This window comes from Trachurus trachurus (genome assembly GCF_905171665.1).
Source record: "Trachurus trachurus genome assembly, chromosome: 22".
In the NCBI taxonomy this organism is placed as follows: domain Eukaryota; kingdom Metazoa; phylum Chordata; class Actinopteri; order Carangiformes; family Carangidae; genus Trachurus; species Trachurus trachurus.
The window spans coordinates 4,482,076-4,584,803 of NC_139907.1; the positions used below are offsets into that span (position 1 = coordinate 4,482,076).

The following is a 102,728-nucleotide window of genomic DNA, read 5'->3' on the forward strand; positions in this document are numbered from 1 at the left end:
AATGGCATACTTGCCAACATTGGGTTGTGAAAAATAGGGAGATTTTTTTCACCGGAACCGAATGCGCGCCGCCACGTCCGCTCGGACCAACAGATCCACTCGTGCGGACATCGACAGCGACAGGAGACCGACAGTATCAACGCTACTTGGCGTATCACTGCCTGAGTGACTGAGTCATGTCACCGGCTTGCCTCATACGTGCAGGCAGGCCAGGGTTGCCAGATACTGCAACAAATATCCCCCCCAATCTTACTTGTTTCCTTCCCGCGTAAATCGGGAGTGTTGGCAAGTAGGCCTATGTAATGGAAAATGTAGAATATAGTTTTAGTAAATCAAAGTCTAAACACAACAACATCTGAGGTTTCACCAACTTTATTTATAAATTTAATTTACATTTATATTCTATATTACATCACATAACAAAACATGTAAAAATATAAAGCTTGACTTCTCCCTTACATTGCACAGACAAAATCCCCAAAATCCCAATTTTTTTTAATCTAACACTCAAAAACATATACATAACGTGATTTATTAAATCATTCCGAACTGTAGCTTATAAACTCACAGAGCAGCTATAACACTCACCAGTCGTTTTATACATTATATTTTACACACCAGACAGCAACACAACATGAGTGAAATGAGGAGAAAACCAGAGGAGGTCATTTTCAGAGTGTGACGATCATTTAACCTGAACCTTGGAGAAAAACGGCCGAGCGTTGGCGGCGGCACTCGTTTCTTTCAAAGTGTCCCTCAGAGTCTCTTTGATGGTTTTCCTGTCGGCTCTGGATAAGTTGGTCTTGAGGCTCAGCAGAGCTGAGACGTGTTTCTCACTGTGGGTGAAAGAAAAGGAGGAAAAGTTCAAAATCAAATCAACAATGATCCAGCCAGTTGTCATGTACAAAGTGTGGATCGTCTGTTCTTCATCTGTTTAAGATTTTAGGGAATACATTCACTCACAAGAAGAAAGACTCTACTCTCATGTCTCAGTAAGGAAATATTGATACACTAAAATATTGCAATTTTAAATTATGTAAATACTGTATTGATTCTTTGAAGTGGTGTATCAATAATTTATTTATAATTATAATACTATAATGTTGGATGTTATAGAAACTGTAAAAAGAAATTGCTGTATTTGTTTAGTTGACACATCATATATTCTCTATAATATGAAATTTTCTAAAAACAGACTTTTGGAAAAATATATAACAGTTGGTAGCACTACATAATACGGCCCGCGACTTACAGCGTACCTACCGCTCTCTTGCCGCGTAGGTTGCCGCTTATTTCACGCAAGTACTGAGTAACTGCAGCTCACTTTCCCCCCTGTTTCCCCCGTGCATTTACAGTGTAACTAGGCTGCGTCTTAGCGCGTAATTTACATCCTGCTTCACACCAACTTCCACAGAAGTACAGGGTAACTCTCGCTGTTTTACAGTTTAACTAGGCTGCGTCTTGGCACGTAACTCCTGTCATACTTTACACCAAATTACACAGTAACTCTCGCTCACTCCGCCACTAATTACCCCGCATTTTACAGTATAACTAGGCTGTGTCTTAGAGCGTAACTCCCGTACAATTACGTCCTACTTTGCCCGGACTTACAGTGTAACTCCTGCCAGGTAGCCTACATTAGAAATTAAATAGTCTACTGTACAATATGAGCACAGTTGCAATCCATGTTTTCCAAAAGTGTCAGCAGCGACATTTCACCTCTATTTCAGAGATTTATTATTCATTATTTAATTGTATGGTTTGGAATGAGAAATGGGTATAGAGTGTGGACATTTTCCAATACAGTAACAGGCTGGCTGGTAGTAAACTTACCTCTCTAAAATGCACATCTATGAAAGTCTAGTTCTGTCATCCAAGGGCAAAACACAAACTATACAGTAATACATCCACAATAATGAGTCATTCAGAGAGTTAGAAAATATTTTATTATTTATTAACCAGAAAACACATGACACATCCACATCCATGATCATTCATAAACTTTAAGTACAGTAAGCACTGTAAGTGAACACTGTTACCCCTCCTTAGTCTGCACCTATACAGTAGCTGTCATGCACCTATACTGTACTTGTCTTAGAGTTACCCAGTAAGTAGAGGGTAACGGGCTGTATTATAAAGTAATGGCTGTTACTCCCTCCTTAGTCTGCACCTATACAGTAGCTGTCATGCACCTATACTGTACTTGTCTTAGAGTTACCCAGTAAGTAGAGGGTAACGGGCTGTATTATAAAGTAATGGCTGTTACTCCCTCCTTAGTCTGCACCTATACAGTAGCTGTCATGCACCTATACTGTACTTGTCTTAGAGTTACCCAGTAAGTAGAGGGTAACGGGCTGTATTATAAAGTAATGGCTGTTACTCCCTCCTTAGTCTGCACCTATACAGTAGCTGTCATGCACCTATACTGTACTTGTCTTAGAGTTACCCAGTAAGTAGAGGGTAACGGGCTGTATTATAAAGTAATGGCTGTTACTCCCTCCTTAGTCTGCACCTATACAGTAGCTGTCATGCCCCTATACTGTACTTGTCTTAGAGTTACCCAGTAAGTAGAGGGTAACGGGCTGTATTATAAAGTAATGGCTGTTACTCCCTCCTTAGTCTGCACCTATACAGTAGCTGTCATGCACCTATACTGTACTTGTCTTAGAGTTACCCAGTAACTAGAGGGTAGCGGGCTGTATTATAAAGTATTCTTTGTTATTCCCTCCTTAGTGTGCAAATACACTGTAATTGTCGTGCAACTACACTCTAGTTGTCCTGGAGTTACCCAGTACATTCTACTACAGCTGTAACTACTGTCTAAGTAGAACCAGTAAGTTAGAACACAGTTTGTTTCACGAGATAACATCATCTGAAAGTACAGTAATACAAAGACAAAACTAACTGAAGTGTCCCTGACATCATAAAATAACAGATTTCTACTGGCTTTTGTTATTTACATTAAAGTTCAGTTTTGTTCCTTCTGTTATAAACTGTTTCATTTAGTTTTGATCCATCTGTCTGGTCCTTCTAAGTCTAAAATAGTCAGTCAAGTCAGTTTCATTTGACAAAATGTACTCTCTAAGTTAGAAGAGTCAAGTTGAAAAGATCGTTGTGATACTACTATCACACCGGAGTGTGACACTCAGTAATGGAGAATGGATGGGCTCCTCTATAAAAGGTGATCTTGATCTTGATCCAGCTCCTTGGGCCAAGGCAGAGATCAGGGTCATGGATGGCGTGACATCTCCCTCGTCAGGCACCATTTTCATGGCATCTCAAAAACCTCACCTGTGTAGAAACATAATTATATATTGTATCATCAACTTCATCACATAAATGCATCACTGTAAAACAAAGTGAGAAAATTCATAACTTTGAACGGTACAGTTTTTCTCATCATGGAATACTTAATCCCGGTTTTACCTTTCACATCATAAATCATTAGCCTTTTAAACCATAACTTGTGATTTTTAAGCATATTAATCAATTACAAATTATACATATTTTTTTCTTTAACTATTGAGTAAATATTTTAACCATTTAAAAATCTTCAATTTTACAAAATCAATGCTATTACCATACTGTTTCACAACTGTAGGCTGCACCAGTACATTAACTGTTAAAGGGATAGTTCACCCTAGAATGATATTTCGCTGTCCAAATCCGTCCAAATCTCGCGTGATTCGCAGTAACCGCACTGACGCCGGCGCAAATCACGCGAGATTTGGACGGACCAGGAAGAGGAGCTTCGAGAAGCTTCCGCTACAAACAAGCTTAAAATATAGACTTATTTAATTTTTTTCGGGACAATTACGCAATTTGGGGCTTCAGCACAAGACGGACATTACATACGAGCATCATGGAGGTATTTGGATGTTTTTTTGTGTGTGTTTTTTTACGAAGAGCTCTGGTGTCCCTTTGCAACCGTTGCATTGAAATGCACTGCTACGCCAAGACCCCCTGTAACTCAGAGAAGGGACGGTGGACTCTGATAATTCTTCCAGCCCTTAGTCAACATGAGGGTGAGTAGATAATGAGCGAAATATCATTCTAGGGTGAACTATCCCTTTAATGTTACTCTTGATTGTATTCATCATAACATTCATGACCAACAGTAACGTTAGCTAATGGAGCTAATGTGTACAGTACTAACACAAATACAACCTCAAAGCAAAACAACCGCAGCACTTACAGTTCCCGGTTAGCTGGTGCAGGGGAAAACACACACTATTATCTTTAGCACAAGCTAACATTGCTAGCTGCGTTAGCATAGCTACTTAACTCACCAAGAGGTTGATAACACGGTGAAACTGCCGTCGCACAGGTCCTGGGTTCATCCCTCTCGTCTCCCGGGGAGTTTGTTCTGTGTTTATATCAACATATCACATCGTAGACATTGCATAATTTCCCTCATTTCTCCACTTCGTCTCCTCCTGTCGTCCCTGCGGCTGTGTCAACAAGCTGCGTCCTCGCTGTGAGGTGGGACTTTCTACCTTCTCAACAGGCAACCAATGACAAGTGAGCAGCTTCTGGTCTGACCAATGACAGATGGTCAAAGGTGAGTGACAACTTATGTGATCAATGATGAGCAGCGTAGTTAGACAGGTTAGAATCAAATAGGATGAAATAAGGTGTCAATCACAGTCACTCACCTTTGACCATCTGTCATTGGTCAGACCAGAAGCTGCTCACTTGTCATTGGTTGCCTGTTGAGAAGGTAGAAAGTCCCACCTCACAGCGAGGACGGAGCTTGTTGACACCGCCACAGGGACGACAGGAGGAGACGAAGTGGAGAAATGAGGGAAATTATGCAATGTCTACGATGTGATATGTTGATATAAACACAGAGCAAACACCCCGGGAGACGTGAGGGATGAACCCAGGACCTGTGCGCTGCGGTTGTTTTGCTTTGAGGTTGTATTTGTGTTAGTACTGTCCACATTAGCTCCATTAGCTAACGTTACTGTTGGTCATGAATGTTATGATGAATACAATCAAGAGTAACATTAACAGTTAATGTACTGGTGCAGCCTACAGTTGTGAAACAGTATGGTAATAGCATTGATTTTGTAAAATTGAAGATTTTTAAATGGTTAAAATATTTACTCAATAGTTAAAGAAAAAAATATGTATAATTTGTAATTGATTAATATGCTTAAAAATCACAAGTTATGGTTTAAAAGGCTAATGATTTATGATGTGAAAGGTAAAACCGGGATTAAGTATTCCATGATGAGAAAAACTGTACCGTTCAAAGTTATGAATTTTCTCACTTTGTTTTACAGTGATGCATTTATGTGATGAAGTTGATGATACAATATATAATTATGTTTCTACACAGGTGAGGTTTTTGAGATGCCATGAAAATGGTGCCTGACGAGGGAGATGTCACGCCACCCATGACCCTGATCTCTGCTTTGGCCCAAGGAGCTGGATCAAGATCAAGATCACCTTTTATAGAGGAGCCCATCCATTCTCCATTACTGAGTGTCACACTCCGGTGTGATAGTAGTATCACAACGATCTTTTCAACTTGACTCTTCTAACTTAGAGAGTACATTTTGTCAAATGAAACTGACTTGACTGACTATTTTAGACTTAGAAGGACCAGACAGATGGATCAAAACTAAATGAAACAGTTTATAACAGAAGGAACAAAACTGAACTTTAATGTAAATAACAAAAGCCAGTAGAAATCTGTTATTTTATGATGTCAGGGACACTTCAGTTAGTTTTGTCTTTGTATTACTGTACTTTCAGATGATGTTATCTCGTGAAACAAACTGTGTTCTAACTTACTGGTTCTACTTAGACAGTAGTTACAGCTGTAGTAGAATGTACTGGGTAACTCCAGGACAACTAGAGTGTAGTTGCAGGACAATTACAGTGTATTTGCACACTAAGGAGGGAATAACAAAGAATACTTTATAATACAGCCCATTACCCTCTAGTTACTGGGTAACTCTAAGACAAGTACAGTATAGGTGCATGACAGCTACTGTATAGGTGCAGACTAAGGAGGGAGTAACAGCCATTACTTTATAATACAGCCCGTTACCCTCTAGTTACTGGGTAACTCTAAGACAAGTACAGTATAGGTGCATGACAGCTACTGTATAGGTGCAGACTAAGGAGGGAGTAACAGCCATTACTTTATAATACAGCCCGTTACCCTCTACTTACTGGGTAACTCTAAGACAAGTACAGTATAGGTGCATGACAGCTACTGTATAGGTGCAGACTAAGGAGGGGTAACAGTGTTCACTTACAGTGCTTACTGTACTTAAAGTTTATGAATGATCATGGATGTGGATGTGTCATGTGTTTTCTGGTTAATAAATAATAAAATATTTTCTAACTCTCTGAATGACTCATTATTGTGGATGTATTACTGTATAGTTTGTGTTTTGCCCTTGGATGACAGAACTAGACTTTCATAGATGTGCATTTTAGAGAGGTAAGTTTACTACCAGCCAGCCTGTTACTGTATTGGAAAATGTCCACACTCTATACCCATTTCTCACCTATTCCAAACCATACAATTAAATAATGAATAATAAATCTCTGAAATAGAGGTGAAATGTCGCTGCTGACACTTTTGGAAAACATGGATTGCAACTGTGCTCATATTGTACAGTAGACTATTTAATTTCTAATGTAGGCTACCTGGCAGGAGTTACACTGTAAGTCCGGGCAAAGTAGGACGTAATTGTACGGGAGTTACGCTCTAAGACACAACCTAGTTATACTGTAAAATGCGGGGTAATTAGTGGCGGAGTGAGCGAGAGTTACTGTGTAATTTGGTGTAAAGTATGACAGGAGTTACGTGCCAAGACGCAGCCTAGTTAAACTGTAAAACAGCGAGAGTTACCCTGTACTTCTGTGGAAGTTGGTGTGAAGCAGGATGTAAATTACGCGCTAAGACGCAGCCTAGTTACACTGTAAATGCACGGGGGAAACAGGGGGGAAAGTGAGCTGCAGTTACTCAGTACTTGCGTGAAATAAGCGGCAACCTACGCGGCAAGAGAGCGGTAGGTACGCTGTAAGTCGCGGGCCGTATTATGTAGTGCTACCTAACAGTTTAGCTTAGTTTAGATTATTTTAACAAAATGGCCGGAAACGGATGGAAACAGCTAGCCTGGCTCTGTCCTCAGGAAACAGTCACTACACCCTCTAAAGATCACTAATTAAAATACTTTATTTGATTTATTTGAATGATTTTTAATACACAAAGAGAAACACAAGCGTGATGACGTGTGTTTCACAGAACCGGTGAATGTTTATCACATCACTGATTGTGAAGCCCCACCTCTTCACAATCACTTTCACTGTGTAAAAATGTTGTATATTATAATTTTTAATATTTACTATTATCAAACTCACAGAAATGTGCATTTCCTGGACCATAACAACAGTTTCCTTTCCGGGCCGCTCACTCTGACAGGCCATTCTAGGAGCTCTTCCGGCTTTGTCTGGTGTTTCCACACTTTTCCTATCAGTGCTTCACTTTTACCCCTCCTTGAACCACCACCTTACCGTGGTGGAGGGGTTTGAGCACCTGAATGATCCTAGGAGCTATGTTATCCGGGGCTTAATGCCCCTGGTAGGGTCTCCCAAGGCAAACAGGTCCTAGGTGACGGGTCAGACTAAGAGTGGTTCAAAGCCCCTTATGAAGAAGAAAACAGCAAGGAAGTTTACATCGCCCGTGTGGCCGATGATCGTATCTGGCCCTCTGCGTTGTGTTTCTCATGGCATGCCCTAGGTGGGGTTCGATCCCGCACCGGAGGCGACGATGCTAACCGCTTCACCAAGAGGTTGACAACCTGGAGCCAGGCCTGGGGTTGGGGCTCGCAGGCGAGCGCCTGGTGGCTGGGTCTTGGCCCACGGGACCCGGCCGGGCACAGCCCGAGCGAGCGATGTGGGCCCGCCTTTCCGTAGGCTCACCACCCACGGGACAGTTCAGAAGGGGCCGGTGCCGTGTGATCTGGGTGGCGGTTGTGGGCGGGGGCCCCGACGACCCAATCCCCGGACAATGACTCTGGCGGGACATGGAATGTCACCTCGCTGGGGGGGAAAGAGCCTGAGCTAGTGCGGCAGGTTGAGCGGTACCGGCTAGAGATAATCAGGCTCACCTCCACGCACAGTTTGGGCTCCGGAACTCAACTCCTTGAGAGATGTTGTACTCTCTTCCACTCTTGAGTTGCCCATGGTGAGAGTGTAGTGTTGGAGTTCTTCCCGCTTAACGAGAGGGTCGTTTCCCTGCGCCTTCGGGTGGGGGATAGGTCTCTCACTGTTGTCTCGGCCTACGGGCCGAACAGCAGTGCAGAGTACCCGGCCTTCCTGGAGGCCCTGGGAGGGGTACTGGAAAGTGCTCCACTTCAACGCTCACGTGGGCAGCGACAGTGTTACCTGCAGGGGTGTGACTGGGAGGAACGCCCACCCCGATCTGAACCCGAGTGGTGTTTTGTTGTTGGACTTCTGTGCGAGTCACAGTTTGTCCATAATGAATACCATGTTCGAGCATAAGGGTGTCCATCAGTGCACGTGGCACCAGGACACCCTAGGCCGGAGGTAGAGATAGGGTGAGGAGCTCTGCCACCCGGGAGGAGCTCGGAGTAGAGCCACTGCTCCTCCACATTGAGAGGAGCCAGCTGAGGTGGCTTGGGCATCTGTTTTGGATGCCCACTGGACGCCTCCCTCGTGAGGTGTTCCGGGCATGTCCCACCGGGAGGAGACCCAGAGGAAGACCCAGGACGCGCTGGAGTGACTATGTCACTCGGCTGGCCCGGGAATGCCTTGGGGTCCCCCCTGAAGAGCTGGAGGAAGTGTCCGGGGAGAGGGAAGTCTGGGGATCCCTGCTCCGACTGCTGCCCCCGCGACCTGACTCCGGGTAAAGCGGTAGACAATGGATGGATGGATGGATGGCTTCACTTTTACCGACTCTGATAACAGAGCGACGTCTTCCTGGCAGCTCAGCGAGAAAAGTTATATTAATATAATAGTTATATTTCTGTTAAAAACGTTACCTGAGGTCTGGGAAATCACTCCCCAGCAATGCGACTTGCATCTGAATGGCCGGCAGATCCTGGAGTTTCAGCACTTCTGCAATCTTGGTCAGGATTTCTTTCAGCCAGTCCTCTTTTGAACCCTGCGAGGAAAAGACAGGCAGCGGACACGTCACAAGCTTTAGGAAGGATTGAATGATGAGTTGTCACAGCTGTGGAATTTCTACTTTGGGCTTTCCCTGAATCATCGGTAATTAACTCAGTCGTCGGCTCGGTGAAGCTTTACTTTGGGAAATGTATTAATGAGTGGGCTGACAACGATTATTTGCACAATACCAGTTTTTTTTATTTTTACAAATTGTGGTGTTTAACAAATGACGGAAGAAAAAAGCAGTCGCTCAATTCATAGCCTTGATGTAGAAAAAAAATATATAATTTATTAAAAAAGGCCCGACGTTTCGACCTCACACAGGTCTTCCTCAGGGTGTGTTTAACAGATGACTAGCAGCCCAGCTGGATTCCCTTTCCTTGTTCTGAATCCATTTGTTACCCTCTCAGCAGGACTTTGAACTGGTCGTTTCTTAAAGGGATATTCCGGCGTAAGTTTAACCCATGGTCCAATGCACCGTAACACAGAGTTAGACCCCTCCTCGAGAGATGAAGTCTGCTAACTGCTAGCTTCTCTAGTTGTAGCAACTTTAGCAATGACCGCACCATAACAAACAGCGCAGTATATGGATCCACTATCAACCGATCAAAAAGCCACTTATAGCCACAAATAATGCTCAGAACAGCACCAAACGCCATCAACAGTACAAACAGGGTCCCAGCACATAATATGAGGCATCAAACATCTGTTAGCTTAGCCTGGTTTCTATTGAAAAGAGACGAAAACAACTCACCCACTCTCCTCCAGTTATATGCTATGCAGCAACTTTCCGTGTCCAGCACAGAGTCCAGGCACACACGTCCGAGGCCGACTGGCAGCACAAACATCTGGTTTCAGCGGCCACTGCAGTGACCACACTGACCGCTTGATTCCCTCAGGTCCAGCATTTAGACTCCACCGGCTCTCTCCCTCTTTCACTTTTCTCCTCAATTTCCTTCAGCTCGTCTTCAGTAAACTCGGTCTCAAACTGATAGGGGTGCCCATCAAAATGAAACCAGTCGTAATTGTTCTCAAACTCAATAAACTCAGCCTTGTTGTCCCTTCTGTGATGTCTGCTTGTTACTGCTATATATTTGCGGGAGAGAATCACGTCAACAAGCGCAAGATTAGACGCAATGTCACATGCGCGATCAGGAAGACGTTTGTTGCCGGAAGAGGCTGCCTGTAACATATGAAGCAGACATCACAGAAGGGACAACACAGCTGAGTTTATGGAGTTTGAGAACAACGATGACTGGTTTCATTTCGATGGGCGCCCCTATCAGTTTGAGACAGAGTTTACTGAAGACGAGCTGAAGGAAATGGAGGAGAAAAGTCAAAGAGGGAGAGCTACCGGAGAAGTCTATGTGCTGGACCTGAGGGAATCAAGTGGTCATTGTGGTCACTGCAGTGGCCGCTGAAACCAGATGTTTGTGCTGCCAGTCGACCTCGGACGTGTGTTGTCAGTGCCTGACTCTATGCTGGACGCGGAAAGTTGCTGCATAGTGTATAACTGGAGGAGAGTGGGTGAGTTCTTTTCGTCTCTTTTCAATAGAAACCAGGCTAAGCTAACATATGTTTGATGCCTCGTATTATGTGCTGGGACCCTGTTTGTAGGCTACTGTTGATGACGTTTGGTGCTGTTCTGAGCATTATTTATGGCTATGAGTAGCTTTTTGATCGGTTGATAGTGGATCCATATACTGCACTGTTTGTTATGGTGCGGTCATTGCTAAAGTTGCTACAACTAGAGAAGCTAGCAGTTAGCAGACTTCATCTCTCGAGGGGGGGGGGGGGGGGTCTAACTCGGTGTTACGGTGCGTTGGACCATGGGTTAAACTTACGCTGGAATATCCCTTTAACTCTCTCTCTCTCTGCAGGATCCTCTCTCCTGTTTTCCATCTCACGTGGTTGAATCTTTGTAATCTATTGTAACATTATTATTCCCCCCTTGCTGTTCTACAAAATAAAACATTGAAACGTCTCTCGTTCTCTCTGTGTGAACCAGATGATTTCTCACCATGTTCATAAATAAGCTGTGCAGACTCTCAGCGTTGTCTCTGACGGTCCTGTAGGCCTTCTCCTGGTGCTCCTTGTCCTTCAGCTTCACCTCTCCCTTCAGGAGCCGCTTCACGTACTCCACCGTCACGTCCTGATGCAACTGGCTCATCAGCTCCTGGAATCAGTTCAATCACAACATCAATAACACAAAAAACATGTGCTAGTAATGTTTAGACAAAATATTAATTCTATTTTCAATTTTCTTTTCTGAATATTGTTGTTATTATCCTGTTTGGGTCATTGTCTGGTATCATATCTCCTTTTTGTGTTGTCATGCATCATATGATTGTGTCATTGTTGTTAAAAAATAACAAGAAAAGAAGAAAGGAAAGAAAAAAACTCAAACTATTAATTCATGCATGTTTCAAATGCTAGAAATCATAAAAAATTCACATTATTGTTGATTATTTCTCAAACCAAACTTTACTGTTTAAAGAGTTTTTAAGGTATTTTCCTCAAAATCCGATTATTGATGATAATGTTCAAACTAGTTTTATGCGTCTATTAACTGACTCTCTCACTGAATGGAAATGAATGAAAACCAGTGGGTCTGTGGGAGATAATTAACTGATTTGTAGATAAATAGAGAAACACTGTTCTTTAATTTTTAATTTCTCACCTGATGACACGATTCCCTCGAGCCCTGAAGTTCTTCACTCTTTGTCTGGATGATGCGCAGCAGGTCGTCAAACACAGACTTATTCAGCCAGTCTCTGCTTCCCAGTTTGCGATACTGAGGCTGAGGTGGAAAACATGAAGCGTTAGACAGCTGACACTGAATCATCCATAAAAGCACAGCACTGATCACATGTCAATAAAAACCTGGTGTTATTATCTCAGTAAAAACATCCTGAGTATTAAATCTGTGAGATTTTATGTTTTTATCTCATACTAAACGCTTTTATTGTGAAAATCCCAGCGACCCTTGTTTTGAAAATGGGTCAAATCAGTGACAGCTCACTGTTGTTGACAACTCTGGAGCTCATGTGAGGAGCAGAGTGACTAATTACGCCTGTTTAGTCTGTTGATGATGTTTGTTTTCCTGATTACACACAAGCTTCTTGTTTGCAAATTACAAATGACAAGACTTCAGCTGAATCCCCACAATTGAAATAGATTCTCAAAATTAACTTCCTGACGTGACCTCCCTCTGCTCTGTTTATCTCAGCGGTTTCTACTGAAGATGTTGATATTGACAGTTTCCCACCAAAAAGTCCCATAATTACTCAACAGCTGGACAGTGTAGTTTTTTGGTGAGGATATCAGGGACTATTTTCAGTGATGGACTTTAGGCAGCAGGAAAGTGAATGTGGGTGAGTGTTTGAGCGTCTTGTTGTTTATCTGTCTCTGTAAAAACAAACTCACCCTGAGGGACTCGTGCACAGGTTTTAATAAATATGCGTGGGCAGATTTCTTCATGTTGGACAGAACTTGTAAACAGTCCTGGCGCACGTCCTCCGCGAACAGATGTCCCTGCTCGTTGAGGACTTCCCTGCAGAGGAAGAAAGCACACAGTCCACGTCAGCTCACAGGGTTTTTATCGATCAGATGTTGAGGTTGTTGCATCGAGTGTCAACGCACCTGAACTGTTGCACACAGCCGAGGTTCGCCTTGATGGCCGCCGTGCTGTTCGCCTTGTTCTGCCTCATGATCTCGTCATGGAATTTCTTGAAGCTTCAGGAGTTCGAAACAGGTGATTTGATTTTTAGCTGCTCTGTGTTTTTAATTTAAAAAAAAAAAGTTTTATTATTATTACGTAAAGTGAAGAAACCATCAGCGCTCTCACCTCTGCATGAAACTGCTCAGTTCAGGTGTTATTGTCTGGGCCTTGTGCAGGTCTCCCACCACAGTCTTAGCTGAGGTCACCAAACTGTTGACCATCTGAAGGCAGATACAGGAAACAAGTCAATAACAGAGCACTAGAGAGAAACAAGAAAATACATGTCCTGAGCCTTGACTGGCCTCTTCAACCTTAGTTGACCTTTGTTGTACCTGAATGATGTCGTAGGCCACCGGGCTGAAGTAGCTGCCGTCCTCTCTCGTCGGCTCCTCTCCGTTCGTCCACATCTTTTTCGGCTCATCCAGGACTCGGCCGATGTACGTCATCAGTTTAGTCTGAGCTCAAAACAACAGGCTCATGTCATTTATACTGTCTTTAATACACTAATACACAATTACTTTGTGTTTCCACCTTTACAAAACTGTGCAAAACTCTTCAGGTAACACTAGTCTGAATCTTATAATGGCCTATTTAATTGGTTGAATATCTTTAATAATATATTTATTGTCCCCCTCCTTGAACCGCCACCTTACCGTGGTGGAGGGGTTTGAGTACCCGAATGATCCTAGGAGCTATGTTGTCCGGGGCTTAATGCCCCTGGTAGGGTCTCCCAAGGCAAACAGGTCCTAGGTGACGGGTCAGACTAAGAGCGTTTCCAAGCTCCTATGAAGAAGAAGCAATCAAGGAAGTGTACGTCGCCCGGACTGGCGTTACCGGGGGCCCCACCCTGGAGCCAGGCCTGGGGTCGGGGCTCGCAGGCGAGCGTCTGGTGGCCGGGTCTTGGCCCACGGGACCTGGCCGGGCGCAGCCCGAACGAGCGACGTGGGCCCGCCTTTCCGTAGGCTCATCACCCGCGGGAGGGTTCAGAAGGGGCCGGTGCCGTGTGATCTGGGTGGCGGTTGTGGGCGGGGGCCCCGACGACCCAATCCCCGGACAACGACGGGGAAAGAGCCTGAGCTCGTGCGGGAGGTTGAGAGGTATCGGCTAGAGATAGTCGGGCTCACCTCCACGCACAGCCTGGGCTTTGGAACCCAACTCCTTGAGAGAGGTTGGACTCTCTTCCACTCTGGAGTTGCCCACGGTGAGAGGCGGCGAGTTGGTGTGGGCTTGCTCATAGCTCCCCAGCTCAGCCGCCATGTGTTGGAGTTCTCCCCACTTAACAAGAGGGTCGCTTCCCTGCGCCTTCGGGTCGGGGATAGGTCTCTCACTGTCGTTTCGGCCTACAGTGCAGAGTACCCGGCCTTCCTGGAGGCCCTGGGAGGGGTACTGGAAAGTGCCCCAACTGGGGACTCCATCGTTCTGTTGGGGGACTTCAACGCTCACGTGGGCGTGGGAGAGGTGTGATTTGGAGGAACGGCCTCCCCGATCTGAACCCGAGTGGTGTTTTGTTATTGGACTTCTGTGCTAGCCACAGTTTGTCCATAACGAACACCATGTTCGAGCATAAGGGTGTCCATCAGTGCACGTGGCACCAGGACACCCTAGGCCGGAGGTCAATGATCGACTTTGTAGTCGTGTCATATGATCTCTGGCCGTATGTCTTGGACACTCGGGTGAAGAGAGGGGCTGAGCTGTCAACTGATCACCACCTGGTGGTGAGTTGGATCCGCTGGCAGGGGAGGAAGCTGGTCAGACCTGGAAGACCCAAGCGTATCGTGAGGGTCTGCTGGGAACGTCTGGCGGAATCCCCTGTCAGGGAGGTCTTCAACTCCCACCTCCGGGAGAGCTTTGACCGGATTCCGAGGGAGGCCGGAGACATTGAGTCCGAATGGACCATGTTCTCCACTTCCATTGTTGACGTGGCTCTACAAAGCTGTGGCCGTAAGGTTGCCGGTGCCTGTCGAGCTGGCAATCCCCGAACCCGGTGGTGGACACCAGAAGTAAGGGATGCCGTCAAGCTGAAGAAGGAGTCCTACCAAGCCTGGCTAGCTCGGGGGACTCCCGAGGCAGCTGACGGGTACCGGCAGGCCAAGCGGACGGCAGCCCGGGCGGTCACGGAAGCAAAAACTCGGGTCTGGGAAAAGTTCGGGGAGGCCATGGAGGAGGACTACCGGTCAGCCTTGAGGAAATGGAAGCTCCTCAGTGGCAAGGCACCGGGGGTGGATGAAATCCGCCCTGAGTACCTCAAGTCTCTGGATGTTGTGGGGCTGTCGTGGCTGACACGCCTCTGCAGCATCGCGTGGCAGTCGGGGACAGTGCCTCTGGACTGGCAGACTGGGGTGGTGGTCCCTCTCTTCAAAAAGGGGGACCGGTGGGTGTGCTCCAACTATCAGGGGATCACACTCCTCAGCCTCCCAGGGAAAGTTTATTCAAGGGTGCTGGAGAGGAGAATTCGGCCGATAGTCGAACCTCGGATTCAGGAGGAACAATGCGGTTTTTGTCCTGGCCGTGGAACACTGGACCAGCTCTACACCCTCCGCAGGGTGCTCGAGGGCGCATGGGAGTTTGCCCAACCAGTCCACATGTGTTTTGTGGACTTGGAGAAGGCTTTCGACCGTGTCCCACGTGGCATCCTGTGGGAGGTGCTCCGAGAGTATGGGGTCGGAGGCCCTCTGCTGAGGGCTGTACGGTCCCTGTATGACCGGAGCAGGAGCTTGGTTCACGTTGCCGGCAGTAAGTCAGACCTGTTCCCGGTGCGTGTTGGACTCCGGCAGGGCTGCCCTTTGTCACCGGTTCTGTTCATTATTTCATTTCTAGGGGGTACGGTTCGGGAGCCACTTGATTTCATCTCTGCTTTTTGCAGATGATGTGGTCTTGTTGGCTCCCTCGAGCCAGGACATCCAGCATGCACTGGGGCGGTTTGCAGCCGAGTGTGAAGCAGCTAGGATGAGAATCAGCACCTCTAAGTCCGAGGCCATGGTTCTTGACCGGAAAAAGGTGGCTTGCACCCTCCAGGTTGGGGGAGAGTTCCTGCCTCAGGTCGAGGAGTTTAAGTATCTTGGGGTCTTGTTCACGAGTGAGGGGAGAATGGAGCGCGAGATCGACATGCGGCGGCTGCAGTATGCGGTCTTTGTATCGGTCCGTCGTGGTGAAGAAGGAGCTGAGCCGAAAGGCAAAGCTCTCGATTTACCAGTCGATCTACGTTCCCACCCTCTCCTATGGTCATGAACTCTGGGTTATGAGCGAAAGAACGGGATCCCGGATACAATGAGCTTCCTCCGCAGGGTGGCGGGGCGCTCCCTTAGAGATAGGGTGAGGAGCTCTGTCACCCGGGAGGAGCTCGGAGTAGAGCCGCTGCTCCTCCACATCGAGAGGAGCCAGCTGAGGTGGCTTGGGCACCTGTATCGGATGCCCCCTGGACGCCTCCCTCATGAGGTGTTCCGGGCATGTCCCACCGGGAGGAGGCCCCGAGGAAGACCCAGGACACGCTGGAGTGACTACGTCACTCGGCTGGCCTGGGAACGCCTTGGGGTCCCCCCTGAAGAGCTGGAGGAAGTGTCCGGGGAGAGGGAAGTCTGGGTGTCCCTGCTCCGACTGCTGCACCCGCGACCCGACTCCGGATAAAGCGGCGGACAATGGATGGATGGATGGATGGATCTTTATTGTCATTGTACACAACAAAGCTGGTGAGGCACCCCCGCAGTGCACTTAAAACTACTTGATAATAAATAATTAATAAAAATGGCAAAATAAATAATCAAGAATAGGGACACACATATTGAACTGTAATGAATAGAAACTCTTCCTTATTGCACTTTTATAGTGATAATGTCCCATGAATGACCCATGGACCAGTTCAAATTTAATGAGAAGCAGAAAAAAGTGTGGAAAATCCCACCCAATGAAACCCAATTTAGGTATTGGTTAAAAATAACTGTTACACATTACTTGAAGGTATCGTCATAAGAGCGACACGACACAGTCATGAGCGTGTCATAAACATTATGTCAATGTCATAACATTGTCATTAAGTGTCATTCGGTTTTTGTAGGGTTAGGTTTAGGGTTAGGGTTAACCGAATGACACTTAATGACAACGTTATGACATTGACATAACGTTTATGACACGTTCATGACTGTCATGTCGCTCTTATGACAGTGTCATGTCACTCTTATGACGATAACTTCAAGTAAAGTGTTACCAAAATAACATTACTAAATGGGAACCAGCTAATAATTTACCTGCTGCTGGCTCAGGTACTGTTTCTCTAGAGGCTCCAGTAACTCTTTAGGCAGCAGTTTTCCCAGAGCTTCAGTGTTGATCTCGGAGGCCAACTCTGGTTTTTGAAGCAGCCTGACAGAAGAGAAATCATAACTTTTAAAATCATCTTCATAGATATCGACTCAAAAACTCACTCTTGGTAAAAGGGTTAGAGTTTTTCAATATTTTATTGACCAAACAACTAATCGATTAATCGCTTAAAGGTACATCGTGTAAGAATTACTCCCATCTAGCGGTGCGGTTGTAGATCGTATTTTTCATGCTGCATTCACGTGAAATTGGGCAGACAGCAGACGGACAACAACCGCTACACGTAACGGCATAAACAAGCCTCTATGTAAACAAGTGGTCCGTCAGCACGAGGCAAAACAATACACGTGACAATATGTTGTCATGGCGATGGCGTATTGTTTACCTGGCCCACGTTTTACCGGCTTTCTCTGGACTTCTGTGACCAAAATGACATCTGGTTTGTTACCGACGACGGCCGTCTGCCCGACTGCAGGTGAATGCAACATCAGTGTAACGGTCCATTCCTCCTCACTGCGTTACCGCGGTGACTTTTCACAGACGCCACGACCTCCACCTGAGCCAACAGCTCCGGTGTCTCCGCTGAGTTTCCATGGTTTCCTACCGTCACGCTGCCACTGAACGTAAAAACATGGCGACACCACATGGCAGCCAGCACCGAGCTTACCCGCTCCATGGAGATATGAATGATATGAACGGCTAATTCAGAGCTGAAAGGAACACTTCAGTTTGTTGATGGGGGGATTATTGATGAATGAAAAACAGACTTTTGAACGAAATAATCGATTTTTGTGATTAGATAACAGGAGAAGTTACACAATGTACCTTTAAATAACAGATTAGTCGACTCGATAATGAAAATAAGTGTTAGTTGAAGCCCTAAAACACTTCAGCATCATGTAGTTGTGAAGTGTTGATCAAGAGGGAGTCAACCACTCTGAACTGTTCAGATCTTTCTACAGCTTTATGTGTTTTGCTGCATGTGTTTTTATTTTTTGTGTGAAGAAGAATTATTATTGCTGTGAATTGAGCTGAGGTCTTGACTCACTCTGGATATTCCTTGTTCACCCACTGCAGCAGGAACTCGCAGTCCTTGTCCTCCAGACCGAACGTTGCGATCTCCCTGAGTCTGGAGCTGAAGGTTTGATGAAACAACCCGGCGTAGAAGTTACAGACGTCCATCTCCGGCGGGTAGCAGCTCTTCACCAGCTCCACCACCCACAGCAGGTCGTGCTTCAGCTGCATGCCCATGCTGTGGATGTCCGCCATCACCGATGACCAGCCGTCCCCCTGGTTGGCCAGCGGCGTGGACGGGTTGTCCATGCGCTCCTTCACCAGGCGGCGCAGCGTGGAGTCGTGCAGCTCCTTCCAGCCCCCAGGCCTCCAGTCCGGCGCCGAGCGACTCCTCTGCTTCCACAGCTGGTCCAGCTTCTCCTCCTGCAGCACGGCGCTCACGGCCGACGTCAGGGCCTCGGGGCTGAACTCCCCCAAACTCTTCTGCAGAGTCTGCTCAATGTTGTGTTTCAAGGCTTTGTAGTCTGAGGCCAGCTCCTTTATTTTCCCCTCACGGTCTGCAAGTCCCTCCGCCTCCGTTATTTCCCCAAATAGACGTTCCTCTTTGACTCTCAGCTCCTGGCTGGCTTCAAAATAGTCGTGTCCTTCAAGGTTTTGCTCAAACGTGAGGATCACTGAGAGAGAAAAGTAAAGAGAAAAGCTCTTACTGTAATAAACTGTGGTACTGTAGATGTTGTCTATAACAAAATGAGACATCTAAACGTAATAGTTAAAATGCAAATTATATATAAAGCTGCAGATTTATAGGAAAAACACATTATTATCTCTACTGGTGCTTTACAAAATAGCTTCTCTATGGTTATAAAGGCATAAATCTCTAATATTTGTCAGGTTATTTCTGTCTCTCAGATACTAATTCTGACTCAAGCTGTATATTCAAGGTTCATTCCATATATTAAAGTTTGATTCAATATATTCAGAGTTTCATTCAATATATTCAAGGTTTATTCAATATATTCAGGGTTTCATTCCATATATTCAAGGTTTATTCAATATATTCAGGGTTTCATTCCATATATTCAAATATGAATTTCCTGAACGGCATGCACATCGTTTAAAATGTAAAGGGGATGTGTCATCTGTAACTTAATGCCTTTTGAAAATCATTTCATCTTCCACTTGCTGAACTGTTCACATTAACAGAAATTTTAAACCAAGGGTGCCCAAAGTTTTGCATTACATTTTTGTTGTTGTTGTGTTAAATCTCTATTACCATTTAGAGGCTCCTCTTCGGCCATTGCCGGGGCTCCGTCCTGACCTCTGGAGCTTCGGGAAAGGATCCTCCTCCACAAGGCTCCACCCGGGGGGGAGATCCTGCCGGTGTCCAACTGCGTGGAACCTGACTGCATCCGCATCCTTATCCAGGCAGAGAGACGGCAACGCCGACAACAGACTGGAAAAGGCACTGACGAGTCTGTTGGAGAAAATTATAGCACTAAATATTTGTCAAGGAAAAAAAAGTAAGTGAAAAAAAAATCTGAATTTTCCGTTATTAGCATTTCAGCTAAGGGTAACTTGGTAACATTTCTGAATTTCGTGGTCGATGCATTTGTGCTTTTTATTTTTTAATGATGCTTTTTTTTGGGGGGGGGTTGCCTTTATTGGACAGGACAGTTGAGAGAGAGAGACAGGAAATGGGAGGCAGAGAGGTGGGGAATGACCGTTAATATAATACATCCATGGGAATGACACGCAGGATAGGACCGCTCGACGCAGGATTCGAACCAGGGTTACCTGCAGTGAGGATTATAGCCTCAACACTGAGCTAAACACCTTAATGATGCATTATTAAACTAAAGTTAGATCTTAACATTTCCGAAACACTGCACAATAGCACATTCTTACTAAATGAAAAATAACGCTTCAAAATTGGTGCTAGCATGTCAAGCTAATATAACTTCCTGTGGTATCCGTCATCTGTCAATCAAACGTCTGAGACACACACACACACACACACACACACACACACACACACACACCGAGCTCGGTCTCGCCCCAAACATTGAATATCCCGCCTGCTCGATAACGACCAGTCAATTTCATTTTCCTTACTCGGGTAAACTTGTGCGGCAACTCGTGGAAACTCGGCGTGACAAACAGGACAAATGGCCATTTCTGAACACCTTTAACAAAGAATCTGTAATAAAATAAATAAATACGGAATAAAAAAAAGCAGCAAAATAAAGTTACATGCGAGTAAGTTGAGATAAAAAATGAAAAGAACTTGAAAATAAAAATCCTTTAGCCTACATAAAAAAACCAACAAACCTAAATTCAAAAGAAAAATGTGTCACATGAAATAAGGAAGAAAAAAACCTGACATCAACACATTTCTATTACGTGCTAACAAAAAAATAGACAAAAAACAATTTAGAAAACACACACACACTGAACCAGGGTGGATGTGAACAGAAATGCCCTGTGTGTGTGTGTGTACTTTCCTCTGCTTTGGATGCTTCACGCGCATCCTCATCTTGTGGGAGGAGTTTATAACAGCTGCTTTTAAAAGTCTCCCTCAGTCAGCGGCTGTACTGTGAGCAGTTTACAGCGGCTGTGGGGTGAGTAACATCATCGGGGCATTTATGTTCACATCCACCCTGGTTCACAACCACTGAATGTCGAGTTTTAAAATGAATCTGAGTGAAATTATTTAGGCTATGAAAGTGTAAGTGAAAACAAAACAGTGGCCGGAAAACATCAAAAAACGTTTAAAATACTAATTTAAATTGTCATTTTTGTGTAACCGACAGTCCACAAAGAAAAATATCTATAACAACAAGTGTAGGCTGGCACAATTAAGATGCTGAAACCGTTGAATATTTGCTTTGAAAACAACTTGAACCGACTTCCGGTTCTGGTCTAGAGGGGATGGCTGCTTAGTGAGAGAGCTCTCGACAAGAGTAAATAAAACTGCCCCAAAGCGATTAAATTATTTAGCGAATTGCACGAAAAGAAGGTAAAAGGGGCACAGATGGCGTCCGAAAAGAACAGAAAGGGGAAAACAACATTTATCGAACAACTTGCAGACGACGAGGTGCAGCTAACAGAAGAAGCTAACGTTAGCTCCCTCGGGGCTAGCCGGGGTGCTTCCCCCGCTCCTAGCTATGATGGCGCTGATACGGAGGAAGAGGAGGAACCGGTTAACTTGATGATGATCATGAAAGTGCTAAGAGGCGTTGGGAATGAGGTGAAAGAATTTCGAAAGGACACAAAAATACAACTACAAGACATCAGAGGTGAGCTGGACAAAACAAACGCGAGGCTCAATGAAGTGGAAACCAGGGTCGCTGGGCATGAAGATAAGCTCCAAAGCACAGACGAGATACTGGCCGAGATGTTAACAACACAGGAAAAACTTCAGTTGAAACTGACTGCGATGGAGGCCTACTCGAGAAGGGAGACACTCAGACTGTACGGGGTCCCGGAGGGAGCGGAGTCGGGGTCACAATCTATGATCCATTTTGTGGAGAAGCTACTCCGGGAGAACTTAAACATCCCCCCGGCAACAGCACTACAGATCCAGAGGGCGCATAGAGCGTTATCTCCCCCCCCACCAAGCGGCTCTCAGCCCAGATCGATCCTGGTGAAGTTTCTGTGCTTCACTGTTAAAGAAGAAGTGCTCAGGCTGGCCTGGCAGAAGAAAGGCTTCACATGGAACAACAACAAGATCAACCTCGACCACGACTACCCTCCGGAGATCATGGCCATGAGGAAGGAATACACCGAGACGCGGAGGATCCTGAAGGAGAAGAACTTGCGGTTCCGGACCCTCTACCCAGCCCGCCTTAAAGTGTTTTTCGAGGAAGGAGTGAAAATCTACAACTCGGTGGAGGAGGCGACGGCGGATCTGGCGAGCCGGGGGCTCCCGGTGAGAGTGATTAAACCACCGGCAACCCCCAGAGAGAAACTACAGAGATGGTCTTCGTGGCGGGGGGCGGGGGACCAGCGCCCGCGGCAGAACCGAGGAGCTGCAGGATACAAGGAGAGACTGCAAGTATTTAGGCGACAAGAGAAATAATGTTCTGACATGATTGTGATTTGGACGATATGGTTAAAAGTTAATTAATGTCGAGCCAATATGGATGGGGACTCTCTTTTTTGAGGACGTCATCACAACGGAAGGCCCCCTATCTCAGGGAGTAAGTAGGGGTATTCCTTCAAAGACTAAGGGAAGCAGTGGAAGAGCTTCACTGCTGGAAGTTTGGTTAAGAGCTTTTTTATGCTTCAGTTACACACCATACACTTCCGTTCGTTCTGTGTTTACTCCGTTCGTTGTTGTTGTTGTTTTTCTTTTGGGGGGGGGGGGGTGTGTGGGGGGGGGGGGGGGGGTGTGTGGGGGGGGGGGTCAGCCGCTGTTGGGGGAATGTTTTGCTGTCAGTTAATACAAATACATGCAAATTGAACCAGTGAAAATTATTTCCTTTAACGTAAATGGGGTTTTGAATATGATCAAGATGAACAAGATTTTATCTAAATTAAAGAAAGAAAGAGCCCAGATTGCCCTACTCCAGGAGACACACATGAACCAAACAGATCATTTGAGGTTAAAGAGAAAGGGCTTTAAATATGTTTTTTTAATCATCTGTCAAATCCAAACACAAGAGGGGAGTGGCAATACTTATCTCTGGTGGACTTAACTATGAACATATCTCAGAAATCAGTGATGAGGAAGGCAGATTTGTCAGGGTAACAGGTAGGATAGAGGGATCTGAAATTACAATACTAAATGTATACGCTCCACCTGGGAGTGATTGGGTATTCTATAGGAATATCTTTGATTTAATGGTGGACTCTCAGGGCACGGTTGTCTGTGGGGGGGACTTTAATTTTAGACTTGATCCCAAACTAGACTCATCCAACCCGACGAGTCAAATTAATCCACTCATAAGGAAAATCAACTCCTATATGGTAGAAATGGGGATTATAGATGTGTGGCGAGAGCTGTGCCCGTCCGCCAGAGATTACACTCACTATTCTGGCTCATTTAAAGTCTACGCTAGGCTGGATTATTTCTTTATGTTCAAGGTGGATAGTTTCAAGATTAAAGATTGTGATATACTAACAAGGGATTTATCGGATCACAGTCCTATCTCGTTGTCTCTGCAGGTGGCTAGGAAAAAACGAAACACCTTATGGAAACTCAATTCAAATATATTCAATGACCCGGCCATAGTTTCTGAAATAAAGGAAGAAATAAAAGGATTCTTAGAAATTAATGATACAGGTGAGATATCAGCAATTATTATTTGGGACACACTTAAAGCGGTATTGAGGGGCAAATTAATTTCTATTACTTCTCACCTAAAAAGAACCAAAGGGCAAAAATTAGCAGATCTTCAGACGAAGCTAAAGCGGAAACAACAGGAAGATATTAATAACCCAAACCCTACTGTAAAGCAGGAAATTAGGAAAATACAGGGAGAAATCAATGATGTTTACACACAGGAGGTCCAGAGGAATTTAACTTTCCTGAGACAGAAATATTATGAGATAGGAGGGAAATCAGCAAAATACCTGGCATACAAACTACGGAAGCAACAGGAGGAAAGCACTATATATAAAATTAAGAACCCTAAAACTCACATACTGGAAACCAAATTGGAAAGGATCCAGGAATGTTTTGAGACCTTTTATAGGGACCTTTACACTCAACCTGACGCCCCAGGGGAAGATTGTTTTGATGCCTTTCTCAGCTACGTGAACCTACCCTCACTATCAGACTCTGAAAATGATAATTTATTAAAACCGATTTCGACAGAGGAAATCAATGCTGCTATCACCAGACTAAAATCAGGCAAGGCAGTGGGGCCCGACGGGTACAACTCTCAATGGTATCGCATCCTAAAGTCAGAACTAGTCCCACTATTGCTGAAGACATTTAATTACGTCCTGCAGAAGGGAGAAATCCCCCCCTCTTGGAGGGAGGCCACCATTTCAGTTATCCCAAAAGAGGGGAAAGATAAACGAGAATGTGGGAATTATCGACCAATTAGTGTCCTCAATTTAGATTATAAATTATTTACCTCTATTCTTACCCGCAGATTGGAACACCTGCTGCCTGAACTCATCAATTTAGACCAGACTGGTTTTATACATCACAGACAAACAACCGATAACATAAGAAGAGTACTACACATCCTTGGACAGATACAAAATGACAAAACTCAAGTAATCATAGGGAGTCTAGACGCTGAGAAAGCTTTCGATTCCGTCAGATGGGCATTTCTTTACAAGGTGCTGGGTAAGTTTGGATTTCAGGACAGGTTTATCAAAGTAATCCAGGCGTTGTATGACAGACCTTCAGCCCGCATCAAGGTCAACGGTGATCTATCAGAGGCCTTTACCCTAAAACGAGGGTGCAGGCAGGGCTGTGCAATATCGCCCCTCCTTTTCAACTTATTTATAGAAGTATTAGGCCAATTAATTAGACAAAATCAAAATATTAAGGGTATCATATTATCAGGAGTTGAACATAAGGTAGCAATGTTCGCTGATGACGTGCTGGTCTGCCTGGGGGAACCAGAGAGGTCATTTAGTGAATTGATGTCTACTTTGAATGATTTTGGCAAGCTGTCAGGTTACAAAGTCAACATTTCAAAAACCCAGGTGATGACTCTTAACTATTCAGCCCCGGTGACTCTACGTAAGAAATTCAAGCTAAATTGGGAAAATGAAAACATCAAATACCTAGGAATACACCTGACTAAAGACCTCGCGGGGCTCTTCAGAGCAAACTATGAGCCAATATCTTCAAGTATAAAGGCAGATCTACATAGATGGAACCTGGTCCCCTTCCTGAGTCTTAGTGCAAGGATAAGTGCAGTTAAGATGAATGTGTTACCACGTTTACTTTATCTGTTTAGGAATTTGCCTATAGAGGTGGGTGAAAATCGATTTAGGGAGTGGGACAAGTGGATCTCCAGATTTATCTGGCAGGGACGGAGGCCAAGGATTAAATATGCCACCCTTCAACTCGCTAAGGGAAGTGGAGGGTTGGGTCTCCCCTGCCTAAGGAATTACTACAATGCTGCACAGATAGCTCCCCTTGTATACTGGTGTAATGAAACATATAAAGCAAAATGGAAGGAGCTGGAGTCCAATCTATCAACTCAGTTCCCCATCCAAGCTGTAATAGCGGATAAAGGCTTAATATGTCATTTGGAAAAGCTAAGGAACCCCTGGTTGAACCACACTCTTCGAGTCTGGCAGAAGGTGATTAGTATTTGTGGGATACATAGAATGTTGAGAATATTCAGATGGTTTGCTTTTGACTCTGATTTTACTCCCAATAGACACGACTCCAGCTTTAAATCATGGACAATGTATGGTCTTACAACATTTATTTCACTTACTCAAAAAAGTACTGTGTGCAGCTTTGATACCTTGCGGGACAAGCATGGCCTAGCACGGATCGAATTCCACAGATACCTTCAACTACGCTCCTATATCGACCATGAATGCAAATTAACTAATTTCTCTGAAGTTGAATCAGAATTTTATCACATTCTAAAAAATGCTACGACCATGATCCCTTCTAAATTAATTTCAAAGCTATACACAGCTCTCTCCAACGCTAACAATAATAACACTCAATACATTAAAAATAAATGGGAAGCGGAATCGGGGATTGAGATCTCTGAGGAGGCTTGGGATAATATCTGGTCCTTTCAGTGGTCAACATCCAGCTCTATGGACTGGAGGGAACATTGCTGGAAGAATATTATTAGATTTTTCAAAACACCATATCAGGAGAGGTATAAAGGTGCAACTATGCCGTGCTGGAGGCAGTGTGGCTCGGCTGCTGCTAACCACTATCATATCTTCTGGGATTGTCCCAAGTTAAAAACCTTCTGGAGGGATATCCAGGTTTCTTTAAGCACAGTCTTTAACACTCAAATACCCCTGAGTTTTGATGTCATGTACCTGGGTCATGTTCCTTTTCTCCAATGTAGGAGAGAGATAAAGCTGCTGCAAATTCTTTTGGTGGCTAGTAAGAAATCAGTTACAAGAAGATGGTTAAGCCCGATTCCGCCTACTCAAGATGACTGGATTGGAATTATTCTGGAGATATATAGAATGGAAAAATTGACCTACCAAATAAGACTTCAAAAGGACAAATTTTACCAAATCTGGAACAACTGGATTTCATTCATTGCCCCCACAAGAGCAGACTTTATCTGATCTCACTGGTATTGTTGCTTTGTAATTCGCTCATTTAGTTTCTGACTTGTTTCTGAAAAATATTTATATGACAGCGGCGGCAGGGGTCCCCCCCCATGGGTTCTGTGTATAGTTACCTGTTCTACTCTTTAATAAGCTGTACGAGAATTTTCCCTAAGTGAACTAGTCTGGGCAACGTGTCAACATGGGCCTAAGGTGATAACTTTGCTCCCGCTGAAGTGACTATAACACCAATCTCACATAGTTTATGTTACTTCTGGAGAGTGGGACCTGCAGACCCCTGATTTGCGCTTGTACACTCTTTGGACTTGAAAGCCCTGTTTGACTGATGTTGCACAATTTCTGTATATAAAACAAAAACTGGAATGGCATTTATATCTGCTTTACTGTTGATGCCATGTGAATGTATTTCTCTGTTCATTCCAAATAAAGATACAATTAAAAAAAAAGAAAACAACTTGAACCATACAACATACAGTAAACAGTTGCTGATTCATTTCTTTTGCTCATCTTATTGATTACTTGGTGAATAGATGTAATTTTACATGTGACGGGGACTTTAGGCACTGTGGGACATTTATCCTGGATGTTTTGGTTTCTAATGAACTGTAAATGATCAATAATCATTATTATTGGCAGTAGCCTAATAGAGGGTCCCAAAAATAAAAAATGTGCCCTGGTCACAGATCAACACAGCTGTCAGGTAGGACTATTTAGAAGAAAAACAAAACAAAACAGTGACTACATGCAGCCGCCCTGGACTACCGGCCGTCCTTTGATTCTCCAGAACACACAGATGTCCAGTCCGCCCCTACATGCGCTTCGGCATTTGTCAGCAGAGGCAATGCTGCTCCGACGTCTGCTCCCTCCATGAGCGCGTCGCAGAGCCACAAATACAAAGGCAGCCTCTTGGGAATTAGCCTATGTCAGAGACACAACAAAGTACCGGAGTATTCTGTGCAAAGCGCCAGTCAAGTAGGCCTATGTTTAATGGTCCCACGAAAAACAATAAAAATCGGACATTTTCATGAATTTATAAAACGTAACTTTGTTGCTGACATCTCCCTCCCTACAGCTTACTCCAAGGGAACCACAAAAGGTTTCAAACTTAAAGGCTCAATCCAAAGATGCTTTTACACAGCAAAAAGCCATGGTGTTTGATCTGAAACTGTTTAACACAACGAAAAACCCAAACCATGGCATGTAGTTAGACTAGCTAGACTGTGCTCTAACATGCAATTTTTTTAATCTTAGGTTAACCAGGTAATAATTCATAACCAATTAGCAGATTGCCTACTCGGGTACCCAAATACTTGGGTAACTGCACACATTTCATCATTTCAACATCTTTTATACCGACGACGCCCTAATATACAACACATTCACGATTCACGACCTCTGGCCTGTCGTCGACCACCTCAACATTGTTTACATCACCTTCGTTAACGTCCCTGCAGCCTGTTGATACCTGACGTCTCTTGTTGTAAACAGTTAGTTTGTCTCACCTTCTCTGTCTCTGCAGGGAAAACAGCAGCGCAGCGTCGAACACATGGCTCCTCTGTGTCAGCAGCAGCAGCAGCAGGTCGATCTCACACTGAACGATGCAAATAACGTCTGATGTCAGGATGTTGGTTAAGTCTTGATGTGTGAGAATCTGCTTTCTGCTTTCTGTTTTCTACTTATACACCAATGTGTGTTTCCTCTGAGGGCTTGTGAGGCGTGAATCCTAGACGGATGTGACTTTAAGAAATGTAACCTTGTTTTCACACCGTGGGCCAGGTGTGGTCATGAACATCTTACGACGTGTTACAAAGAGAAATCAAGTTGATACCACAAACAAAAATTAACTCAAGAAAACAGAGAGGTCAGATGAGCTCAGGTATAAATTTAGCTTTTAGCTTTTAGCTCGTTCAGAAATAACGAGTGTGGTTTGTAGAACTTCTCAGTCACAACACTGACCTGTTGTTGAAACACTGGTTACACAAACCCAGCTTCTGAACACAAAACTATGGTGGCCCCGAGGGCTCAGATCACACAAAACACACACAAAATCCCAACAAATTCAGGAATTAAGTTCAATAAGTTCACCGCTTGGCAATACAACAAAAGTGTCTCCAGGGACACAATAAGGTGAAGACTAAGGCTAAACCGACAGCTCATACGCCTGTGAATTTCATTTAATGTCATTTGTCCAGGTCATATAGTTATCTCAAGGAAATTTAAATCGAATGTAACTTGACTTGGTTATTTGTCTAGGAAGACGTTTCACCTCTCATCCAAGAGGCTTCATCAGTTCATACACATCTGACCAGTCCTAGCCTGGACTCAAAATGACCGTGTATGTGCAAATCAGAGTGGAAACAAATCTGGAAGTTTCGTTCAGAAAATCGACTTCTCTTCTTCTGAAATCCAACCTCAGTTCTGGAGCAGTGTGGAATCAATTGGTCTTTATCAACACAGAGACTTTCCATGAATTATTTCTCCTCCCTCTGCATCTGTGCCAACAAAAACAAGAAGTAGTATTCGAAATGCTGAAAATGGAGGTTGGATCATCTGCCAAAAAAAAAGAAAAAAAAAGATCCCGCTCCAGAACTGCTATTAATTTTATTACAGAGATTTGATTATTTTATGAATTTTGGAACTTAATCTTTTTTGTGTTTCTCAACCAAAGATAATTCAGAAAAAAATGTTTGTGTCACTGCTGAGCATGAACATTTACAGCAAACTGAAGATTGATCTTTTAACTGTCACATTGTGCATCAAAACAAGACTAATGTGGATATTTCTGTGTTTACATTTGGGTTACACATTCAGTAAAAGGAGTTTTACTGATGGATTTCATATCCCCGTTTTCACAGAAAAGGAACTACTTTTATTATATTCTACCGTTTTGACTTAATTTCTTTCCATCAGAACAGTTATGGTCAAGGTTATGTGCCAACGCTGTTATCGATCGATACTCGGCCACGACCAAATGAAAAGTGAAAGTACCAGAAGCGTCTGGGCCCAAGCATCTGCAGTTAAAGAAATCAGACACCACAACCACAACCACTGCAGTCAACACGAATGGGAGCGGGTGCACATACGAGAAAGAGGAGAGTTTACAGGAAGTCAGGTGAACACATTACAGTTTTTCTCAGTCGCTTTGGTGCTATTCTCAGATCAGAATGAAAGTTCTCATAACTATTAGTTCAACCTCCACAACATGTCGTCATTTGTCCACATCATAGTAGCAGTTTCTCCTTCCTCTGAACAAATTGCAAATGCTTTTGGACATGTATCAGTTGCTCTCATACAATTCTCTGCTGTTTTACAACATTATCATTTGTTTATGTCATGTCAGTCAAAATGAACTATACTTTTGAACGCTGAATAGTCTTTCCCTATAAAACTAATAGTCCTCATTTCATTGCTTGAGTCATTACATACAAAATTGTTGAACTAGTTTTCAAAATCTGTCAAACTAGTTTTAAATGTTGGGAGAAGCACTGTGAATTCAATGATTCAAACATTTACAGTAAGGAACAACAGGTATGTATGGTATTGGACAGTAATTCAGCACTTAACAATCTGCACTGCTGTCATTGTGTCTGTAAGATACAGTGGGACAAGAACTTTTTTACATTTAGACTTACAGCTTCACTAGAGAACAGATTTACAGTAAAGATTTCCCATCTTTACAGTACGGTACTGTAGCATTTCACAAGTAGGAAGCACTTTTACAGTATTGTACACTACAGTAATAATGGTTGATGCAGTACATGTACTGTACATTACTGTAATTTTACTCTGCATCACATAGGATTACAAGACAACCTCACAGAGGTGGAAGGGACTGAGCCCATTACAAACAATGGCATAAGGTTGAAAGAGATACAATGTAAGGATGACATTACTGTATCTTTGGGAATATTGAATCTATTTCAATCGCTACAATTGACAGAGTGATGTAGATGAAAATGTGACTGGAACGTCTGGATGTGCAGGAATGATTTACAGTACTCTGTAGGTTCAGTTACTGCAACATTGTTTACGTAAAGTTGTACCCAAAGAGTGTTTCTTATGTTTGTTGTAGATGACTGTAGTGTCTTTTTCCTTTGCACAACGCTGTGAACAAATCAGAATTGCAAAGAGCATATGCAGTAGAAATGTGAAACATACATATTCAGTATCTCCACTAAATACAGTAATGTGTAACTTTACTGTAGTTTTCACATGGCTGTACAAGTAGTGTATAGTGCTGTCTGGAGCATTTTCAGGTAGTATCATCACTTTTTGCATTGGAAAACACTTAGAGAATAAAGTGTCCTAATGAAAACATGACAAAGCCATTTGACTATCTTGTTCATAAACGATGGTGTCAGGACTTCTCATTTTGACGACACTGACAGTTTCATTGACATGAGTACTTGCTTTTGAGGGATGGACAATCCATTTTGAGCAAGTGACGCGCTTTTGCAGGTTATCCACTAGGTTTTGCAGTTTGTGATAATTGTTCTGAGAAATGCACTAACTGTTGTGCAAATGTTAAGAGTGATGTGAGAAAAGCACCAAAGCGATTGAGAAAAACTGTAACATCTGCACAACAGTTAGTGCATTTCTCAAAACATTTAGTACAAACTGCAAAACCTAGTGGATAATGAACGAAACTGTCAGTGTCGTCAATGAGAAGTCTTGACACCACTGTTTATGAACAAGATGGTCAAATGGCTTTGTCAAGTTTTCATTATGACAGTTTATTCTCTAAGTGTTTTCTAATGCCAAAAAGTCAGGTCTTGGTGACACTACCTGAAAATGCTGAAGATAGCATTACTTGTACAGCCATGTGAAAACTACAGTAAACTTCTGTATTCTTATGTATTTAGTGGAGTAACTGATACTGAATATGTTTAACATTTTTACTGCATATGCTCTTTGCAATTCTAATTTGTTCACAGCATTGTGCAAAAGAAAGATACACTAAAGTCATCTATTTACAACAATCATAAGAAACACTCTTTGGGTAGAGCTGTGCACAACTGTAAACAATAGTTAAGTACATATAGTAACTGAACCTACAGAGTACTGTAAATCATTCCTGCACATCCAGACGTTCCTGTCTGGCCACATGTTTTCATCTACATCACTCTGTCAATTGTCCTCTGTGAGGTTGTCTTGCAATCCTATGTGGTGCAGAGTAAAATTACAGTAATGTACAGTACATGTACTGCATCAATCCATATTACTGTAGTGTACAATACTGTAAAAGTGCTTACCACTTGTAAAATGCTGTAGTACAGTACCATATTGTAAATATGGCGAATCTTTACTGTAAGTAGGTTGCTGTAATACATTACAATACAGTAAATCTGTACTGTAGTAAAGCTGTAAACCCAAATGTAAAATGTAAAAAGTTCTTGTCCCACTGTAAGCTTAATGCCTGAGCCTGACACAATTACAGTAGTGCAGTGCAGATTGTTTAGTGCTGAATTACTGTCCAATACTATACATACCTGTTCTCCCTGAAATGTTTGAATAATTGAATTCACAGTGGTTCTCCCAAAATTTAAAATTAGTTTGACAGATTTTGACAATTCAACAATGTTGTATGTAATGACTCAAGCAATGAAATGAGGACTATTCGTTTTATAGGGAAAGACTATTCAGCATTTCTAAGTATAGTTCATTTTGACTGACATGACATAAGAAAATTATAATGTTATAAAACAGCAGAGAATTGTATGAGAGCAACTGATACATGTCCAAAAGCATTTGCAATTTGTTCAGAGGAAGGAGAAACTGCTACTATGATGTGCACAAATGACTAAATGTTGTGGAGGCTGAACTAGTTATGAGAACTTTCATTCTGATACGAGAAAAGCACCAAAGCGACTGAGAAATAAAAATGTGACACTGTGAAGTGTCACTGCGATAGGAGGCGTGTCCTCCTGGTCCTCATGAGACCACCAGGAGTCAAAGTGGTCGTCTGTAGATACAAGAGCCTGAGAAACATCCAGAACAAACCAAGACTATACTTTCAGGGATCATTTCTATAGTTGTTGACTTGAGAAATGTGTTTCTAAAGAGTTTGGTCTCGCTGCCCACGATGACGAGTGAAGATGTTTCCTTCAGAGCAGGAAACTGGTGGGAAGACTTTGTTTCTTCTCCACTGTTGAAGACTGTTCAGTGTTTCTGAAGGAGACACTGATGGAGGAAACATGGTCTGAGTGGACAGCTGATTAGTTTTGCAATGTCAAAAAACAGATCTGTTTACCTAAAATACTGTTTTTATTGAACGTCTCTGCTGTTGGTCTCTTTTCCTGTTTCTACTGTATCTGTCCAATATTTCTTTCTATGAACGATAATAGGATTTCTAGGGTTTACTACATGTTAAAACAGTATTTTGTCTTTATAGGAAAATTCACCAATGAAAATCAACTGTTCAGTTTCTCAAATCTTCATCGTCTCCAAATCTTTTTGAAAAGACCTGATACACTTTCAGTAGCCGACCAACGTTAATAAGAAACTTGGTGCTGACGTCACTGATTCATATGATGTAGTTGTTTGAGATATCTTTAACTTTCATTCTGCCTAGTCAAAACTGAATTACAGATATCTCTTTATGTCGTTTCGACTAGTCACAATTACATTACAGATATCTTGCATGAAAAATCCAACTATTCATAATGTAATTACGACTAGTCAGAAAGACATTGTTGATATCTACAATGTTAATTCTGGATAGTCAAACTTAGCTTTTAAATGTTTAATCCGCTTGCCATATGGATCTCTTCTCCATTCGTCTTTCCCAACATTTTCGTCTCGTTTTTATTTGTTGACTAAAGTGTTAATTATAGTGTTAAATATATTTGTCAACGAAATTAACTTAAAGCAGAAGTAAGCAGAATATTTGTGTTAATATAAGTCTTAAATAGTTATGTCTTCCGACAGCAATCACTTCTATAGAGTGTTTGGTCTGAAACACGGGTCTGTCAGTCACTCTGCTCTGCTGTAAGCCGAGGAGAAAACTTTCCTTGTATCCTACAACCTTTATCCAATGAGGAGAGAGAACGGCATAAAGGGGCAGTCCTCTCTGTGTGTGCAGCCAAGGGATGCGCGTGAATGTGGTGACGTAGGGACGAGGACGGGGACTGCTAACTCCATCTGCTGACAAGAAGTTAGACAAAACCACCGGATCGCTTACTTCTGCTTTAATTAACGACAAAATGATACTGGCTGTGTGTTTTTTGAATGTTGTTTCAAACTATGTGGGTTTGATTGAACATCTTTTTTTTCTTCTTTTTTGACAGAGAAAACATCTTTGATGATTAAATATATATTGCCGCTTTACGGAAGTGTATTGCATTCATTTGAATAAATAAAAAAAAAAACAGTTTTTCTGTTTTTTGTGCTAATCTTTGTCTTGTTTGCCAAAATGTCCTCATTTGTTGTGTAAAAAAGAATAAGAATATTCTGTACACAGATCGCTGCATTGCAATATTGTCCTTATTCATGAATGACGTGAAGCTATAGTTAAAAAAACAAAACTTCAAGCTGCAATCATTCATTTAAATCAGTTTTTACTGAATTACACTTGAACTATTTCAGTTTTTAAAAGAGTTGTTGTAATATAGGCTATATCTGAAGTGTTTTGAAGCTCAGACATATCAAATGTAGCCTACTGTAATGCAAATCTGTGCTTTTCTTACTTTCAGGAATAAAATTATTTTTTTGTGTGTGTGTGTATCCATTGTGTCACTGGTGAACACCACTAGATGGAGACTTAACATTGTCTCATTGCAACAGGACTTGATGAGTAATCATCCCCAGCTTCACAAACAGTCCTGTAACAGTGGAGTTGTGTCATCGCTAAAGCTGTCTACAGATAAAGGATTACATATGTTTGTTCTCCAAAGTTACAACAAAAGCAGAATAACTTACACATACTCTTTGTTTTATTTGGGAACTACTTGTTAAAACTCCACAATTAAACCTTTGATTAAAAATATGAAACAAAAATAAAATATCTGATTGTTAGGCTTATTAGCTAAAGGCCCATGTTTGGTCCATATTGACTAAATATATCAACCATCTAACAAGGGAATATTGCAAAATCTGTGCAATATCTTTCAATATCTAATTGTACATCATTATCTATATATTGTTTTAAGTATTTGATATTGATATTTTGCATTTTATTCTCTCTTTTAATGTCTTCTTTTATCTTATCTAAACCATAAATCAATCAGGCTAACCTCTATATGTGCTAAATGACTAACTCAGTAAATACTAAACCTTAACCCAGTACTAACATGCTAACATTTAGCATGCCAGCATGACATTAGGCAGAAATGTTTACCATGTTCTGCATCCTTGTTTGGCAAGTGTTTATTTTTGGGCAAAAAACTCCAGACCCAACCTTTAAAGGTTTGTTTTTAGCTCTGTCTTGGTCTCCACACGCTCCTGAGAATGACTGGAAACTATAATAAAAATTCAGTGCATAATGATTTTATTGTGGATCCATCTCCTGCCTTCACATACATTACTAGCTGTGTGTTATGTGAACTGTACGGTGGCCCTAAGGGCTCAACCCACGGCAACAGAAGAAAACACATGCAAAGACACAAATATAAAGATTGAAAATGTAATGTAAATGCAAGAATTGGATAGTATATGTTTACAGTGCTGTTTACAGTCAAATGTTTTCATGCACTGTAGGCTCAATTTTTGATAAATCAAAAATCCGAGAAACAAGTTTTGTGGAGGATGGTCTGGAGATGCTCTCTAGCAAGTTTGGTGACAATTGAGCAAAAATTGTGGTAGGAGATACGTTTTGTAAGTGATGGACTTCATAATTTGTATTGAGTCTAAGTTGACAAAAGTTTCAGCAGTATTGAGGCTACATTTTGGTGAAGTTTCAAAACTGTAGCATGTAGCCTGCTGTTGACTTTGTCCCCCCCCCAGGGACCCTAATTATAGCTGCTGCGCAACAATGGGTCGGGTCCAGGCAATTTTAGACAAAATTACGCAATTTAAAAGTGAAAGTTCCAAAGCTGTAGCACATATGATTGATTTTCAGGCCTATTGGCTCATGTTTCCAGTTGAGGACATCTGGCATTTTGATGTGTCATCATCATTACCCTTTCTGAGTCTCGACCCCACATCCCCTCGCACCAAGAACCAGCTCCTAACTCAGATTCAGATTCGGATTCAGCTTTATTTGTCCTTTACAAGGAAACTTGTTTTCACCCCCGTACGCAACACACAACCTCAAGATACATAAATACATCCATTACATCACCTCACTGAGCTAATTGGCTGGAAGTGAGACCTGCTGTGTAGCTTCATTTATCTACTCAAGCCAAGTCACATCGACGGCGTACCTACGGCATACCTACAACGTAGAGTAGACCCTACGTCATCGTTGAGCGAAGTTCTGTGTCGAGGAAACGCGTTGCTCAGGGGGTGTGGCTGTGTCTTTGTGTGGTTTCGGTGGGCTCATATAGGATTCCTTGGTTTTCTTCCGGTCACAGTGAACAGTAAACAAATGCTTTTATAGGCTTTATGCACAGCTCCACTACTTCCTGAACTTAAACAAGCTCCTTTATTTCCTGTCTAACATTATTGGACAAATTAATCCAGGTGTGTCTGACTCAGTACCTCTGAGGCTGAGAACGGGTGAATTTACCACACTGACGTTCTGAGCGGACCAATCACAGTCCTTCCGGTTTGCGTCACTACGCGTCAACGCGTCGCATGGTCAGGATTTTTTGGAGGTGGGCGTCAGGCGTAGGGTCTGCGTCGACGCCGTAGCTACGCCGTCGCCGCGACACAGAAGCATAAACCAGGTTTCAGGGAGTCAGAGACCAGGCAGCTGTTGTCAAGGCAGATTTAAAAATGGTCAAAATGTCAGAAATTCTGTTATCTAAACAAAAATCTGATAATACATAAATCGCATCGAGACAGCATGGAAATGTTGGTGATTTGTTTTTAATGATAACCTAAGTGTTTTGCTTCATAAGAGGAAATATGATGTTTAAAAATCATATAAGTTTGGTGAGTTTTGCCCATGGCAAGTAGCTATGACTTTCTTGGAAGAAGAAAGAAAGAAAGAAAAATTCCTAGGGATACAATACAATAGACCCTAACAAGGAAAATGGAGGAAAAAAACAGAACGAAAGTAGGTGAAGTTGTTGTTATCTTTATAGGGGAAGGCATGTTATGACGCCCAGATGACACCAACTCATGCTTGACATTCATTGTATTGGATGAGACGGGGTTGGGTTTCTGTGAAGCGGAAGACTAGTGAGTTAGCATGGTAGCTGACGGCGTCTTATTCCCCCTCCACCTTTGTTTTGGTTTTTGAGTTAATGTTTGTTGTTTGAGAGACTCACCTCTGTTCGACGAAAGAGACTTTTTAATAAAACTTGAATGCTGAGCCATAGAGAAGAAGCTCCCGTGCTTGGGCTCGCTGTCAACTTCGTTCGTGGGAAGCAAGTGAAGGCTTGGCGTCTGTCCCCTTCTGCTAACCACAGTGAGTAAGCTAATCTCGCTCCTCACCATTCACACTGTCACACCAGCACTTAGGTAGTTAGAGGGATAGTTCAACATTTTGGCAAACAATCGCCATAGTCTTAGGAGTAGGTTTGGGGATCATAACAATAGTCTCAACATGATAGTTATAACAGTGAATTTGGTTTGTTCACAAGTGTAAGTGTTTTCATTTGCAAATAGTTTTCTTAGTGTGACTCACTGCTGTGGTTTTGTATTCGATGGTTAACAATACACAAGTACATGCAGATGCAGGTAACGCTGCCTCCCACTCACATACCTGCACTAGATAACCATCTGTAAGGCACAGTTTGTATTTTAACCCAGACATGAAAATGGCGTCAACACCAATATCATAGGCTACACTCTTTTAGATTACAAGATTACAAGATTTAAGATGATGAAAGATGATTGTATCAACAAGAAAACAAACAAACAACAAAAGTGGTAATGAACCCCACTCGTCTATCTATCTTTTCTTTTCCCCCATCTTTTTCTCTTTCTCCTTCTTCTCTTTTGTAGGCATTTATTTTTTCTTCTTTTTTAACTCATTGAGTGCCGCGCTCCTTTCCAAAGTTTTAGTCAAGTGTACCGGCAATTTAGACCATTTTTGACTTTTTATGTAGAGCCATAGTGTATTCTATATTATTGCCACCAACACATACTGTGGCTCATTTGAAAGGTTTAACTTTATGCTTCAAATGGCCACAAACCGTTTGTTTCTAAGTGCCTCCATTCCTGAGAAAAGTCAAGCTAAACATGGCTGGGTTTCACCAAAATCCCTCCTTTTTTTCTAGAAAAGGAGATAGAGCGTCTTTTATGAAAGGTGCTCTGTTTGTGCCTGTCGCTCTTCTGACACTCGCATTTCTGGATCAAAGGGCTCGTATAAGATAAATATATACAACAATGGTTGTTCTATTCACAAAACCACCATCGGGGGCGGGGGGGGCGCCACTAAACAACAATAACACAGACGCACCGTGCCGTGTCACAGCCTCTAGCCGCGGAACGTGAGGGTCAGTCGGCCACCGCGGCTCGGGAAGACCGGTCCCGCCGGTGGTCGCGGTCCTTCTGTGGTACGGGTCGGTGATGCCGGTCTGCTTTGACCCAGAGACCATCAGATTTTACCGCGGGAGTGGACGCTCTCAAAGGCATTTTGGTGTGAGCTGACACCCCCCTTCCCCCCTCTGGTCTTGTTTTCTTTGGTTTATGTTCCCTGTTTGGGTTTTTACTATGTACTGCAAACTGTGGATGGCATATAACCATTTGATAGGTCTAACTAAGTTATGCTTCAATGGCACTTTTTTCCTTTTGCATTTGTGACAGTTGATGTATTTTACTTACTTGCCTTTTGTATTTCTATTATTTATTTATTTTCAGTCATATCTTCATTTTATTTTTATGTTTTTATTTTATTATCATTTTTACTCGGCATATTTGTGTGTGTGTGTGTGTGTGTGTGTGTGTGTGTGTACACGGGTATGCACTTGGTATGCATACGGTAATTACTTTATTTATGTGCTGTTGAATGATAATTGTTGTCCTCAAAATCTCAATAAAAATTTGATCACAAAAAAAAAAAAAACAGTCGTGATGGAAAAAACCTAATTTTTCAAATCTGGTGGTCTAGAGTCTCCCAGAGAGGATAAAGAGTCTTAAAGACACCGTTTCTGATTTGGGAAATTCACAAGTTAACAAGTTATAAAAGTTGATAGAGGCTCAGAGGCAAGATCAAGGTAGTGTTTACTACTCATTAATCTGATCAATAACTTGTGACTGTTACAGTTTTTCTCTGTTGGTTTGGCTCATTTCTTGAAACAGAAATTACATTCTTAAAACTATAAGACCATTTGGCCAAACAGTCTTACAGTTCTGCACAACATTACAGCTCACTAGCAAAAGCGCATATCTCTCCCAAAACTGTTCACACATGCTTCAAAACTAGATTCCTTTACCATGTAAAGTGTCAGTACCATCAAAATGGCAAAGATCTTTCTCAATTGCTTTTGGCTCATTTGCATTCACTTAGTGCTTTTACCAAAATAAACTGGATGGTTCAGCATAACACCATGGATGAGCTGCAGAACCTCATATCTCTCCCAAAACAGTTTACTTATGTGTCAAAACCAAACTTCTTTCTCATGTAAGTAGTCAGTGCCCCCAAAATGCATCATCCCTGTGGCATTCTGTGAGCACTGCAAGTCAAAATGCTTAGATGTTTTGTCACTATGGCAGAGACGTATAAAACCTAAGAAAAGGACTTTACAGTAAGAGCAGCCTCCAAAGTTTGACATCACACACACTGCACTCATATTGCCAAGGAAATTGTAACCATTTCTATTCACATATAGCCTACATAAAGTAACTCAAGATTATGTACTGTAAAAACAAAGGCCTACAGTTCTCTGTACATGTATGAAATATGAACACAAAAAAAAACAGAAAAAATATACCGAGCCTATATAGTGCAGTAAACAAAGTTTCACGAGTAGAGACATTTTCACTGGTCATCACTGTCATCACCCTCTGTCTCCTGGCCACCATCTTCATCCTCCTGACCATCCATACGCTGCGCTCTGATTGGCCACATATTTTCATCAACATCACCCTAGAGCCCAAAAGGTACAGGCCCTAGCCAAGCTCTATATATATACGCGTTTGGCAGCATTCACAATCATAGACAGCACCAGTCAGGTAGCTAAACAGCTGATTGATTGGTCATCTGAGATGTAGGAACTCCTCCTTCGTTAGTCAAGTTCTAATTTCACCTGACTGTCAATTACTGTCATGAATTTATGAAATGCTGCAAGAAATTCATATGGTTTTCATGGTATCAGCCTACAGTATGTTGACTAATTTTGACAGTTGAACAGACTATTGTGCATATGATGATTTACACAGTGAAATCATGCTGACATGTTTTGGAGAGAGCAACCATTAGACTGAGAATCAACTAATCAGCTTAGATCAGCAAGATCTATTCATTTGGAAAATGTGCTAAATGTATGCTCATTGTGCTAACTCTAGGGTACTTGTACATAACCATTTGCAAAGATGCACTAAGACACTTGAGACATGTACTAAGACATTTGCAATTTGATGAAATCAATGAGAAATGCCATTCTGTTGTGAACATTTGCAAGGTGGTTTGGAGATTTGTCCATGTTATTTTGAGAATGTAATTTCTGTTTCAAGAATTGAGCCAAACCAATAGAGAAAAACTGTAATAAGTGATAAAAGGAGCTTGATAGTGACTCATTTGTTGTCAGTTTTACACTTTACAATGAGACTTTTTAACTTTATTATAACAGTCTTTATCTTTTTAGCTGCTCCACCGTGTTCACCAGCTGGTCACATTTCATTTACAACAAAGTTGCATCGTAATCACATCAATCTATTTATCTTTATGGCCAAGTGAAAATGACTTGCAAAGTTATGTTGTCATCACATCAATTTGCAAAACCGCAGCACCAGATGATAAGTATTTCCAGTAAAAGTTGAAGTTACAGTTTAGAGTATACAACTTATTACACACACACAGTTTCACCAGTGCAGCTCACGTTTCCCAAATAGTGAAGTGAGAGTGAGGTTCAAAGAAAAAATGAGGTCAAGAAAATGTCTGTACTTTTGAGCAACAATACAAAAAATAAACAATTATATTTCTATGAACACTTAAAAGCAGTCATTACTCATATAATTAACTGTATGTTATTTATCCATTATTAATGCACAATGATGTTATCTTTATTTGCCAGAGCCCCAGTGGAAAGTGAGAGTATACAAGGAGCAGCTGGGCAGAGGAAACCTCCATATCTGTCTGTATAAGTACAAGTGCTGAGTCAGATACAACACAGAGCAGCAAGCGATGAGCAAAAAGTGGATTAAAAAAAAGTCGTCGAAATTACTTGGAAGAAGGAATACAGAGCAGAGGAGCGACGGCAAGAGTGTGCACGATGGTGAGTCTGCTGCTGCTGTTACCATGGCTCTGATTTGTGGTTGTTATGGGCTGTAGATATTTATCTTCCTCTATCAATTATTTGGAAAGTGCATTGAGATAATGTCTGTTGTGGAATGGCCCTTTATATAGATTAAAAACTGACTGCACTTTGTGGCTTGTAATCGGGAAATCGGAGAATGTGCGCCAAAACTCATTATCAGGCACACCTAATAAATAATAAAAGGAAACATTTGTGGTATTTACACCGGTTTGGCCTGTCGGACTTTGTCTCCGATTCATTTTGATTCAACTCCATTAAAACCAGAGCAGCTCAGTTTTTAGTTTGTACATGACATACAGTATCTGTTCTTTTACAGAAGTGAGAGACAGGTGCCCACACACACGCACACACACACAAGGACATGGCTCAAAACCCTCCTGAATGAGCCAATTACGTAATGTGAAGAGAAACGTGTGACATGTGCTGGTTGTTTTATGTAAACTCACACCTCAGCATCACATCACAAACTGCGACTAAATGCAAAAAATAACAGTTTGGCAAAGAAAAAAGTTTACAGTAGATTTAATCAAAGAGTAAAGAGAAAAAACTGCATGATGAATGATAATAAAGCACAGACTGATTTATATGCAGGATATTTACCTTATGTTTAATTTTTACCGTCAGTAAACAGCTTCAGACTAATTGTGATGTTAGATAAATGACTTGTAACTTGTTACAAGGAGAGTGGAGGCTCTCTGCCTCTCACAGCGCTGCTGAAAACCAAACCTGCATGATCAGTCGGTCGGACCCGTGGTTTCACAGCTCTCATCTCTGTGGCACCGCGAGTCTCTGACACAAACGTGTCCTGAGAGCAGAATGCTCCTCTGATCAGAGCGGCATCCCTAGCAACGGTGTGTTTTACTTAGCAACGGTCTGTTATACAGAAACAAATAACTGACCCTAAAATGCATCATGAATCATAGTGTAGCTTAAAAATTAATCAGAATGTAATCAAAATGCAGAATTCAATAGAGCCGTGTTATTAAAAAAAAGTTAATCCACTCTTTTTGTGAGACTTGTCCGACAGCCCACAGCGCAACAGATAGACTGCCTGCAGCCAACCATTTATTCCCCGTCTACTATCTATGGGTCGGTCTATAGCACAAGCGAGTTTTGGATTGCTCCAATCCATACATCAAGTAACTGAAAATAACCAAAGACCAGTGTAACACACTATATGTATTTAATATTTGCTAAAATGCTAAAATCTCCCTCTCTCACACAGGTTTAGTCCAGATCGACAACCCTCTGGCTCAGAACTCCTTAAGCACCCACAAGGAGCTGGCAGGACTTCTGGGTCTGGACACCAATGACCTCCCCGACACCTTCGAGGACGAAGCCTTCCCCATGGTTCAATCTGAGTCAGATTCAAGACTTCAGTCCCTGAACACGAGCGCCGTCGACCTCATAGAGAAATCCGTGTCCGTGCACTTCCCAAAGCCGCCGACACTCCTGGACCAGAACCTTCCCAAACACCTGGTCCAGGTGAAGGAAACGGTGCTCTACCAGTTGGTGAAGCTCGGCCCTGTGTTGGCGTCCAAGGGGCTGACGGGATGTCTGATCGATTGCTACCATCGCCAGACGTTTGACCACCTGGATGATCTCCTCCAGAGAACCACCTTGGTCAAAAGCACCTTTACCCTCATGTTCTGGGTCGAACATGTTTACTGGTACCTGTCAACTAACTGTGCTGGAACTCTCTCATTCTCTTATATGAGAGTAAACTCACTCAACCCCAACTCTAATAGAATTACCTATTTTCTAACTCATATATTCAATCTGTTAAAGGAGCATTATCGCAAATACAGCAGTAATAGCATAAAATAAGATGAAATATGCAAAAGATGGGTCGGGGGGAGCCATAACTAAATTTACAAAAAAAATCGCCAACAGTATAGTGTCCGTGGGGCAAATGCAGAATTTCTCTTTGTTATGATCCAAGCCGGCCCGGCGCTTGCTGCGTTCAATTGCACTCGGAACTCGCAAATCCGACCTCCGAACCGGAAAAATGCAACAGTAAATTGTAATAAAGCAGTGTTAGGGTGCTCACAGTCACTGAATCGCTCCGTAGAACACTTGTCTCCACGTCCCGTGTCTTTCTTCAGCTGTCCTCTCAGCGTTATTAAGGAGGAGGAAGTTGCAGTTGCTGTTGTTGTCGTTGTGGTGGTTGTGCGCGACGTAGAGCTGCCCACTAGCGAGTTTTCTTTTTCCCACGATTGCACGTTCATTCAGCCTGGTGAGGGAGGAGGAGGGTGGGCGGGGGGGGAGACTAAACGAGGCTGCTCTCTCTCTCTGACAGCTGCCCACTTGTTTATATCTGATAAACTCCGCCTGGCTCCATCTAGTGGCCGAATTAAGAATTTGGATTTGCGATAATGCTCCTTTAAAAAAAGAAAATTAGATACATTTGTTTACTATTTCATTGTTGATTGCAGGAAGTAGTAACTGTCCAAATCAGAAAATCGTCTGAAGAGTAACAATGAATGAACTGTATATGTGCTATTTAGCGCTTCCAAAGCCAAGCTAAGCTAAAGCTAGCTCAGGGCTGTGTTGTGAACTTTAATAACAGAGGGACAAACAAAGGGAATGGGCTTCTATCGTTTTCCAGCTTGGAAGAGAAACAGCCATTCATCAGTGCTGTGAAGTGATTATTTTTTTCATCGCAATTAATCGCAATTAATCACATTTTTTTCTTTTTTGCTCAAAATATCATAAACTCAGTGTATTGTGTTGTAGCAATATGAATGGAAGTTATGAGCACCATCCAGCGATGTAATTGGCTAATTTCTCATTTGAAAGCCAGTATTGCAAAAACACTGTTAAATATGGTCTAAATGAACGTTCATTAAACGTCTACATGTAGCCGGTAAAAAAAACGTTCACTTTTCAACCAATTTTGAACAAGTCTTGAACATACCGGTAGACGTTTTTTAAACCTCTACACTGTAAAATACAGTTCAGACCATAGGATACCAATTCAATCACCAGCCTATAGGCCTACTTTGACAGTTTACACTTTAGGACAACGGCTACACAGGCTACAATAAACTTCCAGAAAAAAAATCTCACTTTTCAATGAGTTTTGAACATACTGTAGACGTTTTTTAAACGTCAATTCAACCACCAGCCTATATAGACCTACTATGTCAACACTGACAGTTTACACTTTAAGGACAAAGGCAATAAACTTGAATTTATTCAAATACTGAAAATCAACAGTGTTAAATACAAATATTTATTAAATATGACAATAATGTACAACAGTAACAATCGGACATGGGAGGGATTTTTTTTTAAAAATATTTCTTGAAAAAAGTCATGAAATATAAAGAAAAAAGTCTTAATTTAAACAAAACAGTCATAAATCACAAAAGTTGCTATATTTTGGGGAAAAAAAGTCATAACATTTTGAGAAGAATTGAAAATGAAAACGTAAAAATAATTAAATAGAAAAAGTATACATTTTACTGTAAGAAAAAAGTAATGATTCACTGGAACTTATTGAGCAAATAACACATATTAAAGTAATCCTTCAAGTAATCTTATTAGGCTACTTGGGACATTAACTTATCAGGAAACACCAATTTAAACTGTTACACAATACAGTTACTAATTTAATATTTAAAATACTGTATTTTACTGTAAATACATAACTATTCCATTGCTCCCTAACCCTGCTAACAATTTAAAAAATGTAAGAACATGAAAACTAACAAACTCTTCTTTAAATAAAATTGCTTCGAACAAAGGTTGTGGAATGCAGGGTTGAATCAAAACCACCACCACCAGTCCTCCCCACAGCCTGTTTCAGGTGGTCTGCCATGACACTGTCAACATTTGCCTGTGGTGCTGGGATTCAACCTTATGACAGCATCTAAAATATTAGGGGAAGAGCATTAAAATTATAAGATCAGAGGACTTCACTGTACAACCGCTCAGTAATACGAAAATTTTGCCTTCTTGTTAAGCTTCTCTCTGTATGGACCCTCTTCATTCTCCTTCGCCCGATCCATTATTAATAATTTTTTTGTGGTTTGTGTGCATTATTTGTTACTGGTTGTGTTGACAGCTACATTGACAACTCAATTAGCATTTACCGGCATTCGAACCTGAGTTGCCTTTTCTACCCAGAATGCATTGCGTGTTGATGACGAGCTCAATTGGGGCACAGGTTTGATTGATATGTTTTAATGAAAGTTTTTGAACATGAACCAATATATATGATTGTCGCAAACAGTTACTATCATTGAGTTGCATGTATATTTTTCCATTCGGATGCTAGATAATATTTCCACAGGTTCTTCAATGTAGGATATTGAATACAGATGTGTGACATGTTGCTGCTCCGTATGATGTTGACAATCTTTGTATCTGTGGTACTTTCCCAGTTCAGAGCTGCTCAATCATCCCAACCTTCAGGAAATAAAGCCTCTACAAAAAATCGATGTACTGCGGATCAAGGATTGGGGCGTGAAAGCAAAAGAGAAGCTGCTGGAAAATGTTCAGGTGACAACACAAATTAACAATAGCTATCTGACATTATCAGAGTGACTACATGCTTCATGACCCATAAGGAAATACATGCATTATACATTTTTACATTACAGTAAAAAGTGATAACGGTTTGTTGACTTTTCTGTTGTTGTTTGTTTAAAAACTTCTCATGTTTGAAGTGATCACAAGGCATCACCACATAAAACAGGACAGATTTAAAGCAGAAGTAAGTGGAATATTTGTGTTAATATACTGTAAGTCTTAAATAGTTATATCTTCCGATGGCAATCACTTACATAGAGTGTTTGGTCTGTCAGTCACTCTGCTCTGCTGTAAGCCGAGGAGAAAACATCTCGTATACTTCCTTGTATCCTACAAGTTTTATCCAATGAGGAGAGAGAACGACATGCAGGGCTGTGTGTGCAGCCAAGGGATGCGCGTGAATGTGGTGACGTAGGGACGAGGACCAATAGAGGGCGGGACTGCTAACTAAAAAAGTTAGCCAAAACGACCGAATCGCTTACTTACTGCTTTAAGTAATGGAGCAGAAGGCAGTTGCCTTTGTTTAAACAATACACATGAATATAAATAAAGTCAATTGAGTTACATTGATGTCTCTTGCAGAATCCCAGACATATTTTGTGTCTCTGTCCACAGAAAGATGTCAGGAAGTCTCTGATGAGCATCCTCCAGAAAGACATCAAAGAACCTTGTGACTGTGAGGAATCTTATGTTGGACTTTACGTGGACATTATTCAGGTACCAAGATGTTGTGTTGTAGGAAATGAAAAGAAAGCTAGCAGGCAGCTCCATCTCTCTGCACCAGCCGCCGCCTGCATCGCCCCCCCCCCCCCCCCCCCCCCCTGCTGTTAAACCGGCCTGCGCTCCCTTCCCATGAACCATGACTGCAATCCAGTCCTCCCATTGAGCTGGCCTGCTCTCCCTGCCTCTCCTCCCACCGGAAGCTGCCTCCATCAGCTCTCCTTAACTTTTCCCACATTCTGTGTCATAAACTATAAACTGTTTTTTTGTCTGTAACAACATCTATTGCACGTCTGTCCGTCCTGGGTGAGGGATCCCTCCTCTGTTGCTCACCCTGAGCTTTCTCCAATTTTTCCCTAGAAGGGTTTTCTATGGAGTTTTTCCTCAGTGGATGTGAGGGTCTAAGGGCAGAGGATGTTGTTATGATGCCATGTAAAGCCCTTTGAGACAAACGGTTTGTAAAAACGGGCTATACAAATAAAATTGTCTTGCCTTGCAAGCTACTTAAGAGGAACGGTGTTTATTTCTCAGGAGTCAGGACAAGTGTGGCTATATTCAGAATGCATGAGTTATATGGAGTGACACTGCCATCTACTGGCATGTGTATGCATACCACACAAGAGTTTGTGGTGTAACTTGATCAACCTTTGTTTCGGTCTTGTTGTGATTATTAAAGGGATAGTTCACCAAAAATTGAAATTTCACTCATTATCTACTGACCCTCATGTCGACTAAGGGCTGGGAGAAGTTTCAGAGTCCTCCGTGCCTTCTCTGAGTTACAGGGGGTCTCGGCGTAGCAGTGGATGTCCATATGACGGTTGCAAATGGATACCAACTGTAACAAAAAGATACACCAAAAAACATCCAAATACCTCCATGCTGCTCGTATGTAATGTCCATCTTGTATTGAAGCCCCCAACTGCGAAATTGTCCCGAAAAAAAAGCTTGTTTGTAGCGGAAGCTCCTCTGACGAACCAGGAAGAGGAGCTTCGAGAAGCTTCCGCTACAAAACAAGCTTGAAATATAGACTTATTTAATTTTTTCGGGACAATTTTGAGCGGCATGGAGGTATTTGGATGTTTTTTCGGTGTGTCTTTTTGTTACGAAGACAGTTGGTATCCATTTGAAACCGTTATATGGACATGCACTGCTACGCCGAGACCCCCTGTAACTCAGAGAAGCCACGGAGGACTCTGAAACTTCTCCCAGCCCTTAGTCCACATGAGGGTGAGTAGATAATGAGTGCAATTTGAATTTTGGGTGAACTATCCCTTTAAAGTAAACATTTCTATTTGTCTCTACCTCAGTGTGTTACTGCCATGGATAAGACAGCGGCAGAGATCTCTTCAGAACTATCGGATCAAGTGCAAAAAGTTTGTTTCGAAGAGCTGCAGATGTTCCTGAAGAGGTGAGTGTCTCTACATCGCTTGTAAATCTGCCTTTGTTTTACAGAACACGTATCATCAATCAAACTCAGCATGTAACATTCTATAATTTGGTTTTCTTGTCTTTGGTTTTTGAAGGTATGCCTCTGAACAGACTGAGACTCTGGAGACAAAAGCTAAAATGGACAAACCAGAGACGATCTGTTTCCTCAAGACTCTGAAAACCTGTAAAGAACTCAAGTAAGACTTTGTGCAGTTTTGTCTTTTGACATTTACTTATTTGCTTTTATTCAGAATATTTTCTATGCAAACAAGGTTTATAAAGTTATTTTGCTCTCAGGTTCTTCGTGCAGACAACAGGCAGAGGCATCAGAGAATCAGTTCTGAATGAAATGGTAGTAACGCTTGGAAAGATGGAGGACTCTGCCTTGAGTCTACTGAGGGACATCATCACCGACCTTGCAGAGGTACATTCAGCTCAATCACAAATACAGTGTTTTCTTAACATTTTAAACAGAAGCATGTTGCATTAGATGGACACATTGTGTTCCCATCCCGTAGAGCCACTTGAAGAAGTACTTTGAGTCTAATAAGAAGCGGTTCCTCCCGTACCCTGCACTAGAGGAGTATTTCCCCAGACTGCACTATGGGGTGGATGAACAGAAGGTGAGGAGGTCCCACAGCTGTCAAATGTAAATAACTTTTATATTGTTTTAATTGATAGTTTTAATTGACGCTGTAACTGTGTCTGTCTTTATGTCTCTCAGAGAGTGATGGAGGAGGCCTACCAGCTCATCGATCATACTTACATCAAACATCTTGTCCGAAGGAGCCAGAGCAAACTGAAGAAGAGCTGGAGTCCTGACATTGCAGACACAGTCACTGAAGACGCTGAGCTTCTCCACAGCATCATCTCAGACCTGGTGAGAGCAATGGTCTTGGTATAAAAGTCCCACTGAAGGAAGCTAACTAGATTTTATCTGAACATATCTCAACATTTTGGCAAATTCACCTATTGCCATAATCCCCATAGTCTTAGGAGTAGGTTCGTTACCTTTAATTGTCGGTGCAAGCTGTTTTTAGATTGGCAGGGCAGACTAGAACTAAAACTAGGCTCATGGTACAGTATTTCCTGCTTTCCCTCAACAAACTCATCCAATACAAACAAAAAAAACCCACTCCGAAATGCTCACATGCAAATGCAAAGCCCGTTCCCGTCGGGGGCAGTCGTATTTTGGCAAGCAGTCTCTTTTCGGCACAACACCGGCTTCGCATTTACTTCGAAAAACAACTCCATCTTGTAATGTTCCATGATTATTTCATAGCATGGTGAATGTGTAGGTCACAACGTTTTGGAGTTGTTGGATTGTGTATTTGATGAATTTTGAGTGAAAGCAGGAAATACCAGGAGCCTCTGTAGCGTAGCTTTGAGCAGATTGCACCGATCTAAAAACAGCTTGCAATGACAATTAAAGGTAACGAACCTACAACTAAGACTACAGGGTTTATTTGCCAAAATGTTGAAATGTCCCTTTAACTTCTAGACGGTGAGCTAGTTAGCTTTAGCTTCTTACAACTAGGCCATAGCTCTTGATGCTGGTGTCCAATGTATTGCTGTAGCTAAAGCAACATGTTCTGGGAATAGTGCAAGACCAGGCCAGCAGGGGGTGCTGTGTCACAGGGAGCCATTTTCCATTTTGAAGGAAATTAAACATCAAGATGATTTTGAAACTGTCCTTTTAAGGTCAAATACCTAGTTTAACAGTGTTGCTTTAAATAATTGTTATCAAAGGGACGGCTTGTTCTTGTTCTACCCATTTACAATCAACTTGTTGTGTTGTGTCAGGCTCCTGGCGTCCAGCAGAGGGATCTCATGCTGCTGAAGGTCGTAGAGATATTGAAGTGCGACGACATCGAGTCGCTGAAGATCGAAGGTGCAGCAATGCAGCAACACTGTCTCGATATGAGGTAAACTCCTGCGTCTGCTTTGGCTTCATTTAGATTATGGAATAATAACATTTTAGTTTAAAGTTTCTGAGGGAATTAAAGTAATTACATTTAATTTATAATGTCCAAAGTGTGAACAGGATTTTCCAGCTTCTTTGGAAAAGTTCTACTTTTTGTTGACTTTCTGTCTTTCCTCTGGTTTCCTGTTGGGTCACCCCCAAGTGGCCATTAGAGGAACCACATTTTATTAATCAAAAAGGAAAAATAAAAACAAACAAATCAAAACACAACTATCATTAAATGAAAATATTTCCACAGACAGCGTGCACGCAATTAATAAATGTCAGAATACTGTGAAGGTATAAGTCCATCTCTTGTAACTTGAGTTTTGTCCTCACCTGCAGCGAGGACATGGAGCTGCTGCCGACTCTGCTGAGATGGAAAGGTTGCTCTAAATGGCAGGTCCAACAGGTGCTGGATGCCCTTCCTCCTGAGCTTCAGCCCAGACTCGATCCTGACCGTCAGCCCAAGGCCTGGTTCTGCTGTTTTTGCTGCCTCAGAGCCCCATAGTTCAAAATGTTTACATATGCTATATATCAGTGTTAATTTTGTCGGCTATTTTGCAATTTAGTTGTCTTAGGCCGAATTCCGATTCTCCCCTTAGCCCTAGCCCTTGGCCCTAACCCTTCGTTTTGCGCGTTCACGTGAAGTGGTAGGGGTGTCCCAATTCTGGTTCAGACGAGGGTTAGGGGGAAGGGGTAGGGCTATCTCGCCCTCGAAACAGAGATTTTTCAGGGGCACACTACGGACCGAGGGCTATGGCAAGTTTCCCAGAATGCATCTTGCGGCAACCGGCAGCTGATTTATTTCTCACTGTATCGCTGTTATTACGTCATTTTGTTAAGTTTTAATATTTTTTCATGCGAGAAAGTAGCTGTTTAGATCCCCAATGTGCGGTCGGTTTATCCACATGAGGCTGTTTAGACGTTTGCTCCGATGTTTTTCGGAGAAGTGAAGCTCCACGGTGGAGCCTCCACCTGTGGAGCAGATCAGCGGCTCGTCACGGAGACACCACCCCGTCCGGAGAGCTTGTCAGCCGGCCAACCTCCCGACCTCATCCGGGTAGAAAAGAAGACCGCTAATTAACTTACCCGCAGGTTTTTAAAGGTTTACCGCCGCGTAGTTACATTCTTTTTAGGAGATAAATGCTCGTCTCATTGATGAAATGTAACAATTGTCGCATTAATTTGTTTGAATTAAAAGTGAAGCTTCATGTGTTTTGGACACAGCAGCAGAACTGCCTGGGGGATCTGTAGCCTGTATACAGAAATCACCACATTTACATCAATAAATAAATGTTTTACAATGAACCGATCAGTCTTCATTAAATTTTTATTTTATTTTATTAAGTTAACGTGGTTTTGAATAGAGGATCTGTGGCAAAAGCTCGTCACGTCTGCTTATGTGAAAGCCAGCAGAGACGACTGATGAGATGACGCATGTGATTGTTGAAGTGGTGTCCCAATTCGTAGGGGTTGACTTTCAACCCTACTCCTTGTAGCTCCGTTTCAAGGGCAAGGGTTAAGGGCTAGGGGTAGGGCTAGGGATGAAAAATAGAATCGGAATTGGGCCTTAGTCTTGTGTCAAATGCCCTTATAAGTTTTAGTCATATTTAGTCAGCTTGTATTCTTTTTTGTTTAGTCACATTTTAGTCGACGAAAAGTCTTGGCATTTTAGTCTAGTTTTAGTCAAAGAAAATCCAAAGTATTTTAGTCTAGTTTTAGTCGACTAATATCCAAAGCATTTTAGTATAATTTTAGTCAATAGTCTTTTTTTAGTCTTTGAAAGCAGATTGACAGTAATGTTAATCACAGATCTAATGTTAATCGCATCTACTTACTAAACCAATAGATTCATTTTAGTCTTTTTCTCACTCATCTCACAAGATTTATGTCATTATTGACAGCTGTCAGATGAGCCGACTTTCCTGCTTGTGTGTGCGTTTATGTAGGCTATTTGTCAGTATCTAAACAGAGATGAACACACACACACACACACACACACACACACAGCGCAGAAGCAACCGACCAGCGCGGAGACGCGTCTACGCCAGGGACACACCTGCCGCAGGAGCGCCGCGAGGCGCAGAGAAGCGGAGCCCTTTGATGTTAACGATGGTGTCGTTCACACCAGAGCCATAAAGCCGGGCAGGAAGTTGCACAAAGAAACAGGGAGAGAATCTGGTTAATTTGCAAAATAAAACACAGCGATTGACAAATGCAATGATGTGAACGGGAGGGCTCCGGCTAGCACATGATTTCCATTGCTCGGAGCTTCGCAGTGATTCCGCAGCCGGTTTACAGCGCCCGTACCCCCCCTGCAATGGCCATGCCCCCCCAGCCAGTTTGTAGCCTGGTACTCGCCGCACTTAATAATAATAATATAATAAATTTTATTTGTAACGCGCTTTTCCAAGTGCTCAAAGACGCTTACATAAAAACACAATTTAAAATACAATGCAGTAAATTATCATAGTTAAAATACAAGAACAAGATACACAAATTTAATTTATAGATTAAAAGCCAGTTTAAAAAGGTGGGTTTTTAAAAGTGATTTGAAGGTGTGGGGGTCTGTACAGTCTCTGATGGGTTGGGGGAGTGAATTCCAGAGGGTGGGGGCGGCAACGGAGAAGGCTCTGTCCCCCCAGGTTCGGTGCTTGGTCCGGGGGGGTAGGGTCAGGAGATTTCCTGCTGAGGATTGGAGGGCACGGGGGGGGGGGGGGGGGGGTTGTAGTGGTGAAGAAGGTCTGTGAGGTAGGTGGGGGCCAGGTTGTTAAGTGATTTGTAGGTGAGCAGGAGGATTTTGAATTGTATACGGTGTGCGATGGGGAGCCAGTGCAGTTTCTGGAGGACAGGGGTGATGTGTTCTCGGGAGCGGGTGTGGGTGAGCAGACGGGCAGCAGAGTTCTGGATGTATTGCAGTTTATTGAGGAGTTTGGATGATGAGCCGTATAAGATGCTATTGCAGTAGCCCAGTCTGGATGTGATAAAAGCATGAATCAGGGTTTCAGCAGCAGAGTTGGTGAGTGCGGGGCGGACACGGGCAATTTTGAGGTGAAAGAAGGCTGTCCTGGTGATGTGGTTGATGTGGTGGTCGAACTTAAGCTGGCTGTCGAAGATGATTCCAAGGTTCCGGATGTGTGGGGAAGGGGACAGAGTGCAGTTGTTGAAGGTGAGGCTGAAGTTTTGGGTTGTTCTGGTGCAGGATGTGGGACCGATGATGATGATGTCTGATTTGTTACTGTTGAGTTGGAGATAGTTTCTTTGCATCCATTTGTTTATTTCGGTGAGACAGTTACTGAGTGTGGAGTGGGTGGAGTTGGTGATGGCTTTGGTGGAGATGTATAGTTGGATGTCGTCAGCGTAACAGTGAAACTGGAGTCCGTGATGGTGGATGATTTTTCCGAGGGGGAGCATGAAGAGGATGAAGAGGAGGGGACCAAGCACCGATCCCTGGGGGACACCTTGTGACAGAGGAGCGGTGGTGGAGGTGCAGTTGTTTATGCTGATGAACTGTTGTCGGTTGGAGAGGTAGGAGTGTAACCAGGAGAGTGCTGTGCCAGTGATGTGAGCTGAAGATTTCAGTCGGGAGAGCAGGATGGAGTGGTTGATGGTGTCGAAGGCTGCTGTGAGGTCGAGGAGGATGAGGATGTTGAGGTGTCCGGAGTCTGAGGAGAGGAGGAGGTCGTTGGTAATCTTGAGGAGGGCTATTTCGGTGCTGTGTTTTGATCTGAAACCGGATTGAAAGCATTCAAAGAGATTATTGGAGGTGAGGTGGGTTCTGAGTTGAGAGGCTACAGCACGTTCCAGAATTTTTGACAGGAAGGGGAGATTGGAGATGGGGCGGAAGTTATTTGGGTTGTCAGTGTTGAGACCAGATTTCTTGATGATGGGTGTGATTGCAGCCAGTTTGAGGGTTTGAGGAACAGAGCCAGAACTGAGGGAGGTGTTGATGATGTTGGTGATGAGTGGGGAGATGACAGGGAGGCAGTCCTTAATGAGTTTGGATGGGATGGGGTCCAGGGTGCAGGTGGAGGTTTTTATACCGGTCATGAGAGTTATTAACTGTGCTGGGGATATTGGAGAGAACTGTGACAGGGGCTGGATGGTGGCAGGTGGTGAGGAAGGAGGTGAGGCTGGTGGTGAGACGGGAGGGATTCCAGGGGCGTTGAGGTTACTGTAGATGGTGTCTATTTTTGTTTGAAAGTGTGAAAGGAAGGACTGGCATTTTTCTGTTGTAAACGATGAGGGGGTGTTGTCGTGAGGTTTGAGGAGTGAGTTTATGGTGGAAAACAGAGCCTTGGGGTTATTGGAGCCAGAGTGGATGAGATGGGAGTAGTAGGTGGTCCGGGCTGCGTTGAGTGCATCTTTGTATTGTTGTAGGTGGTCTGTGTAGGCAAGGAGGTGAACAGATAATCCAGTTTTATTGCAGAGTCTTTCCAGTTGGCGTTTCCGGGATTTCATTTGGCGGAGTGCGGGGGTGTACCAGGGGGCAGAGTGAGTGAACGAGACAGTTTTTGTTTTGGTGGGGGCAAGCTGATCCAGGCAGGAGGAGAGTGTGCTGTTGTAGTAGTTGACCAGGTCAGCAGGGTCATCAGAGGGCAGAGGAGGTGTGGCAGATAGACAGTAGGTGAGAGAGGCTGAGAGAGCTGCAGGTGAGAGGGAGTTAAGGTTTCTGAAGGTTATTGTCCGGCTCTGAACTGGGGTAGGGGTAGGGATTTCGATGTCCATTGTGATTGCCAGGTGGTCGGAGATGTGCAGATTGTGACTGGATAGCTGTTGAATGTTGAGTTGAGTGGAGCAGACCAAGTCCAGAATGTGACCGTGACTGTGTGTTGGGAAAGTTACGTGTTGAGTAAAATTGAGACATTGCAGCAGTTCTAAAAATTCTATGGCCGGTTTATTGTTCAAGCTGTCAATGTGTAGATTAAAGTCGCCCAGGAGGAGAACAGATGGTGAGATGGCAGATAGCTGGGTGAGAAAGTTAGCAAAATCAGAGAGGAAGGAGGGATGTGGTTTTGGGGGGCGATAAATGATGGCTGTGACCAGAGGAGAAGGACCAGACAGTTTGTAGGTGAGCTGTTCAAATGAGGGGGGTGGCGGAATGGGGATGATGGATGTTTTGATATTTTTCCTGAAGATGGCAGCGATGCCACCTCCCCGGCCCTCTGTGCGGGGTTTGTCCATATAAGTGTATCCTGTGGGGGTGGCTTGGTTTAGTGAGAAGTAGTCCAGATGTGTTTGCCAGGTTTCGGTGAGACAGAGAAAGTCCAGGTTATTGTCCATTATGAAGTCATTGCACTTAGCACAGACAGCACCGTTGTGTGTGTGCTTTGGTGCAGTGGTGCAGGGTTATTTATTTTGGCTGGTTGCTGTGGTTAATAAGTCTGATGGCCCAGGGGTAGAAGTTATTTTTGTGTCTGTTGGTGCGTGACTTGAAACTTCTGTATCTTCTGCCAGAAGGAAGGAGGGAGATCAGATTGTGGCCTGCAGGTGTCACTGGTTCTTTATGATGTTCCGGGCTCTGCGGAGGCAGCGGGAGGTTGCAGTGTCTTCCAGGGTGGGCAGAGTGCGGCCGATGGTTCTCTCTGCCATCTTTATCACTCTCTGTAGTGCTTTTTTATCTGCAGCCGAACAGCCACAGTACCACGGGGAGATGCACTGCGTCAGCACGCTCTCGATGGTGGAGCGGTAGAAGGTGACCAGCAGCTGTTGGTTGCATTCGCTGCTGGGCCTTCTTCACTATGGCTGTGGTATTGGCTGTCCAGGTGAGGTCCTCGGAGATCTGTACCCCCAGGAATTTGATGGAGGAGACAAGACCCTCTCCACCCTGACCCCGTTGATGCAAAGTGGGGCTAGCCCTGCTCTATGTCTTCTAAAATCAATAACCAGCTCCTTGGTTTTGTCAGTGTTAAGAGAAAGGTTATTGTCTGTACACCAACCCATCAACCTTGGGATCTCCTCCCTGTACTTGGACTCGTCCCCTCCCTGAATGAGGCCCACCACGGTGGTATCATCGGCAAATTTGATGATGGTGTTTGAGGGGTGAGTTGGAGTGCAGTCGTAGGTGTATAAAGAATAGAGGGGGCTCAGCACGCAGCCCTGTGGGGAGCCGGTGCTGGGGGTGCGGGTGGAGGAGCAGAGGGGGCCCATTTTTCTGAGAAAGTTACTGATCCAGGCACATGTGGAGGGGGGGAAATCCAGGTCTGACGGTTTATGGATGAGTATGTGAGGGATGATAGTATTAAATGCTGAGCTAAAATCAACAAAAAGCATTCTAACGTCGTTACCAGGGAGCTCAAGATGGGACAGAGCTGTGTGGAAGGCTGTGGGAATGGCGTCCTCAGGTGATCAGTTTGCCCTATACGCAAACTGATGGGGATCAAAGGAGGGGGGAAGGAGGGCTTTGATGTGGTCAGCCACCAGCCTCTCGAAGCATTTCATGACTGTGGACGTCAGTGCGATCGGTCTGTAGTCATTGGGGCTGCTGACAGATGATTTCTTGGGGATGGAGATGATGGTAGCTGATTTCATACAGGAGGTGACAGGGACTGATTGAATAACTTGGTAAGGACCCCTGAGCGTTTGACTGCACAGGCCTTAAGTACTTTCCCAAGTACTCCATCAGGTCCTGGGGCTTTCCTGGGATTTACTCTTGCCAGCACTCGTTCCACTTGCTGTTCTATATTTATTTATATACAGTATTTATATATTTGAGCAGATGTAAAGTAGCCTACTGTAAAAAGCAACACATCTGAATTACACTTGAAGTATTTCGGTTTTTATAAGATTTGTTGTACATCAAGTGTTTTGAGGCTCTGATGCTTTTCTTACTTTCAAGAATAAAAACAGCTTGAAAATGTTTTTTTTGTGTGTGTATCCATTGTGTCACTGGTGAGCACCACTAGATGGAGACTTAACATTGTCTCATTGCAACAGGACTTGGTGAGTAATCATCCCCAGCTTCACAAACAATCCTTTAACAGTGGAGTTGTGTCATAGCTAAAGCTGTCTACAGATAAAATATTTATGTTTGCTCTCCAAAGTTACAAAACAGAATAACATACACATAGCTATAGGCTATTCTTTGTTTTGGGAACCACTGATCCAGTAGCATGTTTCATAAGCAACAGGCACTTATTGTTAAAACTCCACAATTAAACCTTTGATATTCACTGAAACACAAAGGGGATCATCCCTATGTTCCCCGCTGTGTATGTGACCGGGGAACATACCTTTTTCTAAAAAAGGGTCCATGTTCCCCACTTTTCCCCAAAAGGACCCGGGGAACATAATTTTTGTACCCATACCTGGAAGTGGAGTTGAGACTTTGCATATTTTTGCCTATTTCTGAATGAGAAGTTGAGTTGTGACTTTGAGTGAGAGGTGGAATTGTCCCATTGGTTTTATTTAGGCAATAAAGAAAGGAGTTGGTTAAGTTTAGTAAAAAGACCAGGTAGAGGCTAGACAGGCCATAGATAGAGTCCAGATAAGTAGAGAGAGTCCATCGACTGGCAATAGCGGGGAACATAGGACTCTTTTTCAGAAAAAGGGTCCTATGTTCCCCAGTATGTATTGCAACCGGGGAACATAGGACCCTTTTTGGGAAAACCGGGGAACATAGGACCCTTTTTCAGAAAGATAGGTAGCCTACGCTCCCAAAACCTTATGTTTGTGCTACAGGAACAGTTGAAGAGTTGTTGGGATTCAGCCTCCGAGTACAGTGGTAGCCTACCATGAATGTCTTGACAAAATTAACATGAAATTACCATCTAGCCTAGTTGTCAAGACATTTTACTCAACAACTTGATGGTGATGCTGAAGGAAAAATTGGAGGATCACTAAAAGTCAATGGGATCTAGGATTCAGCCTCTGGCAAACAGTTTATCCAGGTTATCAATCCATGTTAGGTTCAGTCAATCCAGATTTTTTTTTAAAAAGTAATGAAAGTCTATTGTCTCAAGTGACAGCGTATCTTTGGCAGTCGGCCTGTTTGGCTCACAGCAGGAAAGCACCATGAATTACTACCGAGTAGCTTCCAGTTAACACGTCGGCCCTGATAGCCTGATTACCAGTAGAGTTTATTGTCAGTGGCTTCAATGACTCGCACTCCCTCCAAACAGGAACTTGGAGCTGTTGCCTCCGTCTTCCCAAACATATCCTTCCTTTTTCGACTGATACTCAAACACAGACTTTCAGGGAAGAAACACGTGTCCTCTGCACACCCACATCCTTCCCCTACCACAATTATACTTAAAATAATAAACCTGAAACACCTTGGGTCAATAGGGACATGTCCCGCTTTCCCTGATGAAAGTTATGGTTTCCCAGAATTGTCCGATTAGATGTCGGCGAATGGAGGAACTTAATGGGGTTTGAAGTGGAAGATCAGAGGTTTAATTTCTCTTCTGATGAGATTGGAAAGTAAAGAATGAGGTTAGTTACGAACCCTGACCTCCGCTTGTGGGAAAATGTCACCAAACGGGCCGGCCGGTTCAAAATTAGGTTTGAGAACCAGAACCAGCATGGACCCCTGTCTGTGTGAAACCCCTATCTGTGACCAGACCTGGCCCAACCTGGTCCAGCTACTTCATAGAGAGTTTCTACATCAATGCAGCAGTGAAAGAAGTTACAAAAATCTCTTCAGATTCAAAGCATCCCCTGTTCCCAGCAAGCAAATTTCTTCCATCAGGGAGAAGATTTTGAATTCCAAAATGCAAAAAATCAAACTGCCTTAAGTTATCGTTTGTTCCAGCCTCCATTAAAGGGATAGTTCAACATTTTGGCAAATTGGCCCATTGCCATAATCCCTATAGTCATAGCAGTAGGTTCGTTACCTTTATTTGTCGGTGCAAGCTATTTTTAGAGCGGCGGAGCAGAGCCGTGAGCTGCTCAGAGCTATGCTACGGAGGCTAATGGGATTTCTTGGTTTCCCTCATCAAACTCATCAAATACACAATCCAACAACTCCAAAACGCTCTGGTGGACAAGTTGTGACCTGCACATTCACCACGCTATGAGATAATAACACAACGTTACCAGTTTTAGAGGTAAATACAGAGACTGCTTGATGAAAAATGAAATGTATTTACCTCTAAAACAACTCTGTGTGGTAACGTTGTGTTATTATCTCATAGCGTGGTGAATGTTCAGGTCACAACTTGTCCACCAGAGCGTTTTGGAGTTGTTGGATTGTGTATTTGATGAGTTTGATGAGGGAAACCAAGAAATCCCATTAGCCTCCGTAGCGTAGCTCTGAGCAGCTCACGGCTCTGCTCCGCCGTTCTAAAAACAGCTTGCACCGACAATTAAAGGTAACAAACCTACTGCTATGACTATAGGGATTATGGCAATGGGCCAATTTGCCAAAATGTTGAACTATCCCTTTAAGCTGTTGAACAATGATAAACTCTAACAACGAACAGTTGCCAGGGAGGAACTCAGCTGAAGAGCTCTCAGAAAGATAAGCTGTTTAGTCATGTTGGCATTAGAGGGAAGAGCAACAGGAAAACAAGTCGCAGCCACCCAGTTCTGCAGAAAGGAGCCGCCACTGACTTTTTACCATGACGTGGAGGGCGTTGAAAGGCTGAAAAACTGATACACACTTGTGACAGCAATGGTATAAGAAGAAAGGAGATGGATAAGGGAGATACATGAGTATTACTGTAACATTTGTTTAAACATACTGTAAATGAACAGGTTTGAGATGGAAATTTAAATATGTACAACAAGTAGGCCTACAAACAGATAAACACATGTTTACAGTGTACAGGTTTAACATATGTCGATATATGTTCCAATTACTAATAGGTTTTATATATAAATCTTACATTATATATCAACAAATACCATCATTCATGTTCATGGTCTCCAGAGGGTGGACCTTTGTGGCTTTCCCATACACCGTTAAGTATTTCAACATCCACGTGACTGACTGGCACATAATTATGCAGATATTCACAGTTCCCTGAGGACAAATCAAACTTTTATGTAGAACAAATTCACATTCACTTCAGTTTTATCTTGCTCCATCGTTGTATGAAATGTGTATGAGTAGCCTATATTTAAAAACACCGTCCTTAATGGAAAAGGTAGAATATATTTTTGGTAAATCAAAGTCTAAACACAACAACAACTGAGGTTTCACCAACTTTATTTATAAATTTAACTTACATTTATATTCTATATTACATCACGTAACAAAACATGTAAAAATATAAAGCTTGACTTCTCCCTTATATTGCACAGACAAAATCCTTTTTTATCTAACACTCAAAAACATTCATACATAACATGATTTAATAAATCATTCCGAACTGTAGCTTTTAAACTCACAGAGTAGCTATAACACTCACCACAGTCGTTTTACAGTCGCAGCACATTTACACCTAGCTTATTATTATTATTACACATCATATTTTACACAATGAGGGGAAAACCAGAGGAACCAGTCGTTTTCAGAGTGTGAGGCTCATTTAACCTGAACCTTGGAGAAAAATGGCCGAGCGTTGGCGACGGCACTCGTTTCTCTCAAAGTGTCCCTCAGAGTCTCTTTGACGGTTTTCCTGTCGGCTCTGGAGAAGTCGGTCTTGAGCTTGAGCAGAGCTGAGACGTGTCTCTCACTGTGGGTGAAAGAAAAGGAGGAAAAGTTCAAAATCAAATCAACAACGATCCAGCCAGTTCATGTACAAAGTGTGCATCGTGGATGTTCTTCATCTGTTTAACGCTAGTTTAAGATTTTAGGAAATACATTCACTCACAAGAAGAAAGACTCTACTCTCATGTCTCAGTTAGGAAATATTGATACACTAATATTGTAATGTTAAATGACGTAAATACTGTATCGATTCTTTAATTGATTTATAATTATAATACTATAATGTTGGATGTGTATTGGGAAAATACACTTCTGGAGGTTTTTCCTTATATGGTCAATCTCTGTACATTCTATGTAAAGCTGTTACAAGGGTTTAAAGCAGAAGTAAGTGATATTTTTGTGTTAATATAAGTCTTAAATAGTTATATCTTCCGACAGCAATCACTTATATAGAGTGTTTGGACTGAAACACGGGTCTCTCAGTCCCTCTGCTCTGCTCTGAGCCGAGGATAAAACTTTTCTCGTATCCTACAAGTTTTATTCAATGAGGAGAGAGAACGGCATAAAGGGGCGGTCCTCTCTGTGTGTGCAGCCAAGGGATGCGCGTGAATGTGGTGACGTAGGGACGAGGACCAATAGATCCATGACGAGGGCGGGGGCTGCTAACTCCATCGGCTGACAAGACGTTATGGTGCGTTCAAGGCAACTCGTAACTCGTGTTTTTCCGACCTGTGAAGTTGTACCAGTTCGATCTGGTACGACTTCACGGGTCGGAAGTTACGAGTGGCCGTTATAGTGACTTTCACAGGTAAAACAGGTCGGAAAAACACGAGTGGGTTGCCTGAAACGCTACAAAGTCGTAAGTCGTGACTTGAAGCTGTAATTTACGGTTTCAAAAGCCTGCCTGGAACGCAGCATTAGCCAAAACGACCGGATAGCTTACTTCTGCTTTAAGTCTATGTATGGTAAAACCTTGAAATGCATGTCTTGTGTTTCGACACTTTACGACCCCCCGTGGCTGTTTTTGTTACACTCAGCACGGTGCCAGACCATCTAGGGGGGGAACAGCTGTTAGAAAGTGACGTACTGTATGTACTGACAGGTGTTGAAGTGATGTGATGTGTATATAAGCAAGTTCTTTCTGAGAGTCAGCGCGCATCTTTCCAACCGGTGACTTGACTGTTGCTGCAAGTGAATAAACTGGCAAGACGCTCATCTTGTCTGCGAGTACTCAGTTTTAGAAAGTTCCCACTACAATGTTATAGAAACTGTAAAACATTTGCTGTTTGTTTAGTTCACACAACATCGTATATTGTCTATAATATGACATTTTCTAAAAAGCAATGGTTATCTTAGCTTGGTTTATCTTAGCAAAATGGGTGGAAAGGGATGGAAACAGCTAGCCTGGCTCGGTCCTCAGGAAAACAGTCACTACAACCTCTAAAGATCACTAATTAAAATGCTTTATTTGATTTATTTGAATGATTTTTAATACACAAAGAGAAACACAAACGTGATGATTTGTGTTTTACAGAACCAGTGAGTGTTTCTCCCGCCTCTTCACAATCATTTTCACTGTGTAAATATGTTGTATATTTTAATCTCTAATATGATGGGAGTGTGTTTATGTGACTAGTTTAACTCACATCAGCTTAGATATAATTTATTATTATTATTCTGTTATCAAACTCGCAGAAATTTAGCATTTCCTGGACCATAACAACAGTTTCCTCTCCGGGCCACTCTAGGAGCTCTTCCTGCTCTATGTCTTGTTGTGTTTCCACACTTTTCCTGTCAGCGCTTCACTTTTACCGACTCTGATAACAGAGCGACGTCTTCCTGGCAGCTCAGCGAGAAGAAAAGTTATGAGCTGTGGTTCATAATATCATCGTATACGGCCGGAAACATCTGAACACATCTGACCCGTCCTGGCTCAGCTTCACTTCCTGTCGCCTCTCTGAACAGAAGCTTTGTTTATCCTGGCATTCCTTACTCTTGTCATGGTATTCAGGCCTTATTGAGTCTGTTACTCTGGAGACTATTGGAATTTATTGGTGTTATTTCTGTTAAAAATGTTACCTGAAGTCTGGGAAATCGCTCCCCAGCGATGCGACCTGCATCTGAATGGCTGGCACATCCTGGAGTTTCAGCACTTCTGCAATCTTGGTCAGGATTTCCTTCAGCCAGTCCTCCTTTGAACCCTGCGAGGGAAATAGAGCATGAGACACGGCAGACTCCAGCTTTAGGGAGGATTTAATGATGAGTCGTCACAGCTGTGTGGAATTTCTCCTTTGGGTTTTCCCTGAATCATCGCTAATCAACTCAGTCGTCGGCTGGGTGAAGCTTTCCTTTGGGAAATTTATTACAGTAATGAGTGGGCTGATAATGGTTATTTGCACAATGCCAGTTTTTTACAAATTGTGTTGTTTGACAGATGACTAGCAGCCAAGTTGGATTCCTTTTCCTTGTTCTGAATACATTTTAACTTGAGGTTTAATCTTTATCCAATAAAACTCTCAGCAGGACTTTGAACTGGTCGTTTCTTAACCTTCTCTCTCTGCAAATTTATCATTTTTATGCACATTTGTTTTGGTTTTTCTTGCACCTTATTGAAGTGCAAGGTTACACTATCACTATTATTATTTTGCGATTTAGTTGTTACAGTCAATTTTGTACTTTCTCTATTGTCAATTAATGAGTCATGTTTCTTGGTTGTAACTTGTATTCTTGTTAAATAAACATTTGATCACAAAAAACCCCCTTCTCTCTCTGCAGGATCCTCTCTCCCGTGGTTGAATCTTTGTTATCTATTGTAACATTATTATTCCCCCCTTGCTGTTCTGCAAAATAAAACATTGACATTGTCTCTTGTTCTCTCTGTGTGTGTGAACCAGATGGTTTCTCACCATGTTCATAAATAAGCTGTGCAGACTCTCAGCGTTGTCTCTGACGGTCCTGTAGGCCTTCTCCTGGCGCTCCTTGTCCTTCAGCTTCACCTCTCCCCTCAGCAGCCGCTTCACGTACTCCACCGTCACGTCCTGATGCAACTGGCTCATCAGCTCCTGGAATCAGTTCAATCACAATGTCAGAAACACAAAAAAACATGTGCTGGTAATGTTTAGACAAAATACTAATCATATTTTCAATTCTCTTTTCTGAATATTGTTATTGTTATTATCCTGTTGTCTGGTATCATATCTCCTTTTTGTGTTGTCATGTCGTCATATCATTGCATCATTGTCGTTAAAAAATAACAATTAAAGAAGAAAGGAAAGAAAAAAACTCAAAGAAACAAGATTTATGATATTAAAAAAGATGCTTAAGTGTGTAAATCTTTACTTTTGCATGTTTTAAATGCTAGAAATCATAAAAAATTCACATTATTGCTGATTATTTCTCCAACAAAACTCTACTGTTTAAAGAGTTTTGAAGGTATTTTCCTTAAAATCTGATTATTGGCGATCATTTTAATGGATAATGCTGTTCAAACTAGTTTTATGCGTCTATTAACTGATAGTTTCACTGAATGGAAATGAATGAAAAGCAGTGGGTCTGTGGGAGATAATTAATAATAGAGAAACACTGTTCTTTAATTTCTAATTTCTCACCTGATGACACGATTCCCTCGAGCCCTGAAGTTCCTCGCTCTTTGTCTGGATGCTGCGCAGCAGGTCGTCAAACACAGACTTATTCAGCCAGTCACTGGTTCCCAGTTTGCGATACTGAGGCTGAGGTGGAAAACATGAAGCGTTAGAGACAGCTGAGACCGAATCATCTATAAAAGCACAGCACTGATCACATGTCAATATGATTATCTCAGTAAAAACATCCTGAGTGTTAAATCTGTGAGGTTTTATGTCTTTATCCCATACTAAACGCTTTTATTGTGAAAATCCCAGCGACCCTTGTTTTGAAAATGGGTCAAATCAGTGACAGCTCACTGTTGTTGACAACTCTGCAGCTCATGTGAGGAGCAGAGTGAGTAATTACGCCTGTTTAGTCTGTTGATGATGTTTGTTTTCCTGATTACACAGAAGCTTCTTGTCTCGATAAGACTTGGGCTGAATCCCTGCAATTGAAATAGATTCTCAAAATTAACTTCCTGACGTGACCTCCCTCTGCGCTGTTTATCTCTGTTTTTCTACAGAAGATGTTGGTCTTTCCCACCAAAAAGTCCCGTAATTAAGCAAAACAGCTAGACAGTGTAGTTTTTTGTGTGAGGAAGGAGACATCACACTGCAAAAACGGAAAATCTTACCAAGAATATTTGTCTTATTTCTAGTCAAAATGTCATTTCTAGTCAAGACAAATCTCATTATACCTAAATATGTACATTTATACATATACATACATAGTTACATTAAAAAGTAGCTTGTTTTTAGACACTTTTTTACTTATTTCAAGTCTATTTTCATTTGAAATAAGTAGAAAAATCTGATAGTGGAGTGAAGTTTTTCTTTCTTATTACAAGCCCCAAAAACTTCCTTTCACTGGCAGATTTTTCTACTTATTTCAAGTGAAAATTGGTTTGAAACAAGTGAAAATGATCTAAAAACAAGTACATTTTTAGGTGATGAGTTTTATTTAAAGAGATTAGTTTTGACTAGCAATGAGACATTTTGACAAGAAATAAGACAAATATTCTTGGAAAGATTTTGAGTTTTTGCAGTGCAGGGACTATTTTCAGTGGCAGATTAATCCTCGGTCAGTGCTTTAGGCAGCAGGAAGGTGAATGGTTGAGTGTTTGAGCGTCTTGTTGTTTATCTGTCTCTGTAAAAACAAACTCACCCTGAGGGACTCGTGCACGGGGTTTAATAAATACGCGTGGGCAGATGTCTTCATGGTGGACAGAACTTGTAAACAGTCCTGGCGCACGTCCTCCGTGAACAGCTGTCCCTGCTCGGTGAGGACTTCCCTGCAGAGGAAGAAAGCACACAGTCCACGTCAGCTCACAGGGTTTTTTTTTTATCAATCAGATGTTCAAGTTGTTTCATCGAGCGTCTTAAAGTGAAACGCACCTGAACTGCTGCACACAGCCGAGGTTCGCCTTGATGGCCGCCGTGCTGTTCGCCTTGTTCTGCCTCATGATCTCGTCATGGAAGTTCTTGAAGCTGCAGGAGATCGAAACAGTTGATTTTTAACCGCTCAGTGTTTATTTTATTTTATTTTTTTATTATAACGTAAAGTGGAGAAACCATCGGCGCTCTCACCTCTGCATCAAACTGCTCAGTTGAGACGTTATGGTCTGGGCCTTGTGCAGGTCGCCCACCACAGTCTTAGCTGATGTCACCATGCCGTTGACCAGCTGAAGGCAGATACAGGAAACAACATCAATAACTCAGCAGCACTAGAGGAGAAAAAACACATGTCCTCAGCTTTAACTGGCCTTTTTTATTCCTTAGTTGTACCTGAATGATGTCGTAGGCCACCGGGCTGAAGTAGCAGCCGTCCTCTCTCGTCGGCTCCTCTCCGTTCGTCCACATCTGCTTCGCCTCCTCCAGGACTCGGCCGATGTACGTCATCAGTTCAGTCTGAGCTCAAAACAACAGGCTGCTGTCATTCATACTGTCTTTAATACACTAATACACAATTACTTTGTGTTTCCACCTTTACAAAACTGTGCAAAACTCTTCACCTATAACACTAGTCTGTAACTTATAATGGCCTATAATTGAATTGAATATCTATATTGTCATTTTACACAACGAAATTGGTGAGGCACCTCTGCAGTGCACTTAAAACTACAACTACTACCACTAGTGATAATACATCATTAACACAAACAAATGACAAGATAAATAATCAAGAATAGGGACACACACATATTGCACTGTAATGAATAGAAATAATGAATAAATAATGTAAGAAACTCTTCCTTATTACACTTTTATAGTGATAATGTCCCATGAATGAACCACTGGGGACCATTAATATGTTCAAATTTAATGACAAGCAGAGAAAAGTGTGAAAAAACTCTGAAATCAAATCAAATGAAACCTAATTTAGGTTATTGGTTAAAAACAATATTACCAAATGAGAACCAGCTAATCATTTACCTGCTGTTGGCACAGGTACTGTTCCTCCAGAGGCTCCAGTAACTCTTTAGGCAGCAGTTTTCCCAGAGCTTCAGTGTTGATCTCAGAGGCCAACTCTGGTTTTTGAAGCAGCCTGATGCAGAAGAGAAATCATAACTTTTAAAATCAATCTTTATAGATCTCGACTCAAAAACTCACTCTTCTCTGGAGACCACGACTAAGATCCATGAAAGAAAACACTTTCGAGCTGCAACAATTAATCAATTAATTGCACAATAATTGACTATTAGATTCATTGTCAACTATTTTGATAATCTAATAATCGGTTTGAGTAGTTTTTTAAGAAGAAAAAAGTCCAAATTCTCTGATTTCAGCTTTTTAAACATGAATATTTCTGTTTTTTTGTTCCTTTACGACAATAAATCTGCGTATCTGCGTATCTCTTTGGTTTGTGGACAAAACAAGACATTTGAGGACGTCGTCTTGTGGTTTGAGAAACACTGATTGATATTTTTCACTATTTTATTGACCAAACAACTAATCGATTAATCGTTTAAATAACAGATTAGTCGACTTGATAATGGAAATAATCGTTAGTTGCAGCCCTAAAACACAAGTGTTGATCAAGAAGGAGTCGTCCTCTCTGAAGTGTTCAGATCTTTCTACATCTTTATATATTTTGCTGCATGTCTTTTTATTTTCTAGTGTGAACTGAGCTGAAGTCTCGACTCACTCTGGATATTCCTTGTTCACCCACTGCAGCAGGAACTTGCAGTCCTTGTCCCCCAGACCGAAGTCTGCGATCTTCCTGAGTCTGGAGCTGAAGGTTTGATGAAACAACCCGGCGTAGAAGTTACAGATGTCCATCTCGGGCGGGTAGCAGCTCTTCACCAGCTCCACCACCCACAGCAGGTCGTGCTTCAGCTGCATGCCCATGCTGTGGATGTCCGCCTTCACCGACGACCAGCCGTCCCCCTGGTTGGCCAGCGGCGTGGACGGGTTGTCCATGCGCTCCTTCACCAGGCGGCGCAGCGTGGAGTCGTGCAGCTCCTTCCAGCCGCCGGGCCTCCAGTCCGGCGCCGAGCGACTCCTCTGCTTCCACAGCTGGTCCAGCTTCTCCTCCTGCAGCACGGCGCTCACGGCCGACGTCAGGGCCTCGGGGCTGAACTCCCCCAGACTGGCGGACAGACTCTTCTGCAGAGTCTGCTCGATGTCGTGTTTCAAGGCTTTGTAGTCTGAGGCCAGCTCCTTTATTTCCCCCTCGCGGTCTGCAAGTCCCTCCGCCTCCGTTATGTCCCCAAATAGACATTCCTCTTTGACTCTCAGCACCTGGCTGGCTTCAAAATAGTGGTGTCCTTCAAGGTGTTGTTCAAACGTGAGGATCTCTGGAAGAGAAAAGAAAAGAGAAAAGGTGGTAGAAAGGCATCTAAACCTCAAAGATAAAATGCAAATTACATATAAAGCTGCAGATTTATAGAAAAACACATTCTTATCTCTATTGGTGCTTTATGAAATAGATTCTCTATGGTTATAAAGGCATTAATCTCTTGTTTCTATCTCTCAGATACTGATTCTGACTTAAGCTGTACAGTATGTTATGCACCATAGAAAGTATATTGATTAGCCTATAGCCTACAGTGTCATGCAAAAGTTTGGGCAACAATTTAGCTGGAAGTGAAAGATGAAATGATCTCCAAAAGGCATAAAGAGTAAAAAAAAAAAAAATGAAACACTCTTTTGCAATATTTTTTAGCAATATCAGTGCATTATTTTTGTTTTCTATAGTTTTAGTGTGAAAAAGGTGAAACAAAGCAGCAGCCTGCAACTTGACCAAGCAGTATCAGATAAGATATTTACTATTACAGCTGTGATAGTTTACAAAAGGAGGGACTAACTATGCAGGGGGGCTTTTCCCCTTTTCTGTCATTTTGAAAATGTAACAGATGAAAATGAATATAGCCTAATTTAGGCCTATATAGCCTATATAGACCTAAATGTATTGTTTAACTGTTCACATTAACAGAAACTTTGACCAGTGGTGCCCAAACTTTTGCATACAGCCTATATATTACTTTGTGTTGTTGTTGCTGTTACCGGTTAGAGGCTCCTCTTCCAGGCGGAGCTGTGACCCGTCGGTAGCGGCTGTCACCAGGGCCGGAGCTCCGTCCTGAGCTCTGGGGCTCCGGGGGAAGAGCCTCTTCCACCAGGCACCGCCCGGGGGGGAGATCCTGAAGCCGCTGTCCGACTGCGTGGAGCCCGAGCGCATCCGCATCCTGATCCAGGTAGAGAGACGACGACAACCGACTGGGAAAGGCACTGACGAGTCTGGTGGAGAAAAATATGACAATTAATAATTATCAAGGAAAAATACATTTAAAAAGTAAGTGGGAAAAAAAACCCAAAACAAAAAAACAACATAATTTTTAGTTTTAGCATTTCAGCTTAGGCTAATTTATTTAGCTAGGTAACATTTCTGAATTTCGCGGTCGAATATTTCCTGCTTTTTATTTTTTTAATTATGCATTTTAGATCTTAGCATTTCTGAAATACTACACAATATCACATTCTTATATTTTTAAATGAAAAATAATAATGCTTCAAAATCGGTGCTAGCATGTCAAGCTAATAGCCTATAACTTCCGGTGGTATTTTCAAAATAAAAAACGTACACACGTGAAAATATCAAAATTACTCAAGAAATTCAATTCACACTAAATCTGTGATACAAGAGCTGCTATTTCTGATTGATAAATAAGTAATAACTTCTCTAATTCAATTAAATCTCGACACAATCACACAAGAAAGCAAAAAGCATAGCCTAAGAGTCTTTTGACAAATGTTTCCACTTCATTCATAGAAAGTTAACAAAGTAAAGTTATACACAAGTAAGTTAAAATAAAGGAAAGAAAAGAACTTGAAAATAAAGATTGTTTAAATGAAAAAAACAAAACAAACCTAAATTTAAAAGAAAAAAATGACTAAAAGCAATTTAGAAAAACACTAACACACACACACAAAACATTTTACCCAAGTTTAACAAAGCACAAGTTCAAACTGACATCTCAGGCAGAGTCCAAACACATCAGATTAAACAGTATTTGTATTTTGAGTTTAGTTATTCAGTAACTTTTTTCCAGAGAGTAAACACACACACACACACACACACACACACACACTGAACCAGGGTGGATGTGAACAGAAAAGCCCTGTTGTTACTCACCCCACAGCCGCTGTGAACTGCTCACAATACAGCCACAGACTGGGGGAGTCTTTTAAAAAGCAGCTGTTATAAACTCCTCCCACTGAAAGATGAGGATGCACTTCCACAGCAGAGGAAAGTACACACACACATAAACACACACAGTATACCAACTAAGGCTTTTTTTAGACACACTCGAGCTGAGGCAATGTCGGACTTTGCTTGAGAGAGGAAAGTATTTCATGTTTACTGTTGTAATCCTGTGCAGACGTTCATCATGAATCTCCAGCAGCAGCAGGAGGAGGAGGAGGAGGAGGAAAAACCTCCACAAACAGATCGATCAGCTTCCCTCTTGTCGTCCGACACCACTTCACGACAGGATGCCTCCCAAACTAATTGCCAACTTCCTGCCAGAGATTCATGGTTTCATACTTCCATGTTAAGAATAGCAATCACAACATGTGCAAGGTTGAGATGTTGATGGATTTTTACTGTAATTCCCATTTCCGACAGCCGGTTCAGATGATGCAGGTTTGCTCAGACATATACTTTCAAAATGTAGAAATTAAACAAATGAAATAATAATAATAAAAAAGGTTAGAAACATCATGTCACAGCCAAAATTAAAATAAAATAACATATCTGTATTAATAATAAGAGTAACTTCAATTTATATAGCGCCTTACAAGGAACCCAAGGTCGCTTTACAGTGAAAACAAAAACAAAGACAACATGAAGATAACTGTAACAACATAAATATAACATAACTACAGCAACATAAAGAGCAGAAAAATGATTTAGGTTATAAAAATATAAATGAAAACAAAATAGTGGCTGGAAAACATAAAAAAAACATTTAAAATATTGGTAACACTTTATTTTAAGGGGTCCTTGTTCCTGTGTATCTACCTAATTAATTATAGTGTAATTACCTATGTAACCGTATGTAATAACATGTACTTACATTGTAAATACATAGTGTATTTTGGTGTACTTACAGGTCCTTGTTACACTTGTAATAAGAAATGCCAAAGTGGCCTCTCTCTTTGCACAAGCATTTCTTATTACAAGTGTAACAAGGACCTCTAAGTACACCAAAATACACTATGTATTTACAATGTAAGTACATGTTATTACATACGGTTACATAGGTAATTACACTGTAATTAATTAGGTAGATACACAGGAACAAGGACCCCTTAAAATAAAGTGTTACCAAAATATTAATTTAAATAGTCATTTTTGTGCAACCGACAGTCCACAAAGAAAGAACATCAATAAAAACCAGCATATTGGCACAATTAAGAAGCCGAAACCGTCGAATATTTGCTTTAAAAATAACAAAAAAACAACTTAAACCGTACAAGATGATTACAGTAAACGGTTGTTGATTCATTTCTTATTGATTACTTGGCGATTAGTTGTAATTTTACATGTGGTGGGGGACTTTAGGCACTGTGGGACTTTATCCTGGATGTTTTGGTTTCTAATGAACCGTAACCACAGTCACATGTTTGGTCCTCAACCAAAACTTGAGCCAAAAAAATTGACCAGAGAGTTCACACAACTATATTTCAGGAAGTGTAATTGAAACCATAACACATATTCTACCTAATATAATGTAATAAATGGTTTGGTTTAATACAGGAAAAAGAATCAGCACCATAACACCAAACATTTCTATGGCTGTTTTGTATCCCAAATTGTTTTTAATGTAATTAATATGATCTATAATCACAGGGTACATGGCTAACCCATTTTGCTGTCTGGTATCCATCCCAAAATAGCAAGATTTCAGATTTCCCTGTTTCTTTCTTCTTTGATTTGGTTCTGTTTTTGGTCAGATAGCCGGGTCATGTCAGGTCACGATGGTTTTGTTTTGAGAGAATCCCTGAATCTGGTCTTTACTTATCAGTCTTTCAGTCTGGGCCGGTCCCTGACGCTGTGGATAAACCCCCCGAGCTCTCGAGCCGCCACAACATATGATCTCACTTCTTTATAAGTACAAAATGCTGAACATAAAGTATAGAGTGTGTTTGTATGATGACGAAACTTCAGATGGACAGTTAGAGCGCATCCCTTTCTGAATAAAAGCCCCTTATCCTTTTAAGGACACCATTGTTATTCTACATCTACTTACTGTAACTGTAACATTCATCATATCAATGTGAAGCAGCAACGTTTGCAAAATGCAAATGAGCTCAGACCATAAATTGTGTCATAAAATATACCACACACATGACTGTTACAGATAAAATACGCAAAGAAACCACCACATTGTAACATAAAATAAGATTAAATACACTACACCAGTCATAAAAGAAACCATTTAGATCAAAAGCATTAAATATTTCATATATAGATGTTTCTGTTTCATATTGGACACAATGTTTGATGCATTATAACATGTTATGTTTAGATAAAGCTAACAACTAACTGAGTTAAGTGGCATTTTTTACACATGTCATAATGGCAACATCTTTTATACCAACGACGCCCTAGTGTACAACACATTCACGATTCTCGAAGTCCGGCCTGTCGTCGACCCCCTCGACTTTACATCACCTTCGATAACGTCCCTGCAGCCTGTTGATACCTGACGTCTCTTGTTGTAAACAGTTTGTTTCTCTCACCTTCTCTGTCTCTGCAGGGAAAACAGCAGCGCAGCGTCGAACACATGGCTCCTGAACGCACCGTCTTTGTTTCAGCAGCAGCAGCAGCAGCAGCAGCAGCAGCAGGTCGATCTCACGCTGAACCGAGGGTAAGATGCAAATAACGTCTGATGTCAGGATGTTGGTTAACTCACAATGTGTGAGCGTCTGCTTTCTGTTTTCTCTCTGTGTGTTTCCTCTGAGGGCTTGTGAGGCGTGAATGGGAACCAACGTAAATGTAACCTATAGTTTTCACACCGTGGGCCAGGTGTTTTTCATGAACATCATACGTGTCACAAAGAGGAATCAGGCTGATAACCACAAACAAAAAAATGGAGAATTAACTTAAGAGAACAGAAAACAGAGAAGTCATGCTAGCTCAGGTATAAATTCAGCTTTTAGCTTTTAGCTCGTTCAGAAATAACCAGTGTGGTTTGTAGAACTTCTCATTCACATCACCGACCTGTTTGGTTACACAAACAGGCTCAATTTGTGACTTTACAGCTTCTGAACACAAAACTACGGTGGCCCAGAGGGCTCAGATCACAGAAAACACACACAAAATCCCAACAAATTCAGGAAATAACTTCACTAACTTTGCAACACAACAGAAGCGTCTCCAGGGACACAATAAAGTGAAGGCTAAGGCTAAACTGACAGCTCATACACTTATTTCCAAACACCAGCCTGGTCCGTCACTTTATTATCTTTCATGCGTCGTCAAATTGATAAAGTTGTCTGAGTTTGTGTGCATGTGTTTTCTCAAGTTGCCATGTATTGACATCTCAGGGCAAAACAACCTAAACCTTATCAAAAGCTTACTGAGGGAGCCTGGATACATACAAAACAAAACAATACACTACATAAAACATTACAGTATAGACATTAGACAACATGGACCCACCCATTACATGCCAACATGAACTTTCTCAAAACACAAGTGTAAAACAGTTGGCAATAAAAATTTACATTCAGTTTACTGTCAATTTACTGTGGATCAGATGCTCTATGGTTGCAGCTTTATATATAAGAATTAAGCTGTTTAATTTTTAGCTTTTTCTCGAAAGTGAAGATGGACTTCTCCACTTTCAAGCTCTGCAGCTCTGCAAGTCTTACATAAAAAAAAACACAGAAACACAGTAACTTCTCCACCAGTTTCATTGTTTGATACTTGGGGGGAAAAACTTTGTTGCTGAGAAGAAGTAATTATTTCCACATGTGTGTCTTCACGCTTGGCAGCCATTGTATTTTCTGAAGCCATTTCTTTGGAAATGACGACACTGCGGAGAGAAGATTTACTTCCTCACATACCTGCAACTCTCCAACAGAGGTAAAATGTCTCTCCGTGTGTTTGTGCAAATCAAAGTGGAAACAAATCTGGAAGTTTCATTAAGAAAATCGACTTCTCTTTTTTTTTGTGAACAACTTTTTTATTGCTTTTAAAGGGGAAACAAGTACATTAATCCGATAAAGGTAAAAGGTACATTGCAACCTAGTAAAAATAAAAATAAAAATAAAAGAATAATAAAAATAAATAAAAATAAAAAGACAGGAAAAAATAAAAATAAAAAGGGTGCAAACTGGAGATGACAAACGTTTCATGAGAACGTTTCTCCTTGGAGTGAGGTAAGTCCTGTGGATATAATTGAAATTATCTGTTGATGGTTTGGGTTTTTAGAAACCAAGACAATTTAGGACCATATCCTATCCCAGTTCAATGAATCACCTCCGATGTAGTGCTCCATTTCACTAGACCCCACACGTACGTACAATAGGAAGGGTTTTATAAGAGGCATCCTGGATAAGTGAATAGATTCGGGAAACAAAACCTCTTTTTTCCGTCCTCTATTATACAGAATGGCGTGCAAAGGGTGAGCAGTCAGAGGATAATTCCATGGCACTCCATATAGGCTTTAGAAAATCGACTTCTCTTCTTCTGAAATCCAACCTCAGTTCTGGAGCAGTGTGGAATCAATTGGTCTTTATCAACACAGAGACTTTCCATGAATTGAATCCCTCTGCATCTGTGCCAACAAAAACAAGAAGTACTTAAAGTGCTTAAAAAAATGGAGGTCGGATCATCTGCCAAAGAAAAAAAAAAGAAAAAGATCCAGCTCCAGAACTGCTATTAATTTTATTACAGAGATTAGATTATTTTATGAATTTTGGAACTTAATCTTTTTTGTGTTTCTCAACCAAAGATAATTCAGAAATAATGTTTGTGTCACTGCTGAGCATGAACATTAACAGCAAACTAAAGATTGATCTTTTAACTGTCACATTGTGTATCAAAACAAGACTAATGTGGATATTTCTGTGTTTACATTTGGGTTACACATTCAATAAAAGGAGTTTTACTGATGCTGAACAGCAGTTTTCATATCCCATGTTTTCACAGAAAAGGAACTACTTTTTATTATTTATTCTACCGTTTTGACTTAATTTCTTTCCATCCTGTCACAAGAACAGCTGTGGTCGAGGCGATGTGCCAACGCTATTTTCGACACTTGGCTACGACCAAATGAAAAGTGAAAGTACCAGAAGCGTCTGGGCCCAAAATTTACATCAGCATAGTGACAGAAATCAGACACCACAACCACAACCGCTGCAGTCAGGACGAGTGGGAGCGAGTGCACGTACGAGAAAGAGGAGAGTTTACAGGAAGTCAGGTGTTTAACTCTTAATGTCAGTTAAAAATGTGAGACTGTGAAGTGTCACAGCCATTGTAGGAGGCGTGTCGTCCTGGTCCTCATGAGACCACCAGGAGTCAAAGTGGTCGTCTGTAGATACAAGAGCCTTAGAAACATCCAGAACAAACCAAGACTATACTTTCAGGGATCATTTCTATAGTTGTTGACTTGAGAAATGTGTTTCTAAAGAGTTTGGTCTCGCTGCCCACGATGAAGAGTGAAGATGTTTCCTTCAGAGCAGGAAACTGGTGGGAAGACTTTGTTTCTTCTCCACTGTTGAAGACTGTTCAGTGTTTCTGAAGGAGACACTGATGGAGGAAACATGGTCTGAGTGGACAGCTGCATATTTGTACAGTGTCAAACAATAAACAGATTTGACTTTATCTCATTACTCTCTGCTTACCTAAATGCTGTTTCTCTTAAGCGTCTCTGCTTTTGATCTCTTTTCCTGTTTCACTGACATTTGTGCCACTTCTCTTACCCTTCATCTCTACTGGATCTGTCCAATCTTTCTTTATATGAACGATAATAGGATTTCTAGGGTTTACTTACATGTTAAAACAGTATTTTCTCTTTATTGGAAAATTCACCAATGAAAATCAACTGTTCAGTTTCTCAAATCTTCGTCGTCTCCAAATCTTTTTGAAAAGACCTGATACACTTTCTGCAACCGACTCATGACACACCAACGTTATAAGAAACCTGCTGCTAATTGATGTGAAGGTTGACATCACTGATTCATATGATTTAGTTTTAATAAGTTTAGCACCAGATAACGAAGCTGTGATTGTAGGAGGCGTGTCCTCCTGGTCCCCATGAGACCACCAGGAGTCAAAGTGGTCGTCTGTAGATCCAAGAGCCTGAGAAACATCCAGAACAAACCAAGACTATACTTTCAGGGATCATTTCTTTAGTTGTTGACTTGAGAAATGTGTTTCTAAAGAGTTTGGTCTCGCTGCCCACGATGAAGAGTGAAGATGTTTCCTTCAGAGCAGGAAACTGGTGGGAAGACTTTGTTTCTTCTCCACTGTTGAAGACTGTTCAGTGTTTCTGAAGGAGACACTGATGGAGGAAACATGGTCTGAGTGGACAGCTGCATATTTGTACAGTGTCAAACAATAAACAGATTTGACTTTACCTCATTACTCTCTGCTTACCTAAATGCTGTTTCTCTTAAAGGAGCATTATCGCAAATACAGCAGTAATAGCATAAAATAAGATGAAATATGCAAAAGATGGGTCGGGGGGAGCCATAACTAAATTTACAAAAAAAATCGCCAACAGTATAGTGTCCGTGGGGCAAATGCAGCATTTGTCTTTGTTATGATCCAAGCCGGCCCGGCGCTTGCTGCGTTAAAATGCACTCGGAACTCGCAAATCCGACCTCCGAACCGGACAAATATGCAACAGTAAGTAATGTAGCAGTGTTAGGCTGCTCACAGTCACTGAATCGCTGGTAGAACACTTTGTCTCCACGTCCCTGTGTCTTTCTTCAGCTGTCCTCTCAGCGTTATTAAGGAGGAGGAAGTTGCTTGCTGTTGTTGTGGTTGTTGTGGTTGTTCGCGACGTAGAGCTGCCGCTTCCACTAGCGAGTTTTCTTTTTCCCGCGATTGCACGTTCATTCGGCCTGGTGAGGGAGGAGGAGGGGGGAGGGAGAAGGAGGGGGGAGGAGGGAGGAGGGGGGGGAGGGTGGGGGGGGACTAAATGAGGCTGCTCTCTCTCTCTGACAGCTGCCCACTTGTATATATCTGATAAGCTCCGCCTGGCTCCATCTAGTGGCCGAATTAAGGACTTGGATTTGCGATAATACTCCTTTAAGCGTCTCTGCTTTTGATCTCTTTTCCTGTTTCACTGACATTTGTGCCACTTTTCTTACCCTTCATCTCTACTGGATCTGTCCAATCTTTCTTTATATGAACGATAATAGGATTTCTAGGGTTTCCTTACATGTTAAAACAGTATTTTCTCTTTATTCGAAAATTCACCAAGGAAAATCAACTGTTCAGTTTCTCAAATCTTCGTCGTCTCCAAATCTTTTTGAAAAGACCTGATACACTTTCTGCAACCGACTCATGACACACCAACGTTATAAGAAACCTGCTGCTATGTGAAGTTTGACGTCACTAACTCATATGATTTAGTTCTAATAAGTTTAGCACCAGATAAAGAAGCTGTGATTGTAGGAGGCGTGTCCTCCTGGTCCTCATGAGACCACCAGGAGTCAAAGTGGTCGTCTGTAGATCCAAGAGCCTGAGAAACATCCAGAACAAACCAAGACTATACTTTCAGGGATCATTTCTATAGTTGTTGACTTGAGAAATGTGTTTCTAAAGAGTTTGGTCTCGCTGCCCACGATGAAGAGTGAAGATGTTTCCTTCAGAGCAGGAAACTGGTGGTAAGACTTTGTTTCTTCTCCACTGTTGAAGACTGTTCAGTGTTTCTGAAGGAGACACTGATGGAGGAAACATGGTCTGAGTGGACAGCTGCCTAATTAAAAAAAAAAGTCAAAATAACAGAAGTTTTCATGTATGCTTTCCAAGTTCTCCAATAATCCCAAAATTTAGGGAAGTTCTGTGAAGAAAATCCCTTGGTTTTCCTTCACTTGGACTTGGAGGAGGTGTTGGGTGTTAGTCATGTTGGAGAGTAAACATCCATTTAAATTAGCACCAGATTTGTTTCAGCTTTATGTTATTTACTTTTAGGTCAGATTTGATTCTGGTTTGGTGCCAGTTTGTCTTTGGCATGTTCGTTTTCCATCTCCATCAGCCCTGCTGGATGTTTCAGACTTATCAGCTGATATCACACCAACTTCTCTACAGTGAAGACCAACATTTTCCCAGAGGAGAAAGTCCAGCAATGACTCAACAAACCTCCATGAATTAGTCAATGAAGAGACAGACGTGTTGCCATGTGTTTGAAAACCTTTAAGTCACTTTCTGCTTAGAAAGACAGAAACACAATTCCTGTGGATGATGAAGCTGCAGACAAAACTGTGATAGTAGGAGGCGTGTCCTCCTGGTCCTCATGAGACCACCAGGAGTCAAAGCGGTCGTCTGTAGATACAAGAGCCTGAGAAACCTCCAGAACAAACCAAGACTATACTTTCAGGGATCATTTCTATAGTTGTTGACTTGAGAAATGTGTTTCTAAAGAGTTTGGTCTCGCTGCCCACGATGAAGAGTGAAGATGTTTCCTTCAGAGCAGGAAACTGGTGGGAAGACTTTGTTTCTTCTCCACTCTTGAAGACTGTTCAGTGTTTCTGAAGGAGACACTGATGGAGGAAACATGGTCTGAGTGGACAGCTTTGTTTAACTTTGTAAAACTTAAACATGTTTTCATAGAGGAACTTCTTAAATGTGTTTTTATCTGAGAACAGAACTGTTCTTCTGTTAGACAGAAACATTACATCTGCAGGGTTGCATAAAGCTCACCAGCAGAGATGTTCATCTATGAATCTGATTTTGACTAGTTACAATTTTTCTTTTTGATTTGGTCCCAAAAATGATTTTAAAATGAAACATCCAGTTTGAACTGCGTTTAATTAGTGGCCAGTTAATCTGTAGTGAAGTTAATGTCAGACTGTGTGAACAGAACCAACTGTTTTCTGTTGAATAGTTTCTGAGATAAGATAAGATTCATCTTAAACTGTGTTGTTGTTTTACTGACCTGATGGAGGAAACATGATCAGAGTTGAGCTAATACACTTGTGTAAATGGATGTTTTAACAGCTCTCTATTTTGAGAAGTTGAGAGCTGAGGGGGATTTCTTGACCTCGGCTCACATGTGTTTTCACAACTGTGCTTGATCGATGTTCTGCAGTAACAGTCCGGGGGGTGATGTCGATAAAAGCCTCTTCCCTCTTCTCTGTGATTCAGAGTTTAGTTTTAATCCTCTCTTTCCTCCTGTTTACCGGTTTGCACCTTCACCTTCGACCTTATTAACATCTCTTTAGATGTTGATGGACAGAAAACAAAACAAATGCACAACAATTAAAAAGGGATAAAAACTTCTGCAGAAGTCTTTCAGAAAATGTAAATACATCTGTAGATCACGAGTTTAGTCATCATCATATCCATACACTGTACAAAATATACAACAAACCTAACAAAAAATATGTATAAATGTGAAAAAAAGGAGTCATTATGCATTTATCCATCTATTAAGAGCAGGTTTGCCACAAACATTTTGTGTTATATCTTTAATATCTCAAACACTAAGTGTCGTACTAGTACTATCATTATTTGGAAATTACAATAAATAAAGCGTTATTACTTATTTACTGTAAACTATCTCCACAGCTCAGATTGGTTTCTGTTCATCTGAGTTTTCATTCTGTCACCATTCATGTTCAGTGATGTCTCTTGAATGCCTCGAAGCATCTTAACAAGTCGAGTCGTTGTCTAATAAAAAGGGGAAAGTGACAAACAGGAAGAGAGCGGCCTGGAAAGACTGGGTTCATTGTCCTACTTGTCCTTCAGCTGTGAGCTCTGGGGGGGAAAGCTGAGCCAAGTCTGTCCTTGTGACATGAAGGAAGGGAAGTTTGGCACAAGAGTAAAGCTTGAAAAAGCCCCTGAAGCCCAAGTGAATCTGTTAAAACACTTCAATCTCACACAATTTCACTTCCCCTTCCCCCTTAAAGACTCACGCACATATACAACGTTTTTAGAAAAAAAAAAAAAAAAGAGAAAGTGAGGAAACATCATGAGCATAATGCACAAAAAATGAGTTGAACTGAAATCACATGATCAACTAGGTAAAGCACCAGGGATTAAGAGCTCTCCAAAATCTTAATTAATGTGAGTTAATCATTAAATACGCAGGGTTAGAGCACACACACACACACACACACACACACACACACACACACACACACACACACACACACACACACACACACACACACACACACACACACACACACACACACACACACAAACAATGCACACATTTTCAGACTGAACCATGTAAAAGTCTCTTGTGCAACTTTGCACAACAGGTCATTTACAATAAAACACCAACACAGTTAATAAAAATTAATCTTAATCGCAGAAACTATTCCACAGAAAACAGTTGGTTCTGTTCATACAGTCTGATATTAACTTCACTACAGATGAACTGACTACAAGTCTGAATTAACCACAGTTCTGACTGGATGTTTCATTTTAAAACATATTTTGGGACTAAAATTCAGAAAGACAAATTAAAATTTGTAGGAGTCACATACATCTCTGCTGGTAATATAACCTTAATGCAATCCTGCAGATGTAATATTTGGGTCGTTGAACTGACATTTACTAACAGAAGGCAAAAGAGGAAAAGCTCTTTTCTATAAAAGACATTCAAGAGGTTCCTTAAACTAAAGCATGTTCAAGTTCCACAAAGTTTGATAAAGCTGTCCACTCAGACCATGTTTCCGCTCCTGGTGGTCTCATGAGGGTTAGGGTGAGCCGGTTTGACTTGACTAGAAGGTGTTCATTGTGTCTTAAATTGGCACCAGTTTTCTTTTTTTCAGCCTTAGTTCGTACATGTTATTTACTTTTACGTCAGATTTGTGTCTGGTCTTATTGAGGGAAGTTTATGACTGATATCACACCATACTTTCTCTATTTTCCAAAATAGAGAAAATACAGTTTCAACATTTAAGTGGATCTTAGAAATTCTAGTAATGTCAGATCCATCAAGAGATGAAGGATAAGAAAGTTAGTCCATATATCAGTAACAGAGCTTAAAGAATAGGGATATTAAAAAGAAAACCAGATCCCAGAATGCATATAAAAAGCTTTTTTTAATTTAACAGTTTTTAATTAAGCAGCTGTCCACTCAGACCATGTTTCCTCCATCAGTGTCTCCTTCAGAAACACTGAACAGTCTTCAACAGTGGAGAAGAAACAAAGTCTTCCCACCAGTTTCCTGCTCTGAAGGAAACATCTTCACTCTTCATCGTGGGCAGCGAGACCAAACTCTTTAGAAACACATTTCTCAAGTCAACAACTATAGAAATGATCCCTGAAAGTATAGTCTTGGTTTGTTCTTCTTCTTCTTCTTCTCGTATTCCGGCAGGCTGTACGCTTTCAAGCGTAATGCTGCCCTCCACCGGTTATAAATAAAACTACTTACTAAATCCTCCCATAAAGCCCAGTAGAGTGCAGGAACCTCAGCACCGCCCTCCCAAAGGAGTCTGATTTTTCTCCTGATGTTAAAATACCTTGCAAGGAAAATACAGTAAGACCCTGATCACACAATTCCATAAACAACTGCCGTCTCTGACTGGCATAGAGGTTACAAGAAATAAACACATGAGCCACCGTCTCTACCTCTCCACATTCACACAACCCATTCTCATGTTTACCTACTATTTTTAGACAACTAGCCAGACAACAATGCCCCAGCCTCAACCTAGTTAAAACGACTTCATCTTTCCTCCCCAATGTACTTTTCCATTTTTTCCTCTTGACTGAGGGTTGCAAACAATAATAATGCCTTCCCCTCTGCTCATGATTCCACTCAACCTGCCACTGCTGCTCAAGCTTTTCATTACAAATACTAACACATTCGCTCTTACCCATGATGACACTCAGGTCTATATTTTCTTTAGACAGCGACTCTTTAGCCAAACTGTCAGCGACTTCATTTCCCTCGACCCCAAAGTGACCAGGCACCCACATAAAACACACATGGCTACCTAGTCTCTCAATTCTCAGGAGACAACACAAAATCTCCATTACCAGATCAGGTCGGGCACAAGCCTGCAAAGGAGAGAATATTTATTTTAAACAACTGTATAAGCTCCACTCAGACCATGTTTCCTCCATCAGTGTCTCCTTCAGAAACACTGAACAGTCTTCAACAGTGGAGAAGAATCAAAGTCTTCCCACCAGTTTCCTGCTCTGAAGGAAACATCTTCACTCTTCATCGTGGGCAGCGAGACCAAACTCTTTAGAAACACATTTCTCAAGTCAACAACTATAGAAATGATCCCTGAAAGTATAGTCTTGGTTTGTTCTGGATGTTTCTCAGGCTCTTGTATCTACAGACGACCACTTTGACTCCTGGTGGTCTCATGAGGACCAGGAGGACATGCCGTCATATTTCACATCAATTGACCCTTCGCGTAAGCCCCGCCCCCTTGGTTACTGTTGCTACGGCGGGCAAGCTTTCACTCCCAGCCATGCTCCTGGCAATATTTGGTATCGATTTCAAAGGAAATATCAGTAAATTTCTGGATAAACTGTTCTGAGATAATAGAGAGAAGAAGTCACAAAGATCATTCATAGTTTTCAGTGACGTGACTCTCGCAGGAGGATAAAACATCTGTTCAACGACACGACTGGACAATGTACAGAGCAGCAGTAAGGGCTGGTCATTTTACCGTCTATCAACCCACGAAGACTTAGGTCATCTCACTGGTTGTCAAACTGCAAGTTTTTGGGCGATTGTGAACCACATACAGCTTTCGCTGCTGTTTTTTTTCTCCCACCGCTGTATCAGTCAGTGAAAGCAGTCCCTGCCTGGAGGATCCCTCGCCTAGAAGCCCAGGTAAAAGCCCTAAAAGTACAGCTGTGATTTCGGATGTGAACATATGGTTATCCCCATATTTATACTTGCTCAAGTCGAAAAAAAAGTCAGCTCGTATCTGAACATCTCTATATTGTTTCTGCCGTTTCTTATTTACGTTAATGTATCATGAGTTTGCTGCAGAAGACGTACCCGGTCTTCTCAAAAAGATTCGGAGACGAAGAAGATTTGAGAAAATGAACAGTTGATTTTCATTGGTGAATGTTTCAGTATAGAGAAAATACAGTTTTAACAATTAAGTTAAACCTAAAATTTCTATTATAGTACATTTAAAGAAAAATTGGACAGATCTAGTAGAGACAAAAGATAAGAAACCTACAGTAGCACAAATGTCAGTGAAACAGGAAAAGAGATCAAAAATGGAGAAGTTCAAGAGAAACAGCAGTTAAAGGGCATATCTCTACAATTTAGGCAAACAGAGACTATTGAGGTAGAGGAAAATCTGTTTCTTGTTTGACTTTGTAAAAATAAGCAGCTGTCCACTCAGACCATGTTTCCTCCATCAGTGTCTCCTTCAGAAACACTGAACAGTCTTCAACAGTGGAGAAGAATCAAAGTCTTCCCACCAGTTTCCTGCTCTGAAGGAAACATCTTCACTCTTCATCGTGGGCAGCGAGACCAAACTCTTTAGAAACACATTTCTCAAGTCAACAACTATAGAAGGGTCATTCCAGAATTGGAGGACATTTCATGTCCCACCCATTCATTTTCAATAAATCATGCATGAAATTCCAAAACTTGCATTTGTGGTGAAAATTATAATTACTCTGAGACAAAATATAAATATAGATACAAAAACTGGTTCCAAAATATTATTTAAAATACAAAATAACTCTAAGCACCCCCTAAAATGGCCTTTTTCTCTTGTCCCACCCTCTTGATGGCCAACATGCATGTCAAATAAAGCGGTTAAAATAAGTTTAAAATTTTAATTTTTTTGTATGATTTTGTTGATTTATGTCTTTTGTAAGTGTAAAAACACTTAGTTTAATCATAAACATATTTTAAATAAAAGTAATTTTGCACTAAAGTTGTGTCCCTCAACATCCACGCAACCCTGTTACCAAAACCTTTTTAGCAGAGAAGAAGAAGAAAAAGAAGTGTGAGACACATGACACAAAAGAATTTGTATAATCAAACTGTTAGATAATAGCATGGGTAGACACAAGGTAAGTCCTCTCTTCTATTTTTCATATTTTTCATATTTCGTCTGCCCTGATTGAGTGCGTCACTCTAACCAATGCAACCCTGTTACTCATATTACCAGAATAAGGCAAAATATTTTCAAAGTTTTCTTTGTTCCTTTAAATAACTAAGTTTGTTCTCAACCTTACAGTAACATTACATTCCATAGCTAGCATCTTTCTTCTGCTAAACAGCTGACATAAGCATTGATTTGCAACCCTGTTACTTGCAACCCTGTTACTTCAGAGTAACAGGGTTGAGATTTATGTCATAATCTACAATCAAAAGTAATTAATCTATTCAACCCTGTTACTTTGTTCAACCCTGTTACTCTAATTTCAACCCTGTTACTGTGTATTTACCTTAAAATTATCTTAAATGACTGTATCAGCTCATAAGGGTTTATCCTATTGTCATTTTGGTAGTGTGTATGATTATATTCATTATGTATTTTGGCAAATATTTATAGATAAATACTTATATAATACCTTTACAGGTTCCTGAGTATTGGTAACAGGGTTGCACCAAGCAGCATACACAATATATAAAATATCTAATAAAAAGTGTCACTTTGAGTCCTGAGCTGGCCAAACATAATTATTTGATGATTAATTACCTGTATTTCTTAAATATATAGCAGAAAATGATCAAATAAATAGTAAAATTTTGAGGTGTTTCAGTCCTTAAATGTCCTCCAATTCTGGAATGACCCAGAAATGATCCCTGAAAGTATAGTCTTGGTTTGTTCTGGACGTTTCTCAGGCTCTTGTCTCTACAGACGACCACTTTGACTCCTGGTGGTCTCATGAGGACCTGGAGGACATGCCGTCATATTTCACATCAATTGGCACAAGGTTTCTTATTAACGTTAATGTATCATGAGTCTGCTGCAGAAGACGTATCAGGTCTTCTCAAAAAGATTTGAAGATGACGAAGATTTTAGAAAATGAACAGGTGATTTTAATTGGTGAATGTTCCAGTATAGAGAAAATACTGTTTTAACATGTAAGTTAAACCTAGAAATTATATTATAGTACATTTAAAGAACGATTGGACAGATCTAGTAGGGACAAAAGATAAGAAACCTAGCACAAACGTCAGTGAAACAGGAAAAGAGATCAAAAATGGAGAAGTTCAAGAGAAACAGCAGTTAAAGAGCATATCTCCACAATTTAGGCAAATGGAGACTATTCTGGTAGAGGAAAATCAGTTTTTTGTTTGACATTGTAAAAATGAGCAGCTGTCCACTCAGACCATGTTTCCCCCATCAGTGTCTCCTTCAGAAACACTGAACAGTCTTCAACAGTGGAGAAGAAACAAAGTCTTCCCACCAGTTTCCTGCTCTGAAGGAAACATCTTCACTCTTCATCGTGGGCAGCGAGACCAAACTCTTTAGAAACACATTTCTCAAGTCAACAACTATAGAAATGATCCCTGAAAGTATAGTCTTAGTTTGTTCTGGATGTTTCTCAGGCTCTTGTATCTACAGACGACCACTTTGACTCCTGGTGGTCTCATGAGGCCCAGAGGACAAGATACAAACAGCACATTTACCAGTCAGGGTTGTAGTTTGTCTGTGTCTGTGTGTGGTTAGGTAGAAACACACCAGTGCCAAGTCATTGTTTGTGTGTTCAATGATTTACTGGCACTAGTTTCCGTTCTGCCTTTAGCTTCCCTTCATTTCAGCCACTGATCTGGGTCCTGTTTAACATCGGGCTAACCTCCTGTTAGCAGGCTAAAATAAGCCTGATTATATAAATGCCATCATTTAATTATTAGTTTGAATGGAAAATCTAAATAATCTTAACCCTACATGACAAACTGTGAACTTTAAAGAGCCATGAGACACCTGCACAGGTGTTGTCTCTTATGTGGCTGATTAGATGTTTTCTCAGAGTAGCTTTCTGACCAGAAAGAGTTTAATGATAAAAGATCTCCTTCAACCTATAAAACGAACATAAACCCTCAAAGGATAGATTATTTATTTTAAACAACTGTATAAGCTCCACTCAGACCATGTTTCCTCCACCAGTGTCTCCTTCAGAAACACTGAACAGTCTTCAACAGTGGAGAAGAAACAAAGTCTTCCCACCAGTTTCCTGCTCTGAAGGAAACATCTTCACTCTTCATCGTGGGCAGCGAGACCAAACTCTTTAGAAACACATTTCTCAAGTCAACAACTATAGAAATGATCCCTGAAAGTATAGTCTTGGTTTGTTCTGGATGTTTCTCAGGCTCTTGTATCTACAGACGACCACTTTGACTCCTGGTGGTCTCATGAGGACCAGGAGGACACGCCTCCTACCATCAAAGCTTCTTTATCTGGTGCTAAACTTATTAAAACTAAATCATATGAATCAGTGACGTCAAACTTCACATCAATTAGCAGCAAGTTTCTTATAACGTTGGTGTGTCATGAGTCGGCTGCAGAAAGTGTATCAGGTCTTTTCAAAAAGATTTGGAGACGACGAAGATTTGAGAAACTGAACAGTTGATTTTCATTGGTGAATTTTCCAATAAACAGAAAAAACAGTTCAAACATGTAAGTAAATCCTAGAAATCCTATTATTGTTCATATAAAGAAATATTGGACAGATCCAGTAGAGATGAGGGGTAAGAAAAGTGGCACAAATGTCAGTGAAACAGGAAAAGAGATCAAAAGCAGAAAAACAGCATTTAGGTAAGCAGAGACTAATGAGGCAAAGTAAAATTTGTTTGTTGTTTTACATTACAAAAATAAGCAGCTGTCCACTCAGACCATGTTTCCTCCATCAGTGTCTCCTTCAGAAACACTGAACAGTCTTCAACAGTGGAGAAGAAACAAAGTCTTCCCACCAGTTTCCTGCTCTGAAGGAAACATCTTCACTCTTCATCGTGGGCAGCGAGACCAAACTCTTTAGAAACACATTTCTCAAGTCAACAACTATAGAAATGATCCCTGAAAGTATAGTCTTGGTTTGTTCTGGCTGTTTCTCAGGCTCTTGTATCTACAGACGACCACTTTGACTCCTGGTGGTCTCATGAGGACCAGGAGGACACGACTCCTATTATCACAGTTTTGTCTGCAGCTTCATCATCCACAGGAATTGTGTTTCTGTGTTTCTGGGATGTCTGACCTGAAAGTGACTGATAGGGCTTTCACACTGCAGGGCTCCAGCACGGTTCTGGTTCTAGCACTGGTTTGGTTCGAACCTTGGTGCTGTCTGGCGAACCAGCCCGCTTTCACACCAGTTTTTGTTTTTTAAGTGGAACCAAAGTGGGAGGACGTCATTCCGCGTCACACAGGCGGAAGTAAACACAGCAACGGCCAGAGCGGCCCTAGCAACGGCAAGATGGCTGGTCGTGTTGACTATTTACGAACGTTTGTGTTACTACTGCAGCTGTTTGCTCGCATACAACACAAAACCATGCAGCAACTGTGGAGCTCTCAAGTTTTTCCTGGAATTCAGGAGAAGCCCAGATCGCCACCAAACACTTGGTTTCCGTCTTTGACCACGGGGAATTTTTCTTTTCCATGATCACCACCGCTGTCTTTCCTCCTTGTGCTTGTTTGTTTGTTTTCCTTGTGTTTCTCTCCTGCTCTCGCTCGACACGCCCACTTATGATGTCACGGTTCGCTAGGATGAACCAACTATTTTTGGTTCCACTGCGAACCGACTTTTCAGGCACGAACCAGTTCTTTTTTCAGTCTGAACGCGCCGGCCGGTTCAAAATCACGTTCGGGAACCAGAACCGTGCCGGAGCCCTGCCAGTGTGAAAGCCCTATCAAAGGTTTTCAAACACATAGCAACACGTCTGTCTCTTCATTGACTAATTCATGGAGGTTTGTTGAGTCATTGCTGGACTTTCTTCTCTGAAAAATTCTTTGATTTTCACTTTAGAAGTTGGTGTGATATCAGTCATAAACTTCCCACAGCGAAACCAGACACAAATCTGACGTAAAAGTAAATAACACGTATGAACTAAGGCTGAAAAAAAGAAAACTGGTGCCAATTTAAGACACAATGAACACCTTCTAGTCAAGTCAAACCAGGTCACCCTAACCCTCATGAGACCACCAGGATTCAAAGTGGTCGTCTGTAGATACAAGAGCCTGAGAAACATCCAGAACAAACCAAGACTATACTTTCAGGGATCATTTCTATAGTTGTTGACTTGAGAAATGTGTTTCTAAAGAGTTTGGTCTCGCTGCCCACGATGAAGAGTGAAGATGTTTCCTTCAGAGCAGGAAACTGGTGGGAAGACTTTGTTTCTTCTCCACTGTTGAAGACTGTTCAGTGTTTCTGAAGGAGACACTGATGGAGGAAACATGGTCTGAGTGGAGCTTATACAACAGTTTAAAATAATTGTTTTCTTCTTTGCAGGTTTATGTTCAGTTTATAGATTGAAGGAGATCTTTTATCATTGAACTCTTTCTCATCAAAAAGTTAAAGATGCAGACATCAGTGAGTTTCAGCTCACACTCATTCTGAGAAAACATCTAATCAGCCACATAAGAGACGACACCTGTGCAGGTATCTCATGGCTCTTTAAAGTTCACAGTTTGTCATGTAGGGTTGAGATTATTTAGATTTTCCATTCAAACAAATAATTAAATGATGACATTTATATAATCAGGCTTATTTTAGCCTGCTAACAGGAGGTTAGCCCGATGTGAAACAGGACCCATCAGTGGCTTAAATGAAGGGAAGCTAAAGGCAGAACGGAAACTAGTGCCAGTAAGTAAACCATTAAACACACAAACAATGACTTGGCACTGGTGTGTTTCTACCTAACCGCACACAGACACAGACAAACTACAACCCAAATGTGCTGTTTGTATCTTGTCCTCCTGGTCAATGTTCCCTCTAATTTTCAAAACTCCTGAGCAGAAATTCAACTCCCCTGAGCACCTGCTTGAGCGACTGTGAGCGAAAGCTCAAGCATATATATATATATATATATATATATATATATATATATATAGGATGATATATAGGAGCGCCACACTCAATGAGTTAATCATTATATTATACACACACACACACACACACACACACACACACATACACACACACACACACACACAATGTAGCTATATGTATATGTATGTATAAGGTAACAACTGTGCTTACTTAAATCATAAAAGTGTACTTTACTTATCTGTCCCTATCCTGTTGACTTAACTCATGGAATGTAAGTATGTTGTCATTTTTCCTTAAAGAGGTTTGAAACAAAGTTCATCTGAGTAAACTGGACTTGTAACATTCTGTTGCTGGAGGCTGCACAGAGGTTCGGCAGTTCACACATGCGCAGTGGAGCAGCACAAGGGAAGTTTCCAGAAGCCGTGGACAAAAGCTTTGGAGGAACACCACATTTTCTGGGTCTCTTGGTAAGTTATTCAAAGTCTTTTGTCAGCTATAATTTCATTACTTAGCGTACAACTAAAATTTTGGCAGGACATTTTTTCTGAACATGGGAAATATCTCTGGAGATAGGCTAATGCTATTGTTAGCTAACATTAGCCAAGCCAGCTAACTAAAACCCACATGTCGACTTGTGTTGGAGCAGCTGCAACAGGGAGAGAGAATGTAAAGGAGTGAGAAGACAGAGAAGTGAATGTGTGATGTGCCATGGTTTGTGCTAAAATATAAATTAATTGTAATGTACCATCAAATTATAATGCAACTTAAACATGTGCTAGGAGGGGTAATCATAATTGATTGTGTTTGTGATTGGGTTGTGTTTGTCTTTCAAGGTCTTTGCAGAATTCACAAGAGTGGCAAGTAAAGATCTTGAGCGGGACTTCTTTGAATAATTGGAAGGACACTTCAGGAGATCCTTTCCCAGGTTGAAACAAAGGTAAGCACTCCTTCTCATTTTATATAAGTGCAGGAAATCGTGCAAGTTGTTCCTTTCTGACAGTATTCACACACACACACACACACACACACACACACACACACACACACACACACACACACACACACACACACACACACACACACACACACACACACACACACACACACACACACACACAGGAAAGTGATATTGACCTTATAATCTAGCTCACCAAGCAAATACATTTCCTAGCATGTCAAACTATTCCTTTAAATAACTTAAGTTGGAAAAATGTGATGCAGTTTCTTCAGAAAATGCTTTTCCATATTTATTTGCCTTTTCTTTTCCTGTTTTCCTCAATTGTAGACCGATGATGTCGAAGCCTTGAGGACTGCTGTCCTGCAATGTCTCCATTCAATGTCCCATTTCCTCGGGGATGATGGAAGTGACTTTTCCTAAGTAAATATTTCATGTTACACACTGAAATGAGATGCTGTCGTTTCAGGTGTTATGGGACGTTTATGTATTTATTTTTTAAAGTATATTTTGGGGGCTTTTTATTGCCTTTAATCGATAGTACAGTGGAGAGAGGGACAGGAAATGGGGAGGCACAGAGGGGGAATGACATGCAGGAAAGGGCTGCCAGATGCGGGATTCGAACCGAGACTGTCTGCAGTGAAGACTGTAGCCTCAACATGGGGCGGCAGCTCTACCAAAGTGAGCTAAACGCTTTTAACCTTCCTTTGTATCTGCAGGACACCGACACCATTGCAGACGTCACTCAAGTCCCTGTTGGAGTCTTAACTGTCATACCAGAAGACAGACAGCAGCCAGGTCCACATGCTCTGCACCTTGAACCCTCCAGCATTGCTATCATACTGGAAGGTAATATCGTCGTGGAAGACGTTGGAAGCCATGCACAAGCTTTTTGTGTTACATTTGGACTAATATACGATCTTCATTTGGATGATCCAAAAAGACCAAAGAACACCTTTGACTTCATTGTTAACTTCATAGGTTGTTAGGAGATATCCTTGGTGTATTTTATTGTGTCATTTGATGACAGAGTGGCCTTGGCATTTTGTTTCAATAAAATAAGTCTGCAAACTTATCATTCTTTGTTCTGCTTGCTTGATTTTTTTAGTGCAATCGGTTTCCTAGATTCTACTAAGTAAACACAACTGTTCAGTTAAGTCTGACTAACTTGACTTACTTAAGTTGGTACCACTTAGAAAGATCAAGTTTATTATACTTAGTTTTTTTAAGTTTGAATAACTTCACTAAATTAAGTGAATACAACTAGATTTAAAGTAAACTTAACAAGTAGATATGAAGTAAACTTAACTTAAGACTATTAGTTAGAGTTACTTACCTTTTTTAGTGCAATCGGTTTCCTAGATTTTTTTAAGTAAGCTGAACTTGTCACATTTTAGAGTGTATAATATAATGATTAACTCATTGAGTGTCACGCTCCTTTCCAAAGTTTTAGTCAAGTGTACCGGAAATTTAGACGTTTTTTGTAGAGCCACAGTGTATTCTGTATTATTGCCACATAGCCAACACATACTGTGGCTTATTTGAAAGGTGAAACTTTCTGCTTCAAATGGCCACAAACCATGTGTTTCTATGTGCCTCGATCCGTTCCTGAGAAAACTCAAGCTAAACATGGCTGGGTTTCACCAAAATCCCTCCTTTTTTTCTAGAAAAGGAGATACAGCGTCTGTACAGATGTAGCCACCTAGAAGTTCCCCCTGGTCCCTGTCGGGACCTCTGTGGGACCGTGATGGGTCCGTGGCGGGTCCGTGACGGGCTCCCGCTTGGCCCGTGGCGATAATTTAATCCCCCGCGATGACGTAGCGAACGCAGCCACGACTGTTAACGCCCCTCTGCAGCCCGTGTGAAAATCAGCTGCAGTGTGGCCTTTGTCCACGGGGAGGAGCAGTGATTTTGACCCGAGTTAATCTGTCAATCACTTTTCCTCCTCCTTTCTTTTTTCCCTCAGATGAATTGCTATAATTGCCTCCAAAACAGGCGATCTATAAGTAGCTTCAAAGATAAATAAACACCGACAGAGCACAAATAAAAATGTATATCACTCGCAGTTTACCTGTCTACAGAATCTGCATTCTAGTAAATGTTTGCCTTGTGGTGGTTTTAATGTTAACACTGAAGCATACGGTGCGCAAATAAACCCTAACCAATAAATAAACAACATGCCGACATGTCCGTGAATATAAACGCATGAGACTGTATGTGTAAAATGAAAGTGTGGTCCTAAGTGACCGCCCTTATATTCAAACAAGAGGAAAGATAAATAATTATGAGGTTCATAAATTAAAACCACACGTGCGTCATGCGCCCTCGCCATGGCACAGCTGAGACTTAACATAGGCTACTGGATGTTTTTTGTTTGTTTGTGTGAAACCTGTAACATAAACAGTTATTTACAAGCCCCTCTTTCAGTTTTTGCCAGTCGGCAACCATGAAATCTGCTGTGCATCTCTGGCTTGCTCATTCACTCCCGATCCGCAAATAAATACATAAATTTCTAGTGACCACAGCGCGTCACGTCTCAGAACCACGGGCTACATTTGTGTATTTATTAGGGCTGTGCAAGTTGCGTTATGGCAACTCATTAAACTATTAACGCCGACATTTATTTTACTGCGCATTAATGCATGTTGCTCACATGCTTTTATTTTGTAAAAGTCTGTTGCTGGCTGCTGCGGTGTAGGGGTCAGAGTTCTTAATAAAATTTCATGAATGAGTGTATTTTTCACCACAGAATACTAATATCCCTCCCCCTTCGCTATGCTGACCTGACGCGTCTAGTGGTTGACAGCTCTCTCTCTCTCTCTCTCTTTTTTTATTTTTTTTATTTTTTACTTTTAATGATAAAGTCACGTCAAACCAGCCATTCCCATTAGAGCCAAATGCCTGACGCGCGATTCCGCGATGATCTAGTGGCACTGACGCACCTGTCTTAATATGGAACTCAACATGAGAGCGAAGGTGCGCTCTGCTCTTATTTCCATCTCACCCCACACACGTCGACCTGTGTCTTGTGAAGACGTACAGCGCGATGGAGAGAGGGCGAGAGAGAGAGAGAGAGAGAGAGAGAGAGAGAGAGAGAGAGAGAGAGAGAGAGAGAGAGAGAGAGAGAGAGAGAGAGAGAGAGAGAGAGAGAGAGAGAGAGAGAGAGAGAGAGAGAGAGAGAGAGAGAGAGAGCGCGAGAGAGAGAGAGAGAGAGAGAGAGAGAGAGAGAGAGAGAGAGATCATACGGTACGCTATACAGCGCGCACTGCACATCAGCTGATCCGCCGGTCCACTTGAAATAAGCAAGTTAGTCAGATAATCAGGGCCGTTGCTAGGAATTCTGGGGCCCCTGAAAGAATACTAAAGTGGGCCCCTGACTTTTCCACTTTTTTTCTTAGACTATGTATGTATGATCATTTTTTATTTAGCCTACTTTGTTTTGATGCTAATGCAGCATTACTATGAGTATTAGTCAGGGTCTAAGCAGAATAATTCAGTCATACAAAGATTAGATAGGTGTAATAAAGTTTTCTGAACTGAACAGGTGTCTTCAACTTTGTGAAGTTGTGATATCAAATCGGAATGGGGTTTATAGGGGGATTGACAGTATAGGCTAGTGCTGCCTATAACTAGTAAATTATAGTGAAAAATCAATACATTTAATTAATAAATTTAATCCAGAGGAAGTACAGAGTTAAATGAAATTCCAGCACTGACTCCATATGTTCAGACCATCTGCAATCCTGTTTGACGTGTGTGTGTGTGTGTGTGTGTGTGTGTGTGTGTGTGTGTGTGTGTGTGTGTGTGTGTGTGTGTGTGTGTGTGTGTGACAGTTGAGGGTCCTGTCGCTATGCCTCCTATTGATCATGCGCCCTGGCTACTTGGCCAAGGGGATGTCCCTTTGGCCGAATGGTTAGCGCACATGACTGTTACCCAAGAGTCTGGGGTTCGAAGCCCGCCCTGGACCCTCTTCACCTTGCCACATGTGCCTAACCTCTGCCATGAAGCACTGTTGCAAAATTACAAAACATTTTGTAAGATAGATAATAATGTAAGATAATCATGAAAATAAAAATGTTTAAAGCAGGACCATCTAAGGAAATACCTGCTCATTTTCTAATCAATTCATAGTCAAAGTGGTGGGGGATGCTTGGAGATGGTAATGCTCTGGAGCAGGTGTGAATGTTCAGGGGTTTGGGGTGTGTTGTTGCTCAGGAGAGAGTCTGGTCCAGCTAGCCTTCCAACATAACCTCCCCTCCCCTGGTCCTCCTTCAAAGTTGAACAGCCAGCTCCATTGCAGGCTCTGTGCGATTTGTGTGACAATGGGTGACCAATAGGTGGCCCATTAGGGCAAACAAAAGATTGAGCAATGATAATGCTAATTCCCTGGTCGAAGGCATGCACTGAATACCTGCAACTGCAAACATCTTAAAAAGGCTTTCATCACTCCCTTAGTTTTTTCCTATTTAAATGTAGATTCACAGTAAATAAATTGTGATTAAAAAAATTGACAGTAGGTATTATTAGCTACAACAATTTATTTCCAGATAAAACAGTGGCCAGCGCATCTCCAGTAGCTAGGTCTGTTATAATTTCACTTCTTAAATCAAACATGTACTCGTGGTTCTATGAATTATGTGAATTTCCACTCACCACCAGCGGCGGCACTTTAAATGCCGCCTCTGGCGATATGTGTACTGTTGTATGTATGTACTGTTAACAATGTACTGTTCTGTGAGAGAAGCGCCATCTCCTGGTCATGTCATGTATTTCATTGAATGGGTGGAGTTCCAGTAAAAACTAGTCACACCCAGGAAAAGGAGGGGGTCACTCCAGCTGCTGGGACTTTGCTGGAGCTCTGCTGGAACTCTCATGGGAACAGCATGGGAACAGCATGGCAGCAGCATGGCAGGGGAATTTCTATGTGGCTCCCACTGTAAGAGACATACAGGCTGAAGATGAGCAGCACGGTGTGTTAGAGTGTGTGTGTGTTGCAGAGTGGGTGGTTCACCTGGGAGTGGGCGTGTGTGCGTGCGGAAGTGTGTGTGCGTAAAGGTGGGCACTCACCGGTGACACAGATGAGAGAGAGAGAGAGAGTCAGGGTTGGGAGTAGCCGTAATTTTTGTTGACCGCTACTCATTCATTCATTTATCACCCTTTTTTCCTGTTTAATCCGCCAGTCTCATTTTTACGTTTATCCATCCTTGCTGCGCTGTGATAGCTCTGTGCTGTTTTGTTACAATAAATGCACCGAAAGCATATTTGGATCTCAGCGTATCTTTACCATAATCTACTATAGCGCGTCATAAATCTACGTACCTGAGGACCCAACCTTATATACTCTCAGCGGCTAAAAGGTTTGTGTTTGGAAGCCGCAACATTTGTCAACAAAAAAGGCGTTTAATGAAAATCATCAAGCCGCATCAAAGAACCAAGTCGTCCCGCACCGACTAGCCCGAGAACAAAGGAGCCACAGCTAAGTGCCACACCACGCCATCCATTCACCTGGGAACAGGTAGGCCTGAACCTGTTAATGTTTGTGGATTAAGGAATCCGCTTCGATTGGAATGCATTGTGTCAAATGAGGACAATGTATTAAATGGATGTTACGCTGGTTGCATTGGCGCATTGATGGTGGCGCATATTCTCCGTGCTTTATTGGATTGTGATGTCGGGACTTTGTGGCATGTGGCGGCTGATGTTGTCTAAAGACCTACTGCTTGTTGAAATGCTTGGATCGAATCTGCTCTGTCAATGAATTAAAATGCAATGTCTATGGATGGATTTGAATACGCTCTTGAATGAAATGTGATTGTGTTGCTTCATACAAAAATACAATCTAACGAAAATGAGTCAAATAAACGCTGATGCTGAATGTTCAAACATGGAACGTGAAAAGAGGGAAATCAAACTGACGGCCAAAGCTATGGAAAATAAAATCGAACGGTTGCAGCATGAGCGCAAAAGTGCCGTTAATAAAATCAAAGAGTTTATTCCGCAAATGAAAGCGCACATGAAATCAAAAGAAAATGTAACTGAAATCCCCTCACAACTGAATAACTTGAATGCACTGTGTAAAAAGGCCACTGACCTGCACAACGAAGTATTGCAACTTCTTCCTGATGATGAACATAAAAAACAAAAAGAGTGGTTTTCTAGCATTATGGATTACAGTGATGCATTCAAGGAACAAGTGGAAAAATGGATAAAGGAAAATCCGCATGAAAACTCAAATGAATTACCACTACAGACAAATACTTCTGAGCAACCAACAAAGGAAATAAATTATGCAGAACAAATTCCTGTCGAAAAAAGTAAGGATTTGTCTGTTGCTGACCCTCCAGTACCTGTTTCCACTGGACAAGATCCTCAGGATGAACTACAGCCCTGTGACAGCATCTCAAATGCAACCAAGAAATCACGCTCACATCATTCCTCATCCTTGGCTTCACGCTCATCTGCTCGCTTAAAAACGGAAACAAATCTTGCAATTTTGGCAACAAAACAAAAGGCATTAAAGGAAAAACATGCATTGGATGAAGAGGAGTTAAAGCTACGCAAAAGAAGAGAACAGCTTTTACTGGAGAATGAAATCGCTGAGGAAATGGCAAAACTAAGTGTTATAAGATCACAAAGCAGTGTTGGCAGTAAATCAAAGTCAAAGGTTTCAGATGGGATGAACTCATACTATGAAAAGACATGCTCAAAACAACAACTCAACATCAATGCTACGGAATTTGTCCCATCACTTCCAGTCAAACTAAAATCCAACGCAATTGAAACCACACAGACAGTTGTGAAGCCTAAAGTCACTCACTTACCTGACATAAAACATCTCCCAGGTCCTTCTTACATGCTCCAACGTTATCTAACCACTCCTGAAGATCCTGTGACCAATGTAACACAAACTGATGCATCACAAAATGACAGTGTGCTGGACATAATGAGAAAACAAAATGAAATTTCAACACTCTTGATGCAACAACAATGCCTCTCAGCACTCCCAAAAAGGGAAATTCCCATTTTCGATGGTAACCCACTCAAATACCATTCGTTTATTAAAGCATTTGAAAATGGAGTTGAGCGAAACACCAGTAACAACTGTGACAGACTCTACTTCCTTGAACAATACACCAAAGGGCATGCAAAGGGACTAGTGAGGAGCTGTCAGCACATTGAGTCGAGCAGAGGATATGTGAAAGCGAAGGCTCTATTGAAAGAGCACTATGGCAATGAGCAAAAGGTGGCAGCAGCATACATGGAGAGAGCTTTGTCATGGCCCACTATTAAAACAGAAGATGTGAAAGCCCTCCAGGAGTACGGCCTCTTTCTGCGTGGATGCTGCAACGCTTTGGAGGATGTGCAGTATTTAAGTGATCTGGACACACCCACAAACATGGTGGAAATCATTAAAAAAACTGCCGTACAAACTCCGAGACCGCTGGAGGTGCGACGCATGTGACCTGCAGGAAAGGTACAACAGGAGAGCAAGGTTTGTGGATATTGCCAACTTTGTTGAAAAACAGGTAAAAATCTTGACAGACCCTGTGTTTGGAAACATTCAGGACACTGTTATAACAACTAAACAAATGAAACACAAACCTCCCCCTCGCTCCAGCATCCGAGGAACCAGCTTCGCTACCACAGTGAATCGTGTGGAGAGAACAGCTCAACCTGTGAATAAAGCTACATACATAAAATCACCAGCCAAGAAGATCTGTCCCTGCTGCACTGGAGGACACACATTGGATGTGTGTGCGCGGTTGGAAAAAATGGCACACAAAGAGAAAATTGACTTCCTGAAGGAAAATGGTGCTTGTTTTCGCTGCCTGTGTATAGGACACATAAGCAAAAATTGCCAAAGGAAGATTTCCTGCTCGAAGTGTGGCCTAAGACATCCAACTGTGCTCCATAAGGATAGTGTGGCAACGGCAGAACCGGCTGAGAGAAGCATCCAGGTTACAGTGGACGACACCTTGGTTTCCAGTGGGCTTACAGGGGCTGGTGAGATGGATTGCAAGCTTCCTATCGTGCCGATCCAAGTGAAGGCGAAGAAGGGCAATAAAATCATTCTCACATACGCCTTTTTGGACCAGGGAAGTACTGCGGTGTTCTGTACTGAGAGTCTGAAGCAGAAGCTCAATTTGTCTGGGAAGAGAGCCAACATTCTTCTCAGGACCATGGGGCAGGAGAAGGTGGTCAGTAGCTACATTGTGCCAGAGCTGGAGGTGGCAGCACTTGAAGATGACAGCTTCATTGAGTTGCCAAAAGCGTACACTCAGTTGTCAATGCCAGTCCACAAAGCAAACATACCCACAAATAAGGATCTGACAAGGTGGCCATATTTAAAACACATCTCCTTACCACAGATTGAGGCAGGAATTGAGTTGCTGATTGGAACGAATGTTCCACGAGCCATGGAACCGCTGGAAGTCATCCGCAGTGAGCACAATGGACCCTACGCTATAAGGACGGTGCTGGGCTGGACGGTAAATGGACCACTGACAGGAAACGGTGGAAAGGCCAATTACTGTGAGCAGCCAGTAACTGTGAACCGTGTGTCCATTGTAAATTTGGATGAACTGTGGCAACAGCAATTTAAGATGGACTTTCCAGAATCTGCTGTGGAGGAACAAGTGGGTCTGTCCAGGGAAGACCTGAGGTTCATGGACATGGTCACAAAGTCAGCCAAACATGTCAATGGTCACTACCAGGTTGCCCTGCCTTTGAAAAATTCAAACATCAGCATGCCAAATAACAGGAAAGTGGTGGAACAGCGTCAAAACCATCTGAAGAGGAGGCTCCAGAGGGATCCAGTGTTTTACAGGGAGTATAACACCTTTATTAATGATCTGCTTGGTAAAGGCTATGCTGAAAGAGTTCCTGATGCAGAGCTGGAAAGAAGTGATGGCAGGGTCTGGTACATTCCGCACCATGGTGTCTACCACCCGACAAAGGGAAAACTCCGAGTTGTTTTTGATTGTGGTGCCAGTTACAAAGGACAATCTCTGAATGAAGAGCTGTTGCAAGGGCCCGATCTAACCAGCTCATTGATTGGAGTTGTGACCAGGTTCAGGAGGGAACCTGTGGTCATCATGGCTGACATAGAAGCTATGTTTCACCAGGTGCAAGTGCCCCCAGATGATGCTGATCTGCTGCGATTCCTCTGGTGGTCACAAGGAGACTTGAACCAAGCACCATGTGAATACAGGATGAAGGTACATCTTTTCGGAGCTACATCCTCCCCTAGCTGCGCCAACTTTGCCCTCAGGAAATGTGCAGAGGATTTTGGACATGAGCATAAGGAGGAGACAGTGGACAAGCTGCAGCACTGCTTTTATGTGGATGATTGTTTGGTGGCAGTTGCCACAGAGGAGGAAGCACGGACCCTCTGTCATGAGCTCATGTCTCTGTGCGCTAAAGGGGGATTCTGTTTGACCAAGTGGCACAGTAATAGATCTGAAGTGCTCAAGACCATCCCAGAGCCCCGCAGAGCTAAAGGCATGGAGCAGTTGGACCTAGACCGGGAGTTTGTGCCCATTGAAAGAGTGCTGGGTGTAGAGTGGTGTATCAAGTCAGACACCTTTAAATTCAAAATTGTATGGAAGGACAGACCACTCAACCGCAGAGGCATCCTTTCTACTGTAAGCTCCATTTATGACCCTCTGGGCATGTTAAGTCCCCTTGTTCTGACAGCAAAAAGGATCTTGAGGGATTTGTGCAGAAGAGGAGTTGGTTGGGATGATCCCATACCAGAGACTGTCTCCAAAGAGTGGCTTAAGTGGGTGCAAGGGCTCCACCTACTGGACAACTTTGAGCTGCCCAGATGTCTAAAACCTCTGGAGTTTGGAGATGTTATTACTGCGCAACTACACCATTTCTGCGATGCTTCTGAGGAAGGCTATGGTACAGTCACTTACCTGCTGTTACAGAATGAGCACCTCCAAATGCACAGTGCTTTCATTATGGGAAAGGCTCGTGTTGCCCCACTGAAGACAGTCACAATTCCAAGAATGGAACTGATTGCTGCAACAATGGCCAGTCGCATGGATGTCCTGTGGAAGAAAGAACTACACATGAGTCTTCAGGAATCTGTGTTTTGGACTGATAGTGCTTCTGTGCTGAAATACATTAACAACGAAAGCTCCAGATTTAAGGTGTTTGTTGCCAATCGTGTTTCGGAGATCCTGAAATCATCTCATCCTGCTCAGTGGAGGTACGTGGATACAGCTTCAAATCCAGCAGACGCAGCATCCAGAGGGCTCAAAGTGGAGGCATTTCTGAAGGACAGACTCTGGTTAACAGGACCGCCGTTTCTTTGCCAACCTGAAACAGAATGGCCTGTGAACCCTGAGCCTGTGAGTCATCTTCCCCAGGACGATCCAGAGGTGAAGAAAACTGCTGTTGTCAATGCTGTACAAGCTGAAGAGGATCCCACTACTCACCTGATCCATCATTATTCCTCGTGGATCCGATTAAAGAAAGCTGTGGCGTGGTGGCTGAAATACAAGGAATGGTTGTGGTCCTGTATCAGGAAGAGAAAAAGGCTAATAGCCAATCAGAGTGAAGAGAGCATGCAGCAACAGAGAATGATGGAGCAGGAAAGGTGCACATTTAAAGGTGCAGCTGTCCTTGGTGCTCCTACAGTGGAGGACATTGACAAGGCTGAACTGGCCATAATTCAGTTTTGCCAGAAGAGAAAGTTTTTTGAGGAGCTCTCATGTCTGGAAAAGGGACAAAATGTCAAGAAAAATAGTCACCTGCACAAGTTGTGTCCAAGGCTGGAGGATGGAGTCTTGCGTGTGGGAGGACGGCTTAGCAAAGCAGCACTGCCTTTGGAGTCTAAGCATCCTATCATTCTGGCAAAAGACCTTCATATTTCTACCCTGCTGCTGAGAAATATACATCAAGAGGTAGGACACAGCGGCCGCAACCACATGTTGTCCAAGCTCAGGGAGAAATACTGGATGACAGGAGCAAGTACTGCCATTAGGAGAGTTCTGTCCAAGTGCACCATCTGCAGAAGACTTAATGCCACTCCAGTTTGCCAGCAGATGGCAGACTTGCCCACAGACCGACTCAAGCCTGATGAACCTCCATTCACTTGTGTAGGGGTTGATTATTTTGGACCCATCGAAGTGAGGAGCAGGAGGAGTACAGTGAAGAGGTATGGTGTCCTATTTACCTGTCTTGTATTGAGAGCTATTCACATCGAGGTGGCACCTTCTCTGGACACTGACTCCTTCATAAATGCACTAAGGCGTTTTATAGCCAGAAGAGGACAGGTCCGCGAGCTGCGCTCTGATAATGGGACAAATTTTGTGGGTGCAGAACGTGAGCTAAAAACAACGATTGCGCAGTGGAACCAGGCACAGGTGCATGATGTGTTACTCCAAAAGGGCATTAAGTGGACGTTCAACCCCCCTGCTGGATCACATCATGGAGGAGTGTGGGAAAGGCTTATTAGATCGGTGAGGAAAGTCCTGAACTCCACTCTCAAAGTACAACGCTTGGATGAGGAGGGACTCCACACAGTTCTTTGCGAAGTGGAAGCCATTATTAACAGCAGGCCCATCACCAAGGCCTCCACAGATCCTAACGACCTGGAAGCACTGACGCCGAACCATCTGTTACTGCTTAAAAACCAGCCCTCATTACCACCTGGAGAGTTCCAAGCAGCAGACCTGTACGCACAGAGAAGATGGAGACAAGTCCAGTACATATCTGATCTGTTCTGGAAGCGCTGGACAAAGGAGTACCTGCCTCTGTTACAGGAACGACAGAGATGGACTGGAGTCCAGAGAAACCTTGTCGCAGGAGATCTAGTTTTGCTTATGGACAGTACTGCACCTCGTAATTCTTGGATTATGGGACGTGTCTTGCAAACTTTTCCGGATCGCAAGGGATTTGTGCGTCAAATTCGGATTAAGACAAGAACCAGTTGCTTGGACAGACCCATATCCAAGGTGTGTTTGTTGCTGGAGAAGGAGGAGGCAGCATGAGGACGTTGCTGACCTCTATATGGACTTTGTGTTTTCGGACGTCAGATGGACTTTGCACTAATCGGTCATGACGACCAGAAGAAGGAATATTCGTTGTAATGACTTTTTCATGGACTTGAGCAATTTATTAGACATTTTTGCATTATCGTTGAAATTGATATGATGATTTATGTCTCCTATTGTGTTTTGAAATGTGAATTATTATGTGAGACCTAATAATTAGGGGCTGGTGTGTAAGAGACATACAGGCTGAAGATGAGCAGCACGGTGTGTTAGAGTGTGTGTGTGTTGCAGAGTGGGTGGTTCACCTGGGAGTGGGCGTGTGTGCGTGCGGAAGTGTGTGTGCGTAAAGGTGGGCACTCACCGGTGACACAGATGAGAGAGAGAGAGAGAGTCAGGGTTGGGAGTAGCCGTAATTTTTGTTGACCGCTACTCATTCATTCATTTATCACCCTTTTTTCCTGTTTAATCCGCCAGTCTCATTTTTACGTTTATCCATCCTTGCTGCGCTGTGATAGCTCTGTGCTGTTTTGTTACAATAAATGCACCGAAAGCATATTTGGATCTCAGCGTATCTTTACCATAATCTACTATAGCGCGTCACAAATCTACGTACCTGAGGACCCAACCTTATATACTCTCAGCGGCTAAAAGGTTTGTGTTTGGAAGCCGCAACAGCGTCTTTTATGAAAGGTGCTCTGTTTGTGCCTGTCGCTCTTCTGACACTCGCATTTCTAGATCAAAGGGCTCGTATAAGATAAATATACCGTAGATGACCAAATAATCGCCCGCGTGCAAATACGCGCCTGTGCTCTAATAGCCGCCGGGGTCCGACCTCATTTGGCATAATAAACGCCGGTTCAATTAAACGCCCGGGCGATTAAGTGTTTACCATAGTCTTGCACAGAAAACAAAAGTTTTTTTTTACAGCGCTTCACCGGCTCTCACCTCTTCTGTCAGTCAGCCCCTCCTCTCGCTCTCTCTCTCGCATGCAGGCGCGCGTGCACACACACACACACACACGGCGCGCTAGACTGAGGGATATAGGGATATAGATAAATGCGCTAATGTACAGTGTTGAAATTACCGCGATCGACCCGTTAACGTTCATAACACTGCTCTGATCAGCTCCCTGTGTCGCGGTAACACAGACAAACTGTCTTTTTATTTAGGCTATTGTCTGATGTCAATAGAGATGCGTCGGGGGAAAAAGTAGTTTTGTTCCAGTGGTGCTATGGTGAGCTCCTTGTTCTTTGCATGAAGGTCTGGTGCTGCTCATTGCAAAAATAAATTGTAGCCTGTTGGGGATATTCGAGT

The 102,728-nt window shown here is 42.1% G+C and overlaps 1 protein-coding gene across 3 annotated transcripts; it reads right to left on the reverse strand.

The window, feature by feature from the left end:
- Nucleotides 1-629: 629 nt before the first annotated feature.
- Nucleotides 630-69,706, reverse strand: tnfaip2b (tumor necrosis factor, alpha-induced protein 2b). Of its 3 annotated transcripts, none has more exons than XM_083999039.1 (12): nucleotides 69,471-69,706; nucleotides 68,345-68,575; nucleotides 18,237-18,876; nucleotides 17,119-17,230; nucleotides 13,210-13,332; nucleotides 13,004-13,098; nucleotides 12,799-12,891; nucleotides 12,583-12,709; nucleotides 11,837-11,956; nucleotides 11,177-11,332; nucleotides 9,030-9,151; nucleotides 630-836 (listed from the first exon to the last, which is right to left on the reverse strand). In XM_083999039.1, the coding sequence occupies exons 2-12, from the start codon at nucleotides 68,520-68,522 to the stop codon at nucleotides 686-688; spliced, it is 1,917 nt and encodes a 638-aa protein (XP_083855165.1). In that variant the 5' UTR covers nucleotides 68,523-68,575; nucleotides 69,471-69,706; the 3' UTR covers nucleotides 630-685. The 3 variants fall into 3 exon arrangements, with proteins under 3 accessions (XP_083855165.1, XP_083855164.1, XP_083855163.1); XM_083999038.1 differs by lacking the exons at nucleotides 12,799-12,891; nucleotides 13,004-13,098; nucleotides 13,210-13,332; nucleotides 17,119-17,230; nucleotides 18,237-18,876 and adding exons at nucleotides 65,234-65,326; nucleotides 65,426-65,520; nucleotides 65,624-65,746; nucleotides 66,272-66,383; nucleotides 66,984-67,635; XM_083999037.1 differs by lacking the exons at nucleotides 630-836; nucleotides 9,030-9,151; nucleotides 11,177-11,332; ... (5 more) ...; nucleotides 17,119-17,230; nucleotides 18,237-18,876 and adding exons at nucleotides 59,755-60,240; nucleotides 62,295-62,416; nucleotides 63,122-63,277; ... (5 more) ...; nucleotides 66,272-66,383; nucleotides 66,984-67,635.
- Nucleotides 69,707-102,728: the final 33,022 nt, after the last annotated feature.

Excerpts from the sequence above, each read along its gene's own strand:
- tnfaip2b (XM_083999038.1), bottom strand. The coding sequence starts at position 68,522 with ATGCGGATGCGCTCGGGCTCCACGCAGTCGGACAGCGGCTTCAGGATC. Across the intron at positions 66,384-66,983 it reads GTGAACAAGGAATATCCAGA|GCTGCTTCAAAAACCAGAGT; the intron begins GTGAGTCGAGAC and ends CTTCTGCATCAG. Across the intron at positions 65,327-65,425 it reads CTGAGCAGTTTGATGCAGAG|CTTCAAGAACTTCCATGACG; the intron begins GTGAGAGCGCCG and ends GATCTCCTGCAG.